This window comes from Melanaphis sacchari, unplaced genomic scaffold (genome assembly GCF_002803265.2).
Source record: "Melanaphis sacchari strain LSU unplaced genomic scaffold, SCAv2.0 Contig7_pilon_pilon, whole genome shotgun sequence".
NCBI lineage: Eukaryota > Metazoa > Arthropoda > Insecta > Hemiptera > Aphididae > Melanaphis > Melanaphis sacchari.
This window is the reverse complement of record NW_020271560.1, coordinates 708,882-844,691: the sequence shown is the minus strand read 5'-3', so window position 1 is coordinate 844,691 and position 135,810 is coordinate 708,882. Positions and strand designations below refer to the sequence as shown.

The following is a 135,810-nucleotide window of genomic DNA, read 5'->3' as shown; positions in this document are numbered from 1 at the left end:
TATTTACTTAAGGAACAATAAAAAACAGACATAAAATAAAATATACAACTTTTATATTATTACGTATAAATAATGTCGGTAAACTTCGTATTATATTGTAGATATACTTTCAACCGCGCGTTAAAGTCTTTTGTAATGTATTAGTTTTTCACTTTAATAGTCACTGATCAACAATTAAACACAATATATAAAATATAATATAAATTTAAAATTGACGGATTTTGTATAATTTTAACTTATTTTATAATAAACCAAAATAAAATTATGTCATAATATTGGCATGTGTGAAGCTGCCTAATCTCCACACCAAGGTCAAGTTTTCAAAACAAATTGTGAGCAAAAACATTTTTTGTAAGTAATTTAAAGTTCATTTCTAGAATTTGTGAATTTGTTAACCATGTTATCATGGAGAGTAATTGCAGAAAATTTATATGAACGATATAGCAAAGTTTGGTAAATTCTCAAACAAAACATATCATTTCTACACTAACAAAAATATACTAATATTTTATACATGACCATAAAATTAAATGCATTAATTTCTGTACTAAACAAATATATTTAATTATCTACTATTGAATGCCCAGACTGAGTTGTCAGTCCTAAGTCTGAATAAAATGGAAAATAAATCGGTATTCGTAATAATTCAATTATGGTAAGTTTTGTCACTTCAACTTCAACAGTTCCACAAAATAATACAATTGATTTCCAAATTCTGAGAATGAACTTACAATTCCTTATAATTAAAAAATTATAATTTATCATTTTTTCTGAAAGATTTTTCCTCTGTAAAGGACTAACATCTTATAGTGTGCAGAAAAATATTACTATATTATACCCATAGCTTATAATACTTATATACTTTAAAATAAACGATTGAAAAATAAAATAAAATTGTATCGACAGTTTAATAATTTAATACTATTTTAATTTTTTTTTTTACTATTACATCACAATAAATATTTTAAGATAATTTTAACTAAATATATATGTTTATATGTTTTTTAATATTACTTACGGTTATAGTTAAAATATGATAAATACCTAGTTTATTTAAATTCTTAAAAAGCCCATGTAAAATAATTAATACAATCTAAGCGTATAAATAAGAATTAGAAAAAAATATTTCGTATAATATAAATATACTCACATACCTACTATATAGACGTATATTAATGTATATTATTGAAACAGGTTTTTTTAAATGTTGCCCGTGGATAGAAGATACTACGGTACCATGATAATTATAATACTTTCGACTTCTCGTTCTAAAAATAAATAATTTATAATCAATATGTAAATCCATTACATACCTATATAGTATATATACTACTATTGCAACAAGTATTATATTATACACTAATTTGTCATTCGAATAATTTTACGTGAATATCAATCGAAGAAAGTTAATATACCTATGTAAATTTGGATTATTAAAATTTTCTCCTTGGCTTCGTGATGTATTATTTCTATTTAATTACTTAATGAAATCCAAACATGTATACAGAAAACAATTTTGTATGGGATTTATAAGTTATAATCATCAAAAATTACAAATACATAAGTAAAAAAATGTTTTCTTATACAATATTTAGGAAAAAGATAGATAAACACAGAAACAACTTGTAATACCATGTTAAATATATACACGATTTGTTAAAATTCTAATAAGTAATTGCCCAATTAATGCATTTAACTGAATTTTATATATTATTTTAATAAAATATATGCATTATATCATCACTATACAATATAACAATATATTACTTTAGTCAAAATGTTGGAATTCGTTATAGGTTATATTTTATAAAATTAAAGAAATGAGATAATTATATTAATCCACTAATTAAATTTGTAACAGTTATCATTAAAACTCGGTAGTACCGAATTTACGTGCCTATAGATTTGATCTGTTCTTCTTCTTCTTCTTCTTTTAATTTTTTTTTTTAAGCATATTACTTTTAGTTTATTTATAAAATATTATCAAAATAAAATTAACGTGATATGTTAATCATTCATAAAATAATAAACACCTAAAAAATTATAGTAAATGTTGGTATGTATACTTAAGATTTTATCAGAATATTATATTATTGTATGAACGACAACCAAAAATATCAATAACATTTTTTCATTTATTTTTTAATAATTCCTCGGTAAACGATGACATTTAAACACAAATTGTTTTGTTTTTCTATAGCCTTATTTTGGATACTTATCGCATCATTAATAATATTGTTATGATGTACACAAGGGAAATTATTTTAATATTACTCGTTCCCATCTAACGTAATAATAATTATGTTATCGCAAAACTTGGTTAGAATAATGTTTATAATATTATATATTATTCTAATGAATCATTGTTTGTAATAATCTTTAGGCGTCTGTTTGTAACATTGTTATCATAATATTTTGACCAAAGTTCTTAATCTTTATGGACATAGGGTCAGGACTAGAGAGCATAGCATAATGAAATACACTGGAAACTTTAAACAATATTCAATCGAAATTTATGTAGTAATCGAATTTATGGTTATTTGATTAAGTACCTTCAGCCTATATATTAATCTTTGTCAAGCATCATACGGTAATATTGTTATACAAACAATTATTCACAAAATAAACCATTAACAACCTTCGATATTGATAACTGTACTAAATAATAATTATTATGTCCAGTGTTAGGTAAGGTATCTTAAAATAATATTAATTCACCCCTTAAAACTAATAATAACCAAATAAGTTCACCAACAATATAGTAGTCAATTTTTTTTTTTTACAATAAAATTATTAATATGGTGATTACATGTGGTTTACTAATTTTAGATATAACTCTCCACTATTATTGTTGATTACCCAATATATAATTCAATTTATGAGTGTATTTCATATTTTATTTTAAATTATAGTTAACTTAATTTTAGTTTTAGTATTTAATTAATAATTATTATAGTAGCTGTTCTTAAAATGGAAATCACTAAGTCATGATCGAAAATAGAACGCTTATTTCGACTCAAAATAATTGATTTAAGATTATTCAAAATCATCAACATGAATTATTAAGACTTCAAACAGAATTAACTAACAGAAAATCACATTTTTATAATCATCAATTTATATAAACTTATATAGTAATATTAGAAAAAAAAAAAACTAAACTAAGTATATTTTATTAAAACACACCTTTGACTTTGACACGTAATAATTAATAATAAAAATATTAAAAAATTATCCACTATATTGTATATAAAAATAGATTTGTCTTAAATATTTTAGATTATCATATAAAAACTTCGGTTTTAAATAAATATTTTACTATTTTTTTTTCCAAGTCTTTAAAAATGAATTAAATATTGATCCAACATGAACCTTCTAATTTTAATATTACTTATTTAAACAAATTTTGATTTCGTAAAATCGTAACATATTATGAATTATTTTAAAAATATTGAATTATTTATAGTAATTGTCTATGGTGTATTGATAAATTCTTGTTTTCAACATATCACTATTATATCATGATTTATGAAAATTATTAACTATAATCCGGAATTTAAGTCCAACTATCAAATGTATCAAAAAAATATAAATTCACTTTATTGATATTTATACTTAATGGAGAATTTTTTATAAATTTAAATCAATGATATTGAATTCTAATAGCCAACAAATAGTAGTTGTATATTATCAAAAATCTGCAGTCGTTTTATATGTGATATTTTATTTATATTTATTACGATTTGCTATTTATAGGTATCAAATAAAAATTATTAAATTTATAAAATAATTTATAATAAAATAAATATTGATTTATTTGATGGTAATTAGTTTTTATTCATTTTTATTTAAAAAAAATAATAATAATGTAGCAATAATACTCAGCTGGTATACATAGAATGAAATTAAAAAAAAAAAACATCAATTTTTTAATGAATATCTATATGGACAGATGATTGTAATATAAATTAATAATTTTCAAATATTTTACACAGTTTAAATACTACTCTGAGAAAGTTATGCGTTTATATTATGTTGTTGATTTAAAATTGCAAAAAAAAAGAGGTTATTTATACTTTTCATGGTGTATGGTACTTGTTGAATTTTATTTTTTATAACTAGTGCAAATATTTTATACCATAAAAAATTAAAATTAAATAAGCGTAAACTTTATTATCTCAATACACTGCACACTCAGACCCAACATAATGTCATTATTGTCATTTATTAATGAATGTATAGCAAAAGTATAAACAAATCGAATCTAGAATTTTAAAACTATAAGGAACTTTTAAGAGACTTAATATAGATACTAATATATACTAATATAGATAAATTAAATTTTATTATATTATTTTTTTATAAAATTTAATTAAATTTTATTCGCCATGTTTATCAAAGAGTTACGCGCTGAATTTATTAATTTGCAAAAGTACATTATAGCTTACATTTTACATTATTATTGCGAGTCCGTGAATTATTGTGTAAAAATAAACTACTCTATTATAAGATTTTGTACAGTATTTTAATATACTGTAGTAATGAAAAATAGTTGAAGAAAGGTTTATTATAGGTACTTTACTTAATAGGAAGCTATTTTTCATTATTTCGAACGAGTGGCGGCATGGCGCTTCCATAATATAACTTTGAAAACTTTCCAGTAGATATATTATTATGTAATGTGTGGTCACTGAACCAGTACACAATGAACGAGTAAACTATTTTATCGAAGCCGATTTACTATTAATGACTGGCGCTTGTGTTGTGTAATCATGAGTGTTTTCCAAAACCTTTAACATCAATTCAGTATTTTGTAAAGAACTCCTACATTTTAAAACAAAACAGCAACATAACTGCACCATTCTTGATAAAAAAAAACAAACATTATGTTATAATATTTAAAGATATTGTAGCTGCAACTTATTACAATTATTGAGATACGGATACAGTTGGTTTTTTTTTTTTATATATGTTTTCATTTTTTTTTTTTTTTTCGGTAATACATATCTGTTATTGTTGCTTGTTACATAATACACAAAAAGGAAATTGCGTTTAAAAAATAACAATGAAAAACTTACGACTCATGAAAAAAAATTAAATTCTGACACAAAATATAATTATCATAATAAAAAGTATTATATTGTGGCGTTTTGTAGCGACTAAACTTTTATTTTGCAACATTATAATAACGGTGTTAAAAAAAATTAAAAAAAGCGATTTGATTAAAATATTTAAAATTTAATTTATGAAGCTAATTTGCAAACGTTTACATTATGACTTACACTTGACATAATAAATTTCTTTTGTGTCGTAAACAATGTACTGAAACAATATAAAAAAAATTATTCATGTACGAGTATGTCACAAATACATTGAAAAAAATTATAATTTTAGATTCAGCAGGTAGAATTCAATGTATTAATTTTACAATAAGTGTATTTTTTTTCTATCTCTTATTATATTTGAGGGTGGTAAAAGTATTTTGATTTTTTAACTTTGGGGGTAGTTTCTAGTAGTAAATTTGATATTAATGGTACCTGGACTAGAGTGCTAGTATTTTAGTCTGTAGGTTTAGTTAAAAATTCACTGGTACGTGTGCTGTGAGCATCTCTCAAACGATTTATGACAAGCCAATTCAATTCTCATCAACTCAGGAGAGGTGCTGTCTTCTGACTGATTTTATTTCGGTAATTTATTTTTATTTTCGTATCATATACTGGCATACAACAGTGTAAAAATCGACTGTTGCTGTTGAGAACCGAGTGATAACGTACAGTCTATTTTTTTCGTGACAAGTAAATCCACGATTAGATTGCAATGACAGTTAATTAGTATAAACAACTTATATCCAAGATCAAACATATAATCTCAAAAATTCAATACCGAGTTTGAATCTCATCTGAATGTATGTACACATTAAAATAAAACAGATGACTCCTTCGAGGAGTAATTTCTAAACTTGTATTAATTTAATCTCACGTATGAGTTGACAATACTTCCGGTAACTTAGACATTAAAATATTATAATCAGAAAGTTATTAGTAAATAGGTATAACATCAAAACAATTCTTTCAGTAGTCATATTTTTGTTATAATACACAACCAATACTTTGTAACTCGAGCTAGTGTTTTTATTAATTACGCGTATTCGCAGTTCTGATTTATTATTTATTTATATGTAATATAATAACATATTTTAACAGATATACGATATATTATTTTCAATGAATTTTAATAATATCGGACCGTCGTCTGCGTTATATATCAGCCATATATCGGCACACTGCTGTCTTACAGTAAATCATTCCCACGTTTTCTCCCCGTCTTCATTTTGTTCGTTATCGTCCTCGTCGTCGAAACACTATCGTTTCCCCAGATCGCGGAGAAATCTCTTGCGGATGAAGACGCCGCCACCACGGGCTCCAAGCACACTGCCATTGCCACTTACATACATTGCTTGTGTAGATATGGCTGGCGGCATTCAAAATATGCGTACGGCAGCATAATATTACAATAAGATAAACGCACACATATATATATTATGGTATATACACGTACCTACCAAACGACCATCGTGACCGGTATGCATTCACCGAGTGCTTATAATTGTGTATGTATGTGTGTGCGTGTGTGCGTGTGTGAGAAGGTCAAAAGTCATAGTTGTTGTCGCAGAAAAAAAATGATTTTATACGTAAAAAACTCGTGCGGTAGAAATTATATTATAAGTAGCGCACCCGCGCTGGTGTTTACTGCATGTGTGTGTGTGTGTGTGTTAAAACGAGTTGTATACCCAAGAATAATGACCGTATAGCCCCGACGACCAGAGCGCTAACTTGGTAAGTAGGTTATTTCTTCCGGTACGCACATCAATGTTGAATGTACTAATCGCGGTACGTCAGCGGGTGGGCGACGCGTTTTCATAATATTATAATTGTTACGCATGGTGTACTTAATCTATTAATCTTAGAGAATTCGAGGTGCACGCTAACAATAATGTAAATTATCGACACTGTTTGCTATAAAGGTGCTTTTATTTTTTTTTTTTTCAGCATCAAAAGTTATAAAAACGAAAAAATAAAATTTTAAACAAATTGATCGATATAAATTGTCTACCGCGCGTTAAATAAAACCACACATCGATATTACTGTACTTATAATACACGATAATAAAAAAACAAATTTAATAAAGTGCTACACGTAATATGGACAAGACCACATAAATTATGTGTATACATAGTGGGTAAGACTGTGCATATTGTTGTATTATTAACACGATTCACACTTGGTTCGGTTTCGCGGTCGACAGTGAGAATATCTTAAGATCGTCGGCGCGTGTAAAAACGTGGTATATTATACATATATATATATTGTAATCCATGGGCTTTTACTTTTCACCGCTTGAGGCCGGCCACTGACGTGATCGTTTAAAGAGTACCGAGAGATATTTGAATAATAATACGCACGCGCGCAAATCGGACGAAATAAATACATCGACTATGAGAAAATACAATATTAATATAAATATACGTAAAATCGCGACAAACCAGTGACAACGCGATTTAAAGACACTATACCTGTCTATACATATTAGAATAGTAACAGTATTGTAGATTTACATTATACTTTCGAATTTTTGTATCCATTTAATATTACAGTACAAAATGTTTTTACGTTTTTAACCCCCCCCCCCCCAAAAAAAAAAAAAAAAAAAAAAAACAAAAAACAAATAAAAACACGTACCAAATATTTTTGTGTTTTGCCATATTTATCAAACAAAAATGTCCGATCGTTCCTACGCAATTACTTATAGATAATAATGTATAGTAATATTATAATATGATATCTACCTATATATTATTAAAATATTAGGTCGATACGTATTCGGACCATTTGCATCGATTTCCTACGCTAAATTTTATTATTTGATTATAACTATACGGTACATACTATTAGCAAGCATCGAATATTTGAATAAATCAATTGTTATTATATTACTTTTATTATTATTATTGCGTTATGGTAATTGGTAAAATAAACGCTTCAATCACGTATACAGATCATCGGCAGTGATTTTTTTTTTTTTTTGTAACCGTATCTCGCACACAACATCCGATACTGCGCTTAAATATAGATATGTTGGAATCCGTTCACTGCTTTATGGATTTGACGAGATGTAATTCGAATGATTTTTTTAATAGTTTAAATGCGTATTTTTTTTTAAATCCTACATTATTCGTGTTTATATTATAGACTATATAGTGAACGTGCCGACGTGATACCCAATTGTTCTCTCAAATACTATGAAACAAATTATAGTGTATTTACGTTTACTATTAGGTGTATTAATTATTATTCTCAATGAGATAATTTTCTAGAAGATATATGTAATACGACATAATTTCAAAAATATTTTTCTTTTCCTTAAATATGTTAATAGTTGATTAAACTTTAATAACCGCAATTTGAGTTAAGCTAAGTAGTAGAATTTTAAAAAATAGCCCGTTACACAGACGTTGGTACGATAAACCGCTATGATACACTTAATTATTAAAATAATACACATCATTATAATATTAATCCGTATCATAATATATACACAAATTGTTTATTATTAGTCATATTTGACTCGGCAACTGTAGCTATGGTAAGTTCGACTATATTTGTTTGACCGTACAATTTTCACTAGAAAACTCTTTTTTGCTAGAGATCTGTATAGCTATATAGAATATAATACTTTTACAATTCACAATTAACTACTGAGAAAAATAAATTGTGCGTTAAAAACATTAAAAAAAAAATAATCCAACGTTTTCTGATTTTGTAATGTATAATAATTAATACCTATTTTATTTATTTACTATATTTTTGAATATGTATTAATCAGTTTCCGTGCGTACGACATTTCAAAATAAATATGATAATAATATTATATTAGTTGCCACCGTACACCAATTACATAAATATTTAATCAAATCGGTTCATTGAGTATATCATAATATATAATCAGTATCTCATTACGTACATTAAATAATTTATAATACAATCATTAGATAACCAGTAAAACAAAAACAATTGTATGCATTTTTGTTCATAATTATATTACGCCTACAATAACAAGTAATATTATTAGGATTTTAGAGGTTCTATTACGAATATAGAAAAAAAATTAGTGCACAAGCTGCGGTTAACCATTGAATGCCAACGGTTAAGTGCAGCGAACGAGGAAAATATTGGAATACCTAGCTACTGTTTCATCGTGGCTCGCGGTCAAAGTGTAAACCGATATAACTTCATCACGCACTACGACATTCATCGCCGTTCTTTATTTGTTTATACGTTTTATATGTAACTACTATTCAAAATGTTTCCGTCGTGGATTTAACGGCGGACAATGTATATTATAATGGATATTTTGAAATTGCAAATTTAGAAAATATTATGTATTTGTTTGTGTATAAATATTTTATAATAATATAAAATAAAAGTATCGCAAAACAAATAAACGGTAAACAATATATTATACAAAATACAATATACATAAATTTATATAACATCAATGTCTATAGGTATATATAATACAAGATTTACTATTAGACCATGACAAATTAAAACCATACAATATTTTGCCCACTTTTGTTTTATATTTAATTTTTAATATTATCAGTAGGTTATTTTAATCAATGATTCTTATGCTGCAGAGTGCAGAATAATAACAACTCCACATATCTTAAATTGATCATCAACGTACGTTTTCGTACAAAAATAAATATAAAATTATTTTGTGCCCAAGAATAACTATGAAAGGATATCACAAAAAATAATACTTTCAAAATAATTACATTAACGAATTATACGTAGTAAAAAAAGAAGATCCTCTTGACACTTTATTGTATATCCAATTGTTTGTATTGTGTCGTAAAGAATATTGAATACATATAAACGCACGTATAATAGTAGCAATTTATTGTAGTTGATTACTTAAGTCCACACGTGAGAACTCTCAAACGATTGAATGATGTTCGTATTTCTTAATAATTTTCTTAACCAATTGTTAGAGAACATTATTTGTTTGGTGAGTATTCTCTATTTAATCTATTATAAATTATAATTTGTACATTCAAAGAATTTGTTGTGTGATTTACTTATAACAATACAATAGTACCAGCACAATTTGTAAACAAATTGAAAACAGAAAATATTGATGAGAAGTTTTAATTTCCAGACGTCTTATTTTAACAGTTAATTAAAATCGACATAAAAATGTCACTTATCATCTCGAAATATATTATTCAATTGTTGATAACACCAATCCTGAATTTACGCACGAGCTTTTATAAAATATATATGTAACCCACAAACATTAGCCAACTTTTCTCGAAATATGATTAAAAATAAATAAATAAATATGGTTTTAAATATGATTGTTAACAGCTTTCAAATATTATAATATTCAATACTATATCAATACCATTCTTGAACGAGGTTAATGACAAACATCCGATTTTTGTATTCTATTCAATTTTATGAAAACACTAACATTTTTAACTGATAATAAATAAAAAATAGATACTCGTATATTATAAACTGTAAACAACTATTATCAAATTCATGAGAAAGTAATGAGAAAAAAAATAATATAGTAAATACTTACTAAATTCACATTCACTGCTACATAATTATTATTAACTGTACATTTTTTATAATATTAATGTATAATACTGAATTCGAATTATTTTCTCTTTCCCATTATTTTAATTGTTGTCGTTACATGCAATTACGTAACATGTATTTTTATTTAGTATAATAATTATTAACAAAATAAATATTTCATTAAAAAAATAACTATTTAGGTATTTTATTTAAATAATTATTAATGTTTAATTTTTAATAAATTGTATACACTTTATACAAAGTTTAATAATAACTTTTTTTTTTAAAAAAACTACTTGTGCAGTGTCAATAGATATTTTATTAAAATGTTTTAACACACAATTTTACGACAGGATTTTCATAATAGGTTAGTTATACCTAATTATCTAAGTGCTTATTAAGTTATTTGAATATCATTAATTTATTTATTTTTTAGTATGTAATTATTACCCACTGTAATAACCGTATTATTGTCGGTTAATTATAAAGTCACATCGCGTATAAGGCTTATAAATTTAAGAGTTCGATAAAACTTGATAGTCTAATCATAGGTATCAACTGTATTTGGAATTAAACGAATCATTAACGATTTAAAAGCTTATTAAACTTTGACAAACCTTTACAAATTAAAGGAAATTGATATATATATATATATATATATATATTGGAATTTATAAGATGCATAATAATAATCATCGATGAATAATTATAAGCTATTAAACTATAATATACATGACTATTAATCGTTACAAATCGTTTTAATATTTCATGATACCTAGTGTCTAATTAACCGTAAACAGCGCATATTATATTACATTTTAATTAATGTCAATAATTTTGATTAATTTGTGCATAGTAATTTTAAAGCGGCGACTGTGGTACTTATTTGTTAAAAAAAAATATTTGCATACCATCATTAATAATAATCATTGATATTTAATAATTAATACAATTGAACAATACAAATCATTCAATTTAAAACAAGAAAAAATGTACTAATAAAAATAAAATGTATAATATAACAAAAAAAAAATAAATAAATAAATAAATAATAAAAATAAATGCAACCAAATATGCAAAACAATGTCAAAAAAAAATTCAATACAATACCTACTGACAACGAGTGAAAACTCGGTGAATACTGTAATAACTGAGATAATAACTGCAGCGGCATTGGTCCATTTAGTTATAGGTTGTACTAAAATAACATTTTAATATGTTGATTTTTTTTATTAATATTGATTCAGTATTTTGAAAAAAGATAACTATTTAAGTTCTATTAGCAGTTCAATTCGAATGAAAAAAAAAAAATCTACTTGTTACGTCTGTTTTAACTGAATCTTCTGTCACACGCTCTACTTACACTAATGGATCAAAAATAAAAAGCATAATTCATAAATTTCTGTAATTTTTTTATTAACTGCGTTATAAACTAACTTTTCTACGTATAAAAACCCGATTCACGGTATTCTCTTGACCTATTAAAATCTACCGAATTGCCCTTCTATAATAAATTATACAAAGTTGTGTATTTAATGTGCGAGTGTGTGTATGCGTGTGCACGTTCGGTATCCCATCTCCAAGACGCCCTCGCATATCGTTTCTCGTGTACCTGTATGTATGTGCACAACGTCCGGTATGCGACCGGATCTCATCTTCATATATACAATTAACTACGATATTATCGACTTTCGGTTGTATATAGTAGTATATAATATACAAATAATATAGCATTGATGTATTTTGTATTCAGTACCATAAAGAATGTGAGAGGGAAGTCCAAAATTCGAAGGAAAGTATGGAAGTAGAAAATCTAATCATTAATGGAAATACACTGTTTCTTTTTTACGTATAAGAGTCTAATTATAATATTTTAAGCTCATGATGATATTGAGACAACTTTTGTATTAATTGGTACGTACAGTCTACAATGTAAAGCTGAACAAAAAAATTTCTCTAAAAATTATTAACAACAGTTGAATGTACTACTATACATCATTATATTGTATATAAGTACAGTAAACCTTAAAAATACATAAAATTACTCCTCAAGAATAAGGTATAGATTAAAATATTATATTTTATTAAACAATAATTATTATCAAAAAATTGATTTACATAATTGTATCTCATTCATGGTAAATTTTAAAAAAAATTGTAAGAATTATAAAACATTTGGTTTAAATACCTCATAAACTTTAAATACTTCATACAATATAGGTATTTCATAAGAATATAGTTTATATATTATATTTTAGTTCATAATAAAATGCATATTAAATGTTGTCATTATTATAATAATTTAAAAGTTTCAACTTAAAAATTAACTTTTAGCAAAATATCTATTATATAAAATAAAATATAATAATAACTGTAGAAAAAGGTTGAATAACCTTGCTTTTAGTTTTTAATATAATTTGCTACCAATATAAATACAAAATTTGTCATAATATAACCTTATCGATATTAGTTTTGCCATTAATAAAAAAAACACTCGGTTAAAATTGTTTGGAACATCATTCAACTAGTACACCCGGTAATCAAAATTTACGTTTTCGTAACTTTATAGTCATCAAAGTAAAGGGCGTTCGTAATCATCTAAATTACTATTTTTTTTTTTTTTTTTTTGTTGTAATCCAATTGGGTTCATAACTATTTTAACTATAAATATTTGGCATAGATCGATAAATATATAGCGCCGATGAATTTATCAATATCTAAAAGTGTATTCATGGAAAATAAAATGTCTAATATTAGAGTATATAGTTATAGTATTGTATTATTAAAGATCATGATTGGTGTTGTATACTAACACATATTACACTTTGAAAATATTGTTATAAATGACTCATTACTCATTATATTTTAATATTACTCTGACTCTGAAGTTGGTCGTAATGTGATTAAGAAGGTATCGAAAAAATATTTAAATGAATACAAAGTATTCAGTAATACAACTTCTTTCAAAAAATAAGATTCATAGTAACTTCATTTAACAAAAAAAAAAAAGAAAGAAAGAAAGAAAAGCAGCATTTTAAACAATATTACAAAAAGTCAAACCCGGAAAATATAACTAGACAAAATACTAAAATAGTAAAACATATATTACGATGCTAAATGGATTCAAAACACGATTGGACTAAGCAACAGAATCATAAATTATTTTCATAACTGACCACTCGCGAACGTTAAATCCTATTTATGACCACATTCGGAACATTATTTTTGGGTCTCTTCAAAACGCACTTAGGATGGGTTCGCATGTCAAGGATTATCCGCTACGCGTAAATTGTACTAAAGGCTAGTAATCTTCAATTTTGACCATGTCGTGTTAACACAATACCCGTATACACCGAACAATGTCTGTAACATAATAATATATATTCTGCGAAGTGTCATACTTACGTTACCCGAGGATTTAATAAAATGTATTCATGAAATATTTTAGTCAAAATTAATATTTTACCTAATTCACAATACATTTTACAGCAAGTGTACTCCTACCTCTATATTGCTAAAACAAATAATATTTTATTTCTTAAAATATAATATACTAAACTTTATAGCGTACATTAGGTTAGGTTAGGAATATAATGGTATAATGATCGAGAAAAATATTATTTTCATTTGCCTTACCATTATTGTTATTTTTACTTGTGAGAATTTTTTTTTTTCACTACTTTAGGAGATTTAATATATTTTTAATGAGCTTAAAAAAATGCTTCGGTTTGTAATGAGTATTAAACTCAAACGCGAACAATATTAGTGCACGATATTATGTACGCGTATAATAGCCAAGCTATAAAATTCGGCTTATATGGACTATACTGTATAATATTTATGTTCAGTCTAGAACTGATAAATTTAATCTATTTTTTTAAGAGTAATTATGTACACATTATGATTACGTATATTTTATGATCTTAAATAAATGAATTATATTTGGTAACGAGTACACCGAATTATTTATATTTAGATTGTTATTTTTATATTTACATTTTATAATTTAATTATATTTGATATTAAGTTTATAAAAAAAGTTTAATTGTTTATTTATGATATGTGAAATATTTGTTTTAATTTAAACTTTTTAAAGAAGATAATATAAAACTAATGAATTAAAATTGGCTATCGTGTATATTCAACCTTGTTTTATTATATTTTATTTATTTGAAAAATACTAAATTGGTTTATTTTTAAATTTAGTATATTTTATTTAGAATCATCAAATTATATTTTATAAATTCAATTTTTCTATTTCGTATACCTACTTAAATTTAAAATTTACTTTAAAATAGTTAGATTTACCTAATTTTCTATGAAATTTTAATGATTTCTCAGCGTGACTTGATTTGTCGATGGACTTTTTCTAACTTTCATATCAACTATTGCAATTCTTATATTCTTTAAAATATGTAACGATTGATGTAATCCAATCTCTCGTAACAAAATTTACTCATTACGGCTGAAACTAGATAACTGTTTTACCTATCTGTGATGACTGATGTCTCAAATACTCGACGGTCTGTAGAAGCATACATAATCAAATTTTATAATAAATATACATTATTGATGCTGCATTCTGATTGGCTGTCTGAGGTAGAAATATGACCAACCAAAAGCTATGTTTTAATTGTTTTTTATTTTTAATTCTAATTATAAATTCAAGAGTACCAGATACGAAGGAAATATATTATTTACGAGAATCCATGTTATATTTTCAACTATTGTTAATGTTTTTGAATTATAATATTTACCGATACCTATATATATTTTATAGAGTTACGCAACGCAATTAACTATTTGAAACACTTCTAAGGCTATAAAAACCATTAAATATCTATTATCCAAAAATAAAATTATATTGCTAAACGATTTTTTTTTTAAATACCTTAATTTATCAAAATAATGTATTTTTGGAATTAAGAGTACTGGCTACAACCTTCCAGCCAATTTCGTGTTACAGTACCTACCTAAATTGCTCCTAATAACCGATACAATGTAATAAAATTATGTTACCATAATAAATTCACAGATTATTATTTGTTTAATCATGTTTTTATTTATTCATGTAATTGAATTTTACTTATTTTATACATTTTTTTCCTGTTTTAGTAGTTGCATTACTCAGTACCTACTCATCTTAGAGTCATTTAAATAATATTTTTTCAAAAAATTGTAAATATGATTTGATAACACGTAAACATATAAGTATCTAATATTTATTATTTTTCTATATGGTGAAAAAAATATCAAGTAGTTTTTATTAACAACAAACCTAAGTTACTTACACACGTATTTACACGAAAAAAAATAATTTTATAAACACTTAAAGATATGTTTAATTTTTTGTTCCAGTGCATGTTTGGATAACTAAATACATTCAGGTAACTCAGTAGTAGGAACCAAAATAAGTGATTCAAGTGAATTTTCTAATTATATATATATATTTTTAAATACCTTTTACACATTTTCAAAATAAATCGTTTTTTACAATTTTTTATTATACTTATGAAATTATGAAATTTGTCGTTTTGTTTTCAAGCACTTTGCACGATCCCTGTTACGACAAAAATATTAACTTTATTCAATAACTATATATACAACACATGTATACATTATACGAGTATACATGGAAAAGAAATAAAATATTTAAAGGTTATCTTCGATTCCGTTAATAACGATTCCTCCTAACCTCTAAACACGTCAATTTGAACAACAAAATACTCATATATATACAATATACATATACTTATACTAAAACCCATATGGTAATTTGGTATACAACTTTGGGGTTTAGCCAAACCATCGAACATAAAGAAAATCCAAATACTTAAATTCAAATGACTTCGACAAATAACCATAGCTCCCTTCTATATTTCAAACTATACCCTCTATAATGACTTCTCCATTCCAACACTAAAAAAAATTCTCTATAAACGTTTCCACTCTAATCTATCCAATCACCATAATCCTATAATCTCAAACTTATCTGCTCTCAACATCCTAGTAAACTCAGAAGACGTTTAAAATGCAGGTGGTGTCGCATTATATATTTACAGATTGTACAAACATAAATGAAAAAAAATGAATAGGCCACCAATGGTGGACGTTTTTATCCACATAAATTAATTTTGTAATTCGTTAGATGGTTATTAGTAAGTACATCTAAAAATAGTAGAGTATTTTAAGTACAACAAATTCTTGCAGTTAGAATAATTATATAATTAAATTCATGTAAATTATTTTAAAACAAGAGATGATGAAAAAATAACTTATATTATACTGAGTATGAAATTAAAGATAAATTATGATTAACAGTACCATTTAAAATCGTAATGTTAAAGTCAACCTCCAGAACGAAAGAGTTTATGAAACTATTTACGCACGTTCATGGTGAGTAGAAAACCCAGAGGATTTAGAACTAGTAGAATATTACAAGACCGTAAAAATAATATTGTTGGTAAAAAAATAAAATTATTATTGCAGTTTTCTACGATTTATCGAAATATTATAATTAATATTTACTATTACTACTATCAAATATAATATTATATACCTATGTTATATTTTAGGTACACAATTCAAACGATGTATTTTTAATAATAATAGTATAAAAATATAGAAAATTATTGTATTTAATAAAATATACAATTTTTACTGATATGTCCATCGATTTCCGAATGAATACTGCAATCGATCGATAGACAATACATTAGCTATAATATTATAACAACTGTCGATTGATTTCTTTTCAAACGCAATTAGCTGTATTACTCTTGGACACAACACTAATTATAATATTTAGGTATATATACGACCCATAACCCTTAGCTAATATTTAATTAAATTTTCACTCTAGGTATCCTATTTTTTTTTTTGCGTTGTGGAAACGCCGACAAATATTGGACACAGATTAACCCGAATTATAAATAATTTCACTAATACCTATACATTTTTTTATTTAATATAACAACGCGTTATTTTAGCATATAAATTATGTATATATATACACCGTAAATGGATAGATCAGCAGTGTCATTAGACTAACGTCGATATCCTTGAACTGACGTACCGTGTAAAATCCACTTTTATTTTCGATTCAAATAAAAATTAATAGTATGTTTATATATGTATATATTATTAATTATAACTATAATATACTATAACAATATACATATACATTTTTCACCATTATTTTCTTTTTATTTAAATAGCTATTTATTTCTCTTTCGTAACATATCATGTATGTATTTAAAAATGTACAACGTTTTCTTTTTTTTTTTTTTTATATAATTACTTAAAATCTTAATGTAACAATATTTTTGAAATCTTAGACCCTCATACATGTTTGCTTAGTGGAGCCCAGTATTCATATGCATGTATGAAATAAAAATAAAAATATTGTGTACAATTTTCGAATAAATACTGTATTATAATTTTGTTTTCATTGTACAAACGCATAATAATGATAATATATTTTATAAAGCTAAAATAATTGTAGATAATACGAATAAATAAAATTGTGTACAGAAAAAATATAACCATTTTGATAAATCACTCTACAGGTGTAAATGTAAGTGATTTTATTATGTTATTTTTAAGTTATAACAAATGAAATTTATTTTCAAATTGATGTTTCAAAATAAAAAAAAATATATAATACAATAGTCGATACTTCTAGGGTTAAAATTATTTAATTATTAAAGTCTTATTATGAAGTATTTTATTTATTTGTATTATGTCAACTATACAGTTAGTACCTATAATACTATATAGGTAATACATTAATACGCTATATATTATAGTGACATTGACATTGTTATTTACGTTTTTTAAATCTTAAAAAATACTTTTTATATACATAAATAACAATACAATTTTTACCATCATGCTATATTATAATATGTAAGTATTAAAATGAAGGTGATTCTTTTAAAATTAAATACATTAATTTTATTTCAAACAGCGGTATTAATGTTTTAAAAAATACTATTTTACATAATTTCAATTCATTACAAAACTTCTAGTATAAAAAAAATAATATATTTGTTATTATTTTTAACAATTTAACTTAGGTATCTGGTTTTTATTTTTTTGAATGGCAACAAACCTTTTTAATTTTATAGTATGAAGCAGAATGTTTTTCTGAGAATTTCAATCAAATGAATAAAAATAAAATTTCGAACAAGTAGGAAGTTATTAATATAAACTTTAAAAGTTTTGATTACTGAAGTGGAACAAACAAGACTACAGGAATATTCCACAAAAGTCTAGTTTACTACTCCGTTTATCAAAACTTTAAATACTGATAAAAGTTATAACAATTATGTACATGTAATAACTAATTAATTAGCTATTTATTTAAAATTGCATATGCATGTATATTTTATATATATTCGAATTAAGTTCAAAAATATTAATTATTCGAAAAAAATAAATGTCTAAAAATAACATACTGTTAAATAAGTCAGTTTAACAATGAAAGCATATTAAATATTATCCTTAAATAGTAATAACTTAATTATTATAATTACTAATATTAATTAGTTTTTATTCTAATTTATAGACTTTATCTATATTCAGCCAAAATACTTCACTACTTATCATTTTATAAATACATTTTTATTTTTTGTATATATTTAATAATAAGTAATAACCTATTTTATAACTTTAAGTTAAATTATATTTTTTAATATTATTAATGATAACGGAACAACGGTATTCATGCTAAAACAAATATATTTGTTAATAAATTAAGTAAATGTAAATTTAACTGTTATTCCGTTGTGATAAGTACTACCTAGATAATAATTTACCTGATGTAAACAATTAATTATAAATTTTTATCTTTCGTTTTTTTAATTTTAAATTTTAAATTAAAATCTCAAGTTATTTTACATGCGCTGCATGATATCACTTTTTTTTATTCCTGTACAAGTCATTATTATTATACATTTGATAATTAAAATATTAAAAGAAAAATACATTTTTAGGTTCTTCATTCATGAGTTATTGAGTGTGTCATGAATATGTATTTATATTTTAATTAAAAATTTACGCCATTAGATAATAATATACTAATTAATAAATGATTATTACAGATTAGAATTCATTTTTACTATTTCTGATATTTGCTCGACGTTCCTTACTCAACCCAAATCTTATATTATAATAATTTTATATGAAAACACCTACATACATCAATTCAATTTTGTTCAGACATATCTACAAATAAAGATTAAAACCACAAAAACCATTAGAATATTTTTATCTTTAGATTATTATTTTTTGTTTATATTTATTCGTGACGAGACTGTCAATTATGTAACTTTGTATACATGCGTTAGTGGAAGATGATATACTTCTATTATAATATTCTGTTCCTGACTGTGTATCTAACGACTACTTTAATATGAATCACTGAATACATTATAAGGGTACGTTAACCGCAGTAGTCATGTCCGTATTTCTTATGAAAGTTACTTTTCCACAAATGTTTAAATTGTATTTTTTTGGTAAATGTTCCGATTTATGTAAATGAGGCTGCTGAAATATGCAAGTATATTGTAGTTTCTAGAAACTTCCACTTCAATAGCTTATTCGACAGTTTTACTGAACATTATACCTACAGGTCATACTGGTTATGTTTTTTCTTTAAGATGGTTGTTGTTTTTACCTGTTTTGTGAGTGAAATAATTCTATAGAGTAGGTAAGTACTGTGGTAACGCAGTAATCGTACTATAGTAGATAATTGTTATTTTAAAAACGACAAGTTATTTATTTATCTTAGATGCACCCTATATTCCAGTATCCTATTTTTTTTTTGTGGAGCCACTGTGTCCACATATGGGCACATCTATATGGATTCATTTTTTTTAAACATAACAATATAACATAGATTGGTACGTCAATTCTCACCTAAAACAGTGGCAATGCTATATAAACATACCAGATTACTAGTGGGTCTTCTAGTGGTTATTAATAGTACAAGAAATAAATTGAGATTAAAAAAAAAAAACTAATTATTTGTCTATAAGAATTAAAAATAATTTTGAAATATTAATTATCATCATTAAGTTTATATTAATTTTTAGAGTAAAAGATTAAAGAAGTCTCTGTTTAGTATTTTTGTACAGCCAAATATGATAGAACAATAAACTCATAAAACAATAATTGTAAATTTTGGTTTTTAAAAGCTTAATAACATTTTATTGTATTTAATGTGCGCATAAGACGCCACAACGTCATAATCATAGTGATGTTACCTACCTAATCAAATTATTGTTATTATTATTATTATTATTAAATATAACTGCAAAAGAAAAAATCTATTATGCTTTGATTAGTGATTGATATATACTTTAAAGACAAAATAATTTGATACATTTAAAAAATGTGCCTCTTATGCCTATTGCACGCAATAATTAATTTGGTTCTGTATGTATAATAATAAACAATGTTTATAACTACGTAAAATACCTATGCGATCAATATAATGAGATCAGAGATCGAAGTATTTCTTATAGTTTATTAAACCTAAAACAGTACATCTTTAATTATCATACAATTATTAGTTTATCGAAACTGGTAATTGTTTTTCTTAGATAACATGATAAAATGTATAACATACCTGTAGTACCAATACAGCTATAACACATTATGCAGATTCATACAATTATTATTGACCTAGTGGCAAAAATTAGGTAAGTACGTAAATAGTGCGATCAGGGACGATCTCAGAAAAAAAATCGCAAGGGGTGCAGTCTTCAAAATCGTCGACTAAAATTATTTTGATCTATTTTTTGCTCTTTCTATGCTTTTTTTATCTGACGAACTTTTTTTTTTTTTTTGCTGTCTATGCGTTCCCCTCTATGAAAATTTTTTGGATCCATCCCTGTCACTCTCCACCCTTACAAATAAACTTGTAAGTTGCCACTAATATTTACATCTGTTAGTTGCACGACAAATTGTGTCATTTCAATAAAATTAATAATCAAATGGGATTTAACTTTAAAAACGAAACAAAACACACACTTCCTGAACGTTAAACAGCTACACTTGTAATGATCTGTGGTTGCATATATTTTAGCAAACCTGCCATAAATGCGAGTAAATAATTACCTTAGTCAATACGTCATCCGTGGTACGCACTAATATGTGGTGCATTTAATATTATCAATGAAATCTGTTGCACTGATTACACTGAGTTATACGGAACACGAACGTATTTCTGCTAGTCGTGTGGGGATCCGATTCAAGGCAATTTACACGTTCCGATTATATGATTTATAAAAATATTATTATGGGTAGACGTACACAATAACATTGCGGTATATCGTATATATTATGTATATGTATAAAATATTAACTCATATCATATAATACACTCATGTATCATATATAAAGTATAATATACTATATGTATGTATAGTTATACATATGTGTAATAAGAAACGGCGAGTATTCACCAGTTCGACCACGGACTGCTGATGCTGGTCTGGTGCGAAACGTTCGCGGTCAAGGGAGGCACGCCGTTACGAACCGAGCGGTTGTAGTACGTGAGCGAGTCTTGGAGCGACGACTGTCGGTCCTCTGCGGCGGTGGCGGCGACGTGTGATCTGCCTCCACATTCGTCTGCCGCGTTTCCGCCGCAATCTTCGCTGCTGCTGCCGCTGTCGGACGGCGGACGGTACTTCAACAACCGTCGTCGCGGCGGCGGCGCGCGGCACTCGTCCTCGGTTTCGGTGTCGGGCGACGGAGGCTGGTAACGCAGTCTACGCCGCTGGCAGGGCGTCGAAGTTTCCGCCGCGACGGCGCCCACCGACGTCTCGTCTCGGGGCGTCGTCGGGTTTCCGGTCGGAGAAGGCGTCCGGCGTCGGGTCGGCGAGCACTGTTGCTGCCCGTCCGGCCGTTGAAAGCGTCGCCGTAACTCGGCGGTCTTTTTTCTCGCCTTCGTCGATCTCCGCTGAATCCTTTGCCGGTCGTCGCGCGGCTCGGCGGTCGCGGCGTCACCGGGGCAGACTCGTTCTGTCGCTTGTGTTCGAGCACCATCTCGATGACTTTCCGTTCCTCTCAATGCTCTGCAACAGCTGCGCCTGCTGCTCGTACCAGCCTTTCACTCAGCAGCATTTCCTGCCGACCAGAATCCGGTTCCGTCTTGCGACGGCGCGTGACTTAGTGTAGCGGCTGGCGCCAGCCGATGGGGCCGGCAAATACCTGCTGTCCACGTACGGGTTCGAACGCCAAACTCCTGGGCTCGGGGCGGTGACAACGGCCGTTGTCGAGTCGCAGCGCTGCTGCGCTCCCGGTGCTCCTGCCAGCTTTTCATGTCCGCCTGGTCGTCGAAATAGTCGTTGGTAACCGCCGCCGCGATGGTCGGCCTCCAACGGTCGTCCGCCGTGTCGTTCTAGGCCACCGGATCTCCGGGGCCGGCTGCCGCTGCAGGACGACCGTCGCCGGCTGTGCCGCTTCTTCGGCTGTTGTTGCAGCCCCTCGTTGATTATCTGATCGACCGGATCAACGACAGCTGCGTCGGGTTCGGGACGACGACTGTTCGGCGTGGCGGGACGACACTGCACGCAACACGCGCTCGTGTCCTCGGTGACCAGACAAGGAGTTTCGGGCTTATCGGTGCAGCCACAGCAGCCGAGGTCCTCGGCCAGCCGTCGTCGAACGCTCAACGTCTTGCAGTCGACCGGTCCGTCGTCCCGGCGGCACGGGTTGGCACAGGCCTGGTCGTCTTCCGTTTGGTTTTCTGGGGACGCGCCGGCCCAGAGTCTCGAGCGTGCTTGTCGTTGGTGCGGCGACGTCGGTTCTGTACGGATCGCTGATATATCGTTTTCACAAAACTCCTCGATACACCGTGTGAAAAACGTGTTGGCGGTTTTTCGTGTATTTGTCATTGGCATGTTAAAATTTAAAATTTTTGGTTTTATGTTCTGTTGAAAAATTTGTTTGTGGTTTTAAAATGCGTACCTATATTTAATTGTGTATATATATATATAGTTATATTTGTATACGTAGCTAGGCAATTTTTTTTTAAAATCTATTGTTTGTAGTGTGCTTACCTAATCAGCTAGCTATAGTGTTGTAAATTTTTAGCAGCAGGATAATTGCCATCTTAAAAAAATATATAATACATTTTATTGATGTTTTCACTGAATTACTAAAACCCTACACACTAAACCGCTATTACGGGTAAATTTATTTGTGTGCTCAATAAGGTTAAAAAAACCTTCAAAATACAATGCAGTTTTATCGAAAAATATTTTACACGACATCTTTGCTGGCAATTCAGTTTAATACTGTTGAAACATAATTAATCCTTTTAAGTTATAACACAAATTATTGTACAAAACTTATTACAAAAATTCAATAAAGATAATCATGGTCTCTTATAAAAGTAGGTAGGTACCAATAATATCCCACATTTGATATGTCACGCGCTCTATTATTTATTAACAACTATATTATTTTTTTACATAATAATTATATAATTACTATTTGGTACCTAATTTAATTAATTATTAATAATATGATGTTATGAAACTGTAAATCTTATATTTATTGTCGTTATTAGAGGGTTCTGATGTATTCATCTACATAAATTATTGTATATTATATCTTAATGATAAAATATATACACAAATATTTCTTGAAAATAATAAAAATACCATTAAAATTCTGAGGATACCGAATTTGCCGATTAAATATTGATAAGTCATGAGTGGATAGTTTTGTTATCACCTATTGGTCGTTATTATAACTATTATTACTCTTTTTACAGTTTTTCCGATTTTCGCCCGTTTTTCTGGCCTTTTGAGATCTTTTTTCCGTTACGCTCTTTATTCTATCTCGTAGAACGCGTCTTTTGCTAGCCGTACGTGTGACGTTTTTCTCTAAATTCCATTCTTAGCCGTCCAGTATCATACATATTAGATATAGAAATATAATTCTACAGGATTTAAGCTGTTAAAGGTACAAAATTCCTTCTTGAAACAAAATTGTTTATGTTATAATAAAATAACTTCATACCTACACCATAATATTTGGTAAAGGTGATAACATATTAATTATTAATATAATTGCTTATAAAATAGTCTATTCTATAATCATTATTAATCAATGTATACCTTGGTGGCCTTTATATTATGAATTTATTCAATTTTTGATCGAAAATGACACTGTAGCGGCATCTTACGGTTAACATTCTGAATACTCGACACTGTTAAATTTGTTATCAATTTGAAAGATAACAAATATATTTAGCCGTAAAGTTTACTGAGCTTAGGTTTTGAACGTTTTTTAAAAATTACCTTACACTAAAGTTCTGTTTAATACAAATATCATTATTCTGTATACAATTTTGAAATACTATATTGTAAGTATTCAGCACCTGTTACTTGTTAATTTTTAATTTTATTATTTGCATAGTTCTAAAATTGTATGTTTCCATTTAGGTATAACAACTAAAAATTAATATTAATCAATTTACACTTTAAAGACTGATTTTAAATATATTATTGTCATGCCACCTAAGAAAAATGCCAACACCAAAGGTCCCAAGAGTAGCTCCAAAGCAGACGATGAAGGCAAAGGAAAGGAGAAAAAAGGAGGTGGTTCATCAACTGTAAAAGTAAGCTATGCCAAATAAATTGTAGATACAATGTAGACTTGTAGTACAATGTAAATAATTAGATTTGGTAAAAGTTGTCATAAATGTTATGTTATGTTTTCTTTATTGCTTTATAATATTCAAATACGCTTATTTTAATACTTATACAGTTATACATCAAAGTTAAAGGTTTAATAAATCAGTTTACTTCGTATACGATTGTAATTATGTATTTTATTTAACAATAACTATTTCAATTCATCAATATCTAACATTATTCTCATTCAGATTAACATTTGAGTATAGAAATCATAGCTAAAATATTACTTCCGATAGTGTATCCAAGTATTTATGATTTATGCCATACAATTTAAACAATATAAACATTAAAAAATAAAAATAAAAGAAAGCACAATAATGATTTGTTATTATTATTTTAATTAAGAAATTCTTAATCTTTTAATATGCAGTAAATTATTATTTCAGGTGAGACATATTTTGTGTGAAAAACAGTCAAAAGTGTTGGAAGCAATGGAAAAACTTAAGGCGGGTGCAAAATTTAATGAAATCGCTACATTGTACAGTGAAGACAAAGCTAGACAAGGAGTAAGTTAATAATCATGTATTAGTATGATAATATTTATTAATAAAATTCTATTTTTACACTGATTAATAATAAACAACAAAATTAATATATAATATATTGAACAAAAAGTTTAATTGTTAGTTGCTTTTATTTTAAAAATACAAGCCTATATGAATATTTATATTACCATATTATGTGTGAATTTATGATTTATAGAAGTCTGATAAATTTAATTGTAGTAAAATATAAGCTTAAGACATTTTATTTTTTTTTTTTTTTATCAAACTGTTTATACAGTAATTTATAATCAATGATACAATATTCTTAATCATGATAATATTCTCAAATATTAATATTGTTTACATACCTATTTAAAAACATTATCAATAATATTTTTATATATGCCCACATTAAATGTAATTTAATATGTTTAAATAATATTATTAATATTATAATCATAGAATTCTTTTAAATTAATAGGCATTTAATTTAATAATTTTGATGTAATTATTGCTCAAGTTATACATATATAATATAATATTTTAATTGCCATATTATAGGCGAATATAATTTTACTCATATACCAATACTTACAATTTGTAATTTTTAACATCAGTCAGATTATTTTAGCTACTTAGTACTTAGTTTATAATATTGTAAAATTTGATAACTTTTATTTGTTTAAATTTCAAATAACTCAAATATTATTAAAATGACTTAATAAATTATAATACGAATACAAAATAAGTATTGCTTGCACAATATTTTTTCATAAGAAAATTTAAAATATTAATAAATATAAAAAAATATCTTTAAAGAATCTCCTTTGAAGTATAACTAACAAATGTTTCTCATTTCCATTTTAAAAAGTTGTATTAATACATATTAATATATTGTTACAAGTAAACATAATATTGACAACTTAATTACTTGTTTATAAGCAATTATTTTTATAACCAAGAGTTTAAGTTTTATTATACTTACTGATATTTATATGTTTAAAAATTAGACATAATGTACTTAAAAATTAATTTTTACTATTTTATTTACTGATGATGACTAATATCTTAGTATCTATCATAATATCTGTTATATTAATTATTGTATTATTGCCTTTTTAATTATTAATTGTATTAATTAATTACAGGGTGATTTAGGCTGGATGATTCGTGGCTCAATGGTTGGTCCATTTCAAGATGCTGCATTTGCTCTACCTGTATCAAGTCTTGCCAATCCTGTTTATACCGACCCGCCTGTCAAAACTAAATTTGGTTACCATATTATTATGGTTGAAGGAAAAAAATGATAATTGTTGTTGTTTTTTACATAATTTTCTATATAAATGTGTACTTCTGTTTACTTACAAAAACTGTATAAAGCATATATTTACATATGCAAGTATAAAATAAGTATAAAATGTGTCAACTATGTAAGTACAATAAACAAATTGTTATTTACATAATCATAATACTGATGTCTTTTTTTTATTACTGACATAATTTTATTTTTTTATTCAATAAAAAATGTGTTTTATCAAGTAATCCCAAAACTATAAATAAAATAAATGTTGGTAAATTATATAAATAAAAATAGACTACAAGAATATTGCATATTAACACAATACTATTGAAAATAAATATTCTAAAATATATAGATACAAATTTGGGAATTACTGAATAATTTTAATTTTAAATATTATTGTAATAAGTCTGTATAAATATCAGTTTTCCACAACCTGTAAAGTTATATGGAGAAATATTGCAATAAAAAAATAAACTGTTAATGAATATTTTAAAAATAATTTTTATTTTTAATTCAGGTATTTAAATTGTATTATATCTGCATGACATAGGTAAAAATAATAATGTATAAATTAAATGAGTAAAAACATTAATTTTATAGTTACTTATCACTTCAATTGTATTTGTGTACCATCGATTAGGAATTGTTTACCTCAAGCATTGATTTAACATAACTTTCCAAAGTCACGTTTTTATAAATATTTTTATTTTATTTTATTTTTTTTTTTTTTTTTTATTAAATTTAATTAAATAAAATGTGTGTACAAAATTATTAAATTACTTAATTTTTTAGCATTATACTTTATTATAGATATTAAAATCAGTTGCTAAATGCGTGAAGTTTATTATAAAATTAAGAGATAACTCAACTCTAATATTAAATTATTTTATTAGTATAAATGTATAATTTATTTGCAATATTACAGTATTTGTCTTGTAATAAAGTAGGTATAATTACATTTTCTCTTACATATATATATACTATACCATACTTTTTAATAACAATTTACACATACTCTTTATCTTAATTTAATAAAATGAACACAATTTTGATTAAAATAAGAATTATTTTACTAATTTAACTTGATTTTCTATTTTTAAATTCATGCATAATTACAAATTAATTATATAAAAATGAAATATATTTCACATTTTAGATACTTATGTCTTAATGTTATTACACATATTTGTAATAAATTAATAATTGGAGTGAACAACAAAATATCCAAGTATTGAGGACTGAAAGCTAAAATTATAATTCAGTAACAAAATATATAATGTAGGTTTTACGGTTAATTATATTATTTTTGTAATAAAAGTTTTAAACAGCAAATAATGAATACCAAAACAAGAATTCAATATTATGTTACTCAAAACTATTATTGTTTTAACATAGTTTAAAATTCCTTAGTATAGTATGCACAGATTAAAAACAGATGTCGATGAATGATCGTCAGTATTATAAGTTACCTATCGAGGAACTGGGTTGATTTTGAGTGGAAAGGGACATAACACAAAAGGTTTTGATTTATAATATAATTATTGTACTCAAACACGATAAAAATATAATAAATCCATTCGTTTGCATAAATCATGGTTCCTATTACAACAACTGAGCTGAGCTGATCTGAACAGAAATATGTTTTTATATAAAATTTATTTACATTTACTTAGTTTAAAATATATAATTAACATAATGACGTAATAACTGCGGTGCACAATGATCCTGTCGTAAGTCGATGGTGATCAATAACATTATAAAAATATGTACACCAAACTTTGGTTTAAAGCAGTTTGTTGTCGTCGACGTTGAACTTCTGAAAATATAATAAACTTCCTTGTAAAATAAGTCATTAATCAACTCAAATCAATTCAAATAATGTGATAAATGATAATTTTAAAATGTAAAGACAATTTCAACGAGCTCTCTATGAATGAATAATGAATAACCACTGACAATACACTTAGTACATAGCCAGACAACCAGTAATTAAAATCTAAAACTGAGCACTAACTTAAGAGTTAAACATTTTTATATTTGATTTTAAAATGTTGCTAAAACTAGTCTAAAACTAACTATGTATAGCAAAATTAAAGTCCTTATTATTTATATAAGGGATCATAATGTAACTTTTTTAACAATAGTTTTTGTGAGTTGTCTTGTAAGTATGATTTAAAAAAAAAAAATTATATTTTTACCTCAAACGTTATAATAGATTTCCGCGGGGAAATACATTAAAATCATTAAATCGTGGACATATTTTTTGAATCATGTTTATTATAGTAACGAAGATTAAATCGCCATATTAAAATTAGCAAAATAAAAACGTCCTATGGATTTTATATAGATAGAAGCCAGGCCAAAAATTGTTTTCATTTTATTTCCATCGTGATATTATTGGAAATAATATTATTTGTAAGACGGGGTGATGTATAGGCAATATGGGAACATTACAAAGCCTTATAAAATAATATATTCAATAACAAAACTTATTCGAGTAAAAAAAATATTATATCGAGCATAATATCATACTTTTAACTTATACTACTTCCACCATTGCATTATATTCTAACAAAATAATTATGATTTTTACTTTTTATAACATCATTGTTTGAAACTTTTAAATATTACTGAATGTAAGTAAGCATTAGCAAAATTTTAATAATAAATAATAACCTCAAAAAAAAAAAAAAAACGAATAGCAGGACAGTTATACCATGTCACGTACTAGTAAAACTTTTTAGTTAGTTTGAATATGGTTAAATCAATACATAAATTTATACGAATTTGTGTAAGTGTATTTTTCATAATTTATATTACGTATATTGTGTTTATTATCTATGTAATAAAAAAATAAGTAATATGTAGCAAATGAAAATTACAACTTTTAACCGATAAAAATTTTTACTTCGGTATAAAAAATGTACATAACTATTTGAAAATCTAAATAATAAAAAATCCCGTGTACGAAATTAAATAACCATTAATTTTATCTATTATCTAGTCGAAAGATATACCATTTGACTAAATAATAATAATTATGATAGAATTTATAATTATATAGCAAATTATTTTAGACTGGTATTACTCTTACTACGTATAATACATTTTAAAATTGTGTTATCAAACTAATTTGTTGATTATTTAAAATATTTAAATAAAACCTTCGTTTTTTATTCTGAAAACTGTGTATTTGATGGCAGTGCTGACTGCTGAGAATAATAATTCTAATAATTCATTTCAATGCACCTAGGCTCATATATCGTTTGCCACCTAGTTTGAGTTTAAAACACAAAAAAAATAAATATTTAAAATTTATTAACTTGTTTAAATCTGATTTTTGACCTTAAATTGAAATTTACATTGACGTCATTAACCCTACGAAAGTCTGTTATCCGTTTTTGAATTATGATAATGTACAAATCTACGACAAAATACGACCACGACCTATTTAGGTAATGTCATGATATAATGGCAATAAATTGTGTTAATATATTATTAAAAACAATACAATCCACACCTCTGACACAACAAACGCAAGTTATGTTATTATTTCACGTTTGGGTCATAATTGTTCGTCTCGTCGGTGTACTCGTCACCATAATCACCACCAGTTTCCTCGTCACTACCGCCTCCGCCACCGCCGTTTTCGTCATAATCGTCGGCTGGTGGTTCTGCAGTGGTCTGCGACCGGTACGATTTCGTCGTAGTCGTCGGCTCCTTTGGACCATGATCAGGCACATCGATAAGTTATTATTATAATCAGTATCAGAAAGGTATGCACGCGAACGAGTGCGTCATGCAAAAACACACTCGAGTTAAAAAAAAAGAAAAGAAAACGATGTTAGTGTCATGTCGATCGACAAATTCACGTGAAACGTACCTTTTGTGGCCTCCAACCGCATCCAGGCAGCGGCAACCCATCCAGTCCGATGGGGCACGGTGCGTCTAGTCCCGGTACTCCCTGATCACCTTTGTCACCTCTGTCGCCCTTACGGCCTTTTTTACCGATCGGACCCTGAAACGAACGCATGCGCGATTAAAAAATTAAATTATATGATATTTCGCTACAATCTATTACATATAATACAACACAACTATATATTATTTTTATGGGTCAGTTAGTAGAAGAAATGTCTAATAATTAGTTGCCATATAAAAAAATATCGGAAAAACTGATCTGTATATATATAACTTCCGAAAAATAACACAGCTAAAATTGTTGACGTCTAAGCCCACGATTCCTCGTGAATATTTTATTCTGATAATAATTCCATTTGGATATCTTTATGGACTTTATAGTATTTATAATATTATCATCATCCTTGAGCAAACTTAACAAACCTACCATATCCGATCAGGGGATAGAGGTAAGAAACGATGTCCAACTATTATTAGCTAGAGTATGTATCTTTTACTTTTAATTATTATAATATCATTCTTTTGAAACTGATATTCAGGATTTAGATTTTTCAAAAAACATCTAATACTTCAACGGTTTATATGCAATATTTTTATGCATTTTTTCATAGCATTGTTATTTGAACTTAAAACATATAGATACCTACAATACTTGATAAAAATGCCAGAAAGCCAATATAATATTATTGGTAATAACATTACTCAATAATATTATTAACCATAGTAAATAATTTTACAAATTTATTTCTAATGCTATTTGGTTATAAATTTTAATAAATTTGGTTATATATTATATAATTTTATCACTGAACAATATCCATAATTTTACACTCGTCGAATTTTAATATTATATTATATTATACAATAATAGTTGTCAGCTTCTCTAAAAGTTTAAACATTAGATATTTTAATGTTTTAGATAATAAAACATTAGCTTGATTTTATTAACATTCCCAAAAATATATTATTCATTTTCAAAATAAAACTCAAAAATAATAATTGAAAATTACATTTTTCATCTCCTTTTGCAAACATATTATATAATATTTAATATAGATATCATTCTTATCAAAAACACAACAATGAGTAAAGTCAACAAATGAGGGTTATTATGTTAACTAACTATATAAAAGTTTATATTTTCTGTAAGCTTAATTATGTTTCTACCGATGTTCTCAAGTAACATAATATCATAACTTTTAAATTTCCTGTATGTTATATATATTATAGTCTAAGTTAAATCAACGTTTACAAAAATTAAGATAATAATTAACTAACAGTATAATTAACTCAAAAAGTTAAAAGTGAAGATGGATAAAAATATTGACTTGCCTCAACTACAAAAATATAATTACTTTTTTTTAATTACTTGGGTCACACATCGTTTCCTGCATAATTTAATGTAAGTTATTTCACTATTGCTGTAGTAGTTTAAGCAATTCAATTTTAAAATCATAGAATTTATTTTTATTTAAAATCTTTATTTACAGTACGGTTATACAAAAAATAATTAATTAAATAGTTTTAGCTACTGTTATAGATAAATGCATGTACATGCGTTTTACGTTTTGTTTTAAAAATTAACTGGAAACCTTTAAGTTATTAGGCATATTAAAAAATTATAGAATAAATTTTAAAAAAAAAACAATTAGGCTTAATATTTTGATTATTTTATACCATCTTTTGATTTTAATTATGTCTAAAACGAATGTAATTTTTTTACTTGACAACATAATATATAATAAGCTGATATCAACAAAAAATTGTGTTAACAGATCCTGTCCGTAACCTAACCTATATTGTATAAAGTAGATTAAAATATTATATATATACTCACAGGTTCGCCTTTATAACCTTTTTCTCCTTTGGGACCCTGAAAATCAAATGCCACGATGGTATTAAAACGCTGCTGCTGCAGTATATTCACCAATACTTGTTTATATAAATTTAGAGGAGTACGAGTCCGATAAATTTCATTCAGAAAAATGTACATACATCTTACCAATAAATATAAATACAAGTATTCGTGTTATCGTGTTGTTATCGATTTTTATTATTGTTACATATTATTATACAATAATATATATAAAAAATATTTTAACATTACATCAAAGAATTTTCATGATAGGTAATTGAATAAACCATAGAATTTCAAATAAGATATAAAACAAATAATAGTTAATAAAATATGTCAAACATATTAAATTAATATTAGAAATAAACTACAATAATAAAAACAATTTGACATCTGTTTCTTAAAAACAATAAAATATTTTGAATAGATGTCTGAGTAAAATGTATGTAAATTTTTCGAACTTTTTACCGTTAAGACCCGCGTATAAAAATGCATATACAGATGGCGCATGCATATTGCAGAGGAGCAAGCACGATATATAATATTTAATTATTGTACTTATAAAAACGTTAATTTTTTTATATTTTTATCCATAGTGATATATACGTGAGAAACGTGAGTTTACGCGCCAGTCAGTTTGATCTTGGAATTTACCTACTTAATTTGCCCAAAAGACTAAATTATATAATATATTGTTCGCTACGACCGAATATCTACTGATAATATCTCACATTTAATCAATCGTAAATGGTTTTAGTTTTTCTCGTGAAACAGCCAAATAATTAAATTATATTATAATTAGTATAGAAAATTTTACCATTGATGTTATGATATTGTTTATGATAGCACTGTAGTGTTAAGCATAAAATAGCTTATGATAAAATTACGGGTGTAGTTAATGATTGATAACAATTTTATTATTTGATATATTTATCGTTTGAAAATCTGTAAACAATGTATTTTTTACAAAAGAGCAAATTTTAATTCTCCCTTGTACTAGTTTCACTTTTTTTTTCATTTATATAATTTCAAGCTATGTTACATCTGCAGCGTAGTGATCCTTTTTGTGATTAGTGTTCTTTTTCTTTCTTTCATTCAGTTATTTAGGGCTATTATGTTTTCTAATTTGTTCCGTCTCGTATACTACATATTATTATATATTATATCTACCTCGCATATTACATAAAAAGTATACATGTATACATACCAACTATTGTGTTTTCTATTATAATTGAACACCCTCGTCTAACAATCGTTACTTAAAAGCTTGCCGGTGAGCTCATTTTCTCGTCCGTAAGCCACGATGATGCATAGATATAGTGTATACATTTACCGTAATACCGTACATATTTATAACAGCTAAGAAGGCTAACGATGGTCAGACCCCAATAACCTCTGATTATGTGACCGTTGCTCATTGGTACATTGTTTTATTGTATTATTATTCCCTCCTCCTTAGAATATCCAAAGATAACATAATATAATATTATGTACAAATACCAATATTGGCATTTCTATTATTCCTCATCATCAACGCGATCTGCGGGTTTCATTGCACGAACGCGCGTTTGTAACTAAATTCCGAGATCAAAATTAAATATGAATACAAGTACAATAATTATACTTTTTATGGTTTAAGTGGGTAACCACAAAAGACGAGTTGAATGGTGTGTTCATTGTGGATACACGAGTGGACATGAGTTAATTACGTATAAACTAATTGAAGCTTTATACAATAGCTATTTGCCATATAAAAACCGTAGTATAGGACTTATTCGATCAATGAATTTAGACAGTTATGTTAGTGAATTAGGGCAATCGGGATTATTCGAAAACAATGTAAATAGAGTCACTATAAAATTATAATAGTGATACATAATATTTACAGTAGAAACCGTTTAAACAGGGTTAACTGAATCAACAATAATATTATATAGGCTTAAATTGCAATACTGTTCCACTAATACGATAATTTTTAATGATACATATAATTACAAAAAATAATTGATTTTATAAATATTACTACCAAAATTATTAACTATTAAATTTAATTCAATTTTTCTAAAACATTTAACTGTAATGTTTAGGTAAGTATATTATGATATCACTTAAGTAAAAAGTAAGTCGTATAAAGAAAATTGATTTTAATTAAGCAAAATATGAAATTCTGTCATAAATATTTCTAAGTTTCTCATATTCTAATAAAATAATATTGTATAAATATACATTAGGACTCATACTATTGACGTCAATAGATAACAATATGTCATAAATCTGATACAACAAAATATAATGACTATGATAATCGGTTTGATATCGAATTGAGGGTTTAGTATTAATTAATTAATTTAAAATATAATGAACAATTTATTAAAAAAACAAAACTTTAAACCAGACAAAAATTTTACGTGTCTTAAATAAATATATTGCCATCCTAATTCTTTTATGTAAGCTTTAAAATAATTTAAATAATAATAAACTATATTCTTGCGTATTTTAAGCGCATTATTTCATTTTAAAATATGAAACTAATAGCATGTATATGTTAAAAAAAAAAAATGTAAACACCTAAAACGCTAAATTGATGAAAAACAAAAAAAAATAATAAATTAATAAAAAAAGAATTTTAAAAATTAACTAATAAATTGTTTCACGTTAAATAATCTCATATCTTATCATATTTTCTTAGTCACTACCACTGCATCATAATATTAGTTATTTAAACATTTTAATATCAACAATTTAAAAAGGATAGTAGTTTCAATAAAATATGTTTAATTTCTTTCGAGTGTCTCAGGACCCAAGTATTAACTGATCTACACAAAATACATAGGTAATATATTATACATTTATATATTATTGCCTTTTATGAGTCTTATTATGTTGTAAGCTGAAAATTGTAAATCTTATACAAAGAGGACGATTATATTTGTTATTCATTATGTTTACAGTGAAGAGTTGAAATTATAAGAACGAACAAGTCGGTAGCACTTTCCCAGATTGTTTTAAACGGTTTCTGCTGGACGCATAATGTTATAATAAATAGAAGCAAAATATATTAATATTGTTTAGTTTAAATGTTATACCTCACCACCAGGAATGCCATCCGTACCCTAAAACAGAACAGAAACAGCTAGAAGTATTTTTCTCTCCTTACAAAAAATCGCGTTAGTCATTAAAAACCAAACGTAGATATTAAAACACGGATACATATTATTATTAATATGTACACAATATATTATCATTTAGAATATACGTTTATGCGTATATTGTGTGACATACATACAGGCAGGCCAGGATCTCCGCGTTCCCCTTTGGTACCGGGCTCCCCTTGACCACCCTAGAAATATAGGCGATAAAGCGATAGAGAGACAGAAACATAATAAGTATAAGGTGTAACATATAGTTTTAAAACACAATATTAATGTAATTTTCGGTAAAAAAAAACATAAAAATAACATTATATAATACGACAACGGCCCAACCGATGGGAGTATTATGCGTGTGATATATTTTAGGTATTAAAATTGATGTATTATGAATTATGATAATTACCTTCATCCCGTCCAGTCCTGGAGGACCCTAAAATAACAAAAACCAAAGCCTTATTAACACGTATACTCATTAGGGATACGGATAGATTTTGCAAACAATGGTTAGTGATGAACGGAGGTCAAAAAAAAAATAAGTCACAAAATTGGTTAATTAGGTACTCACCCCGCAGGCACGCATGCAGCATTCGACAAATCAGTTTTTCGTTAGAATGGAAGTACACAATTATTTTTTTTAAACCAAATATTTATATAGGACACTTATCATTGTAATGAATGAGTGAAAGTTAGCTACTAACGAAAACGCTGTTGGAAATATTGTAATATTCCTAATATGTATTAGTATATATTATATTAGTATAATGTACTTTGAGTTATTATATTTTTCCAACATGACTGAGTCTCTGCACACCGGTTTTTACTGGATGCTGCTTATAATTACAGAATTCCACGTAATTGTAAAATATTTTGAATCATTTTCTAAAAGCACATCACATCGTTATCCGTAATTTTTTTCACTAGGATTTTATAGGTACTATTTTATTTTTGCCACGTCAATCTCAGAAAATAATTATTATCAAAACATTTTATTTAATATTAAATACTGAGTACATTTCATAATATAATTTAAAACATTATATCGTATTCAAGAAATGAATACATATTTGAATATTTAAGCAATTAAAGTTTGACAATTAATGCACCCTCGATTTAAATACATTATTGTTTTTTCAATCAATTTTATTTAAATTATTATTCTAAACGTTTGTATATATTTTGACTTTGGGTAATTTATTATAATTTTTGACTTTAATTTGTTATGAACATTGAATAATTTAGCGCACGATTCGTTCATATCTTATTATTCAGAACAAAACGAGAAAATTGTTTTCATCAATAAATATGGTTTGTTCAAAGTATTTAAACAAACTACATTTAATTTTAATTTTTAATAAATAAAATAGTAAAAACTTCATTACCCGGTTTATAACCAACTATATATTTTTAGAATATTATGTCTTAATATGAAAAAATAGTTTTTAGTAACTTAACTTTCCATAGGTCATTTACGATAAAATATAATTATAAAGATTTTAATATTATTTATAAAACAGAAAAAAATGACGAATAAACTGAAGTGTCTTTGGAGTAATATTTTAAATAAAATATAAGAACGAAAATATTTATTATTATTTAATTGTGTTAAAAAAAAATATACCTATATACATTTATTTACGATCTGAATTATATCATGCATAATTTATAAATTAAATACAAATTCAAGGAAATAGACGTATAAAATTATTATAACTGTTTCTAAATAGCTATCCTTAATTATTTCGTATTCAAAAACATATACGTAATACCTGCACAAGTTCAATTTTAAATGAGAAAAATAATTATTGCGATTTATTATATTATTTAGTCGCAGTTAAATAGTTTAAGATATTATGTTTAAACATCGATAACTTTTAGATTATATCAATATTATATTAATAGAATGGCTTTAAATCCATTTCGTTCTATTCAAAATTCATTGTTGTATTGAACATAATATATTTATATAAAACACTATGCGCTTTTAGCACTTGTGCAATATATGTATAAATTAGTGACTATAATTTTGAATATTCTCATTGATTCGATTTTCTTTTAAAATATAGGTCAATAGGTCAATCAACATTTTTTTATTGGATTAATTTTTGATCAAACGTAGAATAAAATATTGATGGTAAAAATATGTATGATGAAACGCATTGATATAATAAAATAATATAGGCACCTACTATGTACATGAGAGAGATTATTAACGAACCTTAACCATTATTGTCTAAACAATATAATGGCCTTAGGAGTAAATATATAAATCTATTTACGAGATAAATAGGAATTTATTCTGTTTAAATTCAATAAAAAATGTATTGATTTTCCAATTTCCTGATATCCTCTCTAGCTGTAAATGTTACAAAATAGTTATTGTAATATTTCCGACAGACACGCGATATGATGCACTCATCCAGCATAGGAACAGATAAAAAGAAGAAAAATAATATAAGACGTGCATTTTATTGCGGTGCACTCACGAATCTGCAATTATTCGTGATATTCTCGACAATGCATACAGGCAAAAAATGCACTTACTATAATATTATACCTCAATAATTATATTAACATAACAGTGGTAGCTTTTCACTTAATATTAAATTTATTATAATTAAAAATTTAACATAATACAATACACTTAATATAATATACATAGTAGTTTAAACCGTAAATAGTATCGTTATATTTTGAATCAAATATATTAATGAAAAAAAAAAAAAAATGTAATTTTACACGCAAGTGTTGTAATAAAAGATAGCTATATAATATAAATTAATATGTTTACAGTAATAATAATAATAATAATAATTTATCGATGAATATATAATATAGATTTTACACAATATGTATATGTATAGAATGGTATACAACAATAATATTTTCACCTTAATTTTGTTTTAATACTCATCCAAAAGACGATACTATATAATATTATATATTGTATGTGCTTAACCCTAATACACCATTAAGAGTATATTATATAGGTATATATTACTTATAAATTATGTACAAACGAAAAACTTCTTTATTAATTTCCGTTCCTTACGTAAAGCATCTCGCGGAAGAGTAAGTATACCATATTTTTATATATATAATATATGATACATAATTGTATATGTATATAGTATATTATAATTGTATATACAAGTTATGTAAAAAAAAAAAAAAAATATATAAATCACTTAAATCTATATGACATCAATCATAATGTTTATGGAGTGGTGGAAAGGATAGGTTAAAAACAATTATGGGAACCATAATGGGACTGAACTGAAAAAAATCATCATAAAGATTTTTGTTTTTCAATATCGGTTTCGATAATAACGCAATAACTCGACACTCGAATCCAGAAAATGATGAAATCTGATAACATTATATCGGCTAAATCTAAGCAATCTATAATATAATTGTGTTTTTACGAATATAATATATAAATAAGTCACATTCGCAACACCACCATATAATAGATTCGTATGGAAGTACAGGAAATGACGCGTTCGTCTACTAGTATGGTTATATAGTGACGTTGAATTAAGTTTAAGGGAGAAATACTTTGGCATGAATAGTGGACAAGTATGTGGGGGTAGGTAAATCAAGTAACCCATGGCCGTGACGCGATCGACATGTTCAACAAAAATTTTGAAAAAACCGACCGAAATCATTACTTGCCGATGCAATTTGGCTTAAACCACGCATGTCTTAAACTTGATAATGTCAAGTGTTTGTTGATATAAATTATAAATGTGGGACTAATATGATAACTTAAGAAGATTTTATTACTTAATGTATATCGATTTTTGGTTTGATTATTATTTCTATCATCTCCCGATAGAATATTTTCCACTCTCCAGAGCATCCAGAAAATAACATCGTTTTGTAAAATCGTTTTAGTTTAACATAATACTTAAAATATTATAAGTTTTGATTAAAATAACGAATTTATTTGTTTGTGTTTGTGTGTGTTTTTGGTGTGTATTTATTAGGTGATGTATCGTTTTAGCCCCACTGCCATTTAGGTGGATTTTGGACATTAGGTACCTATATACAAAAAAAAAAAAAAAAAACTTATAAAACACATTAAGTTACAGACTTGTTTCGTAAATTATAATAATGTCGCGTTCATAAAAAAAAATGAATATAATAAAATTATTTTATCATTTACAAAGGTTTAACTTGTTTTTGTCAAAAAACATATATTTACACGTCTTTGCCAATCTTTTTATAAATTAATTATAAGTAAAAAAAAAAAAAAATGAAAATCATAAATACATATTGCGACTTAAATTATATTAATATTATATTACGCAAATTAGTATATAAATACGGTAGCGGAACGACGAGATATAACTACAAAACGTATTAATCATTATTTATAACATTAAGAAATATAGGTGAATTATAGCGTAAAACTAAATTTAAAAAAAAATGGTTAGTTAAAACTTTAATGATGATATATATTATTCTATATAATAGAGGATTTGAAAAATAATAATATAAGTAGTGTATATATAGTTAGTCTAAAAAGTAGTTTAATTTATAAGACGGATGTTAGTGTTTTTGAACGCGTCTAAGAAGTAAACTGCCTTAAACCTGTAGAAAAAGCATTTATTTTTTATCAACTTTAGAGATGTTAAGGTATAATGTTAATTACTAAAAAAAATATGATAAACGAGTTTATATGTATATCAGCTACTAATATAATATAACCAGATGACTCGTTTTATAATATTATTATGTAGATGAATTATAGTTATAACGGATTTCTTACCGTCGGGCCGGTCTTTCCTTGGACGGAATCTCCTCTGGGTCCCATTGGGCCCTATGTGTAAGGACAATAAAATAAACAAAAGAAATTCGATTTTAGTATACTGCACAAAATAATAATAACAATGTAGTGTGGCTGCGATTGGGCCGACTACAGCTGCGGTACGATATACTTACGGGTAAACCCATTGGGCCAGGATCGCCTTTAGATCCTTTTTCACCCTAGAAAAATGTAAAACGATTAAAATGATTGTCACATGCGATTGTATTGTTTTACAATAGTTATTTCAAAACACACGTTTCGATATTTTATTATTATCACAGTTCGACGCCGTTTAAAAGTGTTCTCTTTATTTTAGTTTATGTTATTATGAACAACGTAATATAATTAAAATATACAAAGATGTAATACAACATGAACTTAAAATAATAATAATAATACTTCTTAAAACCTTTTTTATGTTTAAATAAATGTCTTCTCATTTTTTTTTTATTAAAACGTTTCAGCACATTAGGTGTCATTATATGTACAAAATAAATATCTAAGATTCATTACAGTTTTCTAATTTTTGACCAATTGTTAATTTAAAATTAAAAACAAAACCAGCATTCAAATAATATTATATTATATATTCAAACTAATTTGTATTTAAGATGCTGTAAAAATCTAAAATGATGTGTTTCGTCTACACTACAGTTCTATAAAAAAATTAAATTCCAATAAAAATCTTTTATCGTGAAGATCAACTGTCTTCTAACCTGTTGCTTATACATAATATTATTATACAGTATGTATTGTATCCGCTTTAAAATAACTGTCGTAAACACGCAGAATTGTGATGTAAATTTATATAACAGTTAAAAGTGGTTATCGACTGGTTAATATAGTTTATTTAGCAAGTGACTGTGGAGCAATAATATTAAACTAGACGTTAAACGTAAATGAATCAGTTCTGTTTTCAAAAGGTCTAAACGACCCAAAACGATGACGGAAAGGTTATTATATTACATACCTAATAATATGCGAATCGTATTAAATATTATTTTAGGACAATTTGTTATCGTCATAGTAGGTAATAAATAATATACAATGAATAGTTTATCCCTATATTAAATACTCATAAATTAGCATTCTTGAAATTTGAGTTGGAACTTCATCGTTATCATTATTAATAGCAGTAATCAATAGGCGGTAAGTAATCATTCTGACTTATTACTATCTACTAATAATTTTTATCAATTAAAATTTAATGAATGGCATATATATTTCAATACATTGAAATTATATACACTCTAAGGCGTATATATTTACATAAATAGCTTTATGGAATGTATATTTACATCTAAGACTAATAGATACATTCTATTGTATAATCATTTCTAATAATTTCGTTTTGTTAGTTACCCGATCGTATTATTACATTGATTGTAAACAGCGATATATATCTAGCTATAATATTATATAATATATTATCTAGCACACCTATACTACTCGTAGCTCATTACTTTCATAGAATTATCTTGATATTTAAGTAAAATAAATTAATAATATGAATATAATTATATAAGGTATGGATTTCTACGTGCTTATATTGTTATAATATACACGAGTAAAAAAGTTGAATTTAACATTATTTCCAACACTAACACAACTACTGCTTTAGGTATATTTCATATAGTTACGTAGTTTACAAAATATTGTATTACCATGTTTTTTTGCATCGTAAAAACAGTATCACTTTTATACATACGTACGTATTTATTACATATATACATATTTTAATGCCTGTCTTTAAAGATTTCTTAAGATTATAATAACTATTGATCTTAGCATAAATATAAATACATGAAAAATTTGATAATACATTTGAGATTTATATATATTATATTTAATTATTAAATAACAACTGAATAACAATGATTACCATTTAATTATTTAAAGTTGTAACAGAACTCTAATGTCTAATAAATCAATTTAAAATTAATTATAAAAACGAATAAACATAAGTGCGTTCTTTGTGATAAAACATCCATAGTCTAAATCTCAATTCTTATTTCTCAATATTTTACCATTACTATAACCAAAATAGTTATACTAAATTAATGTAAAATTAAAAATATTTTATTATTGTTTATTGATTATTATTGTTGTTGACTACCTACTATTGATGGAGTACATTTACCTATCATAGTAGTATTAAACTGTTATTAATTTTTAACTTTTATTGCTTTTGTGTATATTTAAATATTAGTTTATATTATATCTATTACTTCCCTCTAAATACAAATAATAATTTATAATAATTATAAGAAATTGTAGAAATTGCAATTTATAATAAACCATATTGAATACGTACTGAGTCTTATTTATTATGATATTATCTATATAAATTTGTGTCACGATATAATGTTGTATGCGTATATACCTACATAATATTTACAGACATAAAATATAAAGTAATAACAAATTTATAACGGTTTTGTAAAAGTAATATTCTCGCAACTCCGAGTGATATAATTGAGTTGCTCATTTCGCGATGCAATAATCGCCTTAAATAATATTTAGCGCTTGATGGGGATTACCTCGACGTGGATAGTTGCTTGGCGGTCATAAAATAATCGTATTGCGTTGTGTATACATTTTTTTACGATGGGTGTTCTAAGTACACTATAGGTACTTTTATACTGGTTGAACGTTGCGAGATTATAATACACATTATTATCATAGCTATCGATTTTCCGTCAGCCAGGAAGCTGTTCACTATTACTGTAGCAATGTGCGTGTGTCCGAAACTATATTATTATTACCACGACGTTTGGCCGTTGGGAAATCGGACGGTAAAAATATGCAATCGTAGAATAAGTCAGCCCTTCGCAAATCGTGAGTGGAATAATACCGGACGACACCTCCCCCCCCTTGCCTCTTCGATCTTCGTTGTCGATTGTGCACGTTGACATTGCACAATTTATTATTATATACCTCACCGACCGCGATCTATTGTACATAATATTATATTAAGTGTATATGGTGTTGGTCAATAGAACCGAATATTTTGTATTATCTGTATTGCATTACGCAAGTGCATTTTTGATAAACTAAAAAAATGTATATTAACTGCACCGCGTGTCAAAAATAATTATAAATCATTGATTTGTTAAATAATCAACTAATTGATTTTTAAAAACAATTAAAACAACTAAATTCAGGTAATATAATTTGAATACGTACACGGAAGGTACAGATATGAAACAGAACAACACTATGAATATTTATTTTGGAAAAATATTTTTCAAAACATAGTTTTATAGCCGAAAACAGTAGAATATATTATAATAATTAATAATATTATAAAATACTGTTGATTAGATAATGCGCAGATCCATTTAAATGTTACTATTTTTTTTTAAATATATAATCATAAAAAATATTTATTATGTAAAACAATAATTATTGTTAAATGTTTCATAATCGATTTGTGCAATTAGTAGATGTATAATGCTTTCTATTATTTCATTTTATCAGAGATCTCCGGCGCAATTCATCCCTTTTCATTTAAACAATATTTTCCTAAGTAAGCGATGATTATAGATATTCCCACGATAATAAACGATGTCATACGAATAATACTATTTATAGATATTAATACTAAATAGTAAATGTTACTAATTGTAAGACTTTACATAAAACGAGAGGGTTTTTGAGTTTTTTTTTTTAGACAAACACTGTACATAACTAATGTTTAAATATTACAAACTAAGTATAAACTATGGTCCGTGGAACATAGGTATTAAAGCGTTAACGTATTTGAAATTCCGTACATATAATATATATAAAATAACGGATTATAAACATTAACTTTAATACGCATGCACACGTATACATAATTTACACATTATAACACTCGTTCAAGCGACTTGTATGTGGGTATTTGTGTACAGAATTATTAGGACGATTTTGTTTTTATAATATAAGATTGTAAACCTCAGTATTATTATATTTTTTTTTTACATAGGTATGTGTTTATACTTAATAATATCATGTAAGGTGTATTTAAGTTTTTATATTTATCATATTTTGAAGAAAAAATCACACACTATTATTTTGAACAAATCGTTGTGAAGTAAAATTAAAAAAATGTGTAAAACTCATAAGTCATAAGCGTTCTGAAATACTTATGGTGACATAATTGTCCTGTACACGCGTGAAATTTGTTGAACATCAAGAAATGAAAATATACAACATACTACATATAAACTATTAATTTTTTAATCATTCAATTTACCTTGAACAATGTATCAATAACATGCGATGATTGTAGCAGTATAATATTGTTACACACCAGAAGATTAATTAAATAATTTAAATCGCGTATATTACCTATACAGTTGGGTATTCTTAGAAATATAGCAATAAAATATATGTCTCGCGTTCCGAACACGATAATAATATTATTATTTACTTCAATCAGTCGTATTTTATATGGAAACATTTATTCTTTTCAGAACGTTATATATGTGTCATAAATTAATATATTTTTAATATTTCTTCGAAAGACAATTTATAACAATTAGATTTTCTATAAATACTTCTTATATTGTCGGAAAATAAAATCCTATACATAATACACAGTAAACGTAATTTAAGTAATCCGTTTACAAAAAAAAAGTCAAAATATTAAAACATTATAATCATTAAACTGCTATAATTGACATGCTTACGTGCGTAGCATTAGATATATTATAATAGCCCGTTCAGTTCAGTCGATATCTGACAAAGATTTTAGATTAGGTAACTTAACAGTAAGCATTGAATCAATTTGTCGCTGACATTTTAATATCCGGTTGGAAAGAAAAACTAAAGGGTTTAATTTTCTTTTTCCGAATAACCTGTCAGCTGTCAGCCAATTACCTATTATTGAAAACATAATTTAAGTGTTGTACGTATATTGCGTTCCTGTGTAATGTTATATAACGTGAACACACATCGAGTTTTTCATTCAACTTTCCGTTAAACGTTATTTCAAATCAAAACACACATTTTATCTTAACTTAGTAATAATTATTATATTTAATTACGAGCCTATAAATAATATAAATAATAAATTTATTATATATTCTACAATTTCTACGTCTATTCAAACTTGTATTAATAATAATAATAATAATAATAATATAATAGATGACTAAAATATTATACCATTTACCTACAGCGGTTATAATTAGTTGCAAGTTTCAAAGTGTTTACAACACATCATATGCGACGTGTGAAAATAGATGTCACATTTTATATCGATCGAAAGTTTACGTTACTTAAAATGTGTAATGTATAATATACATGTATTACACTAATAAATGTACGCACGACTGTGATAAATGAATTGTTACAACAGCATAATTTTATACTATTAAAACAGAAACAACTTACTATTTCGCCTTTGTCGCCGTCTTTGCCTCGTTCGCCTTTAATACCAGGAGGACCTATTTACAACGAAAAAAAATCATTAAATTAATGTATTTTTTAAGTCATACTAAAAGAATGTGGACGTACCTTGTAATCCAGGCGGTCCAGGTGGTCCAGGAGGTCCCACTAACTGCTGTTTGGATTAAAGAAAAATTATATTAATGCTTACAAAATTGGATTTAAAAAAAAAAAATTTAAAATGTTTAAAAATAACACGGTACTTACTGGTTCATTAATCGTTTCGAAAGCGCCGTCGCCTTGGAACTGAAAAAAAGTAAATTCAAAATATCACATGTTTAATGCATATTGTTATAAATATATCCGATAGCGTTTTCGAGAACTGAACACAAAGTGATGGTTTTACAAGAGTCGATTTTGAAAATTAAAGTAAAATAAACGAACCGTACTTTTACGAACTTGGAGATAGAGTATAAATTATTTTCGTCGAACAAAGAGACCTACGAGAATGAGACGGAGCAGAAGAGAGAGCTTAACGCGTAGGTATATACCTAATAATAAAAAAACCGACACTATAATTCTCAATTGTTGTGATCCTAAAGAGACACTTTAAATCCAGACAAGTATTGTCGTATATTTAGGTTAGTGTCACTTATAATAATAGTTTATGCCAAAGTTTCAATAACAATGAAATTTAAAAAAAGGTAAAACAAAATTAATTACACTTACAGGTTATATTATTCAATATGACTAAGAAGCGATAGAAGTGTATCAATAAAATATTCATATCAAATCTAAAATATGGAAACAAAAATAATAAACATGACAAAAAAAAAAAAAATAGTCATTTTTTTTCGACACGTCTTATATATAGAAAAAATTCTAGCTTGATCTGATAAAAAACAAAAGTAGATGGACCAATGTTAAACTCCTAAAAATTCTATTTTTCAATCGGGTGAGTGCAAAAAATAAAGTGTCTGATCCGATGAGTCTAAGGCTAAGAATTTTCAATCAAACTTACGTAGGTACACGTGCAGGAGTATGTGTAGGTCACATAGAAATCAACGAGTTTTATGCAGTTACAAGTATCGTATAAAGTCGAGTGTCATAAATGTCATTGGTCATAAAGACTGAGTACATATCTTATAAAAAGGTCAAGTGTTACGAAATTTTATTTTAATAAAACACTATAAATCGAGTTTTTTACATTTTAAAAGTACCTACATATAGCGGTGACTATGAGTTTATAAATAATTGTGTTTAATGTGTATATAATTTTATGTGCATGCTAAAACAGGATTAGTCGCTGAATTCATTAGAAATAGTGTGTCGGTTGATGCTGTATTTGCTCTATCACTCGCGTTTAGTAATTCAATAAATTATGTATGTTAATACACAAGAAGTTGCTAAAATTAAAATATTGAATATTTTTCAAAAGTTGTCTCTTCATGATTTGTCTATGGAAAAATCAGTACTTATTAAAATCAATTATTTTTTTTTCATTAACATAAAATATGTGAATTTAATGTATAAATTCCGAAAAAAAAACTGTTTTTTTTTTTTATTCTTCTTCCATACAGATATTATTGTTTTATAGAAATCTACGAATAAATACTTTTTTCACAACTAACAAAGTCATTAGATGAACACGATAAGTTTTTTTAATTAATTTCGAGAGCAGATCAGATTCGGCGGATGGAAAACACGTTAGTGGTTAATGCCTACGGACGAAACTCATAATTTTTCACGTCACGCGTATAACATGGTTTGTTCGAAATATGTGCACAAACGCTGCCAAAAAAATGTCACAGAATGGAAACTATAAACACGCGGAAGGAAAAAAAGTCACGCGCGTCTCGCTCTCGTGAAGTTATGAACAAAGTTTGGACATGAAAAGTAGACTCCTATCCTCTGTTATCGCGTGGAAAAAATATGGTTTGTGAACATATATATATACATAATATATTATAACTACTAAAACGGACGTTTCTTAAAACGTTTAGGAGAAAATAAATATACTGTAAAATAAAAAGAAAAAATTATCACTCACTTGTCGTCTTCTGATCTTCTTATTGTTGTATTTCTGAAAAAAAAAAAACAAAAACAAAACGTTAAATACATAATAAAAATATTTAAATCCAATTATGGCATGCAGCAAATCTAAATTCCGCGCAAAAAAATCATTCATGAGAATAAAACATTTAGCATAACAGCCAATAGTTATTATGTTCATTAAATGATTATATTTTTAAAAATATTGATATACTCACCGACTCGCCTTTGTCACCTTTGTCACCCTTTTGGCCTGGATATCCCTGTTAAATTATTTACATTATTATAAACTTATCAAAACGACGGAATAAAATAATTTTACTTAATCATATTTTATAATATACATGGCATATTGCACATAGTTATGTGTTTATCAATAGAAAAAATCTAAAAAAAAAAATCATTATTGTGGTTTTGTTTAAAATTTAAATTATTATTTATATACTCTGCATCACAAAATCTAGATTTGATTTTTATCCAATACACGTTATCACGTAATATTATACATTTTTCTATACATGAATTATAACATATACATGTGCAAATAACGTATTTTAACAACATTAAAATAATAACTCTAACCTTTGCACTCAAATATTGTTTAAACGTTAATATACATTAGGTTTCAATTATCTTTTAGCTATTTACCTCGGTAAATGTTTAGAATTGCGGGCTTTCAATAACAAAAGCTTTCTACTTATCGTTAAATTCTAAAAAATACGAAGGGATTTTATTATATAAAATATAGATTATTAGCGCTCACTTAAGTTATAATTGTGTACATTTATGATAAAATGATATATATATAATATAAATTAGATGCTGTTAATTAAAAGTAATAAAAAATCTAGAGTCATTTTTTAGTCAATATTTTATAGTTCTTACAACGACTAAATATAATAATATTATTTTTACATGGACTTTACAACACTGTGATGATGTGATGATAAATATTAATTTTTATTTGTATTGATAAAATATTAAAATATATACTTACAGGTGGACCTGGTAAACCAGGAGGTCCCATTAAACCGGGAGGTCCAATGTCTCCATAATCTCCCTTTTCGCCTTTAGGACCCGATAAGCCCTATGAATAATAATAATTTTTATTTAATGATAGAATTGGATATTATACAGGGTTCTAGTCGACAAATTTCGGATTCTAATACACACACATATATATATAATACAAAACTTTTACCATTATAATATCACATTATAAACGTACGTCTTCGATACGATGATTTTTGACAATAAAATTGTACTTAAACTAAGCACGCAAATATGTTATCGAATTTCATGCTGAACAATAGTGCGTTTCGTGTTTTTAAATAATACACGATGTTTAAATGATTATTAATACCTATAAAAGAGTAATCACGAACACCGTAGTAACCTTGGTATCCGAAGATCGAAATCATCGTGGCTGCACATGAGATTCGATAATAGTTTTGTAACATTGTTCTTTGAATAGAATATTTAGAACACAAAACAAGTTGTTCAATATTACTAAAATATCTGCGAAGCTTAAGTTGTTTGTTAAAATAACCGTTGAGTAAAATAAAATATAATTATGAGCGTTCCAATTGTTTTTTTTTAATAAGGCAGAGCGGCTCGAGATGTGTTATTTTTAAATCGGTCGTTATTCGACAATCTATATTAGACTGGAGTTATATCCGACTCAATTCAGATGCGTATTATAATAAAATTATTAAATATAGGATTGATGAAACGCGCGAGGGAATGGATAGATTCGAAAGACTGAATTGTAAATAATATTAAGTATAATATACTTAGGTATTATATTATTATATCGCGATGCAGTCGAGCGAACTGTTTTGAATTATCAGCGGGGTGACAGCACCGCGCGTTTAGACAATTATACGAGTTTCATTCGCGGAAGACTTTATTAAAATTACGCAGGTATTAAATCGCAGGCAAGCGGATGTGTGCGAATAATTATGTGTATGATATACTTACTGGCAGGCCGGGAGGTCCTTGGGGTCCCGGTAAACCTGGTTCCGAGATACCGTCCGTGCCGTTGTGACCTGGTAATCCTGGAGAATAGCGGGTGATTATAGAAAACAAAAAAAAATAAAATACCATTTGACACAATTTAACGACAAACCGTTAAGCGATATCATAAAATAATAAAATCTAGGTATATTATTATTATACACAATACGATAGTAGTAATAATAATAATAAAACATAGTAACTCAGAGCTGGAAAACGATAATATGCGAACAACATCGATAATTTTTATCGATCTATTATACATATAAAATATTCATTACGTGGTAATAAATAGTGTACACAGAGAACAAATAAAACATCATAAAATAAAATACATATAATACATCGCGTACAGGTATAATATTATAAATACGTAATCTTCTACCACGTGCAAAAAAAAAAATAAAAAAAATATCGCTATACACTACACTACATATACATAATATGCAGGCGAATACACGTACTAACTACAAACTTGCTCCACACATACACACGCGAGGGCGGATCTAGAAATGAAAAATAAAGGTGTGGGCTACACACAAAATAGGTGCATAATATATAATAAAAAGTCACAGACATACCAATTAAATTAGATGCGTATACACACGGTATAGTAGACTAGTAGAGGACAAGGAGATTTATAAATTCGTTCAAACAATAACAATAATGCTTTAAAAGACAAAAAAACAGGTATTTCTACCACTGATTAAATTTTTTTTTTTTTTAGTTGATTACTAGTGATTCTCTCTTTAAAAAATATGAAAGAAATATAATATTAAAGACTAATAAAAATTGTTAAATGTTTTTATAAATTAACTTTTAAACAAAAAAAAAAAAGCGTCTTTAAAATGGTATATAAGAAGAAAGTTTTAACCCCCATCGTCTTCCCACCAACTGGTATCCGCCCCCTTACACACAAGCACATGTATGTGTGTATGTATGTACTATATAAACATGCACAGGGTTTTTCAGAATTATAGATGCACAAACGTTTCTTGTAGCCTGCGCCAACACGATGCTCATGTTTAATTCGCACGCATAAATACAAACGCCGTGATGATGATCACGACGGTTGTTATAACATAAATTATAATTGCGTGATTTTGTACTATATATAGTAATAAATAATAATTACTGTTGCAATTCACAATAATTTATTGAATTATTATTTCTGATATGTTTGGGGTATGTGTGAGAATAGTTCTGATCAAATTTTTTGCCAATCTTACAAGGCTTAATGATTATTAATAAACAGAGTGATTCGCCGAGCATGTGTTCACCTCTATTATACCTGACGTATATGCGTTTATTTAAATGATCTGCATTTATACTAAAATACTGTATTTTCAAATACACATTTCGATTAAGTACTTAATATGAATGTTTTAATAATGTCGAATGGTAAAAATATATTATTACAACCTATATTATTCTTTTCCTTTATGCATAATATTGTACAATTCAGAAATATTTTCGTTCAACATTTTAATTTAGATTATTAGAATTTTTAAAAAAACAATTGTATCAACAATAATATTTACAGAAAAAAATAAATGTTCACTTTAGAAAAAAAGAATACATATATATATATATATATATATATAAGCAGAAACTGCTTAAGTTCCATACAATGAAAGTATACTTATATTTAAAAATATCAACAATTATATTTTAAATAAATGCACGATCAAATGTTGAAATTGAAGTAATCGTAATTGGCAAATCAATCTGTGTATATATAATACACGAATTCGGTTTATAACAAGGGTATAGTGTGCCCAATATCTATAAGTTGTCGAATAAGATGTAAATATTAAATTCGTTATTGCGTAGGGTACAACGCATTATTATTTAGACACGGCAACAAACTATCACTGGAATTATAGCGCAAAAATCTTTATTGGATTTTAGTTGTCCACCCCTCCCTTCTAACTGTTTAGCTATTCGCATACACCGGCGACATCTCCTTGCGGACCGTCGCGGGAACATCGAAATATCGATATTTTGCACAGAAAAATTGATCGCCGCCTATAAACGCCCTCCAATCCGCAACATGTATAACGATGATAACCACGCGGAAACGTGCAAACAAGTACACATACATAAAATTTGCATTGTGACATTATATGCGTCATCGGTGCATGCATGTCGGCCGCCGCCGTAGTGTGCGTGTACGACACGAGTCCAATGTAAATTCGGGCTATGGAGTGTCAATCAATATCATATAATACAAATGTGTAAGTCATGTCTGTTTTTATGAAATTCCTTTACCCTTTTTCCTCTCTTCCCTCGACCCTTTTCGCCGGGGGGTCCCGGTGGCCCTATGGGGCCCAAATCGCCTTTTTCGCCACGCAAACCGACCGGACCTTGAAAATTGTAAGCAACAAACAAAACACATGTGTGATCAACATTACGCTATGACTAAAGTCTAAAATATATTCTACAATCCATTTAGGCTATAAAATATCACCCGCACGCTGACTATGACACCGCATCTATTCAATAGTGCTGCAGGTCCGACAGACAGCAAATGAATAACGTATATAATGTATTATAATATAAAACTCTAATAGCAAACGATACAAAAACGATAAGACATAAAATATTATATTTACAGAAAGTGTGTTCCCGGTGGTTGTTTTTTTGAAAATTGGTTCCAAATCAATAATATAGATCACATTGTATTTAATTAACCATTATCTTTTTTTTTTTTTTTTACTTAATGTAAATAATTATAAATATAATGTTCTAAATTTAATTGAAAGTTTAGTAGAGTACCTGGGAATCACACTCTATTTGAATATTATTTCGTGAATACATAAAAACAATTTTTAATACTATGTTCAATCGCTAAGGATAAAAAGTCAAGACAAAATACTACAGTATGTGAACAACATGTATACTAGATAATAATATCTCGTTGAGGTGTCTAAGTAAATATTATCGACAACTATTTCGTTACCAGGTGGTCCCGGTGGTCCTGGTGGACCCTCGATAATGCCTGTTGGGAATTGATCGCCTTTTAACGTCGTCGTCAATCCTCGATCACCTTTATCGCCTCTAAGACCTTTTTCGCCAATTGGTCCAGGTAGACCAGGTGTGCCCTAAAACATTAAATCACCTTACGATTAAATGGGTTGTACATAGAACAATAAGATGAGGAATTGTTAAAAAAATGCTCACATAATATAAATAATATAAAGTATATAAAAAATAAATTATAAAAATAAACGTAAACTTATCCTAAAAATAAAACTATGTTTTCTGCTAAAACCAAATAGCATTATTTCATTACAATAATCAACAAAATACGTCAGTAGGTGAAAAAGATTAACTATCGGCAAAATCAGACTAGGGGAATTATTGATTCCGCCGACTATTAATTTCGCCGGCCACTGTTTATCCTCCCCCCCCCTTGTATATATATTTTAAAATATATACTATATAATATATAATATGTATAAAATGATAATAATAATTGTATAATTCAAAATTAAAATGTATAATTTAATTAATATAAATATAATATGAATGTAACTACTTTTGGTAATATTTGGGCATATTATGTTTTAAATAAGTGATCTTAGAAATATTATTATCGTTTAAATTAAAGATGTCCTCTTAATATATTATGCAAGACTGTATTTTATAAATACATTTACAAGAGAAGGATAAACAGTAGTCGGCGGAATCAATATCCAGCGGAATCAATATGCAAATATTATAAACAGTAGCTGACGTAATCGATATAAAATCGACGGAATCGATAAACGTTCTCAGACTCAGTTTCAGAAAATAAACAGTAACCCATAATATATGAAAAACACTGCATTTTACAGTGATTTAAAAATATAAACAGTCCATGGACTTACAACAATTCACTGTAAAAATGCCCACGCAAAGTTATTAAACCACTATCATCTCCAATCATCTCATTAATAATATGCCTTACCTCTCCTAACTTCAAAACAAACATCTACCGCCATCTTTAAATATATTTTTCAAAAGATAGAAGGTCTGTAGAAAATTTAAAAGTTTAATTAAACTATAGTTTTCTGAGGCTTTGTTACTGAATAGTCTCCTTTTCAAGTTTTTAATGCTTATTTTATTACATTGTATTTATCAAAGTTATTTATTGTTTATATTTAACAGATTTTAATATACATATATAACACACTTTTATTTTTACTAATTTAAACGCAAAATCTGACTAAAAAACAAAAACAACATTTATCAATTTCTCTACACATGTTAGTAACATATTTAGTAATATTATAAAATCAATATTTCTCTATTTTATTAATGGACGCAACAGCACATAATTTCATGAAAATTTTATTAGTATAAATGTATAATATCTTGAAATAACTATTTTTATGTATGTTACATGTTTCTAAAAAAGTGTTTGGTTATGAAATAATTGACATGTTCGTTTAAAATCATGGAAACCAACATGTCTCGTTGAAAATATCCCCTTCACTTTTAAACACAAACACTCTTCTCCATTTTTAACGAGTTCGTCTTTATACATAACTATAGCTATTTATTTTCATTAGTGAAAAATTAAAATATAGTATTTTTAGTTAAATATTAATAATCAACCGGATTTTAATATGATAAAAAATAAATATATAATAGATTATTTACCTGCAGCCCTTGTTCTCCTCGGTCGCCCTTCGGTCCAACCTATATTAATGGGTAAAAAAAAGAAAACACATTTTTTAGATATAAGGTAAACTAGTATATGCGTTCATAAGTATTGTGTTCCATAACAATTAGAAAATATAATACTACAGTTATAGTTCATACATAACCATGTGGATTTTTGATATGTATAATACATTTCACTATACACATACACACACTTATATTTATATTTAAATTTATATACACGACGTAATATAATAATTATTATATATTTGTGTGTTAGTGCAACAACGAAGGAAATAATTATTATTTTTTATAGCTGTTCGACATACTATGCAAATATTGTTAAATACATATGTACAATGTTTGGTTTAGTTATCACATCGTTGTCCGCCGTATTCGAACTGTGTGAACGAGAGCCACGCGTAACCAACCCTCTAAAGTATAATATGTATAGGCCACGAGAGTATATTTATGTGATATTTTACATGATGACTATTATAATACGACCCCCGATTTTCACCCTGTCTGTGCCTATCCACCCGTAAACCACAACTGAGTAAATATTTTCTTGTGTTCCACTTCTTCTCCTCTACAACTACAGATCTCAAACTCGACAACATTCTCTCTACGTTATAATATTCTCTTGCTCACATCGCGGTACTTACATACACACACACACACACATATCATGATATATATATTTGTAACTCTTTGTATACATGCATTTTTTTTCTCTCTTGCGACATCCTCGGTGCATTCATATACAATATACGACAAACGAACGTCACGCAAAATCTGACCTTTTTTTCTGCTATTTCTCTTCTTTCTCTCTATATCCCCTGGTCGGTATCCCTGCATTGCATTTGCACTGCGATCATCTATACTCATGCACGACACGTACACATTTCACCGCTTTGTCACGTGTATTTATTACACTGGCAACAAATATCTTGTACCGAAACGAAAAAAATCGGAAACACGTCGTCGTTCAATATATTACCTCGTTATCAATCGTATAGTAAAACTGCGGAATGGCGGTTATTCGTGACGCAAATGTCACTTAAAAGTTGAAAGTACGCGTCTCCATGGTATCGACATTCGATTTACAAGTTGTAACTAGATTACTATATTTGACAACATGCACATCGATAGAAATAAATAATATCTTTGAGAGTTAAAAACGTATAGGAATTATAAACCGAAATTAATTCAATACAAACGTTATATAGAAAATATAACAATATATTATAATATAAAATCAGGTATAAAATGGTACCTATACAGAAAATATTAATATATTCAAGTAAAAAAAAAAAAAAAAAAAATCGAAATATAACATAATAGTACAATTCTTTAAGGCTAATCAATAATCTTTAGCGAGAGGTAGAGTCAAATAATATTATCGTTTCACCACCGTCAATCATTCCGTGAGATCGGACAATTTTGAACTTGATATGAAATTATTTGTTTAATATACAGCAACAAAGTATCGTAATAGTATGCTCGAAAACCTATACATACGTAGGTACAAAGTAAGCATAATATGAATAAATAGTGATAATACTGATAATACTTTTTTTTTTTTGGTCTTTATAAGTAGATTTGTGAAAGTAAAATGAACATAATCTATACATAACACATAGGTTTATACCGGGTACCTATATGAATATAATTTAATATCATAATAGTATCGTATTACAGTGCTTTGTATGTGTGTGTGTTTAGGTATATGTATATGGAAACACAATACATATTATTATACCGGGGTACTTACCAATCCTGGAGCGCCGGGTGGTCCTTGTTTACCTTCCACCTGTAATTAGTAAGAATAAATTAATGTTTTTTTCATGTAGGTGTATATAATACGCTGCAACTATACACGAAACGTATTTTGTATTCATTTATTTACACAACCGTTGATGCGTGTCATTTATGCGTTGAACTGTTGAGTTTAATAGATAAATTAATATTAAACTACGGAATATAAAAAATAAAACCTCGCCAAATCATATTCATTTAAAAATTAAAACATAAATACCAACCACGTTTTAAAGTAGTACGTATTATTAGAGATAGTTTATGTACCTAAATACAAACTTAACCCAAGTTAAAATCTACATAGTTTACAATATGCAGTTTGCATCCAAATTTACTACGTTGCCTTTTGATTTCAGTTTCAAACAAATATAGCTACTCATAAACCTAATCATCATTGACGTTAAAAGTGTTACTGTTGGGTAGTTTCTATAAAACAAATCTTTTATGTGCAAAAAAAAAATATGTATATATATACATTGCATCATATATGCTTATTATAAAGAAAGCTTTACAGATTGTATATTTACAAATTATTATTAAATAAAATATAATACATACCTAATCGTTAAAAACTAGCAAAGGATGAGGCTTTTTGTAACGTTCAGATATTGATAAACAAATAAAATGTTAAGATTACAAGTATTTGACTTTCTAGTTAAAAAGTAATACGCTTTTAAAATCCAAAATCGTTAATTACTTTTTTTGTGTAAATTTAATTATAGGCATTGGGCATGCGACGAACGTCTTATCGAGTTATCCATTTTTGTGATAAACGAATTTATTTTAATCAGCTCTGAAGCAAATGAGTCAACGTGGATCACTTAATCAACAAAATACTTTTAGACAGGAACTATTGTAGTATTTACAAGTTGATCTAAATTTATATTGCAAGTTTATTTTTTTGAAACAAAAATTGATTGATTGATACACATTATTTTCAAAATTTGGGGAAATGTAGTAAATAAATAATTTTATTATACGTTTTTTATAAAACCCTGAGTAAATCAGCGTCCGCAGAACAATAGATATTTTAAAATAATAGTATATATAATATATTATATATAGGTACGTCGTGGACAAATATATAATAATAAAATGTATCGTTCATTATAATATATAGTAACCAACCTCGTGTTTTTTTTTTTCATAAGAGGGTTCGCATATATACCACAGTAAATAAGTTAAGCCGACCTTGTGTTTATTTTTTACAAAGGGTTTGTATAACAAATGGAAGAACATACATTTATGTCAATGTATAAGTATATAATATATTTAGCGACAACAAAGAATCGTATTTTAAAAAGTAAATTTTTTTAAAACTGACCATATGGTTTTTTTGAACAGATGTCGATTGTGTGGAAATCTATCACCTCACTACCAGCACTAGCCCTTTCCCCCCCAATAACCTGCAGGGGACTAAAGAACCGCTAAACCTTGTCGTTGATACCAGTATCAGTTAACGTATAATAATATAATATAGTACATCATATTATCGCACACGCTTGCTCCGATAATAATATTCAAATTTCCTATTGTATATCAATAATAATAACGGATTCATTCAACTTACCCCCATTGCTCCTTCGGGTCCTCGTGCCCCAATAGGCCCTGGCGGTCCTGGCTCTCCTGGCTCACCCTAAAATCAAGTTACGTTATTCACACAAATAAAGCGATCGGACAATCACCCATTGATTGGGTAGGTAATAGGGTAGGGGACCAGATTTGTAAGTATTTATAAATAAAAAATAATAATATGAAAATTAAATACCTGATCACACAAAATCGAACGTATAAATCAATGAAAATAATAGACCGGAAACGATTTGTCAGTGTATTATAAAAATATATATACCGATGACTACCCGCTGCTATATAGAAAGAAAACCCGTCGTTATAACGAGTCAGTAGTAATATGATCTATGCGAATATGTAAATCCCAAGAGGAAAGATTATGAAAATAAAAACCCAATGATCATGAATATATGTGGTTTTATATTAATTTAATGGTTTTTTTTCGTAAGTTATTATTATTATTATTATTTTTTACAAATTTGGTCCATCGTACCGTAACACGCACGCAGAGTGTCTGCAAAAATTTGCAAACAGTCTGCTTTCGTGTATTTATTATTGTATTGAAAAAAATCAAACGATTATATAGTTACGTAAGTAATGCCACTGGCCAATATGACGAAATAATTTGATATGAATAAAAAATAAACAAATGTGGCTGAATACGAACATGCACGTTTTATGTATTTGTACTCACTTTAACCATGACTATGCTTTCTGCCGATATATTATGTCCACGCTCTTGTAGACCCTATAAACCAACCAGCCACCAACTACCGTAAATAAAAAAACAAAGCATTTCATGCAAAATAAAAACAAAATGGACCTAACAAGAGAGAAAGAAAGAGAGGCATGAGGACACGGAAAAAAATTATTGTATAATAAATAAATAAAAGGAAGAGTGGTTATATGGTCAGTCGGGATGTATATATTATCATTATTATAAACCTCCTAATCGTTTGTCTGAACGCAGTAAAATAATAAAATAAAACACTTTCAAGGCGTTATATTAAATCGTTTTACACTGCAGCTTGACGACGACGACGATAATATAACATACCGAACGCGCGTATAGAAACGTCGTAAATATAAAAATTGACCGTATTGTTGTTTTTTTTACGTGTACGATGCCAAGACGTTTAGTAAAACCAAAACGAATATTATACGACTATTGTGATGAACACGTTTCGGCGTAGGTATGAGATTTTCGAGGAAGTCTTAGTAATAACGCGACGAGACGAATGCGATGACAATAATATTACTTACAAGACGTATACGACATACATATATACAGGCACGGACTGACCGAAAGACAAAAACTCGTACAACGGTTGCATAAAATATAATATGTGTAGGGTGCGGATATGTTATACAGTATTGTATCGTGTACGATTTTGTCCGGAAACAGATACTTATCGTCAACACAAAACACTCGAGAATATTCGGGTATATCGAGCATGTCGTTAAGTCGCATATCGTATATGTACCTAATATCAAACGTCCGGCTCAAACTGCTGTATTGCAAGGAAATCGTGAAGCTTAGATGAAAAAAAATAACTTCCGGCTACCATACAAGACGGGAATACTGAAACTTGAAAGTACTATTAAATTAAATTCGGTTACAAGGATGTAATATAATATACCCGCTCCGAATGTTTTTTGTTTTTATAAAAAGTATAATATAGCTATATAGCATTTATAGTGTTATTTTGTTGTTTTTTTTTTATTTGAAAAATTACATTTTTGCATATATCGTGAGATTTCGTTTCTTTGCTCTCTATATATTAAATAAAAATATGTTATCGTCTCTTTCCAAACCACTAGTTTTCTAAAAAGCTAAAATACCGCAAAAAATAAAAAAATAAAAAAAAGTTTCAAAAAGATATAAATAATAATAACAATAAAAAATGTTCTCACACGCGCGCACAATAAATGATAAATACAATAAGTGCAGATACAACACCTATATTATTATGTCTATACTACTAGCGGCAAAGAAGATGAAAGATATGACAATAGAATAATACTAATAACAATAATAATACAAAAATATATAGAAGTCTATCTACAAAAAACACCAAAAAAAAAAAAAGTATTAACAAATCCTATATCGAAATAGTTCACCTTAACGGCTACGATTTCTGCGTATCCGAGAGTACCTCCTCTCAATGTTGTAACAGATCGTTTACTGCTGGTTCCCTGTAATAATTAGTGGTTTGTTATTCATATGCGTTGTCGTATATTTTATATACAGAGTGATTCAATTAAAAACGATCATTTTCTTTAATTAAATCATTTATTCAAATTCTGATATTTTAAATTCTTAAGTATACTAATATACTTAAAAACCATATTATTATTTAGATACTTAAATTTTTTTTGTACTATTGATATAGAGTGCCCTGTACTCTCTTTTAATGAAATAAACTTCTTTATTTTAAACGAAAAAAAAAACATTTTAAGCAGATTTTTTGTGTTATTTAAATTTTGATACATCAAAATCGAAATTTTAATGAGTATTTTCGCGTTAATTAACTTTATAAGCAAAATATCGTGATTTCTTGATAATTGTTTAAATTAAATCTATAATATTATGAAATATTCAATTTAGTACCTACTTATTATCTTAGTAAATTTTTACAACTTTAAAATATTAATAAATTACTATAATTTTTAAATTATCAACATTCCCATAATATCTTCTTAAACTAAAATGTCATGGATTATTATTCATATTATATAAAATTAAATAATTTAAATATAACTCGTAAAAATGTTGAATATCAATTTATATACTTACATAAAAATTAAAACTAAAAATAATATACTTCAAAATGTACAATAAACAAGTCAAATTTGATTTAAAAAAAAAAACAATTTTATATCGACACAGACATTAGGTAGAATAGTTAGGACACTCCTTAAATGACATCAACGATTTGAAACTTTTTTGTTTAAAAAATCGTAGTATTAAAATGTATATAAATTAATTATAAAAGAAACAAAATGAGTTGGCGTATTTGGTGAATTAATCTGTTTATTTATAATATGTAGATAAAAAGAAAAATGTGGCCACCCGAAGAGTAAAAAAATAAAATAGAAAAAATTCTCATACACGTGCGTATGAATGAAATCAACTAGCGCGGCGCTCTGTGAAACGGGGTGAGAGAATCGAAAGAGAAAAAAAACCGGAAACGCCGGTCGTTTTGTATACATGAGTAGTGTAGGTACTTTGTGTATGCGTATAATATTGCTTTTCGCGGTAAAATCCTCTGAGATCTGCGAATTATATTGACTATACCGCATCGGTCCAGTACCCTATCTCGCTTTTATCAAGTATACCAAAAAACTTATATATGAAAAGCGAATGCGTAGGCGCACCGTAAATAATATGAGAACGTTGACCTTTTTATTTGTTTATGTGTGTAAATACGTATTACAATGTGTGCGAGGACTGCTGCGGGTCAGAGATACGCGATTATAAAAGTGAAAAAAATTTAAAAACACCAAGTGAATGAGGTGAGGATTGAGGAAAACAGTGATAGGTAATAACATTATACAGTCGAAACGTGGGGAAAAGTAATGTTGTGTTTCTCGTTTTACCTTAACCGCGGCATATATGTCAAAATTCGGAGCGCTGGAATCGCCTTTCTGTCCTTTGTCACCCGGATGACCCTGTAAACACACGAAACATTAAATATTTGATGTTAAACGGTTTGCGGTAAAATAAAACACGAATACACATACATACAACATAAGTGCACGTAATTACGATACCCTTTAAAACCGTTTTGCCACAAACCACAACCGCGGTATGATGAATAATTACCACGCATATAAATATTATTATACTATGATAATATAGCGTTGTAATATTATATATAATAATGTAATAAATACGGGCGTGGAACGGTCGAAAAATTATGGTCATAGAGGGTGGCGATAGAAGTTATTTTGTAAAGGGGTAAATCGTAAACAACAAAAAAATGCACATCATGTATGTATAATATATATATACATATGATATCATACAAATTGCGTGTACGATATTATAAAATATGCATGTAAACATATTATAATACATAGATATAGGTACCCTCGAGCCGCGGTGGCATACTTTTACAACCATTTAACGGTCGTATAAACCTACTCGACAGCTTTATCTCAGTGATTTGATCGAACGATATGTTTGGCGTAAACTACATAATATACGTTGTGTATATCTATACAGCACTATTATAGTGCTTAATGCTGTGTATAATGGCAGTCAGTAGCAAGGGGGGAGGGGCTTGAATATGTGTTATTATAATAATAAGCGTTTTATTTGTAGATAATAGACAGTTATTATGCAACCACTGCAATTCTGAGGATTTGGTTAGGTTAGGTTGATTATTTTGGAATCTCTTATGCCGTCTACATGTGTAAAAATAGAATAGGGATTAATGCCCAGTTTAAAATTAACGATCCCCCCCCTCCCCTATATAAAAGTCTAAATTTAATGTGTTTATATTTATACTTAATAAAATATGTCTACGATTTGATTCAAAGACTAGGTAACATTGATTATTGTATTATGTATAAATATACGAAAATTGAACGATTAATCCGAACTCTTTACTACATTGCCGTTTTATGTGACCGTAAGTATATCTAATACGTAGATAACAAAGGTATAGTTGCATCATTAAATTTGAACAATATTCAACTTTACATAACACATTTAAGTATAAACCTGACTTTAAATAATATATTAAAAGTGTTATAAGTATGGGTAAGCAGAAATTCAGTGAAATTGTGATAGACTGAACGACGAGTAAAAATCACATATCTACTTAATAGCGAAATTCTAAAGTAAAAATGTATAATGTACAATTGCGATTTAAGTTTAATACGACTACGTATAGTCTTAATAATTTTAATTATTGTGCCACTCCTCGGTCAGTGACTAACTCGTAATAATATATTAAGATAAATGTAATCAATGTTTACGCTTTTTATTCAACAATTTTATGAATATATTAATATTTTTTGTAAATAGGCTACTAAATCTTAACAGCAAAGATATACATAAATTATTGTATTTTAAATTTAAGTACACGACGATGACACACGCCATAGTGAATGGTAATTATTAAAAGATTTAAGCGACAGTAAAAATATACGTTTTATTCACGTAGAATACAAATCCATAATATATTATAATTTATAAGATAAAACGTTTAATAATAGACAATAATATTATGTAGCTGTCCTGTTTTACCGTCCATATTATAATAATTATTATTATTGTTATTTTGTGTAGGTACCTACATATCATTAAAATTCTCCAGTGACAAAAATCAAAAAAAAAAAAAAAAAAACGGGTTTTTAATTTCTTAAAAAGGAAAAAATAAGTATGCGACCCACACAGAAAAGAGCCACCAGTAATGATAAAATATCTTGTACTCGTAGTGATTGAAACAAATGAATGAACGTCTAAATCGATTTGTATACAATATTGTTATTATTATTTTTATTATTACTGTTGGTAATAATTAATTATAAAAATCGTAAATAATATCAGAAATGTATAAATCATTATTAATTATAAAGGGCATTTATAATATATACGTAATATGATATAATAAATATTAAAATAAATTGATAGTATTCTCAGACTTTTCACACGTGAGCACTTGACAATTTATTACTTCAATTATAATTAAAATAAAACGTTTATAAATCAAATAAACATTTCGACGTTTAACGCGACGTAGGCGATTATATTTTACTTCTTAATAAGCTCATTCATGCAGTTAAATAGATTGAATGGAATAGGTTCAGCACTAATAAATGTATGGAATCAAAACTCAAGTTAAAAGTGTTGAATTTTTTTTTTATGAACCAGTACACTAATATAATATTTATTTATATATATAGATTCGGTAAACCCACGCTTGAAATCACTTAATAATATTTTAAAATCAATTATTTCGTTACATATATAAGACGTGGTTAAAAAATTGGGTTAGGCGGACTTCCATGGTTAATTTTGCCGATATTAAAATAAAATGAACCCATTTTTTAAACATTTCTATTAACGTAATAACTTTAACCTGGAAACTAATTTATTATTAAATTTATATGACCTAACATACCTATTGTATTTGTACATTTGTTTAAGATGATATTACTCATATAATGTTGTTTTCATCTAACAAAATGTGCAGCATAAAAAATTTACGTTTATGTGTACGCTTAGATTTAATATAAGAGTGGACTGACCTATTTTCAAAGTTAAATGTAAGAATATTATTCATGCTTAAGTTTTGGTTTTTTCGATATTTTAATTTTTAAGCAAATATGTGAGTAGGTATTAAAATATTATAAAATAAAAATATTTATATCTAATTTAAAAATTAAAATATAGAAAAAAAACCTAAGCTTAAGCACAGATGTTTTTACCATTATCTTTGATAATAGGTCAGTTCATTCTATTATTAGAACTAAACAACAAATGATTGATTCTGATAAATGTAAATTTGGTAAACATATGTTTGTAAGACAAAAATACTGCATAGTGCATATATGTGTAGCTTCCTCTTTAAGTCTTCTATTAATAAATCAGTAATTAAATTAAAAATGTAAAGATGACTAATAAAAATTCTTAAGTGCATATTTAATAAAAGTTTGTTAAAAAATTATATTATTATTTGTTTAAAAAGTTGATACTAAAATTCAACCAAAAACTGTTAGCTTAATTACTAAATTTCAATTCAATTTTATTAGTTGATATTTCTGGAAGTAGTACGGTTTACATATTACAATTGTAATTTATGACATTATTAAAATTGTTACCTTTAGTATGAATAAATTATTATATTTTTGACGTAATGTACACAAAAAAAAATTTTAATTTATGTTATATTTAGTCCAAATTAAAATCTTTTTATAACATCGATATATTATAAACCACACGACAAAAAAATATTTGAATCAATTTATTATACACACATCGCCGAATAAAAATTGTACTCGAAAAAAAAGTCGGTAGGTATAGATAAAATACGCTCTGTTGCATTATTAAGATTTGCTTAATAATATTTATATGTACCGAACAAACTATTAAATATAATATGCGCCAGATGTTCTATACGTAAATGTTTCGCATTTTTTCACCTCTTTTCGACTTACAAATCCCACCATAAACAATTAATCGTAGAATTCAAGTAAATCGATCGACAAAATCTTTTCAGAGATTCCAGCCGATAACTCGCCATATATTATAATATAACGCATATGAATTGTGAAAAGTTAAAATTATTTAGCCTCGCGTCGTTTATACGTAAGATTAAAAAATAGTTGTCGTTTCGCGTATAACTCGTATAAATACAGATATGGTCTCGAAAATAAATCATTGAAAAGTCAAGTAGGCGGGCGACAGAATAAGCATAAATATAATAACGGCTGTGAATTGTGGCAATAATATATACGTTTGGACATCGAAAAAAACAGTCACCATTTGAAATAAAATATAATTGATATCGTTAGGTATTTTGGAATATTTTATAATATTACACATATACGCCACGTTCGATTTACCCCAATTATAGGAAAACGACAAGACGTTTATCTTCGTCCGAAAACCATTTACACGCACATGACAAAATTTAGACACTCTCGTGATCACTGCATACACGTAGTACAAATGATATTAATTCCTACGTATAATATCAGATCATACTCTACTAAAATCAAGTATGGTTATTGAGGGCTATTTACCAACATCCCAGATCTACTCTAAGCCTATTATCGTGGACCTAATGGTGTTATATTGGTGTTTATAAAGTATTAAAGTTTAATAACTCGGAAACTATTCATCATTTAAATTTATACCGATGTTTCCAATCTTTTCTTCCTCAACACTTTTTTTAAATTTTAAAAATCTCACACTGTCTCGCTCTCAATAAATATAAAAAAAAATATAGTTGCATTTTTATAATCAGCAATTTAATTTAAGTAAAAAACAAAACTTAACGAATCATATTTATTTTTATATACTAAATCCTTTTTGTGTGTATACATTTTATACATACTTACATAGTTTTATATATATTATTTATGGTACATAATCTTAAATTATTTTTGATTATACGCAGTTACCTATACATTTCATTGAAATAAATTATGAACAATAAAAATAAAAGTCACAGTAGAATCACCCCTTAGTGCCCTTTTAAGTAAAAAGCCTCCATTAAAATTAAAAGCCCATTAGGGTGTGATACCACTCACGTCGGGAATCACTGATCTACCAAATCAAAATTTTTAAAAAGTTCATAAGGTCACTGGCGCAGAAAATTTGGAATATTGACAATTTACTATGTATGGAATATTTATATGTAATATGAAAAATATGTAGCGTGTATAAACTATAAATTAATAAAAGTTAATTTGAGAAAGCTACATTTTAATTAATTAAAAAATCATTAAATTATCACTTCTAAACTATTCCAAATCATCCTTAAACTTACAATTTTTTAATGGAAACTGCTAAAAAAGAAAGATTTTCCCAATTTTACAAGAAAAATACTTAATATACATCACATAGAAATCATTATACAAAAATTTTTTGAAAAATATTTTTTTAAATAATTTTGATTAAAAAATGAAATAAAATTGTTCCTTTTATAATCAAGAAAATAAACTAATAAATTTTAACATACCCGTACATTCAAAACAGTAATCGAACATCGGATTACATAAACTAAACTTCCACTTATCGATCTAAAACTACAGTAAATATAGAGTGCTCATACAGCCTTAACAACGTTATGATAAAAAGGGATGTTATTGTTTGAAAAAAAAATATATATATATAGTATATATTGTACAGGTACTTGGAAATTATGATGGCAAGCTACATATTTGTGTAACGAGTGTTCACTTTGTTCGTCCTTGCCATGTTAAGTACTGGCCTATCGCCCAGTACATAAAATAAATAGATACACTTTATTATATTACTCTATAACCCCACATACAGTGTCTTAACTTAAAGATCAAATAAATTTGATTTTCGAATACTTATAATAGTTGATTGGAATAAATATCTCTTATTTTGTAGAAATTACTGAAAAATAAGATAAAATATACGTATTATGCATGGTATTGTATGTACATATATGTAAGTAGGTACTATGAACTGTAGCAATGTAATGTAGTTATCATTTCCCGAGATGAACACAGACTACTAATAAGGTGCATTATACCCAATATGCATAATATATTAATACAGGATGAATCTTATTTTATCGTGAATCTGAAGGAAATGTAAGAAATCTTTATGTTTTTAAAACTATAATCTTTTTGTGTTTTAATCATACAAAAGTTTAAAATATAGTATAGTTAGAAAAATGTATACAATACAAAAATACTAAATGCCTTAAATTTTCCAAAATATCCTAAGAAGTTCTGAATAGTCTGAAAGTTCGTGGTAAAATAATCATCCAGTATAATACTAGAGGCGACATTCGACGCATAGTTAAAGAAAATAATGATACATCCTGGTAATAATAGTAATACATAATAATGTATTCGCAACACGAACGGAAGCATTAGTTTTCTAAAGCAAGGCGGACATACAATGATACATCTCCGTGGTAAATACTATAATACGTATATATTACACACGTAACCTACCTATAATATAGGTCCTATTATTATTGTGGGTTGTAAGCTGCAGTTTGTTTACGAGTGTGTTTGTTATGGTTTCGTGGTGGGTATACCATTATGTATTTATGTATAATAATATAATATAGTATTTTGTTCTACAACAGTTGACCGTTGTTTTCATTTCACACGATAAAATTTAATTTTTAATTCAATACATCATAATATTATATTATTATATGGCAGTTAACTTAAGTTTGGGTTTTTTCAAAATAATAATGAAATAATTAATACCATCACAGTTATTGTAATACATAGTTACACATTTATACACATCATATTTCCGTAAGAACATAATATTATATAATTGGTTGGCCGAACAAACACCGTATTATAATTTTTCCCATAATAATTTTCTTGTCTATAAACTAACAATAATTTAATAAAACAAAGTGGAAACAAATCGCCGTTATTTATAATTCTAAATCATATATACAGCACACAAAGCAACTCATATGTGAGTATAAGAGCTTGTAATTAATTTAAAATAACTGTCCGGAAATTAAATCAACTAATTAACAACAGGATAAATATTATTATATAATAATAAGTAATAACATAATATTTAAAATAAAAACTTTGTACATTTTAATGCTTTGGTCTGGTGACGATTAATACCGCATAGTTCTACAGTTTATAAATAAAGAACAGACTTATAAACTTTGAGTCCGACCAACTCAACTACTAATGTCGTAGAAGATAATGAGAAAACTTTTAAATTTTCGCATTGCTAAAATTCATTGTATTATTACTATTTATTATTATTATTATTATTATTATTATTATTATTATCTTTATGTTAAAGTTTATGTGTGAATTTGTAAAATTTATTTGTTTAACGAAAATACAAAAATTTTAATATTCCTCAATGTATCGTTTAATAATTAAAATAAGGTTATATATTTCTTGCCATATATAGTGTACATCACTAATAATGCACCATACTATAATGGTATAGTATCTCACACGTTTATAATAAATAAATTATTATTATATTATGTAGGTATAGAATAATTCAACTCAATTTTAATATTCGTCAATATGTGTAATGTGTATACATACATGAACATAATTAAGTGTGTACAGGTTTCGACTGTTCATTATATAATGGCGGTAGTCGTCGGTGGCAATATATGTACATGGTATATGGTATGTGGTGAACTATTTATTTTTTATCTATAACACTCGAATTAAGGTCTAACAGATGACTTCATCAAACGCATGTTTAAGGTTGACTATAGTCTATAACGCAGTGTTAATGTTGTATTCGATAAAGACACCGCTTACAATAATATACTAGTTCCCAGTACACTATACATATTACTGAAGAACTTAAACATAAAATATATCATATGAATTCTCAGCTAATGATCACTAAAATCTAATGTACCTATAATATAATATAACGTGCATGAAATCAACGGTTGTAACCCGCAACGACTCGCTGCAACTCTTACAATGAATACTTCTGGTTTAGATGGCTCGGTCCGTATAGATAGGCATGTATTATAGTGTTGCAACATAATATAATAGTGCATATCTACTAATATAGTCGTCAATTAGTCGTATTTCTTTATTTGACGACGACATCCTCAGGTACGTTTTATAAATTTAATTTATTATTTTTTTTTTTTTACATCGAGCAAAAACAAAATATTATTATATAATAAATATGAATATAATATTGTGTAGGCGGACGACAATAACTCTTATTATGAATCGTGTTACGGCCGAGTAAAATGCGAGCCATTGTCGATATAATATATATTTCCTATATTATTATCATGCTATCGCACACAAGAAGGCCGGAAACGCGACAATTATATTATAGCGGCAAACATCCCGGAGTATAATAAAAACATCGAGGTGTGCATATGTCGTCCTCGCCTAAACTTTTTTATTATTACTATGATTATTTTTTTTTCAAACGATATTCATATAAAACCTACGTAGGATCAGTAAAATAGGCGAAGCGGTTTCAAGCGCGGTAAAAACGACTGACGCGGTTTATCATGAAACCTACACGGTTGGCTTACATGCCCACAAATCAGTACAGTTTAAAACTAATGAACACTAATTTCCATTTAAAACGATTTCTTTTATTTACCTTTGAAAATTGATATACTAACGGTTGAAATGTATATATCGTAACTGAATAGTCTGAATACATATTATACAATTATATTACATACATCTATATAATATTGTCGGTGCGAGCAACAACTTTTCATTATTGCATTGACGTAATGATATCGGAAAACAGTGTTTCTAGTACAAATTTCACCATTAAATTAAATATATCCAAAGAAGTATCCAAAAAACAAAGTTTTTGTAATTTAATTTTTTTATTTTCTGCGAGCGTTATATTTTGTAAGCGTCTTAAAGGAAACAGTTATTTTCATCCATATCATATATGTATAAAGATCGATAATAATAATAATAATATAACCCAATAACCATAAATTCAAATGCAAATATTTTAAATTATACTGATTTACCAGATGTGAATTTCGTGTAGAAAAATGACTGAATAAATATTATATCATAGTTATATAATTTTATGACATTAACATAGGTAATAAAAATATAATCTATGACGTCACATTAAAAATCAATAGTTATCAACAGTTAGAAACTAATAATAATACGTGAAAAGTCAGTGCACCCGTGAAAATTTTAGACAATACTATGGAATATTTATTCATTAATTAGAGTCCTTAAAAAAAAATCCATAGTTTGGAGTGAGAAAAAATTTTTATAAATTTGCATTTATTGCATTAATGAGTATACTTACATACTCTGTAAATGCATGTGTAAGGTGTACCTGCCAACATATATGCATTATTATAATATAGCTATGGCGTTGTACCCACCCGAGGGTTATTGGCGATAATAAATTATGTATCGAGTGAAATCAATTCTGTATAATATAAGCGTGTTTCACCGCAGTAGTTGTACGGAATCTTAAAAACTTTGGATCGAAAAGAATCGTATATATACCTATACTACCTCGAAGGGGTGGCGTGTAGTACGACGAGAGGAAGTATGGCTGTTTTGTATGCGCTGTACAAACTTTTCCTTAAGGAAAAAAACTAGTAAAACATTTTTATGCGAACGCGTTTACACGCACGTGCTATAAAGCGTTTGAATACACACATATACGATATATATATATTATATATATATAATATTCTAACGAATCATGTATATGAAATCGACTTATCTGCGATACGAAAAACACGCGTTACGTACGGTGCCAAAAAGATCATAAATTCGTTCTCGCTTTCGATATCTACACTCGTCGATCGGCCACACCTGTTACATATATATTATATATATATATATATATTTGTGTGTGTATCATTATATCATTGTATATATATTATATATAGATGCTGTAATATACGCTTGACAACATATAAACGAGGGTGCGAATACGGTTTAGTTTAAAAACGAATCGGTCTGGTTTAAATGGTTATCGTTTGGTGTTGTACGCCAGATGTAAGGGCTGCCGCTACCTTCATGAAATAGCCGGTATACATTAACACAGTCAACGGAGGTTTTTTTACTTGTATAGTATGTATACACTATACACAGAGTAGACAAAAAAAAACCCTCGTTAACAGCTTTCATTTTCACGTCACCATTATATATACCCGACCGCAAATTAGTCGGAAACATACGGTATATATTATACGATTTATCTAGACATTGAATAAGACGAGGAGTTTGTAATAATAGTGTGGTGGTGGTGCTATTCATAGTCTGCTGTTTAAGTGTATCTTTAAATATAAGAATAAGCTTAACAATATACTTGATGCTGTGCGAAACTTGAACATTTAACCGAGTAGTATATTTAGTATATTAAATAATATTCAGATCGATTTATATTCGTTAAAAACTACAAACACTCGGAAGGGATAAAACATATAATTTGTTCGACTATTAAAAATAATAATAATAACAATAAAATAACGACTTTACGTTACGGAGAATTAAAATAATATGACGCTCGGAAACGCAAGCACGGAAGCCACGACACAGCATCGATTCGATGACTATATAGTTTCCATTATAATATTAAACAGTAAAATATCGTACATAAATATTAGATGCACGTTTAATACTTGTTGCACACAATTGACGTGTTTTTTTTCATAATAATGATAGTTCAAAGATGTCTTGGATTTATAGAGTAAAAATTACCACCGCGCCTACAGGACTGAGAAGCGCCAAAAAACACATCATACTCATATCATATTATAATACAGATTATAGAATAATTGGCCTGTATTGCGGTATTTTGTAATAGTAAATCATAATAATACTACCATACTATAAAAACATAACTTGAAAAAATATAACGAGTAATTATGTTATCGATTTATGAAAATTACATGGACATTTTCAGCGTAAAAAAAACATTTAGGTCATTTGCTCAAACAAATATTGTGGAAAAATATATTAAAGCTGTAACGATGACGAACCAAATATCATTTTATATTTACAATGATTTTCAATGCGTTAAAAATTTAAATAAAACCATAAATCGGGTTAACATATACTAATATAGTAGATAATAATATTAATGAGTTGTAAACGTATGTCGTCATTGAGTCTATTTATAACATTAAGAGCCATTAGACCATACATAACATGCAATATTACATAATTATTAACCTAGCTGCAGTTAAAGACTCGTCACGATAATATTTACATCTCCCGGGACTTGCAGTTAAAACGGCAAAGGGTAAAATGGGTTGTTCTACATTATGTATGTATGATATCGTTATTATTATAAATATAATAAATTGCTTTATGATAAATTACTTACAACGTCGCCTTTTGGTCCGTCCAATCCAATGGGTCCCTATAAAAACGAGTAACAAAAAAATAAAAACCATCAGTTAATAAAAGGGTTGCATATGATTTATAAAACATTTAAATTTTTTTCTCAAAATTATAATGATAATATGATAACATTTAAAAATATGGCGAAGTATAAAACTCGTTGTATGGTAAAATTTATCAAAACAATTAAAATGTATTATCATAATAATAATATTATGGCATTTTTATAATAATATATATACGTGTACGATAATATTATGCATGCATGTATACAACTCGCGGTGCAGTTCATACGGTAGGTATACACAATGCAACGGCGCAATCGTATATGCAATAGTCATAATATAATATACACCATATAATATACGATATACGCCTTTGTTAAAATAATGTTACACGTCTTATAGTTTATACACGTCGAGCACATGACAAACATTAAAGGCCCAAGAGTTGGATTCGCATGCGATTAATCGGGCGTTAAGCTCATGCACGAGTTAGCAAGTGTGTGTATGTGTGTGTGTGCTTGTGTATGTGTGTGCTGTGTTATCATTATATAATGATCGAAATATATTATAAGGTTTTGACCACGCATTTATATATATATATATATATATATAACACGTTTACATACAACTGCAACGACCAATGGTCTACATTATACGCGTGGGGAGGTGCGTATTTCTTGTTATATATTTATATTATATAGAACGGGAATGTACGTTGTGTATGAAAACTTTGTGTTATCTAACTTTTGCGTGCAAGAAACTCACGCACGATCCGTTGTACAATATTATAGTTTGACGATCATGAGATATACAGCGCGATTTTTTTATCAAAAATCAAGCAAAATCTTAGAAAATTGAAAGAATTTGTAAAAGGAAAAAAATCTTTTTTAATTTCAAAAACTACAAATATTGCTTTGGTACACCAAAAACCAAAAAATAGTTTGTCCTTAGAAGATTTAAAAATCCTTAGCATTTTCTATGGTGATACTTTGTTCACGACATAAAAATTACCCTGTACAATATATATTTTATTTTTATACGTGCGTATTTCATTCACGAGTATCTACATTATTTGTTGTATAGGTATATAAGTACTGAGCTGATGCACTGCACGTATGCTGCAATGATGTATATTTATGTATATGTATATGTATATGCTGATGTTACGCCCATGCACGACGCGCGTGCCAGTTGAATAAAATATATTTACGGTCGAAAAAAAAAAACAAAATAATAATTATAATTATAAAAAAAATAAAATAGAATAAAAACACCGAATCGACTACCACTGTTGCACCCGTTACCATGTGGTCACCTACGTTAATAATAATTTAAAATGTGGCTCGTCGTAAATACGCCGCGAGACGTCTCGTTTATATTATAATATACATTAAATGATATTACTGTTATTGCCTGCATTATGTTATTTACTATCTGTAGCCTGCATGCACTACTGTGTGCAGAACGAAAACCCGCATTATACACACATAGTATAGTGTGTATATAATATTTTAATGTCGATGCAGCTGTGGTGAATAGTGCGAAAAATATACGTCGTTGTGTTTTGCTCAGAAAAGATTGCTTAGATCCTCTGGTCATATTATATTCTTCGCGTCCCCCGCAGTCAAATCCTACAGCATATTGATACCCTCTCGGTGAAATGCCGCGTATACGCGATAATCATGCCCTCGTCCTTGTCTACCCTTAAACGATCAATTCCGTGACCATACAATAGAATGAGCAGCTATCCGACAGACTATATGTAGTGTAAAGACGGTTCACAACCACCCTTATTGGAAGCCATGTATGAAAAACGGTTGAATGAAAAAAACGAACGAGATAGATTCTTATATTAATGGCTAGTGCAATGGTGTATCCCGGAATATAAATTTAGGGGAAGAGGAGCATGAACGTATAAACACCAAATTTACATATAAACTTTGGAAGCTAAAATAGGAAAACCTTACGAAATCCTATTTCTCTGTTCTTAAAAAAAAACATCTTCCAATATTTTCAATTAATTTGTGATATGGTTTATTTCAAACCGACCATAATTTATCACCTCTTTAAAACTGGAGCCCCTTTTTTACTCTTTCCAAATATGGCAGTGTCTCATGTAACTGACATCATCTATTTATCAATCGTCATGCGCTTTCCTCCATTAAACCCAATAAAAAAAAAAAAATTCCCTCTATCGGTTACCACTTTCCTTATATTGATGCTCTTCTGAATAACATTGTCACTCTAATTTAAAGTCATTCAACATATTTTAATCTTTTATAAAGATTTTAAAATTAAAAATTTATCTTATAGTCTTTACATTTAATTTGTTTTTTCTTTATGATGATCAAAGTAAAATAACTAGTGTTAATGTTTTTACAAAAAAAAAAAAAACTTCAAACAAGACAACCAAGTGTATTTTTTATTTTTTGAATCGTAGAAATTAGTAGTTTGAAAATAATACTATATAATGATAATAATTATCATTTTTACCGCTGCATTCTTACTATGATATTATTACCATCAAACATGGCTGAATAGGTTGAATAGTAAAGTTTAAGAAAAAAGATGTAGGTACATGAAGGAATGTAACGATACAAGTCTTGTATAAATCCGTTTAGCTCCCGTTTTTTTTGTAGTTATTTTGTATTATCCCCGCGTGTAATTGGATTTTCGATAAACTGTTCGGGTCAAGAGGATTTTACACTTATCTATACTATCTATTCATAATATTATTATACGAATCGTTCTGGACATGTTTCGCTCGACTCAACTAACGATACATAACTATTATATTATATAATATGTGAACACAAATACGCCCGAACACAAATATTGTAACTATGGATCTATGGAGTACAATTTTATAGGTTCGAAAAACTACGCGTAAAAAATTAATGTTATTATATTATAATACACGAATGTTTATATTAAAGCTCGCACGGCTTTTTTGGAAATAAAAATAATCGAAGGCAGAGCTTGCGCAACAATCATTTCAAGGTTGATTTTTAGATGATATTTACAAAAAACAAATAAGGAACACAAAGTCCATATGAGAGATGAAAAAGAAATTAAACTCAATTACGCACCATTATCGTGACGTTTTAAACTAGCGAGTTTAATCGAAAGCAATATTTATATAGCACGATTGAGCGCAGTCAATATTTAAATAACACAGAAATAATTATTAAAGTCCACAACAAAATTAATTAGTAAAATGTGTATATATTTGAACAGTGTTTCGATTACGGTTACACTTTATAGATTTCTATTTTTTTTTCCTCCGGGCTGTTCAAAGCAGTAAACATATTAGATTATTACTTACAAAATGAATGAACATTTAATCGAAACCGGAAAGTCTTCTTTTCGAAATATTTTGTAGTGTATTATTTTCTACCGCTGTCGCGGTCATAGTTAGAGATTGGAAACATATTTCTGTAATTTTCCTCGTGACCACTACATACCTCGTCGGCGAGAAACCACATACTTTATAATTAAAAAATTAAAATTTACAATAAAAAATTAAAAACATTTGAAACTTTTTAAAAATGTTTTAATAATAACGTTATATTGTACGCAGACAGTAAGTTTTAAATATAAAACGGATAGCGACTATTGTAAAGTAGACAATATAGTATTATATACGTATAGGCCAGTGTTATATTTTAGTACGTAGGTGATGATACTTCCCTGACTCTTAGCAGTTGGGTCTTGGGTTAGTTTTATAACTGATATCTATATATATTAATTAAAAAATAAAAATATATATGAATACATAATACGCTATAATATATATTATGTATTACAACATAAAATAAAAATGTATGTTACTTGTAACTGATAAAAAATTTCAAAGTGATGATTAATGTTCAAGGCGTCGAGGGAAAAAAGTTTTAATAGTGCCCTCCTACCATACACGCCATTGGTATAGTATGTGTAGTATAAATATCGTAAAGAATATAATATTAAATTACGAACTAAAAATAATCCTTAGCTCGCGATCCGAGTTTTGAATTTAGTGTATAAAATAGTAATAATATTATATTATACAATTACAGTCACGCACTTAAAAGAAAGTAAAAAATTTAGAAAAAATAGGTTTGTGCAGGGAACATTTTACATATTTTATGACCGGATCACGTATGGGTTAGGTCACCCACGTCACAATTGATATGCCGAGTTTTTCGCAATTTAGTATCACTCCACAGTTCTCATCAATTCTTAGATTAATACGATACAGAATTTGTGAAATTAATTGTCTCATCGAGATCTTAAATTCAATGATAACACAACGTACCTTTACAAATTGTTAATTAAAATTAGTTTCACCTAAACAATATAAAAACATTTAAATTATATTATACTAATTCAAATGGAACCAATTTTTTTTTTTAAGGCTTTTTTTTACATAAGTGATAAAAAATTTATTGCTCAATCAAAATTATCCTTTAATATGGTAAAAATTTAGTTTTATTTTAGGCTCTCGGATCTCTTTCCCAGATATATGTAGGTGAAAATTTTTTTTATAAGCAAAATGTTGTATAACTATGCAATAACCAACAATTAAGAATAATGAATCATTTATAATAATTACCTTAAAAAAGTATTTTATATAAAAAAATTTCACTTTTCTAAGATTTAATTAAAATATCCTATATTAAAATCATTTAAAAACTGATGTATGTTAATTAACAATTGTATAAATTATTGATATGGTTGTTAAAATAGTTACCGACACCAATTTAAAATGTAAGTATATTAATTAGATATCATTAATTTGTTAGCAGAGCGAAAACGCGTATTACAATATTAATATTATTAGACATGGCGCAAAATCATTAACAAGATAAACTCTCGTTTGGAGACGGTTTTCTTACCATTGAACCTCTGGCCCCTTTCATTCCTTTTGAGCCCTATAATAGGCAAATCATAAAACATAATAAAAAAAAATAAAAAAAAAAAAATTAAAAAACCGAATAAATATCATTAATTATTATTATAAAATCAATCTGTCAATGATTAAATGTATAAAATACTCCTACGTATATTATTATATCGGCACGGGGTGGATAAATTAAAATTTTAAAAACCTTTTCACGCCCCACCGTTTGTATCAATCGTGATTGTACATGATAAATAATAATAAAATAAGAAAAGCTATGGTGATTTTTTTTTTTTTGTTTATTATTATAATATTATGGTACATAATATAACTAACTCGCATCGGAAAACAGATAATCATACAGGGGTTCTCTTATACACAATACTATGCGATGTTTAAAAATTATTTTTATAGTATTAAATTATTGTAATACATGTAAGTATGTCATAGTAACAATCGGGTGTATCGAGTGCAGGAATCGAAAAAAAAATAAATGGAATATCAACGAAAAAATAGACGTTGCCAAAAAATAATGTCAAAATATGAGAAATAAAATAAAAGCTAAAAACTGTTTACGTGTATGGTTTTGTTGGAGTCGATGCGTGCGTACGTGCTGTGTGAGTGTGTATGTGTGTGTGTGTTTACGTTTTTGTGATTTTTGGGCCAAAAAAAAAGAAAAAAAAAAGAAAAGAAAAAAAAATAGTCATGTTGACAAGCATGATTGTCGTTCGAGCGTGATTATGAATTATGTGTGCCAAAATAAATAATATTAATAAGTGTATAATAATATATGCAATATGCAATATGAATATTATATTATGATAAAATTAAATTAGTAATAATAATAATAACATAAAAAAAATGTTAGGAATAAAATAATTTGATGTAAATAAATACCGGAAAACCATTTTTTCCAGGTGGACCTGCCGGGCCCTGTAAAACATATATTTCGATGTTGCTTTTTACGTAGTAAAATAAATTGTTAACAACAACACCAACGACAACAACGATAATAATAAAAACTATTATATTATTACAACAGTGGAAATTGTTTTTAACAGCATACACCAATTTCGGTATGCAGGAAATTAATATAAATTTTACTTAAATATCATTATTATAAAAACCGCTGATATATCTATTTATATCAATAATTATAAATATATACCTGTCAGTTAAGATTATTATAATTATCTTTCTTTCTCTACCTTCGTTAATAATTTATTAATAATTAATAGCCATTGTGAGTATTTTCTACTAGATCATACCATGTTTTATTCTGAGCTTTGGGTCACGAAAATAAAAGTCTTACAGAAATTATATAAGTAAAAAATAAAAAATGTTATTTATTAGATGTTTTGAACTTAAAGTACATATCTTTACAACTATTATTTGTGCGCATTATTCATCTAAATAAGACATTACAAGTAAATAGCGCGGTTTAACATTCGTCACTATTAAGCTTGGTGTCACAAACATTTGTTAACAATAAATGATAAATTATAATATAATTATAAATAGCTTAGTTACCAGACTTTATAGTTAGAGAAAATTAAATTAATTTAGATGTTTCAAGAATAATTTTTGAAGCTGGCATCAGAACAGTGCGCAATTTGAAAATAATAACACTATTATATAAGTATTAATGTTGATTTAGTTTGGCGTTTATGTAGACGATTATATTCACGACGACCACGTAAAAAATATGTATAAATTATAATGGAATTCCAAAAAACCTTTTCAATTATAATTTTTTTTTCTTTAAAACGTACTTGTTAATAAAAATATTAATGCAGTTGTTTACTTGGTAGAAAAATCACAGTTGTTATTTTAATCATTAGTGAGAATAATTGATATATTGCACGAATAATACGCAATGTCATTAAATATATATATAGTGACTCAATAAGAAAAAAAATGTTACAGTAATTGGTATATTATTTTTCTCAGCAAGCATTTAAACTTTACATTTAATAATATTATGCAAAATAACGTTTGACATTGTTAATTCGTTTTGAGAATCACCGTATTGTACTTTTATAAAACGCACGTACAATGTAAGTATATATAATAATCACATTGTTTAATAGTTGACGTGGTCCTTCGTATTCTGAACGATTATACATAGAACAATTATACAGAATATCGACATTATTTAATCGAAAAATTTAAAAAAAAAACCACCTAAAGTAATCAAGCGTTTTATTTTATACATTATAATGGACCGAAATAGTAATCTTCTTTACTAACTGCTTTTTACTCGATAAAGCCAATCATACTCGTTTCAATGTAATACACATTACAACAATACGCGTTGTGAATATGAAGTATGTATAGGTATGGTGGTTTGTGCTGAGTCATATAATAATATGATATTACGCTGTATTCAGGTATGTACATAATGTTTACACAACCTCTTCACTCGTAATAATTACAATAATTATGTTCAACACATTAACTATCGCGGTTTAAAATTTGTAGACGAAAAAAATAAATAAATTTAAAATAACGAGATAATTTGGTCTCCTAGTGATTAAAATTAAACATTATTGCATTGTTTAAAATGCGTTTAAGCCATTAACTCGGCGGCTTAAAATTCCATCAGTGGCACGGTGCCACCCAACAGTGGCGGCGGCGGTGTCGCACTATTTTTACGACAACGCGTGCACAGACCGTTCCGGACCACGGATCCCTAAATAATATTAAATACAAGATGTATTGTACTGCAGCCCGAAATCACTGTTGCGGTCATGAGGCCGTTATAATCAATTTCCTCCGTTCGAAATGGAACCCAATATGAGTTCACAGTTTCGATGTAATAATAATATAATATAATATGATATTTTATTGAAATATGTCCGTTGTTTGGGTCGTTTCGGTTGAAGTATTTAATTGTCACTCACCGCTGGTCCTGGATCGCCGGTGTCGCCTTTCTTCCCTCGCTTTCCCCGTTTACCAGGAGGCCCTGAAATTCATTTAATAACCGATTAGTTTATTATATACACATAATATTATTAATTATATTCTAATACAGTGAGTCGATTTGTATAGTAAGTTTATCATATTATATAATTTGATACATGACAAAATCTGTATTGTGTGAACACGTTACGATAACTATGAGGATTCCAGTACTACCATATGATATTAGAATGCATAATAATAGTGGTGAGTGAAGTACCAATAATATTACATAGCACTGGTCTAGAAATTTTCAGATTGCCGAGACACTACCTGCAGACAGGGTAATAATACGAGAAGAGTGGAACGGGGAAAAATTGCGCCCGCGGTGACGTGGTTGTGGTCCTTCGTCGTCGACGTCCGTCGCACTATAGAGATGAATGGGAAATATATGGTAATTCGAATAGATATATGTATATGCATAGGAGGAGTCGGTAGCAAATGATCAATGACGCCCGACATTAACAGTCACATTTCGGTATCATCCTGCTCCTCCTCCTCCACACCCTGAACGAACAAAGGACCATTAAACTACGTTTTCGCTCTATCTCTTATACGCATATAAAACATTCACGTAAACATGCGATTCATTTCGGCGAAGAAGAATCTCCTACGACGAGGGTGCAAAAAAGTTTAACCAAATTATAATTCTTTTTTTTTTCGCGCTCGTTCCTACTTCTTTTCTTTCTTTTGTCAGATAATTTGTCATCCCGAAATCTTCTAAACATGGTCTGCTTATGAAAAATAAAATAGATTACTGCACACCGACCGAAAATCGTCAACATTGTCATGCGTCAGAGTGCGTTGTTAGCCCTGTAGTGATCGTATTTTTGAATATTGAAACGATTTCCCTGCCTATGAACCAATATAATTTACATAAATATATCGCATGCAACACGTTTCTCTGGAATACGCACGATTTATGACATTATATTTATTCAAACTATATAATCAACACTATACCTACTAATATAGACAAATAATTTTATCTTAAATCAGAATCAGGGTGCAATATCCTAAAACTGAAGAATATTTAAAGATTCAAAATATATTTTATTCGGTTGAATAAAATATATCTAATATTTGACTTTTAAAACTATCATTGTTAGTTATTAAAATTGAATAACAAAAAAAAAATATAAACTTGTAATTTTTTAAATATTGTCTTATTGTCTTGTAATAAGATAATCGTCTCATATACTGCGTACCTAATTGTATTCTACAGTTATTTTTTTCAAAGTTAAAATTTTTCGATTTACAATCTCTTGCAGATAGCTTTGTTGTATCTGTACCACGTTATAGAAATAATAATATTACATGATTACTTCGGACAGGTATTATACGTCTGTATAGTATCGTGATGTATGCTCACGCCGGGTGGTCAAAAGTCTAAAGAGCCTTTCCATAAAAAATACATAAGTATTAAGTATTTATATAATATATAATATTATTGTGTATAATTTATATACCTAAATAACATGTAATAAATCCATTTGTGTATACGCCATGAAAATATGTATGTATTAACACTATTAACCCTTGATATGGCCATAGATCTAGTCGATCACGTACCAGATGTTTACCTGTCATTATACAGTGAATTGACCGTCGAGCATGTTATATATATGCAGAGAGACAAGTCATCTTACCAGCTCGCTAATGCATTTTGTTGTAGTCAAACCGTTATAATATGTATATATAATATAGGCACTCAATATAGCTAGGTTTGTACATGGTCAACATGTGTTTTACTAAAAGCATATCCGTTTATGACCGCAACACATTTCCATACAATTTTAGTTTATCTTACGTGTTTTTGGCATTAAAACCATTTTCTCTAAACACATATTCGACGTAATAGTTATATTATAGATGAGGCACCACGCATAGTGGGTATATGTTTATTGTATATATACTGTCGTTACCCTAGGGGCTTTTAAATTGGGACTGTTAAACGATCGCAGAGTACTGAGTAGGGATACGCGATTAACTCGTTTGAAGGGAGGTGTAGGATATATATGTATGTATACAAAAGCAATTTAAACTCTTCGCTAGAAATACCACCCTACATTACATAGCATCGTGTTGTTGGCGCATAATCGAAAGCACATTTTAATGAACAACCAAAGTGCTCGAGGGTACCAGATTTTCCATCGATTTTAGGCAAATAATAACAACATCATCTTCTCCTTTATACAGCTCGTCTATAAGAAATTTAATATATTTTTACGCGATAATAAGCGTTTAAACATTATTGAAGTTAGCTACAAGATTTTGATATACCGAATTCCAATATTTTGTATAACGAGTGAATAACGCGCGTAGTGCTGTATCGACGACATGGAAAAGTATTATAACGCCACAACACACGCTTAAATCCTTTATAGTATATACTTAACACACGTATGTAGTATATAGATAAGAATGTTCCAAAGACAAAGAATTTCAAAGAATGTTTTTCGGTCAATAAATGAAATTACTTACAGACATAGTTATTTCGTTGATAGACAAGACTTGAAAAGTAATCTTTCATGAAAAAAAAAAAAAAATAAGAATTACAGACATTTTCTCGTTAAAGGGATGTTTTTTATCCAGCAACGTACAAAAACACAAGGTTTGGGGCGATCGTTAGTAATTCGACCTTGCTGGCGACTGATCCAGGCTATCCCACCATGTAGTCATATGTTCGCCACTAATCTCAATAGAATGTGTACTTATACTGTTGTTATCGTTACCACAATCTTCGTAGGGAGAGCGCAGCATACGTCCATCACAATCGTTTCACATTAGTCACGGTCTGTGATAAGAGGGGTGGAAACGATGTGGAATAGGATTTCTTTTTACGCCTCGCTAAGGTCAATACACGTATTATCACGTATATATATATTTATAATATTATATAGGAACTGAGAAAGGGGACATTACCTGAGCTTTACGTAAAAGTCGGTTTTTTACGCCTGCAACGTAACCACCGATAGGGGTAAAAAAATACATATATAATATAAATTGTCACACCGGAGAGAAAAGAATAAAAAGGTACAAAATACGATATAATTGAGTTGTTCGTATAATACGAGCAGCTCGCGCGGCGTCTCCGTTAAGAGTAAACAGACGCAAACAAGGGTCTTTGCATTGAATTTATAGCTCTTATATGTATATGTATGGCTGTTTTGTCCGCATTCTCTTTGTATAATATTATATTGTTCGAACAGTAAAAGTAAATATAAATAGCATATTTTTGAAATAGAAGAAAAACAAGAACTCGGTATGAAGGTAAAATATAATATTAAATTCAGGTGGGCGGGGAGGATGTGACGGTAAAATAAGCATATTTTTTGAATTATTGTGGGCGTATTGAAGTCTCCATATGCATTATTATAATCATCCCGTTTATTCGTGTGACCACATCAGCTCCATAATTATTCGTATAGGTACGCTATAATAAACATTATATGTTATGGGAAATTTTGAAAATCATCTTTCAGGGATTTTTGAGTATTATGATTAATTATTTAGATATTTCCTATATTTATTGATTATTTATAGAATAGCCGACTTATTATGCGGGTAATACGAACTTTTAAACTGAATAATCAAATTTTCTATGTATTTATACAAATAAATTATGTTGTTGAGTTGTATAAAAATTAAACAAAAGTATTGTAAATTTGTAACTATAATTTTATCAATGCTTAATTTTTAATATACCTAATTTAATTTCTTGTTATTTCTTTTTTTTTTAACATATGAGATTTATATTAAATATAAAAATAAAAATAAAATGTCATAGCAGTAACTTGTATTGCAACAAATAATTATGTTTATAAAAATGTTTGTATTTAAAATTTAAATTCATTATCAAAAGTGAATTAAAAATCACTAAAACCTAAATAAACCAAAACTAATTCAATATATAAGATTTATAAACCCCTTTACACTATCTATGAGCGTAGGTGTCCCAAAAAGTAGAGGCACTTGTCCCCCTAGAATTTTAAATTGTTTTTTCGAGCATTACCTATAACACACTAATTTAGTAATTACGAAATACTTACTATAGACAAATAGTATAAAACTCTTTTTAATAATAACTAAATTATTTTATCTTATAATAGTTTGAGTACTTTGTAATCTGTGTAATAAAAATAATACTTAATAGTAATAATGTAAATATATAATAATTTTAATAATATAACAATAACAATTAACGAAACATATAAAAAAATCTTCATTTATTTTTTAAATGTATTTTGCCCCTCCCTCTCTCCCTCACCCTAGAAAAATTTCTGGGGACGCCCATGTCTATGAGTGGAATGATTTAAAAAAAAACATTTAAAACTTTAGGCATGAATTACGTATTATAAAAGAAAGTAATTAATGTTCACCTAATTTCATAGTAAGTTCTTACAGAGAAACTTATACCAGATTTATGAGATAGATATATATCAAATTAACTTCTCTTTAATAAAGTATGAAATAATTTCTTTTTAAAAACTTTAAACTAAATGTTAATGTATTACTTACAAAACTATTTTTTTTCTTAAGTTAACTGTAGTTATTTTTAAATAAAACTCGAAATATAACTTCATATTTTATATTAATCGAATCATATGTGATTATTTTTTTTAATTTTTATAATTTGTTTTCATTGACTGTTTTCAATCTTATACTTTGTCCATAAAATATTATATTCCATTAGTTTTTTCAATAAAGTTTGCTACTAACCACTTTCCAACATAAAATATAATATTACCAATTTATAAAATGATTCGCTGACATACAAACATGGTACGTTGAGCATTGATTTAGAATGGAAGAAATTCCCGACGGATATACAATCTAATTATTAGTGTTAAAAGTACCAAAAATAGAAGTTAAACAAAATACATTCAGACTGTTATGAAACACATTTCATGGTATTTTGAACAAAATTATTTGTTAAAAATATGAAAAAATAAAATATAATATTATGTTTCCATTGTAGGAAAACTTATAACTAAATTATTAATTAGGTGCATCCATTATTAAAGCTGACTAGGTAATAACTAAGAAAAAAGACAAATTAACACTTTAATATCATGATAATATATTAATCATGTCATCCCGTAGGCCGTGCAGTAAGTGGTATTTGCCCAAGGTAAAAAATGATCCACGCATATAATTAAAATCACATTGCAAAACCCATAAATTATGACGACAGTAAATACATCAATAATATTGATTCACGTCAATATCTATTAAATCTGACATGAAATAATGCATATAAGGTGCAACCTACTCGTATAACCCAATGCTGCGATACGAAATATTTAGATCACATATTTTCGACACAATAATAATATTAATGTATAATAATTATAGCCACCAATGCAATCAGTTGTACGTAGTTTCACGATTTTTGCAACCACGATATCCATAGTGTAAACGATTCAATATACGCGCTACGACGTAAATTAATTTCCACTGATTCGTGTTGTTCAGATGAGAAAACGGAAAAACACTAAGGTTCATTTGTTATTAGAACATCATTGAAACGCTGCAGCAACCTATACTGCGGTGCTGCACGTTACATGGCGAACGTCTACAAGTATGCATAATACTCACACCGTATTATGTCATTAAATGTATGTATATGCGCGTGTGTTATACATCGAGGGGAGAAAAAAAAGGGGAAAAAGCTATTTCCGAACGTGCGGTGTATACGACTCGCATTATTACACTCGCGTCGCCGCCCGGCGTTTCGCCATCAATTTCCAACGAAGCAATATACGTATATTATATTATACGATATGTATATAAGAGCCGCACACAGTGAAAATAATAAAATAAAACACGAGACGCCTAACCCGCGCTTCGCGACGACACCATGTAAACTACTGTAAACGTATTATACGCGTACAACTATAAGGCTGCTATATATTATATAAAATATATCTGGCCGGATCGTCGTATCCATGCTCGAACAGCTATTGTCCTAGTTATACGTATACATTCTATCCGTTCTCAATTGAAATACCCCTCGATAAATTGATCACAGCAGATCTCACGGCCCGTCAGATGTCTGGATCAACGGCATTCCTCCCCGGATAAACATAAAAACTAAAACTTCTTTCCGCGTGACAAGCTCGTCCTATATCCGTAGAACGTTTCCTCTCCGGCTCACAAACATCGACGAAAAAAGTACACGACAAATCCACCGTGTTTGTTTTCTCTCTCGTTGTTTTTTTTTTTCTGTAATTTTATTATTAAAGTCAGTTTGGGCGTTATTTTCTATTTCGCTGACTTCTGTTATTGTATGACCCCCTCACTCTACGTTTAATATATAAATATGTACTATATAGTTTGTCCGGCAATAAATCGGATTAAATTTCCCGTCTGCTTCATCGACAGAACCCTGCGTATAGAAATATCCCTCTGCTTTTTAATGGATGATTCGAAAAATGGTATATATGTACACACATATGCGTGTGTATATGTGAACGAAAGTCCCGAAATACGCTCAGGAAAAAAAACGTTTAACATCACCCCCGCGAGATGTCATTGTCGTTGTCATTTCCTATACTGAATATTATTACATACATAACCAGCGGGAGATTCGTTTTTGACAAAACGTGACGAGCCTTGAAACACTTTTGAAAACCTCTAAAACATGTATATTCTAGCGTTTTCCGGTACACACACACACACATAAATAATACGTGTATAAAACCCTCAAAACTTCACGCTGGCACTGTTGCAATGATGACGTGTTCCTTTTCCATGTCTTTATCTTTGTTCCTCTCTCTCTTCTTTTCTCTCCCTCTGTCTCTCTATCATTGCGAATTATATTTAAGTCTTCCCGAGAAGTTTATATACACACGTACACTACTTTCCAGATCGCATTTCTCTAATTTACACCAGACGTTCATTAGTGAGATTTCCCCGGTAGACGGTATATATATATGTATACACGATATTCTCTTTCGCGTTGCCGCTGATCCATAGACACACTCTTACATCGGTGCAGGGTCAGACCTTTGCAATGGTCACGTATATCACTCTCTTTATCTCTGTCACTCTTTCACACCCACGGCCGGATTATAATTGCCACAGATACGGTTCGTTAGTTGAAAACCCGACGACTGTTAACCGCGGGGCCGATCATTATATTATAACGTGAGCATAATGCTATATATATATATATATAATTTTATTGTATCCGGATGCGTTTGTACGCGCTATATTATTTATTATACCTTATGTATAAACTTTCTATGCGTATTTTAGTTTTACAATGTATATTACTTGATTGTTAAAATATAATAATAGCAAATACTTTTACATAATAATTAATATACTGCACGAGTTTCCTCGTTGGGCGGTAATTAAATCGAAATACCAACAGAATACAGTATATTAAGTTTCATTGTTGCATACGACAGGTAGTTGACAAATGTTAAAACCCAAGTTCTCGTATCTTTGGTCGTTGTGAGGATAGTAGATAGTATAGGTACCTGTATAATAATTTATTATAATATATATATAAATAAATTTATAAATTAATAAATTAATAAATTTATTTATTGAAATCAATAAAAATACATACACTGCAGAAATGGCTTAAACGTGTTTAAAATAGTACCTTCGTAGTCAGTTTATACTAGATCGCTACGATTGACTTATAATTTAATTTATAATAATTATTGTACACAAGAATACCTCTGTATAACACGCATGACTAAATCTACACAGAACCATCGAAATTGAAATACCAATCAGGTATTACGTATACGTATCGAATATATTATTTGTATCGATATAATATACTAATACGTCATATATTATAAGCGAAATTATTGATCTAAGTGCAGCGGTGATTCAACAACTTAATAAAAATAATCATAATGTAATACATATACCATATCCACCAATTTATAATCGCCGATAATTATTAGAACCCTCAATAAAACTCTAGTTTTACATAATTAAATGGTATATAAAATATCATAATTTTTTTTTTTTGTACCATTCAACATTAAATATTGCCGTCGTAAATTATTTAAAAATCTATATACTTATATTAGCATCTACGATGTATATTATGATCGGTAGGGTCACTCAATGTCGTCGTCGTCGTGACGCCGTCTACGAGCGTCACGCAATGGTTATGATATAGACGCCAGGCGTGTATTATAAGACTACGATACTTACATTCCACTTCCATTCCATATCATATATATAATATACATTTGTCATAAGATTTGTGTAGGCGTTTTATATAAAATATGTGCATAGTTATCAATATCTAGTGGTTTAACGACTAATGACTTGGTCAGCTTGCTTTCAGTATCTAAATATTCTAAATATACAAAGATAGTGGTGGTGTAAATTATGCATATATTTATATATAATTTCACCAAATTATTTCACCTTATTTTTAAATTGATTATTATATTATACTATAGGTACTAGAGAACGTCACCTTTTATTCACTCAACTTACCAATCTCCTTATATGTTTTATAAAATATTATTTTACCATAAACTAATTAATTTACTATTGCTATTATATTATTATTGATTTTATTTCCAATCATAATTATAAAACACTATATAATTTTTCTATACGGTAGAAATATTATTGAATTTTATAATAACATTATTTTTATTTTTAGGATAACTTTTTTGAATCTTGGGCGGTAAAATATATCAAAATATCGTACACAATTTGTAAATACTTGTACGTATAATATTTTTAATTTGTACGTGGACATTTGACACAGTAAAAGTTTGAAAATATCATTGAAGCACGGCTAACTTATGTTTGAATGGTAATTAAAGAAAGTATGATTTTCATAGTTACAATTTTTGAATTTACGCGTATAAAGTTGCGCACAAAATTTTAGCATAGTCAAAAACTCAAAAATAATACAATAGCCAAGTTTTGAAGAAGTTAGCTGCGATTAAAAGTTTAAATATTTTATTAGCTTACAAATTACCAATTTATGCTTACACATATTTACAAATGAATTATTAGTTATTAAAAATACTTAAATTGAAAGTTTGAAACTTGGGTGACTAACTTCACTAATTTATTCCCTAACACATAATTCATGCTAACTCGTGTGATTTTATAGTATATTATTGTGTGTAGTTACTTAATACAATTATATTACCTATTATAACACCTATTGTGTATTCCCGTTTTGTAAGTTTTTTGTGAATAATAATGTTTATATGTGCATATGGTCTGCAGAAGTACCTACCATTGGTTGGCAAAAGGTCATACTAAATATTTGTATTCAGTGACATGAAATATTGAAATTGATCGAAGTTCAAGTGTAATACTACCTATATATTATTATTAAATCCATCGTTATTCATCGTCTCGGTGTTCAGTGACCGATGAGTTCCCACCACCTAAGTCTGAATACATACAATAAAATAGAATAGGTGTACGATGACTGAGCGTGTTTTTATTTATTTTTTTTTTTTTTTTTTAGAACGTTATAATAACGTTCTCACATACATAGTGTTTAAGTGCAAACACACTATATATTATGTGTATACATAGACGAAAAGTCAAGTTTTTTAAAAGAAATCAATGTGCATTTGTATACAAATAATAAAACATATTAATATAATAGTGGATACGTATTATGCGTTGTTATTATCAGTTGGCGATTTTCCAGGAGGTCGTTGTTTGGTAACCTCGGCAAATACACCAAATATGCGCGACACCTACCTGACATAACATCGAGGGATCGAAAGGTTAAGTACAAGCCACAATTTATTCTCGTAACCATAAGATTACCATTCCAGTGGAAAATAACAATAATAATAATTTATGTTTTTCTTTTATTAATAACATGCAATCAGATATAACATAAGTACTTCACTATAATAGCTATATAGTTTAAAAATGATCAATTTATGTAGGTACCTATATGTACTGTGAGAACGATGATATATCTATAATACAAGAAATCAAACCGATTCATCAAGTTTAATTTTATAACATACAAATTGCTTATAATTTAAAAAACGGTACATACACAATTTGTCAATGTAATAATATATTTCTTTGACAAATAGTATTAACTAATTTTGGGTGGTGTAGATTGAGAGGTTTCAAATCAAAAAAATGTATACTACAATTACGGCGTACAGAATATTTAATCTGTTCAAGTGGATGCTGTAATGGATTTACTTCTGTGTTAACTCTTAAAACCACTGTGTAAACAGTTATTAACAATTCGTATAAATCACAACGAATTTTTTTTTCATCATCTGCAAATAACGTCGAGTCCTTAGCTGATTCGTCCGGGTACAATACAATGCAGCCGTGATAAGCACCATGATTCTCTATAGACTAACCTAACTTTAACTAACCTATGATAGGCGCAATTAACCGTTTGCAGTATTCGCAGTGAAAGCTTAGCATTTTCCCGCAAACTCCCTTGTACATATCACAGGTCAGGTACGGATCGTAGCATACGATAACACTCAATGAAACGCGTTGCCACGTTGCATTTGAACCCATCCTATTGTTAGTATAAACTGCAGTCGGATTAAAAGTTACAATCAACGGTATATAAAATAACGCATGGCTACAATGGAAATATTGTCATATTATATGTTGGTATACGTATTTAGTGCTCACGTATCAAATTATCGGAAAAAATAATAACTATAATCAAAAACACTCGGAAATAGTGTACAGCAGTATACACTATAGGTACCTACATATAATATGAATAAAAAGTACATATTATATGATGCTATGAGAGATAATAAGTTCAAAAAACATAGTGTAATAGAGTATGAATTATTGAGACGAAGACAAAGTAAGAAAATGTTAATCGTTAGCTTATTTTATTCATTGCGTTGATTAATATAAATATCACTTATCAGTTATCAGTATATTATCGTGTCGTAATGACACTCGATGAATTTATAAGTATAATACGTGATATAAATGTTTTTTAAATAAATATTCCAACATCCGATTTTCCGAGTATATCTTTTAAAGGATTACTATATATTGTTTGGGGGAGAGGAGAATCTCGTTAACGGCAGCGTGAAACCAATATTTTACGGGAAACCGACAAATAATGGCCATGTTGTATACAAGCACAAATATCTATCTTCGTAAGCTTTATTATTTGGATTGTCGAGCATCATACGAAGGCGTATACGTAGGACGAAAAATTGAATTGGTGTTTATTTGAGTAATTTGCATGTACTATACTTACGTATATTATACATATCGTTGATTTTACAATAAACGGATAAACAATGATATAGAAGTACCTATTTATTGACTTAAATTATAAATATGCGTAGTTTCATAGACACTAATATTGTAAAACTTTAAAGAAAGGGTTAATCTACTTATATTTCTATATTTTATTTATTTTAACTGTACTACGATTAAGCACATCACAAACTATAAAATAAAATTATGTTTATATAATTATATTAAATATAATTTTACCATTTACGTATTGTGATCGGTTATTTTTATTATATTAAATTTTAAAACGAAAATAAACAAATCTTAAAGGTTCCAATATTGTTGTAAGCGAAATTTAGTGCAGCTTTAGGGATATTTCTTAAATATCGAAAAAGATACATGAACATTTTCTCAATAATTTATATAGTGTTAAATGATTTTTGCAATATCTGAAATGAAAATCAATTTAATATTGTAATTTTATTATCACATTATCACGTTACGACATACATTTAATTTTTAGAAAAAGTTCGATTATATTTAAATTCTGATTCGTGGTAAATGAGAAGGGAAGACTAATTCTTCAATAACAGTATTCTATTTATATGTCAATATACTTTCCTATTTTTATCAGGCTAAATTAGTTTATTTCGATCTCAAGCAACAGAATAACAGTATATGGTTTGAAATCCGTTTTTTAAATTTGGAAGCCCGTGAGTCATATCTCTACAACGCACAACGGTTTCAAATACAATTATTTAATATCCATGTATAATCAATGTAGGTATGTAATAAATAATTACATTTGAATTAAGATGACGATACAGATGATAATGACGACATTAAAAATAGCAATCATGATGATAATAATAATAATAATAATGACAGACATCCTGAAACAACTCTTTTTGTAATTATTATTTATTTCTCCGGCAGCCTAATTGGTAAGGAGGTAAAGGCGTAGACGGAAATAATAATGTTTGGTAGTTGGGGATAACTATGCGCCGATAAAGACATTATTATACCTACATGCATTACCAACTAAAAACTTGAATGAGATTCATCTTAAATTATAATTATTAGTGTACATACAAGTATTAAATACAGTGACCATGTCCTTATAGAATTTAGATAGTAATACTAATATTAAACAGCAAAATATCTACATAAAATTATTTTTGATCATAAATAACCAAGCTCTTGGAAAATATCAAGAATTTTAAAAAATTTAAAAATAATGTAAATAAATCTAAATATTGCTCCTAAAAATGTAACTAAAATATTACCTGTGTTATCCGACTTCAGCCGAGGAAAAATAATAATAAATGGATAGGATGATACTTTTATAAGGAAATTTTCTTGCCGGTAACAACAAAATTAAATAATAATAACTATCTCCTTTTTCTGTTGTGTAACCAACGACAACCAGAAATAATGAAAAAAGGTAATTTTCGTAATTTAACGATAAAATACATGTGTACACAGGTACACTACTTTATAGAGATAGAATTTTAGAATAAAAAATAGCCTACGAAAAAGTCCTTTAACTGCCTACGAAAATCCTGTCAACATCGGTTCATTTATTTCATTTGAACATTAGCCGACCATTCACACAAGCACACTTAATATTTCTATAGCTATAGATTATCTCACTAATATTAAAATAATCACCAGCTAATAGGTTTATTTAATACTTAAAATGTAATACCTAAGTATATCAAAAGCGTCTTCGAAATTTTCCTCTTTCATTTATAAATACGATAAATCGTATGAAACAAGAAAGTACTTATAGAGCTATTCCCATCAATTATTCATTTTGACCAAATGATTAATATAACTGTAGATACAATTTGTCACTCAAGCGTCTTAAGTAAGTATATCGAATGACTAACAAGCTTTTTAACCCACATATGATATCGGTTGCCGTTTTATAATATACTTATATTTAAAATATGTACAAAATATAATATACATATATACACCCAATTATTCTTCGATCCGGAGTTGGATTTCTAATAAAATGTTGAAAAAAAAACAATAATAGCTCAATATAGTATTTTTTAGTTCACTAAAATCATGCAATATATTAACAATAAGCTAGTTTAAATAAAATCATATACCATTGCAATAGTGTTTATAACAGACTCCATCATAAATTTTCACTTCAAAATTTCGGTGCCAAACCAATCCGATAAATAATGCAAACCAATTATTTGATGAAAACATTTTCATATTAAAATAATTTCAAATATTCTTATAATATACATTTTTTTCTTACTTATGACATATATATATATATATCAATATTATAATGTCTACGCCACTTCCACGATTTCCTGTAAGAGCGAAAGAGGGTGTCTTTACGAAACGAAATTTTACTCACTTCCTGTTCATAATCGAGGGAAAAATCCGTTTTGCAAAAATAAATTGAAATAAAGGAGAGAACATCAATTGATTGACGACGAGTGGACGGTGAGACCCTTCGCTCGTCGTGTTAAATAATAATAACCAATTACAGACCGGATTTACGAGTGTTCATCGTGGAAAAAAAAGTATCTCTTCATATACTGTATATAATACAACGATATTACGCTGTAGGTACGTATATGATAATTTCATAATATTTAGATGACAAAAAATACAATTGACACGTCATGTTCGATATTCGGGAATAGTAGTTCGTAATTTGTTATATACACGCAGTATGTAGATAAGTAAATAGGCACCAACTAAAACATTGTAAAAATTTAAATGATTCACACTAATATACTTTAAATTGGTAAATAATTAACCAGAAAATGGGATATCAGCAATTATATATATTAATCTTATTTCATATTAATAAGAAAATGGCTTTACCAGTAACATTCTTTACAGATTCACAATAATAAACTTACAAAGATTAGATTTTTTTAATAACTTAAATATTTTGTTTCGTTTTAAATAATTAACTTTAGGTATTACATAATTACTTAATCTATTGTTTTGTTTAAAAGTAAATAATTATTACGTATATTTAGGTATATTAAGTCGTTAAAAGTGTTTTCCAACTTTAATAATGTCAATAAATTTAACATATTATTGAATTTGATCAGGTATAGTGTAACATTTATAATATTTTTAATATTCCATTTTAAACTGAAATAATGTACAAAAGATAGCATGGCATTTATTTTCTTTTGATATAATACATTTTTCATACAATAATTTAATTTTAAGAACTATACTACTAATGATAAAGTTAAACACATTTTATGTATTTAAAAGTTTACAAATACATATTGTTTTGTATTAAAAGTATAGTTTTAAATAAAATATACCAAAATGAATGATTAATCAAATATAATCAATGTACATGTACATAGTACTATGATATTTGTTTTATTATATTTCAATACTATATGTACATAAAATATTATTTACTCTTATTCAATATTATTTTTATGACCAAATTCGAACAAAAGTTCATAAAAAAATCTATTGTTGTTGTAAAAGTTCAAATTTCTTTTGTTTACCTCGCATTTTTATGTTGCTACATGTTTTGTAATACGCGTTTCAAAACCATTTTTTTATGTGTTCGACTATTGAAGCCATGCACTATATGAAAAAGCCACGCTTGAAGAAATTAAAAAACGAAATAAAACATCCTTCAAAAAAAAAAAAGAATGTACTTTTATCCCCCCCCCCCCACACATAGATTGTCAATAGGTTCCATTGTATAATATACACGAGTCTCTCAATTTTCTTTCAGTTTCTAGTAGTAAAAATAATATGGTGATTATAAAGTCTTGTCCTAAAAATTTCAAAAACACATTAATTATATTGAAACTGAACTCGACAATAAATCAAAGCGTTAATAACGCAATGTGGCTTAGAACTTTCAGCGGGGAAATTCAAATTAAATCCTCCGAAGCCATAAACTTCCAAAAAGCTGACAACAATAAAAGCACTACAGAGAGAAAACTTCTTATATACCTTTTAAGTATAAGGAAAGTATATCTTTTAAAAAACATTGTTTAATGGGCTAGATCACTTTTTGTTGCCTTTTCAAAAACAACAACCGAAAAAACACAAACTTTATTAAAAAAAAGTATTTTGATAAACACTTGGAGAGCTGAATACTAAATATATTATAATATTGTCGGACGTACGAGAAAATTTGTTCCCCGGCGCCGCTGACATATTTTTGTCATTTATTTTTTTAAACACCCTATTCAAATCCGCATTATCCTGATCTATTTTTAAAGACTTTTTATACAATATTTAAAATAACCATCATCAGATAATTTTAATATTATTTTGGGCGACTGTATAAACGACAAAAATAAAAAAACAACAAAGCTTATTCTTAGCGTGTTACTTTATTTTTCAACGCCTTCATTTTAACATATTTTACATTTTAACAGGATTATAATAACAATAATAATAAAATAAAAAATTATAAACGCTTAGAGTCCATTGTTATTATCATACACTCCTTCCAATCTACTGCGACGTTATGAATTCATCGTAGTACGTTAATACACCAAGTCGGCCACATCTTCCTCCGAAATAAAATAAGAGGGTCACATAATAATATATACTTTCCCTACATACTTTTTATTATTGAATAAATTACATCGTAAGCTTTGCCCAGAAGTCAAATAATCCAGTTATTACTCAGAAAACCGAGATAAAAAAAAATAAAAATTATTAGCTTACCATTAACCGTAGTAATCCATGATGATAGTAAATAGCTATAGCTGTCATTTAAATTTCCCATTACCTGACCATTAGTGAAATATTTTTTTATATATTAAAATCGACGTGGAGGAAAAATAAAATGGTTAGTATGTACGATATGTACATTGTACACCTATGGAATTTAATTTTTTATTATATTTAAAAATTCATGAAAAATCAATTCCATATGCGAACGGCGTGCAATGTAGATCCAAACTTAAAGCCTCTTATCGAGAGACGTATACATAGAATATCAAAACATCAACATAACTACGTTTCTGATGACATTAACGACGTCCCGCAAATTTATTACGATTGACTTAATACTACTACAATATATCTTGTAACATGTACTTTTTGTTAACTCTAGACCGATATAATATAATCAAATAAAACACGATTTAAATTATTTTGATGAATTATAGATTATTCTCTCTTCTTTAACGTTTGGATTAAAGTCTTTATAATATAATTTCATTATATTATAATTTTAAATATAATACTACTATAACAGTATTATATATAATTTCAAAATCATTTAGAAAATGAAAATTGTATTGAAATCGATTAAATATCAATATAATATCGAAAACAAAAAATATTATTTTCATGCAAACTATAAATCCAAAACACGAATAATGGAATGAAAAAAAAATAAAATGTTTATTTTTTAAATATAATTGAAGTACTAACTAAAAATTATTCAGTAAAGAATGTTTTGTACGACGATAGCGGTATTCTGACGTAATTAATACAAAAAATAATCAACAACGAATTATTATCGTTTCTTTTGCAACAGTATTACTGTAAACTATGAGTTTTAGCACAAGTCGTATTATATTTATACATGTATATTACATAAAAGCTATAATATTACAGTTGACATTAGTATCGCATTGTCGTACATAACAAAACTATTGAAAACACAATACAAACACACACACACGTACATTTTTCATGAAATATTACGATACGCACGTGCCGACAATAATATATCAAGATAGTCTAATTATTTATAAAGCTACTAAATAATAGGAACGTAAAACAAAATGTACGTTTCAATAATCAACGTTTTATTTGCTCATTAATTAATTACTATTGTCCGGGTATAAAATATACGTGCATTCGCATATAACGGCCGGTCGGCGATGAAGATACACAATTTAAATACCACACGGCGGATTCTTCGCGCTCGGGTAAACAAAGGGTAAATAATTGGACAGTATATTATAACGTATTACAAGTATATATATATATAAATATATATTCCACCGTGTGGAGCACAATGGGGTTCGTCCTCGAATGTCTCTCGGACTACGAGCGTGACCAAGAAAATACGAGACGACGGCTACGCGGCGGCCACGACTACAGAGCAGAGTATAATCCTAAACTCGGTATCTCACAGCTATATTATATACATGTAAAACGTAGATACTCTACCACCACAAATATTACTAGATACAATATATCATATGCTACTTACACTGCTATACTGTAACGGAATACCTTTGTTGTGTGCCGCGTCATAACCTTAGGGATTATGGGAAAAGAAAAAATCAAATTTAGATGTATAATATACGTATATGTATGTGTGTGTGTGTGTGTGTGTGTGTGTGCGTGTGTGTTTGTGTATAATATGGTCAGGTCTATGGGCAGAATGAGGGTTTCGCCCGTAATCTTAAACCCACCATCGGTAAATATTTATAATCGGACGATGGAAATAAACGTTTTGTGGTCCACCGACCGCTTTTAAAGGGATGTAATATAATAATATATTAAAATAATGTACCTACATAAATTGTGTGGATGATGTACACGACCAGCCGTCGGCCATTTATACTGGACAATTAGAATTTAGAGCATTATTTTTACCTAAATGTAATCCATAAATACAATAGATATATATTATATAATGTGTCCAATCGTAATATATTCATTTAAAATTAATTTTTACATTTGTATGTTTTAAATTTGTTTTATATAACTTAAAATATTTATATAAAACTGTATTTTTACTAATTAATATAATTTTTAGTACATATTTTTATCACATTAATTTTTAACGTGAATTTGTTTATTGAAAGCCTATTTTTTTTTTATTTCTCGAGTAGAATATTATAATACTTTTTTGTATATTATTTTGATTTATTAATAATGAACAATGAGTATATAATTTTTATAAATAAGCATCTAATTGAAAAACTATATTTTATAGTAACTATATAGAATTTTAAAATGATCTACTAAATACGCATGACCAACAACGCTCATATTATATAGTAATTCAAATTTATAATTAAATGTATAGTATATTCAAAATTATTATATAAAACACCATAAGAAATTTTATTAAAAAATATGTTTTCTATTAAATTGGGAACAACAAAAAACTCGAGACTGTTGTCATAGGTACAAAAAAATGGAAAAGAAAATAATTTTCATAATCAACCGATAAAAAAAATATGTAAGCACATAGGCTGATTGAATTATATCACTATAATTGCAACAAGATTTGAATGCTATAAATTATTTGAGATAGATAAATTTTATGATCGACGATAATAATATTGTTTACTTTGTTTAAACATATATATTAAGGGTGTGTATATGTACAAACGATGATTCCCACATAATATTTCAAAATTTTCAATATTCTTGCGTCGGTATATCGCAAAAGATGATTAATATTTAAGGAGACGTCTTGTACTGAGTAAGTACTTAATACTTATAAGTAATAAGTATCTTTAGTAGGTATAGTTAAATATAACTACATATTGATGAAGTTGGAACGCTGTCTATATTTGTTTCGTTTTTCGTACAAACAGACAGTCAAAGTGCTTATCACCGAACCGGTATTGAACGTGTATAATGTAATAACTCTCCCACCATACGTTCCGTGTTCACCACAACCACCCCGTACACAAACGCGCCAGACATACTCGTCCGATAAAAATCTTCTCTCGTGTACACACGCTGCATGACCTGCACTGGCTGTCACATACCATTTTGTCAAAACTGCATTCTCCCAGATTCTTTCCTACACAAAACTATCGGTCAAGCATTTGTACGACGTGCAGCATACATTTATTTAGCTATATTATTATCCGTTTGTTTATTAAATTGTATTATTTTTTTTTTTTTAATCGTCTGTTTTATTTTTTAGTAACAATTCAACTTCGAATTTTGTCTGAAGTTATCCCGAATAACACACACGCCGTCTTATTAACATATTCAATTTTTACCGTCTTCCTTCAAAGCCATAATCTTTTATAAAATATTATAATTATTATTATTTTTTCTTTTCATCAAGGATATGACTTATACAACATACACACACATCGCGTGGTTAGAGTTATTCACTGTAATGTATTTATTTGTCATTTGAATGTTGTGTTTGGTTTTCCACACGAATCAGATATTTCGTACACCACGGCTGCACAAAATAGATACAAACACACGATAACGAACACGCCTTCATCACACGTGTATATACCAATTACAAGTTTCTATAGGTTTCTAGATTTTAGAACGATTATGGTATGTCCGTTAAATATACGAAAATCTTAAACAAAAATCTAAACGATATGTATAACGACTATAGGTTGATATGAAAAGAGGACATCGTCATCTAATATAACTGGTTCCGTTTAAGAAAAAAAAAAACTCAAAATATCTTTATTATTAAAGAATTTATGCGACATGTGACATGTTATTAACGCACTTTCAACTTGAACCTTGAATACCATTAAATTTACAAAATAGTATCTTGCATTTAAATATCATAAAACGGCAAATACTATAATTTTGGAATCTTTGCAAAAACTGGTCACTAAGAGGGGGACAAAAAAAAAATAATAATAACAATAATCATATGTGTATTAGGTAGAAGCTTAGTGTATATTATGAATGGATAACAAAATATATGTATATGTTTTGTTTAACGATACTTTACTATACGTTAAGTGAATGGGGACAAGAAAAAAAGATCATCACATTTACGACTAAATGGACCATTGTAGTTGGGAGTCGGGGTCGACGCCAGTAAAAGAGGTTATATTATTTCCCTCTATTTGATCATTGTGACCACAGTCGTCGACAGCTTTACCGATGTATAAATAGCGCCGCTAATACACCGCAGCTAGTCAAAAAGACTAGCCGCCACTCGTATTCTACGCCGGCCGGATATGTTTTCTCGGGTCATTAAACGCCACTTGTAAAGGGAAAACATTTCGTGTTTATTTATAAATCGTCTGAATGGCACGAAAAAAAAACCGCAATAGAAATAAGATGTGTTTTGACCAAAACGCAAAAATGCTGAGTACTTTTTCAGGCATAAAAAGTTTAATTCTGCACGATAATTAAAGGGTTTTTTTCACGTTTTAAAATTTGTACTTATGAATTCATGATACATACTATATTTTAATATGTTCTGTAAAAATAAACGTTGATATTCTCAAAAAAAAAAACTTTCTTGCTTAAAAATACGTTCAAAACGCTGTAGTATAAATGTATAATACCATATGACAGCCACGCACGAAACATTTTTCTCGAAGAAAATTGTACACATGGATATTGTACAGCATAATAACAGGTTATTATAATATAATGTTTTGCACTTTCCTAAATTGATCGAAAACAAAAACGTTTATATATTTCAATAATGCGAATAACTAACCCGTTCCACCAATGTAAGTAGTGTTTAGTAAATTTATATCACGCGTGTGTTGGTTGCGTAGCTAAAGTGTAAAAAAAAAATTGTACCTGTGCGTGATAGAGCAGACAAAATACTGATGTACAATAATATGGTTTTTCTTTTACATTCGCGCTCATTAATAATAATTACGTACCTTTGTACGGTACCTATAGTCAATCATCAACATCGATGTTTTCACTTCATGTGGTTTTTTTTTTTTAACATCAATCTATATGATTAGGTTAATTAATTGGTAACGTATGAGTTGGAGGGGCGATGCCGGAACGGCGGGTTGTAGGGTAGAAGAGAACGAAAGCGCGATGTGTGGCCTCCGTCAAGTATATTATTGTAATTAGCTATATATGTACATATATATTTTAAAATATATTATGTAGATTATAGTAAAAACGGCCACCCACGGACCAATATTCTACCATTATTATAGTTTTATTCATGTGTATGTATATATATTACCTTTTTTACTCCGTGGGTCATTTTTGATTTTGGCCCAATTGTGTGTATCCAATACACAACACCCTTCTCCAACACCAACGACGATATAGAAAATAGTGTAAATATATAATAAGCAGCTCTAAGTTGGCTAACAAACAAATACTAGAAATACAAAATAATTAATACTAATTATACGTATTGTGCATAATATTTGTAATATAATGATATTCGTTGGTAAACTACAACACATTGAACGAGCACAGCCAAAGCTCAGTATATGGCGGATGTATTGTTCAATTGATGAATGTAAAACAATCCGGTTAGGAGATTTCGAAAATGACCCCTAATTTGTTATTAGAGATCTAACGAGACGTGAGAGTGGTAATAAAAGCTACTTCTATGGCTGGGATATAAACCGAGGACGGCAATGATAAAACATCTCAGTGTCTGCTCTAAAACTTATTGCAGTTGATTTTTCATTAGATAGATCTGACAATGCGATACAAAATGAATGTATCATACACTAGGCTTTAAGCTTTTAGTGTATATATTCCCGACCGAGTACTTACGATAACGAAACGTATATATTATATAATGTACCTTAAGCAACGCGAACGATAATTTTGCTAGCAATTTAACAGAATATTCAATAGTTCATTCGTTCGCAAAACGTACGCACTTTAGCTCTTCTAAAAAATAACTATCGAAACTGTCTAATCATTTATAAACGCACGAATGAAAATAAATAATGATATAAATTATAAAAGTTACATGTATGTTCCTTAATGTAAAATATATAGATGAAAAAACATATGCTGAAGAGTTATAACTTATAAGTTTTATAGATATATATTATTATGAGAAAGATAAATAAATAAATGTTCTATGCGTTTCAATTATAACACAAAAAAACGAAACCCATAAAGGTTAGTATAAACCCGATATAATTGACTTTAAACTATCAACATTTTGAATATGCCAGTGTATAATATACACGAACAAAGGGAAGGGCGTGCTGCAGCGTATTTAATTCATAATTTAAAAATTATTCTGCGCAAAACAACTTGACGTAAGTAACTTATTACTACAACCTATAATATAACGTAGGATGTTTTTTGTTAACTAAAAATAATTTTACGGGACACCTGGGGTGTCTTTAAAACTACTACAACTCTGCTAACAAGCGCCCGTGTAGTATAATAATACATCGCAAAGGGTGGAAAAACGATTACGACGAAGACCAGTATAATATTATAATTTGATTGTAAGATTCATGATGTCTTATCTCGTTTCCCCGGAGCACGTGTGGTGTATATCAGCCGTATTCCATGTACCGAAATCCTGAAATGCCAAGAGTCCTGACGATTCCTGGAAACGACCCTCAATATGATGGGTTATATACGCCGCAGTTCGCCCACCCTATTTTGTGCCGCGTGTGGTAATAAAAAAATAAAAAGCCAGTCGTGAACTTGTTTACAACCCTGCATGCGGATACACGGCCGCCACGCAGTACGGATATATCCATCCCCTGCGGGGTACTCCTCCTTTTTATAAGCTCAATAAAATTCACAGCCGGCAATTATCGTTACCCTTCGCAACCACCGATGCTGTACCACCGTAGTTGAAATGAAAATTCCGAAAAACAAATTAAACGGTGGCTTTTAGTATCTATCTATATATATTATATATATATATATACTATGTGTGTGTATTTACTTCACAGTATGTACATGTATACGATTATCATTCGAAAATGACGTACAAATTGTTCCTCAAAGTCCCCACCCATTTGCTATTCAATCAAAAATATATATAATATATATATATAAATACATAAATTTAAAATTTTAATACACGGGATATACACAAGCGACTATTAAAAAACTGTAAAGAATTTCACTCTATATATATATACATACGCGTTAAGAGATAAAAATTATACTAAATAATAAAATAACAGTATACATCGTACATATAATACAGTTAATAAAATATTATTTTAAACATATTAATTATTCATTGAAGTGGACGGTCAACCAATTATCAAGCTACATTAGAGTAAATATAATACATGTTTATTGGTTATCTTTTCTATAATATGTTATGCACTCCTGTGATATTTTACTTATTTATTTTCCGCGCAATGCAGAAAGGACAGTCACACCGAGTTCTTCAGAAATAAATTATTATCCCTGTAAATCGTATTAAATTAAACGGATTTTACGCCAATGCTACTGTTAACGGTCCGTGTCTTAATATTTTTTATATTTTATAAGATAAAATGCAAAATCGATCCAAAAATATTAATAACATATATACATATTATATTTGTTTTGTTAATTTTTTATGACATCATATATTTAGCAGCACAGCACCTCAACAGAAAATAACAAACTCGCCCCTAAGCGTTTACATTAAGTATAACTATTATATTATTTCGAGGGTGAAGATATCCTTTGGAATATATTATCATCTCATATACACTGTGAATATGATAAATATAATATACACAATATTTATTAAAAAGTTATCATGAATATTAGTATACTTGTATTACGTGATATTTTTTTTTTATGTAAATATTGGATTCATCAAAGAACCTTTTACCAGCGCACAAATGGATTCATCTGAGAATATTTTTAACGTCCATTACTACATTCTGTCGCAATAAAAACGTCACGTTTATAGGATATTAAATTACAATTTTCAGTAATATATTATATTTTGAGTTCAGGGTGGTCGCGATATATAGGTACACACCGCCAGATCCGGGCATCACCATCGCTACACGCGATCGTTCAGAATCAATTACAAGCGCAATAGTCAACTCTTAATTGAACCGGATGTATACAATAACCACATATTATAATTAAAGTTTAGTGGTTTTTTTTTTTTTAAGTAAAACATCCTTCCCTGTAGTAAACATTTAATTTCTAATAGTTCTCTTATTGATAAATTTATTCCAGTAATATACTTGACACGTTTTGTAATTTATAAGCATATACGTTAAATCTATAATAATCCATAAAAATTATTTGTAAAAATACATAGGTATCAATTGAGCTAAATAATAACCTATATAAAAAAATGCGTCAATTTATTTTATTATATTTTGTTAGTTGTCTGTGGTTAAAATAGATCAATAATAAAAATTGTTCTCATTATTTTAGAATACTTATTATAAAAAAATTTAATTATCTACTGAACAAAAAAAATGTTTATAATAAAAATATTCAATTCAGTGCATTTATAATTATAAAACTACACTTTTTTCTACACAAATTAAATTTCTAAATACTACATTAATCTTTTATAGATTTTTTTTTTCATTCTAGGGTTTTGATTGTGATTCGGCTACATTTCATCGACAGTAATAATTATTGATTAATACAGATAACTGATTTTTAACATCCAAATAACATACTATTAAATTTGTACCATCAGTTCAAATTAATTCAAATATATAATAGTTGACTACGAACAAAGACTCTACACTAACACGCACATACAATTAACTGTAGTTGGATCTATTTCATCCATTTCACCCGCCTTCGCATCCTTGAAAAGGATGGGCCGTAAACACAGAAATATATTTTGTTCCTCATGTTCTCTTTCAAACTCATTTAGAGGATAAAATTGAAACACTCAATGAAAAAAATCGAATTGCTACAGCCATAGACTGCGTCACTATAACATACATTACACTAAGATGTATTTAATTTAAAATTTATATTATCAGAACATTTAAAGAACCATAAATTTGGTCGACTTCATGACGGAAATATTAAAATCTTTAAATCAATGTACCTATTATAATATTGTATACATTGTAATTGTACTATATAATTTATGGCATGAATTGAATGTACACTAACATTTTAAATCAAGTTTTTTTTCACAATATACATTAGACTGTAAGTATATACTATATAAAAGAACGAGTATAATATACCTACGCATAATTACTCGAATTTAAATTACAAGTCAACTCTATAGGTAACTTGTCTTTAAAATAGTCATACTAAAATATGTTTTAGTAAACTTTATAATTAAAGTTATTAAATGTTTTGCGAAATTAAATAAAAAAATAAAAACCAACTGCAGATTAATAATACAACAGTGTATTAATAATGTTGTTATAAACAAAAAACAGCCACTGTAAACGACGACGATAACAGCAATAGAGCAGAGTGCATGGGTTATAAATTGTATACGTATAATATATATTCATAAAAGTTTCTTGTATCCTATAAATATTTTGTATAAAAGTACATACATAGTTTAATGGATTTCAGGACGGTGACTTCCGATGTTTTTGGATTTATTGTATAAGTGTGCACGGCACGTTGAGGATTTCAAATATGTATATATAAAAATTACGAAAAACTAATCTGTCAATCTCAAGCCGAATCACTTTATAGTGTTCGACACACATTTCTACATTAGTCAAAAAATCATTAAATTTTCTCTATCTTGTTTTTAGCTAAATGATAATATTCAGTTACAGTAATAAAATGTGCAGTAGAAAATACTACAATATTATTATAGTTTTAACTCTTGGTCACTGCACGCGCACGCCACTAGTATATTAAACAAAATGAAAATTGCAAATCTTCCGTTTAAAAAAAAAAAAAATAACTTGCTGTCATTTATTAATAGGTTTTTAGATTATGTACAAATGATTGCATGACTTTTATTAATGATCAAAATTCTTTTATTTCTAAGTATAAGTAAAAGTGAAACGATTTAAACACGTTACAATTCAAAGGGTGAATTTCGACAAAATGTGCATGTTATCAAATTACCCAAATTTTCATTTAATACTATAAAATCACATAATTTAGTTAATTTAAATAAATATATATATATTACAAACATAAATTCATTGTTTGTAAGGTGGCCAAAAAAAAAAAAAGAAGGAAATGCATTCTCATTTTTATTAAGTAAAATATAAAATGTTATAACAAGCTTAGCATGATATTTAATTAAGCAAACTATATGAACACAGAAACAAACCTTGTATAAAGGCATAATACACAAAATGACGTTACTGTTTAGTGTTTATACTCCATAGTAATTTAGTAAACAAAAATATATTAAATAATATAATATAATTTTATTCCTTCATATTTATACGTTATCCATTACATTATTTTTATCATATTATTTACATAATTGAACTATTTATTAATCATATAGTTCCTAATTTTTTATTTCGTTGGTGATATAATGATATATGTTTATATAAATTATGAACTCTTTAATCTAATAAGTAAATGATAAAAAACACGTTTCTTAATTTTTAATTAACACATTTGACATAAAATAAAATCCCTATCTAACAATAGTATCGCATATACATAATAAATATAATAATAAATATACATAATATAATTATCAATTAAATATTTTTTCATATCTATCTAAATATAAAGATTTATAATAAAATATTTAATATCTATCCCAAATGTTATTTACCTTTGTATAAATAACATAATTTAAAAATATTTAGCTTATAAACAAAACAAAATCACTTTAGTTAGGTATACTGTAAATATAGCATAATATTTACTATACCTAATTAAAAAATGTCATCAAGTGAACTTTAACTATAACAAATAACAACAGTGTGCCAATGTCATATTTATTAAAATGACTTTTAATTTCACGCCTACGATGTTTAACAGTAACAAAAGTGAATAGATGGGTGGCGGAGTTAGTCGTAAATTGACAAACAAAGGATCATTACAAAGGTCCATGCGGTTTACCCAGGTGTACACTATCACCGCTATTTCCTTTTACTTACGCCAACGACTTTTAACATTAATAATACTTCAGCGCAGTACTAAAGGCGGTTTTTTAAATTTTAATTGCTATCAAGATAAATGTTTTTGTTGAATTAGAGGTTTTAATTAAAAATAAAACTATTTACATGTATATGCATATTTCTCTTATAAATTATAAAATAAATAAGATTTAGAATAGTTGATCAATCAATACACATTCTTTGAATTGATGAAGAAACGCGCTTTAAAACTTCTATATTGAAGAACGTCGAATAACAATTTAGAAAGAACTTTGACCCACTCGATTTAAATTTGAATTTCAAACGCACTCGATGGTCATTAAGTTTAAATATTTACTTAGAATGAAGCTCATTGTATTGATGTTTATATATAATAAATATATATACCCATTAAACGACAAAATGTTTTTTATCTGCTGAAAAACGATATAATAATAATAGCGCATCCTATTGTTATAATATATCAACAGTCTAACCGTAGATCCAAGAGTTAACTGCGATTATAATACCTATATTGATGCGAGGCCCACCACTACCATCAGTCATATAGTAAAACGTTCATCTATATATCAATCGGAATAAAAAGAAATGAGAACGGAAGTGAAAATAACGTTTCTGCAAATGTAGAATCCGCCGATTCGGTGTATCACGGGGACCGTTGGTATAGATTGACGAACACAAAGGATCGTTACAAAGGTCCGCGGTTCATTCGTTGTCATTGTCACCCCATAAATAAGATACGATTTATCACTACGGACAAAATATCCCGTGGTGCGGCCAGTACATACGTATTATATATACTATAGCAGTTAGACACTATTATAGACATATATGTATACAATCGTACAAAACGGGACAACCGAATGTAGTAGAGAGACACGAAACAGAAGTCAAAAAACCACACAACTGGGTAGTCACTCCATCCACATGCACACACGTAAATGTACACACACACACACACACACACACACACACAAGTACACCCCCACGTAAGCATACGATCGATATGGTTTTCCCTTGTAACCGACGCGTAAATCCATGTGGATATGGGGATTCGCAGCCCCGTGAAATTAGACAGCAAAACGGTGCGTATATACCTATCCTATCATGCTGTGTTATTAACATTTTTTTTCCTGTAGACCACACACAATGGGATAATTTTCATAATTCTCACGTCAAAAGATGAATTTGCCCGCCTTCCTATATATATTATATATCAGCCCGACGGCGGGGCTGACGTCGGGAGGTCGTTATTAAAACAATAATATAATTATAATAACACCGCCGTGATTATACGAGGGTGTTTTTGTTTTTTTTTTTTAGTTTTTATCGTTTTGTACATATAATTTATATATGTAGTGATTCGATTATTATTGTTGGCCGGGAGGTTTTTGAGTGTTATTACGGCCACTGTAGAAGATGATGCGATTCCCGTTCCTCACTGATTGGCTATAACGGATCGCGCACGACATCCCCCCCACCCTCACCCCCACCCCTTCGTTATTATAGTCTTTGTGTCGTCTACACGCAAAAATATTATGAGATGTCGTGTTCACATAATAATAATAATAATAATAATAATAATAGGGTAAAAAATTTCCCGCACGCATGCAAATGGACTTAAAATGAGATTCCTCTTCCTACTCTTCCACCGCCAACATCGTGTCATCACGACCAGACTATAATGAACATCAAAAACAACAAATGGGATACCTCTTGGCGATACATCGTTTTTACACGTCATGCAATTAGCTTTTGGCTTGCCGTCTGTAAATTTACGAGGAAAAAAAAACAATGACCGGTGAATGTAAACAAAATGTAAGTATTACGTGTAAACTTGAGAATAATTCGTTCGCTAAAACGCACTTGGAGTTATCGATCATTGAATTTGAAGTGTATATTAAGCGTTATTTGTACCAACGCATATATATATATATACCAAACAAATGAAAAATGCTTCGACGACACTGACAAGTTCAATATAATATACAGTGCGCATAATATCATAATACTACACACGCTACTGTGTAGCATCTATGTCGGCACTTGTCTAATTAGGAAATACATATTATGTTATATTCTAAATTACAAACCATATTATACGAGCAAAATATAGGTCAATACACACCGAATTACCCAAATACCTAGTATACAAAATCAACTATAGCAAAATTATTACACTATACCTCAATAAATAGAAATATCCACTAACAAATTAAAAAATATAAGTTTTTATTATTTCTAACTTATTATTATTAAAGAATAATTATAAAATATACAATTATGTAAATTAAGCATTGATTACCTCTGTAAGTATAAGCAAATAAACTATTATAATTTACTCTATTGTAAAGTTGTGGAGAAAAAATGTGCAAACTGAAAGAAATAAAACAGACTTTCGAATGACAAGAGATAAAGTAAAATGAAAAATGAGCGCCAAGGAAGAAAAATACTTAAGAAAACTTCAGAAAACAATCATGAAAAGAAAAAATATGGTATATACTCGTACTTGATAACGAAATATAAGGTGATAAAAGAATAATAAATTTAATTGAAAGTGGAGAATTACTGACCTGACCAAATAGAGTAAACGAATAATTGAGGAATGTTGTGGTAGCTGCAATGATTAATTATTTTATAATACCACTGTTACGGTTCATTAAAATAATTAAAATAAATTTAATTTGCATTAACCTTTACGATGGATCTCAGTTATACAACCTGTAGCTCTATACAATTAAGGATATCATTCAAATGAATTCTTGATGATTAATTTATATCAAGTATGCTATAAAAAGAGTTTCAATTTATAATATAATTATAATATATGATCATAATAACTATTTTATACAAATAAAAATGGTTCTTAAAACAATAAAAAAATTTGAAATGTATTTTATATCATCGTAAAAATTATTTCATATTCATCCACAAAATTAAGAGAAAAAAATATAAAATATATAGCACAAATTTGAAAAAAAAAATGCTGAAATATACTACTATCACATTGTTTATTTTCTACCTAATTCTGAAGATTCCCGCAAAGTATATAATTAAATAATAATATTTTTAATAATATATTTATAGACACAAGTTTAAAGTAATAGTATGCACGCAGAATTTTCCAAAATATAGATTTATCCTGAGAATGGATAATATAATTATTAATTATTAAACTGAAAATTACCTATAGCTAAGAAATAAAAGTAGAATTTTTTATTCAAAATTCAAACATAATAAATATGAAATTTAAATTCATTAACAAAATTTAAATCAAATAACTTTAAGAGTAAGACTCATTTAAATTATATTTGTAAATGAAATAACTATTAAAAGTTAGATTTAGACCTAATTTACTCGTAAAAAGTGGAACTAATCAACCTATATTTCTTACAATTATTCAGTACAAATAACACTGTCATTTAAAAATTTTAGATAAAAATGTCGCATCAATGACTTACGTATAAAGAGAATGCTATTGTAAAGGAACCTAATTTCAAGTCAAGTATTCTCTACAGAGTAATTTATTCTAACCATGTAAAATAGGCATATTATGTAGCAAGATTAAGTTTAGTATATTTAAACAGTTTATGAAATCAAACTGAAATAGATTCCATAACATATAGTTATGGTAACCCATAGGTACTTTAAATGCATTGTATCATATTATTATTATACGATTTTTAAAATACCAATCCGTAATCATTCAAGTTCAATAAAATAAATATGAAATATTTTGATAGTTTTATCGCGAACCGCATGAAAGTGTCTACAGAAAAAAAACGACATGCTCAGCGCGAATAAACGAATTTTGAAACATTTTTTGTGTTACCGATGAAATTCGATTACGCGTGATGTATGCACTGTATATTATATAATACAACATACAAAATATAAAATAATAAAATGCAGTAAGTATACTTACTCGTAGAACCGTGACACGTCGTTGTCATATATAATGGTGCAAAAGCTACTGCAATGTGAATGTATCATTAGGACAATAGGAACAGCCAAATCGAATTTGTGCCTTATAAATAAACACATTGTATCAAAAACAAATATCCCCGGGGTCGTTTCTAAACTTCAGTAATTTTCAACAATATTACGTTACCGTACGGAGGAAATGGTGCGAAATCGCAGTGGAGGAAAATAAAGTTTGTCATTCCTCCACCAACCCGCAATACCGTGGAAATGAAACCCAAGAAAATCGCACAATAACATTGAAAACCTAATCGAGCAGTTGGTGTATATTTTTGTTTTAAAATTCGTACTTGGCCTCTTCAAAACCGTTTTCAGTTCAATCGAATTATTTTCGTTTGTGTACAACATATATGTTATGTTTAAACTTTAAACCCATCTAAAAAATAAAGTATAGATATTTTTTTCTTTATATTTTTTCATTTATTCTCAATTCAGTTTTGTTTGAAAAATAAACCGCACGTGCGATAATTCAAAGATAGAAAACCTTATTTATAATTGTTCAGAACGAAAATAAATTTAAATTTTGCTTATTACAGCAATAAGAAAATCATAAAATATAAACATACTGTATACATAATTAACAGACTGGTATTAAATTTGCAATTTACAATTTATAATGTTATTATTTTATTTTATTTAACCTACGAATTCACTTTTATAGGTTGCTCATTCTAATGATAAGCATATCTTATTATCAGAATTTTGTTTTTGAACGTACATTCATCCATTGGTTCTCGAAATTTACGTCAAAAATATTTTCATTTATTTTAAACTACACAGGCTTGTTATTACACTACTTTAACTAAAAATTATATTTTTATTTTTAATATAAAAAAAAAAGAACATTAAACTATAATTTTAAACTGAAGCTTGTGCATTGAATTTTTAAATACCTAGTCTAATGAATAAGTTTTTAAGATCATGAATAATATTTAAAAATATTCAAAAGTTAAAAAAGAATTTTTAAATTTTTCAGCTAGTTGTATATATAAAACTTTGAAAAATTGTTTATATGTATATACATTTTATGTCGAAGCAAATAGTATCACTATACCATATTTTATTTTATGCCTAACAAATTCAAAAGTTACGATATTATTATGTTACTGAAAAAAAGTTTAAGCCATATCAAATACTTATATTATTTTATCAAATGTTTACTTTACATAATTAAGTTTTTCAAGTATTAAACCAATATTTGTTTTTGAATACGACGTATAAAAGCAATATAAAAAACAAATACCTATTAATATCAAGAGATTTAAGTGATTTAATAAAAATAAGCAAAGGATTTTAATTATTAATGTACATTAGTTTACGTAGAAGGTATTACAGAGAATCAATGACAAATTACTATCGACGACTTTAAAACAATGTGCAGTCGTTAATAATGGTAAAGCAAAACATCTCAAGTATATATTATTAAGTAATTATGTATACCTATATAACATTCGGTATAAAATATAAATGAACAACAACGAAAAGTACAAACATATTATATAGAGCAGTTAAAACTTTCTCTAGCAGCGATATTAAATTGGATAACATCTGTCTTGTGTTTTATTGGTTGTCGATTTCATACGATATTTATATAATATACATATATATACTTACACTAATTTATTTAATCGAATAGTTCACACACATCGAATTTATATGGAATTCACGATAATAATTACGTCGATGTTAATAATAACAACAATATTAATATGTTAAGTTTCACTCACCCATCTCTATCACAAAATAGAATGGTATATAATAACATATAAATATATACGTATATAAATATTTTAGGACTCATGTTTAAGAAACATCACAACGATAGAAATTCTATACATTATTTATTTAATAAATTTCATCGAATGTCTCAATTTCATACCTGTATTGTGATAAACTAAAAACGTTCATTTTTTATCTACTAAAACTGAAAATCAACACTTTCCTTATAGAGCTTTTAACGCATCTATATTTATTACGCAATAATCTTGTTTACAATTGGAATTTGATATGCACAAAAAACATAAAATTAGCTAACCGGTTTTGGTTTTATGTGTCATGATATTGTATTATAAATACGAAATTAAATGAATAATATAAAGCATGATAGTATAATACATTATAATCATTTGCACACATACTGTAGTATATTAAAATAATAGCTTAATTATGATAATTACTTGTAAAAGTCGAACACAGGTATTATATAATATTCTGTAAAAAAAAAATGACAAAATAATAGTTTTATATATACCTTAAACGTTTTTTTATTGTCAACACCTGACTTGTAAGTAATTTTAATAAAAGTCATTTAGTTTTTTATTATAAACTAAACTCATAAACCCACATAAGATATATTACGTTACAACTAACCATAATATATTTTAAATAGTCCTCGAAACATTGTATTTCTATTAATATATTATTGTGTGTCAATACAATCATACAATAAAATACCTATTTAAATTTTATGTCTTCACGCTTATTATTAAATAACTAGGTATTCTCTTTCATCAACATTTGGGAAAAAAATATTTTTGGAAAACTATTTGTTAGCAATTGACATTGTTTTTATTTATCATACACTACGCCAAAGTCTTAATCTATACTTTCTGTAAAGGTGCGTACTGATCCAATTTTATTAAATCCGACGTGAGAATTCCGCTGACATTTCGATATTGTGACAGTGGCAGTATTTTATCATGTATAAAATTCACAAATTGTAGGCGGAATTAAGCAATAAACTAAAACTAATATAAAACAATACACTTACCAAAAATTCGCGAAAAAAAACGTTTCACATATTATACACAAGAAACATTTATAAAAATAAAAATAAAAAATAGTTATTGGGTATATTTTTAAATAGAGATAAAGATACATATGAGTCGAAGAGACGCATAAAACCAACCACAATCGATATAATTTGGAATAATAATTTGGCTTACAAACACTCGCTTTTAATTTAAACTAAATCACGCAAATAAAACTTTATCTTGTATTGCAGATGGCAAAAAACTAACAATTCGCCTTTTTTCCACTTCTTACCCTCGCATTGTTAGCGATGTGAAAATTAGCAATCTGAACCAGCAAGCATATCATTAACTACCAAATATAAATTGAAAGATAACTTGAGAAAGAAATGAAGTAAAACCAAATTACAAATTATGCTCGACAAACAATAATCAAAAACTATATCGTGTTATAGTCATAAAATATAAAAAAAACTTATACTATGCCGTACTTTATCGTACTTATAACAAAAATATAAGTAAAAATATATGTACTATACACTAAATAAACTCCTTTTATACTATAATTTTATGTACCACAATAGTCATCAAACAATAATAGTTTAGAAATCGTTTACAATTTTTAACCTTTTTTATTTAATTTATTTTTCAGGTTATCTCCTGATAAAGTTGTACTATGATAATCTTCCAGTATTATGGTAGTCAGATTTTAATGACGCCTAAAGTAAATCCAAAACTTTAAATTTTATTACACAGAAAATTTGTTTAGATAATATTAAACAAGACAACAAAACATACAAAAGCCTTTCACATGAACGTGTAACTATAAAGAGAATTAACGGATTAAATAAAATTAACTAATAACAAAAACTTTAAAATTAGTTTAATCGATTTGAGTTATCATTTTATTTTTTTTAAGGCATATAAATTCACTAAAATTGATTAAGTTTACACTCATTTAAAATATAAGAAGATATAAATATAAAATTTGAATTCAATGATATACCATTATATACAAAGAATGATTCTAAGCGCAGACGGCCTTTATCAATAAGTATTTTTCATGATGTGACTTTTTGATGAGCATAACTATTAAAGTAATAGATTTTAGTTTTAATATTATAGTAGATTGAACATTGCATTTTTTATACTATAAATATTTAATTATTTGAATAATATGTACTTTTACTATATAATTATGTCAACTTAAATATTTCAAAATGTAATATATTTTTGTAAATACCGTGAAACCGTATAAACAGATTCATAGTATAAGTCAATATAATTATGAAATAAACCATAATTTCATCGTCTATGGTAAAATTCACTATAATATAATAAACGTAAATATTTTAACTTAACACGAATAATTAACAAATAATTAATATCGTTATTTATAGTTTAAATGAGTAATTTTGTCTAAATTTGTACTTAGAAAGTCTGTAAAAAATTATTTTTTTTACATATTTTTAAGATTTTTATGATTCCAATATAAAATATTTATGAGAGACTTTTGTCTTAAATTTTCAAAACTTATAAATGAAACGAAAAGTTTTTATAAATTTCTAACTACAAATTAGTTAGCAATTTTTTATAATTTTTGTAAATGTCGTCATAATTCTTAACTTCAAATAAAAACTACTGTGACTATAGATTTTTCTACATTTTTTAGTTAAGAATTTAATATTTATAACATTTTCTACCCTCAGTAAATAATTTTTATTCAACATTCATAGAAAAAAATAAATTGAAAATTTATTATGCCTATCAATAGCTTAAAAATAGTTAAAATATTTTTTAAATTGTACCGTTAATATAAAATAATAATATAAACATTTGATGAAAATGTCATCTTTTAATTACACATAAAAATTAAAATCGATTTGATATAAAGTTAATATAATAAAATTTGATTTGCGTAAATTCCCGTTTTTTTTATTATTTTTCCAGGTTATAAAAAAAGTACTGAATATTTTTATTTTAGACCTCTTAAAATACCAAATAAATCTAATTTGATACCAGAAACTACATTTATTTTTGATAATCGAAGTATTTTAATTAAAAACTACTTATTGTATTTACCGTCACAAAAAAAAACCCCCATCAACTCCGCTCAGAATTTAAAATTCAACTGATGTCATTATAAACTTATATTATATGCAACAATAATGATACAAATGTACATTTAATATTTAATACGAAAAATTTTAGTCTAGTAAATATTTAAAAAAACAAATAAACATAATAATAAAGAATATAATATATTTCATATTACGTTTGTATAGATTTATACACAAGTATACAGTATTTTAAATAAAATGAAAATTTCTAATTTATTGTAAAATCCAGGATTTTAATACTCAACTATATTATATTCACATATTAATAAATAAACATAAAAATTCAATAAATATTACTATTTATACGCATTTAAAATAAATAAGGAAGATTCATTGTTATTCATTTATCAAAACTAAGATCCTTTTAACAAATTGTTGCATACCTACCTAACATACCTATCGTTTGTTTTTCAACAAAGAATTTTTAAAGAAAATTTCTTAAAAGATATTGTTCAAAAAGATTTTTAAAAATACATTAAATAATATTTGCTAATTTAATTAACAATTAAACATTTTCGTACAATTAAAAATAAATATACCTCAATAATTTTCAAGTACCTATAAAAATTAAACTATTACAAGGAAATACGATTCTACAACACCACAAAGTTTTTCTCGTGTTATTTAAAAAATCTAGAAATTCATTAGTCAAAATGTTAAGTTAATTTTTAAGGTTGGTTCTCAAAAATATATTTTAAATAATTAATTATTCTTTTTATATACGTACATAGTCTTGAACAATTTCAATAGCAATGCTACTAATGATACTTTTAACCAAACGAAATAGTGTACTTTTGTGTTTAGCAAAAAACCAAGCTACCATTCCAATTAAATTAATTACATTTTTTTACTACTTAGTAATGTTAGGAAAAATATAAGCTTTTTAAACAAATGCCTATAATATTTAAAAATTGTTTATTGTAATTTTCTAACTATAATAGATTTTTCTTTATAATTAATTATAACAAAACGCATACTTTTAAAATAAAATAATATTATATTTAAATTAAAATTACAAACTTTTTAATTTAAATTATACTTTTCATAAATATGATAAAGGAAACATACCAACATAAAAATATTATATTATTTTACATTGAGTAATGTAGATTAAATATAAAACTTATATTTAATAGCTCATAATATTATTATAATTTTACTGAACCAATAATTTAATGTGATTAATTCATATATTGTACTAAAAAATACATGAAACTATTTACGCACATACATCTAAAAATTCTTATTGGATTTAATAAAATCGATTATCGATCTATCTTTTGAAATAATAATTAATATAAAAACTATACGTCATCATTTTGATATATTATTCATTGTAATTATAAATGTTGGCTATTGAGTAAATATTATAAGTATGACAAGCTGCTTAAAAATTAAAAATAAAAATGAAAACTTATGTATGTGTATATAAAAAATTGTATAGTTAAAATTATATTTAAAACACTTATCTATAATAGTAAATATTATGTCATCAGATTGATAGAAAAGAAAAAAAAAATATGTGCTAACTTTTTTCCAAAAAAAATTGGTGATGATTAAGGGTCACGATTCCATTTTATCATGTAATATTTATAAAAATTGAAAATTACTTTATATACATAAGACTTCATATTTTCTGACATAAATCGAAAATCGTACAAAATAAAAAAAAATCTAAATCGTTTGACCAGAACAACAACATTTACGTTGTTGTCTTCATTAACAACGAGGGATGTATTGCTATTTCAGTCGTGCGATTGTGACGCCACATAGCTAGTCCTTTTGTACGCACGAGGGTTATTTACCCTTATTAAGTTGCACTCCACGCTTTCACCGGATCGCAGTAATAAATCAACGAGTCCCTAAACCGGAGGGGAGGGTTCCATTTTAAAGAGTCGAGTCTTAAAGGAAAATTATGAGTTCAAGTGCGCATGTTGACGCTATATTTATCAAACATTCTAATGCACAAGGTTCTATTATAAACGTATTCACGAAACATAACCTCCTTCAAGAGTGTATATATAATTTTTTATAACAAAAATAAGAACAATTTATTTCAACAAGAAAATAATTTGTTATTTGTACAATTATTTATTTTCAATTTTTCAGAACACTCGCTGAATATTAATAACTCAAATGTCTTAAAAAATCTTACTCATATGGCAATAAATGTATTGTGTCAAATCAATTTTAAAAATAACAACTTTAAATGTTCTTAGATTAGTTATTATAGTTTATAGTTTCCTCAAAAATAATAAATCGATATTTTATAAACAGAGCTAAGATAAAGCTTTAGTGACTGAATGGATTAGCTCTATTTCATCGTTTACAAGATATTTTTGACAATTAATTATATATTTATAAACGGCTTCATTGAAGATGAAATGGGTAACTCAAAAATGTAAAATATTTTTCTAGCACGCACTACGTAATCCAAGTAATTTTTAACAATTGTCAACTGCATCTAAAATTACATTTAACCAATATAGTTTCGAATCTTTAAACTACAATTCCTACCATCATTCACACATATATTGGATTGTAGCCAATGGTGTGCACTTTCTTATAACGCGCAACACAATTAACTAGTCAACCGATAAATCTAACACCGATGATCTCAAAAACTATCATAAAACTAAAATAAGACTAATGAATTAACGATTATTTTGTGTATTATGCTCAGTTCAGTTTCCAAAATTAACTGTTATTTATTATATTTTCATGATATTTTTTCAATAACTTTCAACAAATACCTATATATTTAAGTTTTACATTTTGATTTGTGAACACATTTTCATACAACATATTGTTGTGTGTTGATTACTCATATCATGGTTCCTATATAGTCTATATACTTACTGCTTTAAGTATCAAATGCAATAGTGTTGTAAATAACAATTTCAATTTCAAGGACCATAAAGACATAAAGAAAATTGACCTCGTTTCATTTTATGATTTTATAACCCTTTTTCTGACTATTCGGAGATATAAGGCTAGTTATAAGTTAAAAACTTCTTTTATATGTTTTCATTATAGTTATTTTTATTTATTGATTTCGGTTACAGAAATGTAGAATATAAATATGATGAAAAGCCGTCGTCGTCGTGGCGCTGGGACACACTGAATATATAGTCGAGTCATGGGAACGGATGGGCGGTTGTGAACCATATCCCGGATACAGGTAATCAGTGCTACAATTACAATAATTCCTCCCTTCTCCCCTCCTCTTTACAAATAGTTTTTGATTTGGAACTGGAGAAGAGGCTGCTACATGTGGCTACAGCACAGAATATTAGATAGTGATTGAATTCCTTAAAGCTATTAATTTTCGTACATTTTGAGCCCTTCTCCCCACTAATGCAAAAACGATTTTTATGAACCAATTCTCAAGTATTTACTCTGATCATGGATGGGTAGAAAAATAGTGGAATTAAACTACTGACAATAACTTCTGATTGCCGTACAAATCGAGGGATGCTAAAACTTTCAGAATAACACAATAAATGACAAAAATAACAAGTTTCAATAAAAATTATGATGTGACTATCTAGGGAATTTTTAATGATTGTTAATCGAATAAATTATTTGACAGAAAAAAGCCAAAATAATAATTTTATTAAAAATGGATCTTTCTTCAACAAAGAGAGGCAAAAAAAAATTAAAACATTTAAATTCTATTACAGAATAAACAGAAAAAACAACGTCAATTTTATTTTTATCCTAATATCGTTCACGAAAAAACTACGCATAGTTGAAGTAAAAATAAAACAAATTTAAAAGCTTAAAGGAGTGTATGTGGCAAGGAATAATTTACCCACCAAATCACCGCTATACAAAAAAAATCATTTTTAAAGTGTGTATAACAATATGGAAAAAATACTACTTAGCACCTACCAACTTATTATACACCTAGGTTAGGTGTAGATACTTTGGCGCGATAGAATGCGAATATCGTTGAAAAACATCTCGGCGATGCTCACCAATTGTATCATAATATACCTACTTACATACAGATAAATGTTATATCAAAGAAGGGTGACTACTATTTCTTAAGTGTCCATTTGTATCGAGTGCCAGCATTCGAGTGATAAAAAAATTGTATACACCGAAGGGTTTAACACAAATTCTGTTCAAAATAGCCATTTCGTGTGTCTATGGTATATTTTTTATCCGTACACAGCAAACATACTTCCAATGAAACGATACGTGTTGAGTAGCCACTAAAAATATACGTTACACTGCTATGTAGTTTTCTGTATCCATTTTCATCGTCACGGCGTGTGATTTACCTCATACTTATGCTCCCAGACATGAATCTGAGCAGTATGCACATATTATAATGACAGTAAATAAGTCAAGCGAAATTGTGTCGATTTTATACCCGTATATTATAATATTTACGTATATCGTTATCATCGCGTGTGTATTTCGTTTTAATTATACAAATGGACGACACTAGGACAAAATGAATATCGTTTTCAGTTTGTGAGTACCTATGGTGTACGTATCTAGTAAAATTATTAAGTTTAACAATATAAAAAATATTTACCTATAAATATCAAAGACGTATTAAGGGACAGGCTAATTAATAATTAATTATTGAATCACTTTAAATGTATTGATCGAATTGTTTATTGAAATATATTAAATAATTTAACTATATAATTTTAATTTTTTACCTCCTGAATTTTATTTTTATAACACACATTTTTATTACAATCATATAATTGAATGGCTGTGATAAAAATAAATAAATAGGACTGAGTTTAAAATATACGTTATTAGTTACTTAGCTAGCTAGTACATGTAGGTGAGTGCCGCAAATATGATACAAAGCGTTTGATAAAGTGCATACATTCTAGAACGATTTTTGTTTAATATAATATTAAACACACAATATTATATATGCAGTTATAAATATAAACGATTAATTATTATAATCTACTTATTTTTAATAAATAATTTATTTACGCAAATTTTCAATACAGTATATTACGTTTTATTAATATATTTATATACTTTACATCGAATATAATTTAAATTGGTAATTATTGTGGTTTTTTGAAGTAAAAATATGTTACTTCAGTTTCTGTAAAGAATATGTCTATTTTAATTCTTTCAAGGTTCAATAATAATAAATTTTATGTATATAAAATTATTTTCTAAGTGTATTTACTGCTCTTTTACGGTTAAATTGTATATTTATTAAATTTTGAACAGTAATATATTCACTAAAAATTTACAAATATCATATTAAGCGAATTTTTCATCCAGATTTTACAAACCTATACATGATGTAATACTCGTATTTAAATGTTATAAATAAAGTGACGATAATTCACGATAACTCTTAATATTTATAAATTATTCTGAAAATCATCATTCAAATCTATCAACAGTATTTTTCTAAGGATAAACTCGGATTTAAAAAAATATATTTACGTAACGATACAAAATATTAAAATATATAAATACAATGAATACTTAATAACAACGGTCATTGAAGCGTATGGTTAACTGTATATCCTTTTAAAGGACCTCTCAATATTACAAATGGCATGATAATAAAGGTGTCTTACTATTTAACGCTTCAACGTTGGCTCGTAATTCTCGGTAAACTACTTATTTCACACAACTAAAAACGAAGATATCTGTAAATTCACAAATAAACTTAAATACAAGAATTTATAATAAAGATTTCTCTACGCCTCACTCTTCTACACATAATTCTTCTATAATCGCGAATTATCCTAGTCTATCACAAAAATAAAATAAATAATAATGCTTACCACTCTACGTACGTATAATAATAATTAATAAAAGCACTCGTGGACATTAACGACAATCGTATATTCTTAATAAGAAACTAACTGCACAAAGATGAAAAATTGAGAAAATTGACCAGTAATAACCACATATTCTTAACACTGTCTGGCCAAGTATAAAAAATCTTTAGCAGCACTTTATACGCACTTGTGAACCGAGGAACGAAAACGATTTAATTGAGGGAATCAATGAAAATCAGAGGACATAGTGAATGCGAAAAAATGATATGCATTCAATATTTTTCCAAACGATTAATTGACTGGTTAATCCAGATTTCCATTACATCGTTCACCTTGTCCCTTGCAAGTTGTATTTATGCAGATATCGTAATTGGCTAAACTATTAGGTTGTAATACATCAATTATTACCTGGTACATTATTTTGATATATATTAGGTATACGATGTTTACCAATAATGCCACGGAATTGTATTTGATTTTATGTTTACCATGTGGTTACTTTGGTTCAAGCGGTAACCGTAAATATGTAGGTAGATACAATGTACATATATTATTTACATGTTCCTCATACTAATTTACCACTACATGATTATTATTTACAATTGATAGAAATGTTTCACTATTATATTGATATATAGTAGATATGTACTTTATAGGTTTGAGAATCCGAATAAAACCTAGATAAAATAGCTACATAATCACTAAATTTTTAAATACAATTAATACATTTTTTAGAAAATCTGTAAGCAATATTATACTTTTATAGTAAAATGTTGACACCAAAGATCCCCTCAGAGAGGTTCAGTGTATAGTTAATATTAAAAGCCTGAATTATTTCATAAAAAATACTTGGAATAAGCAAAACGAAACATACTTATCGAGGATTTATTTTAAACCAACATATATTGTAAACAGACATCTAATTATACATAAACATATAAGTATAACGACAATAAGCTTTTTAGATAATCCTAGTAAAATCGTCATCATTTCCACAGACAATCATATATATATTGTGCAATATTATAAATGGTATAAATATAACAAAAACTCAATCGGTTTTTATTATTTGGAATTTTAGAAAGAAAATATATGTTAGTAAATATTTTGCTCGCAATTTAAAAGTATAAGATAATATAGCTAATGGTAGAAATACAATGTTTTATTAAAAACAAATTACTCAGTTTAATAATATACGGAAAATGCAGCCAATGTAAATACTTATCTGTTTAAAATTAATTAAAAATATTTAGCATTTACAATTGTTAGAAAAATATAGTTTCTTCTTTATTATTTAAAAATTTAATTCTGTAAATTTAAGTTAAAAATAATAATTTAATAGTATACACATAATTTTATTTTTATTTTTTACAGAGCAACTGATATTAAAAAATTAAAATAATAATCAACCATAAATACATAATATTAGTAAAGAACCATAAAAAATATTCTACAAAATTAACATAAAATAAATTATTACATACTAAACCCATAATTATCTTCAAACAAGGTATACAAAAATACTTGATCATTTAATATAATTAAAAAAAAATAAAACTTAAAGATTAATTTAAACTGATAAATTGATCAAAACATTTTACTAAGTCAACTTTGCCATATTATGCTACAGAAATTTAAACCTAGTACAAATAACTATTGTTGTCTAACGCAATTATTTACGAACATAAATTATATTTTATATCTAGTTTAAAGTTAAAACCATACACTTATATATTGATTTATGTTCTTCTATATAGGGCGTATTATAGTAGTTCAATAACAGTATTTATGAAAATAAAATTTAAGAAAACTTAACAATAAATATCATTGCTAATTTTAGTGAGCGTGTTATAAAAATAAAACTAATAATGGTCACTTAGTGATGTGGTTGTAGACAGCATAACAAAAACAAAGTCAAAAACCAAATGAAAAATTTAAATAATTTCTACAGAACATTTTAAATTGCTTCATTAATTGTATTATACTCACGTCAGACTGTCAAACTTAACCAACTAAGCAGTGGGAAGAAGTCAAATGAATAACAACCCCATAAAGAGTCATACTATTAACTCAATAAGTGAGCTTTATCTTTTTCTTACCAAAAACAAACACTGAACTGTTAACGTTTATTTTATAGAAAATAATAAAAAATTTTCTTATAATATATAAGGAAGAACAGCATACTACTTAAGCATAATTAATTTACCCCAAGTCATCAACTCTCATAAATTTATATCTATAGGGAATACAATATTTCTAAATAGTACTGTTAATAAGAATCAGCCAAGTAGGTGAAGTTAAAATGTATTAGTTCATTAATTCAAAATTAAAATATTCTCTGTTAACTGTGAAACGGCTATAAATTAAATGAACTTAATAATTTAATAAAATATATAAATTAGTTATTTGTAATAAGGTTCAATTCTAATATTTGATATATTATATAATATTTTATACCTGCCCACACAAAACACCTTTAATTTATAAATATTGAAAATAATAATCATCAACAACCATTATTGAAGTAAAATGGTGAAATTAAAAAGAAACAAATAAAAATAAAACTATTCAGACTTGTTTAATATAGAGATAATGATTCGTAATAAACTTAAATTATGTTTATAATATTGTAAAAACTTGGAAAGCAGTCAGTTGTTACTTGTAAAATTTAAAATACAAAACTATTTAAATTCCAAGTTAAATGTTACATGCATTAATAAAATAACTTATCAAGCAAAATAAAATTATAGGTAGATATTCAATGAAATTTCGATTGAACAAAAAAATAATTTTGAAGTATCTATACATTTATCAATTACTAACATAAATTAAACTTATAAATATTTAAAAATAACAACAAACAGTTCCAATATTACATACTATAAAAAATAATAATAGCACTCGTCACACATTAACATTTTTTCGGGGAGGTATGAATATTGGTTGAAGAGGCTAAGCACATGTAAACCACCCTGATTTTCCCCAACGATTATGTGTACAAGTGTCTGAGTTGAATAATATCATAAGAGTAGGTAGTTAGGCAGGTACAATATAGACTTACAGTATTATACTATTGATGTTCTCGGACTTTGCGTACCTATAAAATAATATACAAATAAAATACAACCGGAATCGTCGTTGACAACACAAACACATGTGGATGACACGCGAAACTTGACCCGATAGCTGCATAATAGAATGCGCATAAAGATTTGCGTGTAGGATTTTTGAGGATTCGACACGCATGTCGATCCGACTCTACACGATTTTTGGATACAGTAGCTCTATATACGGCGACCAGCTGTTGCGGTTTTTCACCTCCCAGCAGTGGCGGCGGACATGGTGTTTATAATAATCGTATCGTTAAAATAAATATAATAATATCGGACGTTGCGTGTGGCACCATCAATACAATTATAATACAATGTAATATAATAATAAACATCACATATGCCTTCTATATAATATAATATAATATACAAAAGATCGAGCTCGTCGTGTCGAAACGTTACGTTTTAATATAAAATGAAATTTCGCAACTACACATAGGCGTTAAGTTTCCTAGTCACACGCGCAAACATCTGGCATAGTGACATGCATATATATCATAACATAATTAGCACTCGAAGCGCAACAAGATAACAAGTAGCAGGAAAGTCGAATTGAACATTAATATTGTTTTTATATACAACATATTATGAATTATAATGCGTAATATATAAAAAATATTTTACGGACATTGCGCGCAATGATTAAAGCTAAACGAAAAAAGTAATAAATATAGTTTGTCGGTTATTAAAATTGAAGCTAGTAGAAAAAAAATCAAATAAACGAAATCGAACATATGGCCATTGTAGTGAACAAGTATTAATCAATTTATTGTTATGAAAAATGATTATTGAAAGCAAATATTATACGAGTATTCACTGTAGCTGACGAACTTTAGACAGCGCGTATATAATTTTTAACCGATCGATACGATTTACGCTCCATCTGCTGAACTCTGAGTCTATTTCCATATAATAAATAGTATATTTTTTTAAAAAAATTTTATTTTTGTAGTACAATATTTTATTAGATGGTTGAAAAAAAATGAATTTGCTATTATTCTGATTATTCCGACCGTCCGTCCGTGGAAACAGTGTACAAAACGTACATGTATAATAATTATTGGCACCCGGACGCGGAAGGAAACGGGACGTGAATGGTATGGATACGTGGAGGACGATCGTATTATTATTATTATCATTATTATTATTATTATTATTATAAGGTATTGCGTATTTATAATAGATGCGTGTATGGACGGCGAGGGTTGTTCGTGGGTTTTAGCGAGAGGACGGGAGAAAAAAATTGATAATAACACAAAAAAGATATATTCTCCCCAATCGAGCCACAAAAAAACCCATACGCGGGATCGGTTAGGTTCAGTGATATTGTGTACACTGCCGAGTATATTAAAAAAATATATATGGTCTCTCCGCCGTGTGTTTTGTACGGTACGTGTCAGCGTGTGTTTGACGACAAACTCGTCGCGCGCGCCGACATTAACGCGTACACACATAGTGTACACAAACAGCCGTTAACGACATGGCACTCTCTCGTCGTTGTTGTCGGGGGACGCGCATTGTCGAGGTGAGCATTTTTACGAGTGGATTTTGTTTAATTTTTTTTTTTTTTTTTCGTCCGACCGGTTTTTATTGATTTCCATCATAACACAACAATAATAAATACAACAATGATTATAAATAATGATAAATATATCGTACGAGTATACGGGTGGCGGGCGCGCGCGCAAGAGTTTGTCGAACGTACGTTTGTGTGCAGTTTCGTTCCGGCCCACCCGACTACCTGACGGTTGCCGAGGGCCCCTAGGATGTTTTTCAGTATTGAAAGTCCACAGCCTAAATGAGAAAATTTCTATTTAAATTACTTATGACTCGCGACTAGGATTTATTAATTTTTTTTTTTTTTTTAAACAGATAACTAACGTTTGATTTATTAAGCACACTGCGCATGTAATATATCATTTAAATGTGTTTTTATACTTGCGTACATACGAGTTATATGTCAACGACTATTTTTAGAACTTGAAACCAAACTTAGATTTTTGATAAACCAACAATATCTGGATCTTTGAACTTGGCTGTTAGTAGATATGAAGACATTCGATTTATAAACAAAGATGAAATTAATAAAATGATAAGAGATTTTCCAGCAATCGACTAACAAAACTTCTATTTTAATAATAACTTATTTTAATTAATGTAATTTTCTTGTAGTTAACAATTTTCTTTTACGATAAAGTAATTTTTTTCTATTTTTTGTGTAGGTACTTTGTTTTTAAAAAAAGTATGTAAAATATTATTGTTTATATTATATATATACATTTTTAATAATTATAATCAAATTATTTTAGAGTAATAAATTATTTTTTAATTAAAAATAAAATTATTTTATTGCAATATATTAAAAGACTGTTCATTTTTTATAAAGTTTGAAGGGGCGTTCACCTAATCATGAACCAGACCGAAACTGTTTGTTTATGGTCTCATATTATTTTACAAGCACCTATGCGTGTGTGTGTCTCTCTTTCAGCTTCTGAACCACTGTATTATATTATTATTATAATATTCAATAACAAACGCTTTATGCGGTGCATAATACGTCGATTCAGTGGTGGTAGACGGGGGGATAAAACTCCAAAGGGTTCGTCGTTGGTGGTGGCTACGGTGACGTTGGACCCGCGGGGGTCGTGTTTTGATTTCGTCCGATACATCTTTCACGGGCCATAAAACATATACAGGTTCGTGGTTGAGTGGTGAACGGGTCGGTATATCGGAGGGGGTACACTCCAACGACGATTAATCAAAATACACGCCCAGAGCGTTTGCCAAAATCATGGTGGGCCCTTTTTCCCTGATTTGCATTTCGTTTTTATATTTTTCACATAATATTATTATATATTATACGAAAAACCGTATGTGAAACGTCGATTTTAAACGCTATTATTGCCAATAGGGTAACACCGCGTAAAAACCCTTATGTAAAAAAATATAATATAGTTTATTTTATAGGTAAGCTTTTAAGAAAACATTTAAACGCATCACGTAACTTGTGATTATTATTATTATTATTATTATTATTATTATTGCTATGTAAACATACGCGAATAGGTTTAAGAAAATTAACAAACTGGTTGCACGGCTAAATTATTTCTTTAACTACGCCAGCTTCCTATATATTATAGTAATCGCAGTATCCAATTAATTTATCTCTAAATAATCGTGTATCGTTAAAAAAAAAAAAAAAATACTAATAGGTATACAAAAACGTTATTTTTAAACGAGGACATGACAAAAATAATTTTCTACGGTTATTATTTATAAATATTGTAAACAATCTTTTACCAACTCAACGATACTAGACATTACACGAGATAATGACAAATTTAATATCTTCTAAAAATATTTACGACTAAGACGTTCTCATTATTCAAACGATAAGTAAATTATATCAAAATGTAATGTTCGAGTATATATATAACACGAAAGTTTTGCTTGACGGGTCGACAAACGAGATTTTTCCGCGTGATAATAGATATACGAATGAAAATTAATTAAAACGGAACGAAATGAGATTAAAACGCCCAACGCCCAACACGCGTTAATATAGTGACCCCGGAGCAGTGTTCAATTATTTTTACTAGTGATTTTGTGTTTTATTATCGAACATTTGTTTGGTAAAGTGAAAAAAAACAACTACTGTCGACCGCCAGATAGAAATTAAAACCTGACGAACAAAAAACCTTATGATTCGAAATCAAACAATGCGGTGCGTAGGCCCCGCAGAGGGGTGACACGGCGCAGTCGCCTACCTAGTGCCTACCGCTATAATGACATCATGACACAGTGATACCGTAGATACCGATATTCCGATACCTATTATATAATTATTACAGAAGGCATAAAACGTCATAATTTATTATTGTTATTATTAACGTCGCAAACACGATTCGGCAGCCTCCATTTATATTGCATACCCGTACGACGTACGTTATATTATTATTATTATTATTATTATTATTATTATTTTCGTTGTTATTAACAATATTAACAATATTAACAATTATACAGACACGTACCTAGTGGGAAACGCCTAATCAATCGACCCGCGCGTTCTAGCGATTCAATAATATTATAAATCACCGTGTACGCGCCAAAAGTACAAACGAGAACATTGGCGCGCACCGCCGTCGCTGCCGCCCGTATTAATAAATATTCGAATTTTCAACGGCAGTAGACGTCAACAATCATCACTCGCGGAGATTACCGTTCACGACACACGGCCGTAACGAGCGGACGCGAGCCAGCACGCATTGTCTCAACTGCGTACGTGCACGTACCTTTAATACTAATCGTTGTGTACAGAACGCGTTACGAGAATAATAATTGCAAGTCATATTTTCCGTGCCCGTCGGAAAGACGCGAGCGCGGACGACCGGGCCGGCGTCACGATACGATTTTTCATAATACGGTTAATCATCACCGCCGGACGACCGATAGGTGATCGAAACGATTGGACCCCATTGTTCGGATACGAACGACCGTCGATCCCGCACAATGAGGGGGCGCGACCTTTCACGGGTCTGCCCGAAAGCGTGTTCGACGGGCGCTAGATCGATCGGGATCTATAAACAAGTCGCTGGTAAATATTGTTTCGATGTGTCCGTCCGCCGACATATAGCGTCTCTCATCAGACACGTTGTTTGTTCGTACGTTTTCGGCATTAAATGCGGTTATTCGCGTCAGACTACGGGCTCGGACGTTTGTTTCTCATCTCGTAAATCGGCGGTTAACGTGTGAAGGTGTATCGCGCGCGAACGAATAAGTATAAACTTCACGATTAATATATCATTAGATTAAGTTAGGTTAACCTATCTGTCGAAATGATGACGGTCTAAATCATTTCGCTTGAATTTGTCGTACGATTATTGTTGGGCCGGTGAAATGATTTCGCCTCGTAATAATACACCTGGGAAAATGTTTGAATCGTCGCGCCAACGATAACGCAATCGTGACGCGTACGCTGGCCACTGGAACGGCGGCACTGTGCACGCGGCAGTGGTTTTCGGGAGACGCTATACACGGCCACCGAAGTGGTACCTACATTAATAAAAGTGACCTACCGACGATCGTAAACCACTGCGGGACGACTGCAGCAGTCAAGGTCGCATACCGAACACGCTACTCGCCGCCATCGCCGTCGTATTGTAACGATGATAAAATATTGACGTTGCTACGTATAATAATGTAATGTCCAAACGGGTGAACGCGCACTTACCGGGAGGGCACAGGCACTGTCCGGACGTCGCGTCCCGCTTGCTCCTGAGCGGCTGATCCGCGAGTCCCATCGCGGCCGCCGTCTGGTAATCGCCCGACAGCCGCAGCTGCATGGCCGCTACAGCGGCTTCCAGCGTGGCCACGCGGCGCTCCAAGACCGAATGCGCGTGCCACGCGTATACCGCGACCGCCAGACAAAGCGCCGCGGTCACGGCCCACCGGCCGACCGCTGACGCCTGTCGGACCGTCGACGTCTGCTGTCGTTCGGCCGCCATGTACTTGCAGTGCGTTGGTGGTGGTGGTGGTGGTGATGGCGGTTGTAGTGGTGTTGCTGTTCGGTACCGTCTGCGACAACTGGATCACGGTCTGAACCGGAAGAGCCTGCAAAGTCGTGAGGAGGTGCTGTGTGTTTCCCTATAATACGCAGTCGCCGCTTTCGCGTTAAGTGATCTGCTGGAAATTCCCGCGGGGTCCGACCGCCGACACCGGTTCGAACATTATCCTTCACGGACACTTATGGCGAAAACGAGACAATAATTTTCACCTCCCCGTAGGTATATTATACTATACCGACACGATTAGCACCCGTGTTTATTCGGAGAAGACGATTTAGAAAAAAAATTAATAACTATAAGAATAAAAATCAAAAAAAACCTATTTTACAGCAATACGTGTATAAAAATGATAAAATAGCACACACGAAAAAAAAATTATGTCGATAAGCCAAAGTATCGTGCGGTATTAAACGCGCGCGGAAAACACGTAAATGCGGCGCCGAAAAGAAATTCGCGAGACGAGCTCGGTACACGACACAAACGACAACGGAGGCGTGCGAGTACTGACTGAAGAAGAGAGGCGGCGGCGGTGGTAGTGGTCTTCTCGGAAACCACCGTTGACCGTGCGGTGGTGGGGGGAACGAGGGTCGCTCGGGAGGGGGGGTGGGGCCCCGGAGCGAACGCCGCCGCAACCCGACGACGACGACAGCGCGAGTATATAACATTATATTATATACGACGCATGTATAAAATACGCATAATTTTTCGATGTTTGTGGTATGGGGTGGGGGCAGGGAGTAAGTATAAAATAGAAACGAAAAAAAAATTTGTACGACTTGAGAGGGTTGTACAATACGAAAAAACATGGGAGAAACCTGCTGCAACTGCACGCGCGCGGACTTATAAACATACCTATACATGTATATATAACCGTATTCGTGGTATGTGTAAATATATATTATTGTATAACGTGCTATTATTGTGACGTCGTCGCCTGTGTGTGTGTGTCTACTCCGTCGTTGTAGATTTCTTAATAAAATAACGAGCGAGAGCGAATCCCTCCGGAGCATCCGAACGCAAGCGGCGGGTGCGCGCGAGATCGAAAGAAATCAGTCCGCCATTCAGCGAGATCTCTTTGAAATCTGCGAGTGCGGAACGGCACTGTATTATTATTATTATAAACTCCACGTGGTTACGTACGCAAAAATATAAACCCGAATGACGACTATTACATACAACACATACACTATTATTAGTTGGGGGGAGTGAAAAAATATAGTCGACGACAGAGTTTGTACGTGAATTTACGGTGATTTCCCAAGTGATTGTCGTCACAACTGCAAGCGTATAATGCCCGCCAAAGTATATACATCATACATCACATAATAGCATATAATATTGTGTAGTAAAATTTTCTCTCCCCCGACGCAGGCAGTCTCGACAACTTACGATTTTATCATACAAGAATTTTACATAATATTATATCGTATACTGCAGCTATTCCCATTACATTCATCATTATTATAACCGCAGCCGTTAAACGGTACTCCCAGTGATTTAACACGAACGTGTATACCTCGATTACTTAAACCTATGTAAAATGAAGTACGCGTATAAAATGTATACTTCAGTGGCTAATCAAGACGAGGTTTTTCAGGAGGTTGATGATTGGGTAAAACGAGTACAGTCCAACGCTCAACTTCATTACTTGTGTTTATAATAGTTATGTATAAAGGTTTATAGGATTTATATTTTATGATAGCTAGAAGACATGTAGGTTTATGGCCCATTACTTCCCCTAATATGATGTTTACGCATTGTCTTTAAAATATTGTTGAGCACCACTTATTCGTTAAGAACCTATAAGAACCAATTAGGAGCCTATAATTCTAATATTTATTGAGGAGAAGAAGTAGTTGCATATCATTTTTACTCTGAATCTGTAACTGTTGGTAAAACGAAACACAATAGATAGATCAATATGTAGTAGGTATTCGTTTTATTTTCAATACTATTTTGACTTGGTCATTTTCATAATTCGTTACGTTCTAATTAATAACTGTTATCATCCATTAGGTAAAAAATATTTGCTAATGAATTGTGCTACTTTATATAATAGCAATTATTATCTATTTCTACAGTTTTCAACGCAAAATATTGAAATGTTGCAATAATTATTATTCGTTCGGCTAATTATTTATCTTATTGATATATATTTATAACATACTCATTATTCCGATACTCGATATTTATTACTATTTACGAATAAATTGACATCGCATCAGTTAATAATAAATTCTCTCTTGTGAAGTAGTCGGCACGCGTAAAATTAATTATTCATACAGGTATTCTATAGTACTGATACGCAAATTGTTTATAAATAGATAATTAAATTGTATGTATATTGTATATCTATAATATATTAACGGAAAGATTATTAGACATAAATAATTGGAACTTATTTAAGCAAGAGCGAAATAAGCAATTTTCATACAATAAGCATTCGGCGTTGAATGATTTTGTCCGTGAAATAAAATAGAATTTAAAATTTCCACCATAAAGATTCAAAAAAAACAGATCATAAACACAACTAATGCGATAGATGTAATTAACAAGTTCACATTAATTATTTTAAAATAAGAATCATAATATCGAAACAAAATATACTATTTTATAGCCACATGGGTACATAAATAGTGATAATGATAAATTATGTATACAAATATAACTTAAGAATTATTGCTAAGTATTACGTAATTTATAAAACTACAGTTTTTTAATTTGGAAAAAAAAATTATTAGAATAATGGCATATAAAATTATAAGTAAGTATAAAAATCATACAAAATAACTTACTAATTCACTATTGACTTTTGCTAAAATGTATTATGTTTTTATAAATTAATAAATATATAAATTTATTACAATTAACTCTTACTCACAATTATAATATATGATTATAATAAATAATTAATTATAATTGTAACCACAAAGGGAAATTTAAATAAATATATGCATTGATGTGATCTCTGACAATACGTGTATAATTCAATAACATTACGAAAAGAGTAATTAATTATAGTTAATATTCAATATTTCTAAATAATAGTGCTTGTGTATAATATAACTATTCATTTATCTTTTAATTAACACCGACAAAAAATATTTAAATACGCATAATCTTAAATTAAGTAAATAATACCTATATTAAAATCAGATTAAATGCATGAATACTATTGTAGATATATGTTTAGTATAAATTTAAGTTATTTTTCGTGCCAATATAATAAACGACTTTAAAAGCACCAAGTTATATTAGCTTATTGTATATAGACATTCGGTAAGCACTCTATTCTCAGCTCAAATAACATTACAATTTAAAGGCTTTAAATTAACATATATTGTATGTATAATACCTATGATAATTAAATATATTAACTTAAACGTAATGATATAAGATAAAAATATATAATTTTATCAAAAACCTCAATTTTATATTTAATTTTAGTTTATAAAAATCTTATATTTTACGAAAATTTAATACCTCAAAATAAAATTCAACTACTCCCGACACCTACACAAGGCGACATGAACCATTATTTTAAGTCAAAATACAAAACTAATATTATAATATATTTATATATGTATTACAAAGTTTAATGAAATTATATTGTTTATTTCACATAAGTAGGCAAAATTTAAATGTTTACATAACTTAGTATACTAGTATAAGACTTAAGTAACTTGAAAGTTTTAAATGTATCTTACTTTAATTCTTAGTTAAATATAATATGATTTAAATCAACATATTATTAGCACTGTTTTTAATATTTTTTAACCAATCGAATTTTTAGATATCCGTATAAACATATGTAACCTATTTATAGAAAATATGATGGCTATCACAGTTATTGGTATTTCATTTAAATCACTTAACGTAAACGTGTTGAAATTTTCAATTAATAAAGATAAATTTTACGTATTAACAAGAAATCTTGATTTTAATTGTATATTTTAATTGATTTATAATTCATTTAGTGATTTAAGAATATAGATTTTTAGAAAATAAAGATTAAACATAATTAATTATTTACGCAAATTGAAGCAGTAACTACTCATCAGTAACGGGCAACGGTAGTAACAATAGTGAGGGTGCATAAAATCATATAATATAAGTGGGTAAGATACTTGAGTGTCGAGCACTTCTACTATTTAAGTATATTTACTATTTAAATACCTGTTGTGTAGGACTAAATATTTCTAATATTAATGCACCTTTAAATTAAAATATGTAGTTTACATTATACATGTATAATTACTAGTACAACATATAATTGAATTTTGACACATGTCCCAAAAAATCCAACTGTGTATTAAACAATCACTAAATAATAATGATTGTATATTTTATGAAATCTCTCAATCTATTTCCTCTTCTTACTGTATGTTTTTTCATTATATTCTCAAATCAATAATGGTTTAAGTTTTTTTTTAAATTAACACTTATAATAAACTTAACCACCATATATAATAACTTATCGACTGAAGTATAAGCTATAATTATAATAATTATATGTTTTTACTTTTTATACATAGATATTACAAAAATCATATTATTTATGTATTATGTCATGTTAAGCGTATAATACAGGTAGATACAAGCATCGTATATAATTTATAATATGATTTTATTCAAATAGACAAACATACACACAAATACTTATATATTATTTATCAACAAGATAAAATTAGCTTTAGTAATATTTTGTTAGCTGATTGGAATGTTAGATCATTTTAAAAAATGTTAATTTTATTAAATATTATATTGATAAAAAGGAAATTATTTACAGAAAAAATGTTTCAATATGAAAACTGAGGTATTATGTATAGAAGG

The 135,810-nt window shown here is 28.0% G+C and overlaps 2 protein-coding genes across 10 annotated transcripts; one reads left to right on the top strand and one right to left on the bottom strand.

Moving 5' to 3' along the window:
- Nucleotides 1-25,020: 25,020 nt before the first annotated feature.
- On the top strand, nucleotides 25,021-27,296 carry LOC112601841 (peptidyl-prolyl cis-trans isomerase NIMA-interacting 4). The gene is made up of 4 exons (XM_025349657.1): nucleotides 25,021-25,033; nucleotides 25,113-25,288; nucleotides 25,754-25,873; nucleotides 27,001-27,296. Exons 2-4 carry the CDS (start codon nucleotides 25,181-25,183, stop codon nucleotides 27,157-27,159), a joined length of 387 nt encoding a protein of 128 aa, XP_025205442.1. The 5' UTR covers nucleotides 25,021-25,033; nucleotides 25,113-25,180; the 3' UTR covers nucleotides 27,160-27,296.
- Nucleotides 27,297-28,330: 1,034 nt separating this feature from the next.
- On the bottom strand, nucleotides 28,331-131,491 carry LOC112601831 (collagen alpha chain CG42342). 9 transcript variants are annotated; one of them, XM_025349631.1, is made up of 27 exons: nucleotides 130,644-131,491; nucleotides 80,721-80,782; nucleotides 78,715-78,750; nucleotides 77,813-77,848; nucleotides 72,914-72,949; nucleotides 61,978-62,049; nucleotides 60,499-60,573; nucleotides 58,376-58,441; nucleotides 56,762-56,800; nucleotides 54,985-55,023; nucleotides 53,300-53,441; nucleotides 50,302-50,378; nucleotides 49,319-49,408; nucleotides 48,540-48,584; nucleotides 48,320-48,352; nucleotides 46,537-46,575; nucleotides 46,399-46,441; nucleotides 46,276-46,328; nucleotides 41,028-41,072; nucleotides 40,855-40,905; nucleotides 36,487-36,513; nucleotides 36,218-36,271; nucleotides 36,018-36,044; nucleotides 32,914-32,949; nucleotides 31,039-31,173; nucleotides 30,676-30,875; nucleotides 28,331-28,971 (listed from the first exon to the last, which is right to left on the bottom strand). In XM_025349631.1, exons 1-26 carry the CDS (start codon nucleotides 130,915-130,917, stop codon nucleotides 30,705-30,707), a joined length of 1,803 nt encoding a protein of 600 aa, XP_025205416.1. In that variant the 5' UTR covers nucleotides 130,918-131,491; the 3' UTR covers nucleotides 28,331-28,971; nucleotides 30,676-30,704. The 9 variants fall into 9 exon arrangements, with proteins under 9 accessions (XP_025205416.1, XP_025205422.1, XP_025205420.1 ...); XM_025349629.1 differs by having other exon boundaries at nucleotides 28,332-28,971; nucleotides 46,399-46,444; XM_025349632.1 differs by lacking the exon at nucleotides 60,499-60,573 and adding an exon at nucleotides 59,072-59,125 and having other exon boundaries at nucleotides 28,332-28,971; nucleotides 46,399-46,444.
- Nucleotides 131,492-135,810: the final 4,319 nt, after the last annotated feature.

Excerpts from the sequence above, each read along its gene's own strand:
- LOC112601841 (XM_025349657.1), top strand. The coding sequence starts at position 25,181 with ATGCCACCTAAGAAAAATGCCAACACCAAAGGTCCCAAGAGTAGCTCC. Across the intron at positions 25,289-25,753 it reads GTGGTTCATCAACTGTAAAA|GTGAGACATATTTTGTGTGA; the intron begins GTAAGCTATGCC and ends TTATTATTTCAG. Across the intron at positions 25,874-27,000 it reads AAGACAAAGCTAGACAAGGA|GGTGATTTAGGCTGGATGAT; the intron begins GTAAGTTAATAA and ends AATTAATTACAG.
- LOC112601831 (XM_025349629.1), bottom strand. The coding sequence starts at position 130,917 with ATGGCGGCCGAACGACAGCAGACGTCGACGGTCCGACAGGCGTCAGCG. Across the intron at positions 56,801-58,375 it reads GACCCGAAGGAGCAATGGGG|GTGGAAGGTAAACAAGGACC; the intron begins GTAAGTTGAATG and ends TACTAATTACAG. Across the intron at positions 46,576-48,319 it reads AGAAGATCAGAAGACGACAA|TTCCAAGGCGACGGCGCTTT; the intron begins GTGAGTGATAAT and ends ACTTTTTTTCAG.